The sequence below is a fragment of the Nesoenas mayeri genome (assembly GCF_963082525.1).
Source record: "Nesoenas mayeri genome assembly, chromosome: 6".
Classification (NCBI taxonomy): Eukaryota; Metazoa; Chordata; class Aves; order Columbiformes; family Columbidae; genus Nesoenas; species Nesoenas mayeri.
The window spans coordinates 28,610,099-28,745,149 of record NC_137545.1 but is presented as its reverse complement, the minus strand read 5'-3'; the positions used below and the strand labels follow the sequence as shown (position 1 = coordinate 28,745,149).

The 135,051-nt window shown below is 48.5% G+C and overlaps 2 protein-coding genes across 2 annotated transcripts; one reads left to right on the top strand and one right to left on the bottom strand.

Moving 5' to 3' along the window:
• Positions 1 to 26,616: 26,616 nt before the first annotated feature.
• Positions 26,617 to 87,547, top strand: IGFBP2 (insulin like growth factor binding protein 2; the record flags this gene model as incomplete). The annotated part of the gene is made up of 5 exons (XM_080346503.1): positions 26,617 to 27,019; positions 81,676 to 81,899; positions 83,397 to 83,537; positions 85,707 to 85,918; positions 86,815 to 87,547. The coding sequence occupies 4 exons, from the start codon at positions 26,617 to 26,619 to the stop codon at positions 85,872 to 85,874; spliced, it is 936 nt and encodes a 311-aa protein (XP_080202629.1). The 3' UTR covers positions 85,875 to 85,918; positions 86,815 to 87,547.
• A 6,186-nt stretch (positions 87,548 to 93,733) lies between these two features.
• IGFBP5 (insulin like growth factor binding protein 5) lies at positions 93,734 to 114,836 on the bottom strand. Its single transcript, XM_080347104.1, has 4 exons — positions 114,092 to 114,836; positions 95,455 to 95,681; positions 95,159 to 95,278; positions 93,734 to 94,748 (listed from the first exon to the last, which is right to left on the bottom strand). Exons 1-4 carry the CDS (start codon positions 114,420 to 114,422, stop codon positions 94,617 to 94,619), a joined length of 810 nt encoding a protein of 269 aa, XP_080203230.1. The 5' UTR covers positions 114,423 to 114,836; the 3' UTR covers positions 93,734 to 94,616.
• Positions 114,837 to 135,051: the final 20,215 nt, after the last annotated feature.

The window sequence follows — 135,051 nt, the reverse complement described above, 5'->3', positions numbered from 1 at the left end:
GACAGATGGGGGCCGCGGGTTGAGCTTCAGGCCTGGGCTGCTTCTCTCCCTCTGCCCCAGGCAAAGGGCAGCGCTGCTCCTGCATCTGAAACTGCCGAAGCAAGGAAAGGGTGGAGAAGCCAGCGCAGCGTGGCCGAAACCCCAATGTCTCCCTAAAAGCAGCCTGCTCCTAGGACTCTGGCAGCCATCCATCTATATGTCAGGCTACAAACCTTTCTGAGCTTCACCAGAGCCAATCTTGCATAAGTATTTGCAGAGCCAAAGGGCTGGTTTTCCCTCGACCTTTGCCCACCTCTTGTTTCTTCTCTTGTCCTCCTTTCCTCCGCTCCTGACCCAGAGTGTGAGCGGCGCCGCTGTGGGAAAGTGCCTGCGCTGCCCGTGCGCAGCCAAGGGAAGAGCAGGCTCAGCCCTGCAGAGCTGCACGTCCGGGGTTCTGTTGGCAGCAATTCCTCCGCCTGACTTCTCAGGAGGGAAAACGGGTTGGAGCTGCCTTCACCAGCTCTGTTGTGGTGTGCACGGTCATGGCTGCTCCTTGCCCCTGTAGCAGCAGAGGGAGAGCTGGATGGGGTTTCTGATTTCTGTGCAACTACAGGAACATTATTGCTATGTTACGCCAGCTGAGGCTTTGGGCTGCGCTTTTGAAATGTGAATTTTGTAGAAGATTCCCTGGGCTTTGCTTTGCCTCCTAGGTACTCTTGTCTTTGGTTGACTGATGGACACACCTTGGGAGCAAGTGCTTGTGTTTGGGTTGGGGATGTTGGAACCGCCTGCGTTCAGTCCTATCTACTCTTCGTGGCAAGAGCTCAGCGGGGCATGTAGGTAAGCTGCTGCAGAGGAAACCGAGTTGTGGGACCACAGAGCCTGTATTCGTCATGCTGCAGCCTGGGATGAGCAGGGGCTGGAAAGCCAAGGGCAGACCTTGGCACAGAAGAGGCAATACTTGAGACAACTAGAAGGGTAGTCCAGGCCATGTGGTGACTCCTCACTTTTCCACTAAGGTGCTTCTTGCTCTTGAAACGTTGTGACTTTGGCCCACTCCTGTGAAACGGGCCTGTTAAGCCTGGAGAGCAGAGAACTGCCCCTCCTGGACCTTGTAGCTGTCCTGTTAATGACGATTCTCTTTTGTATTTCATTCACCAAAATGGAATATTTTCAGTCTTGATTCAGTGGGCTTTTCCAAAGGGATCTCTGTCTGCACCAGGGAACATTTATTTATAAGTCACGAGTTTGCTTTCAGGAATTTGCTCTGTGACCCCTTTCCATGTCTTTGATTAAATTTCATATTGTAAGAGGAACACTTAATTCTGCAGCCCTTGCCCACCCTGAGACAAATGTCCTGCAAGTCCCTGCTTTGCTCTCCCCTTCAGGCAGTTCTGGAATGGCTCCAGTTCTTTGAAAGTGTGGAGAGAGGACCCAATTCCTTCAAATAAATATTATTTCATGGGAGATGTTAAGTGGTGGATCAAGAGAGCAATTGCCATTTTCACCGAAGAAAGTTCTTCTAAGTCACCACCTACTACTGGGCCTCACCTTTAAAGGGAAAAGTTTTGATGCAAAGCAAGATTGTCTCCAATATCCCAGCTGTGAGGCCAAATTGATTGCTTGGAGATAGGATCTTGATCTCTATCAGTCATGCCTGTTTACATTCAAGCTGTTGAATGTGAAACTTTTTACTGTAATGGATTGGATTTGAGATTAAAAGGCTAATTTGTAAAGGGAACCTTAAAAAAACCCCTGAAAGTCAGAGCAGACCTAAGTCATGCAAGGAAAGAACAGGAGCAAATAAATAACCCAGGCATTAAACAAATGATTTTTAACTTTAGTCAAAGGATGTATTCTGTATACATGAAGAATAATAAATTAATAAATAAATAAATGCAAGCTCCTGTAGCAAGCAGACCTGTTTATTTGAAGGTAGGTCCACCTCTGACAAAAATGATGTGTATGCCATGATAGTCCATACGAACCTCAGATGAAGACTATGCTAGTACTTGTCAAAACAAAGAAGAAAATAGGCAAAGGAGAAGATAGAAGATGATAACCAGACAGGTATGGAAACCTAAAGAAGCTGGTTTGTGATTCAAGCCCATCAGCAACCTTGCTGTTGTCAAGAGCTTTGGTTTGGATTATTCTTACCGAATCAGTGCTTAGCAGCTTAAAAGACAGTGTGGACCTTAAGTGATGATAAGTCATTTCACATTGCTCACTTGGAGAATCCAAGGCATTAGACATGGTGGTAGAGCTGCCAGTTACGTTACTTCTTTTATTTCCAAAGGGTGGAGATCAGTGATCAGAGTGGTTGTATGTGGAGATCAGGCTACTTCATTTGGCCAATGTACTGTCCTCCCCTTTCCCACTATTTCCTTTCTTGGTGGGTTCTGACCCTACATGCAGCTTCCTGGAGGATGTTGTGGTCCTTCAGGCATGGAATATCGTCTTGATTTGCCCATCTGTGGAGAGCTGAGCACAGAAGACCCTGCCTGCTGCCTTTTACCTCTGTTGTTCATCTGTAGGATGGAGATCACTCAGGCCTTTGAGAATACATTTCAGGGGCATTCCTTGCCATTGCTGCAGGAAGATGGTACCTTTGTCAAAGGGAGAACATGCCATCACATGCAGAAAAAGGGTTTATATGGAAATGTGAGAGACTATGGCTTGTGGTCTTGCCCTCTAAATCAGCTGTTTTTAATGTTCATAAGCCAACAAAGATGAAAGACTCCTGGTCAACCCCTCTGCTCCCGTGGAAAAAAAAATACAAAGACTTGATAAATATTTTGCATTAATAAATTCCATTTGTCTTATAAAACAAAGTTTGCCAACTACCAAAGCAGGGAAAATATTTTACATAACTCTGTGTGCGACGTCTAAAAGGTTGCTATGAGCCTGGTTTGAACAACTCTTTCCACAATCCAGAATGTGAAGGAATGCTAAGCTTCACTCAGGCTAGAACCAAGCTTGCTGCATGTGTGTGTGTGCTTTTCTGCTGGCTAGTTGGTTTTATTGCAGTGGAAGTGGCAGGCTGGCTGCCTTCTGGGGAATGGAGTCCTGCAGGTGAGAGGTATGCCACAGAAAAACAGATGAAGGCATGAACATGTCCCAAAAGCTGTTTATGAACCCAAAACAATGTCCCTTGCTGTGCTGTGGGAACATTGCTATAAAAGGCAGGAAAAGTACAGCTGTCTACTATTACTGTTTTGTTATTAATTTGTAAGGGCGATGGTGATTAACCAGTGGAGCAGATTCCCCAGGGATGTTTCTTGGTCTGGATTATGGAGACTTTCTGGTTTCACAGGGCTGGGACCGAGCACTGGCTGTTCTTGCTAACCCTGACAAGGTCTGTGTGGTGGTTTGCTTCATCTTGCTCTGGTTTTGTGTCAGACTGCAGAGTGGCAGCAATCAGCCTTGGTGTCTAGAGAGGCTGTAGAAGGTTTTTCTTCCCATGTTCAAGCCTGTGCCCTTGATCTTGGTTAGCACTTCCCAGCACACAGAAATATGAATTGTTATGAGTGGTAGGCAGAGGGACACACAAACCTGAGACAAGTAGGGTGCAGCTGAGGTCTGCCTTCAATTTACAGTTCAAACAACACTCAGGATTTGGCACTCAGAGAACTCCAAGTCAAGCATGCTTTTTTGGCTTTGTAGGATGCATGTCTTCACAGCTGACCAGCCTCCCTTCACCCTTCTTGTCAGGCCTCTGCCAGTGTTCTAGGTTATCAGCTTGGCTTGCAGGAGCTGGGGTTGTTTTTCTGCTCAGTTTAATTCTGTCTCCTTGTCACCCCTGCCTATCCCCTTGAAGATAAGATGGTCTCAGCTTTTTACATGCTTACACTTGTCCTTGAGCCTCCTTTTGCCCTCAGCCACCAGTCTCTTGGAGGAGAGGAGGCAATCAAAGGTTCCCAAGTCTCTGTCAGTACCAAGGCCAGGCAATGCTGTGAGTTCAAACACATAGAAAATTGGGGATGCAGCAACTCCAGGTGCACAAGCACGGTCCGGAGCCTGGCTCCTACAAGCATGGAAGCCCCCCAGCCCCGCTGCCTGGGATGTGAGCGCCAGGAAGATACGCCATGGCTAGAGCCACATGGGAAGCGTCTGTTGCCTCTTGGGAAAGTATTTGAAACAGCCGACCAAGGGCTTATCCTGAACTGGGGTGAAAATTTATTTGTGAATCCCAAACAATGTTTCTCGCAGAGCTGTGGGAACATTGCTACAAGAGACACCAAAGGCCCAGCTGTCTACGATTATTGTTTTGTCGTTAATTTTTAACAATGAGGGTAATTACCCATTGGAAGAGATGCCCCCCGGGATGTTTGTTGGTCTTGAGTATTTAAACTACGAGGTCCTCTGAGCAGAGACGTGTCTCGGGCAAAGTGTACATACAGCACCGAAAACTGCAGCGCCTTCAGCCACGACTTGTGCAAACCTACTTTGGGCTGCGCGGCAGCAGCCCGGGAGGACGCGTGTGGCCAGACGCGCCGTCTCAGCAGAGGGGTGTCAGCTCCCGCTGGGCTGGCACTAAGTCTTGGGAAAACCTGGAGAGCTGGGTAGCCCTCAGCGCCTGAAGTCTTTCTCAGTTTCATCACATTGGCATTTTACAGCAGAATGTCTTCAGTCAGACTATTTCTAGCCAGCCCCTAGCTAAGAACAATTAGTATTTGTTTTAACAGCGATTGAGGCTCTTAGGAAAGAGTTTCAACAGCTAAACGATCAGCCCTTGGTCACCAAGGGTGGGGATGCTTTTGTTTTTTTCTTTCCTTTCTCTCCCTTAATACGCTGTACAAGTACCTTCTCTTTTAGGAATCAATTCTGGAAAAAATGGGAACTTGCCACTAAATTATATCTTGGGGGAGAAAAACAATGCCAAGCCAGTCTATTGATTTTGTAATGTAGGCCACAGCCCCCCTTGCCCTGCGTGCAGTCATGCACAGACTCCTTGGCATCTAATTAATAATTTGCAATTAGGCAGCGGCTACTTTCTTGCATCATTTCAATGTGGTTGCCAAGTGGAGAACTGAAAAGCAAGAGAAAGCCAAAGAAACGATGACAACAACAACAACAACAAAGGTTTAAAGTTCTAGGAAATTTCACTATGTGAGGTCAAAATTCCTTGTGTATTCAGGGGCTGGACTGTTGGCTGGCAGGCGCCTCTAGTTAACATGGCAAGGCCCTTTCCTTTCAAAGCCCTGCTCTCCTAAAGCACCTCCTGTTTGACTGGAGTTTCTCAGCCACAAAACGTGCACGTGTTTGGGGAGGGGGAGGACATATGGAAAATGTGGTATTAGAGCAGGTTGAGGAGAAGTTGAATGAGGGTTTTTCTTGTGGTTGGTGTGGTGACAAATGTGCTGGGGGATGGGGACAGGCAAGGAAGAATGGTGAAGCAGAGCTCCCAGGACAAGGCTGGGAAGAGGAGTGGGCAAGGCAGCTAGGGGACTTTCAGAGCAAAGGATATCCAAGAGTGGGCTTGCAGCTAAGGGAGAGTTGGTCTTAACTTTTCTGGATCTTGAGGAACACATCTCACCATGACTCTCTCCTCCCAGTCTGCTGGTCAGCAGTTGGGCTGTGTTTGGCCTGTTCATGGGACAAAAGGGCTTTCCTCTGGGTGGAGCTTTTTTTTAGCATGGTCCTGTCAGAAAACAATAACAGTAACATCTTGTGAGTTAGGTTTTCCACTCTTTTATGCTGCCAGCACTGGGGAAGACCTGGGGCATGCGACGTCGTTGGCACAGCAAGAAGTACCACAGCTATCAACAGCTGAACCGAGCACTTGGGGTTTCTATGCTGCTTCATGATCAAGGTTGTTGGAGACATGAGGAGGTGTTCAGAGCATCTGATAAACTGTTTCTGCTTTGCCTGCCTTTCTTCTCTGTCTTCTCCTCTCCACGGAGGAAGCCTGTGGAGGCATATGGTTCTAGCTCTTCCCATTTAGAGTCACAGTACTCTACATGAGGTTGGCGGCTCCAGGATCTGTGTGGCTGGAGACTAACAATTGTCTGTGGGAGGCCGGTATAAAAGATCAGCCATCTCAAAAACACAATCTATGAGAAGAGGCTGAAGGATCTGAAGAAGGAAAGGCTTTTTGAAAACATTTTTTTAAATACAAAAAAGATTTTGCTGTAAGGTGAAAGGGCCTCATTGGTTCTCTGTGTCCATGGCAGACCTGGCAAGCAGTGATGGTTGAAACTGCAGCAACAAAGATACAGTTTAGATGCTGGTGGCCAATATCTGGCTAAGTAGATCTGAGATCCCTTCCAGCTTCAAAATTCAACAATTCTATGATAGGAACAACTTCTCTTCAATAAGGAAGGCCATGTAGTGATGAGAAGAGGTGGTAGTAATGTCATTTCTGGAAGTTTCAAGTTTTTCAAGTTGGAGATCAGGGAAATGCTTGTCAGAAGTGACTTGAACAGCTGCTGCTTTTTGAAGGAGTGAAAGCAGACTGTACCCCTGAGGTTCCTTCTGGCCTTGGCTTTAAAAAACAGTAGCTCCCACCTTTCAGGTACTGACATCTGAGGGCATCAGGCTATATATGCATCCTCCGTTTCTGCTTGGAGGAACCTGAGGCTTACAGATACCTGGCATGAGAAAAGATGGGGAGCCTGAGAGGCTGAACGATTTCATCAAGAAAAGTGCTGTTCTCTCATGCTTACCCTCCTGGATTGGGGGTTTTCTAGATGGGGAGGATGTTCCTGCTCCAGCAGCAGTATTGGTCTACATGATCTTTCGAGGTCCCTTCCAACCCCTAACGTTCTGTGATTCTGTGTGATTCATGGCCTGTTTCTAAAAGACCCAATAACACTGGGTTGAATCACTGAGCAAACACAGGCAGAGCTGCAAACAATACCCAGAAGACTTAGCCTGCTTCCTTGGCTCCTATTTCACGATGTTATTGCTAAATCTAAACCTGGGGAGATATGTTTAACAGCACGCACATATTATCAGCCAGATCTCTTCCTCTTTGCCCTGGGCCTTTGTACATGAAGCAGTGATGGGGGGCTTGTAACTTCTTGCAGTTTCTTGCTTCTGTGAGATTCCCGTGGGCTGAGCGTGGTGGAATGGCTGAGGTCCTGTGGATGAGAAACGCCTCACACCCTGCTGGCATCGAAAAAGGATTACTGTACCCCTACTTAATGCGTTTGTTTAATGCCCATTCTATAAGGCTGTTTCTCAGCCTGTTTTCCTTGCGGGATATGTCTCTGGGTGTGCAATTAGCCAAGAAACATTAGCGTAATGACTTGTGCGTGTCTGAGTTAGGCCATCTTGGATTCCTGCCTTTTCCCTCACCTTTCTCCTGTCTGGAGACTTGTAATTCTCTGCAGTGCAAACTGCTCTGTCATGCTCATCCCTGGGGCTGGATGCAGACAGTGTCTCTTGCTGGTCCCCAGCCAGAGAAATCCTGCTATCACACATAATTAGCTCCTTGACTCATCATGACTTTCATTGCCCTCACCCCCACCTTTTTTCTTGGTTGTTGTTTTGTTTTACAAGTTTGATTTGCCCTTTAGAAGCTATTGTTTCAAGCCCTGTATTCCAAGTGGCTCTGGAGGACTGCAGTGTATTCATGCAGGAATTACTGGGGCGGGCTCTGTGGTCTGTTTTGTGCAAGAGTTCAGACTGAGTGATTGTTTTGGTCTCTTCTGGCTGGTTTCTGAGCTGATGGGTTTGGCAAAAGGAGAGAAATATCTGGCCAGCATGCCGCATTGTTCAGGAGCCTGGTGCTGAAGCAGAGAGTCCACCGAAGTGTAGGTCATCAGTTCATTTTGATGAACTGATCATCTTGGTCATCTCAAGTGGTCCATAGCAGCCATCTGAGCAGTGGCACAGGTAAGATGAAAGGGACAATGATCATTCACTCTCCTGAACAGCCCTAGTTCTAGAAATTTTCAAGACTGCAAGAGCAGATCTTACAGGGAAGTATCAGTGGAGATGAAGAAGCCAACCTAGCCACTGGTGAGTTGTGCCAGTGGGTGAGGCTTTCTACCAAGTTTATTTCTAGGCTGAATTCAGCCAGTTTTGCCACTATACCATGGATTGTGTTATGGTGCAATCTGTCAGCCTGAAGAGACCCCGTCTGTCTGTTCTCTTCTCCACGTGCATAATTACTGCCTCAACCAAGTCACCCTGGCATTGTGTCATTGACAGGCTGAATGGTTCATGTCATACTTTCAGATTTGAAGTTACATCTCTGAACCTGTCTTCCCCTCCATCTTTTGTTCTCAGTCACTTTCTTTTCCAGCTCCAAAACTCAGCCCAACAAATGTGTCTGCAGAGGGCACTGGTAAAAGACAGCCTACTCTTGCTCCATTCCTGGCCGGACTGAAGCTTGTGTTGGCTTGGCTGGCTGGCTTCTCCTTCATCCTGGCACAAAAGGATGAAGTTTCCAGAGCCAGCAGCATGGAACTGCTTGCAGTGACCAGACCTGCACAACAACATTTCTGAGAAGAAAGGCAAACTGATCTGGCCATCTTATGGTCTTACTGATAGGTAAAAGCATGGTCAGACAGTTCTTTTGAAACAGACATTGTCTACCTAATGCAGCCTCTGGTCATTTCCTTAAACATGGGGGCAGGAGGATTGCTGTGCATTTTGGATAGCAGTAAGTCACATAATCTGCATCTCTGGCCTTGTGAAAGGTTTCATTGGGCCTGCAGTCGTGTTAATATCCTTTCCAGTTCCTCCCTCCTCACTCTCCTACCCATAGGTGAGGTCCTTGAAGTCATCACCTGCAGCTCATGCTCAGGAGCGACCTGTGCTTGCTCCCTTGATAGGAGCTGAGGAAAAAGAGGTGTTTGAATGGACCATGGTAGAATAATTTCTCCAAGGATTTCTCTTTGGGTAGGTTGTGTGTGCTGTAGACCCAGCTGTTTTGGAGAAGGTGGTCTGAGATCCTATCTGGAGTAACAGAAAAATGACAAGTTTGTATCTTTCATTGCTTTTCTTCACCAATTCGTACTTCTGTAGTAGATTTGGCAAGGAATCAGCTTCAGACTTGGCACAAGGAGGAACAATCCAAATTAATTTACCCTATCCCTCCTTTAAAAACTGCAAGATCTATCAATTTATTGTCATCTTGGAAGGCGCCGTGACATTTCTTCTGTTGCTGAATACGATTTTCCTATTAAAAACTGTCACTCATTACCATTTTTGATGTAGATAGATATAAACTAAATGCATTCCTTTCATTGATGCAATTAATGAGTAGAAGGGGTGGGTAAGTTGTTTTGCTGTTGAATACTGCAAATCAAGGTCTTCAAGAACGACAACAAATCCCTATCTCTAATGAAAAGAGCAAAGATGTGTCAATCTTGTTTAGTTACCTGGTTATAGGGTGCAGGTTTCTTACTGACAGTTTCAGAAAGAGTGTGACTGGGTAAGAATGTAGGAATGCCAGATCCAGTAGCTCCTATTGAACCTATGTGAACTATCTCATCAGACATGCTTCTAATTTTCTTACATGAATTGTTTTTCTCTGATGAAAACAGTCCTTTTTGTGAAACTAAGCATTTCAACAGGGCACATCTCTCTCTCTCTCTGAGAATTTTTTTCTTAGATTTTTCATGGGAAAGTGACCAAATAACCCCAACTTTGAGGTTGTTTTCTTTTAAAACAAATTTATAAGCCTTTGCTGAAAGCCTTGGCGTTTTTGTTTCTTCATCCTGAACCTGAGAAACATGTTAAAAAGAGGTCAAGGATAATGACACTTTTTAGCAGGGAAAAGCAACAACATTTTAACAACCTTTCTTTCTGACCAGCTTGGCTGATCATTCATTAAACCACTATTAAAAGCCTTAGAGAGGAATAAAACCTCCATGCTTAGGTGGCATCAAAGCCATCTGCCTGGAAGGTCTCTCTCAAACAGACTGGTGATGGTGCCAAAACCTTGCCAGACCAAGCTGGCCAGCTCAACCTGTTTAGTTGCCAACTTCTGTGATCCAGGCTTTGGGGTTTTGGCCCCAGTGCGATTGATTTGCACAGAGGTAAGAAACCCCAGGTTTCACCTGAGCTCCAGTTTTTCTGCACCTCTATGGGAAAGGGAATGAGGACAGCTGTCCTGGGACATGAGCGGGGAAGCCAACGGGACTGCATGGAGCTGAGCATCCATGCCACAGAAGGCATTGAAGGCCATGGCTCTGCTTGCAGGCTCTTCCTGATGCCTGAACCAAACTATAACAAAAATTCCAGAAAAATCCCACAAAAAGGACTTTTAGGTCTTTCCTCTTTTAGATCTTGAAGACCAAGTTCCATTTGGAACAGTGACCATCTTTAAATAATTATAGTTGCGTCAAAATCCGGGTTTATCTCTTCATTTATCAAACAAAACAGCCTGATCTCTCTGCATTTCAAGTGTTGCAGTAAAGCTTCTCTAGTGTTGGACACAGCTGGCTGAGCCAGCATTGTGCCTGGCCCCACTGCTGCCATGATACTTTGGGTTATCAGTGAAGAAGTGAGAACATTAGATGCACACAAATGCGCCGGTGCACAGGTAATTCCCACTCCCATGAACACCATGGGCCAGGTCACTCTGCTGCTGCCGGGTTTTCTTTGTTGGACTCAAAGGGAAGGAAAGGGTGAAAGAGGTGCCCAGGCTGTAGTGAGCCAGGGGTGGAGGCCAGCTGTCCCATGCACAGGCCTCCAGGGCTTTAACCTCCAGACCACAGTGCTCAGCTCCTTCTGAAAAAGGACAAAGCTGTTCAGCAAAACTGTGGAACTGCAAGGCTTGCGGGCTGAAATGAGTCCAAAAGACATATTAAGAGGCATGAGAGGCCTCTGATGAAATAGCTAAGGTATTAATGCAGCCAGAGGCTGGTAATGAGTACAAGAAATGCCCACGTTTACCCAAGAGGTCCCCAAAGGTCTCTTGTCCAGAACATTGTGATCCTTAAAGGAATCTTAAGAAAGTTAAACCACAGGGTTAGGGCTCCCAGAACAAAATCTGGGCTGGTGTGGTCTCAGCTCCTCTGACCTCTTGGGTGATGAGACCCTATTTAGGAATTTTGTGCTTTTTAAAGAGCATGATTATTTTCTTCTGGGGCTTGTCACCCAGAGCCCTGATGAGGGTGCCCCTTTATCCCTATGGATGGCATGAGTCCCCCACTATGCCCCATGGCTGTGATGCAGGTAAAGAAGCTTAAATCTCGTTTTTCAGATGAGGCTCTGTCACTTAGTGGCAGGGGAAATCTTGAATGCTCAGGTACTACCTGGCGATGTACAAAACGCCCTTTCAGTACTTCACTGTCTCCATCTCTCAGCTGCTCGAGGAAACCTATGAGGTGCAGAGCATGGGCCAGTGCAGGCTAAACTGCTATCATCACAATTTGACCTTTCCTCCTTCTCCTTGTTGGCTTATCCCCTTCTTTAATGCACAGAGAGCCTGTAGGTGGTCCATCAGTGCTGAGTAGAGCTGAGCTGCAAGAAGAAGATGGGAGCTGGAGGCTGATGAGAGCAGACAGTTGTTGGGTGGCTAAGCATCCCTGGTGCTGGATATGATGCAAATACTGTGGTGACAAGGAAACCAAGGCAGGTTTGATGGATCTTCCTCTAACATTAATTCTAAACCAGTGCCCATCTGACCTGGGTTTTCGAGGGCCTGAACCTGCCTTTTAGGAGTCATTCACTGCAGTCAGACACCTTTTTGATCCACACAAGGGAGACCATCCCACTATTGGTGTAGGCAGGTCCTGCTGGTCTCCAAAACTGTAGTACCCACACTGCTCCACCCATGTCCAGGTGTCCTTTAGCCTCTTTATACCTGAGAAATTGTTCTTCTTTTGTATGTACTCTTTAGCCCATTCAGGATGCCCCAATGAGGAAGAGCTGGTGAGAGGTCTTGTAGTACAGTCCTGGGCCTCTTGGCATGAAAACATTGCCATGATGTCGTTATTTTGTACACCTGATGTGACAGTCCTTACGGCCATTCTTTGCTTTGACCATTTACAAGCCCTGATTTTAGTCCAAAAAAAGCTTTCTTGAAGTAAAATAATAATTTTCCAGTCTTCCTGTAGAAGCCAAAAGTATTTTAAGTTGGACTGGACTGGCCTAAGCACAGGGTGGGGAGGGAGCCAATAGGTTGGGGACATTTTAATAATGAAAAGAAGAATGTGAAAGGAAGGATTAAACCTGGTGTTTTATGTGTATTTATTGAGTCAATTTATAAGGTGCCTTTTGCAAAATATCTTGAGTGTGCATGAAAAACCACAAAGCAAAATATTTGAAAAATTTGGACGTGAAGCCAGCCTGTCCCAGCATACAGCCAGGCAGCAGAGGAGAACCTGGCACCAGGAGCAGCTCTGATCGCCAGACACCAGCAGGAGGAGATCTGTGTCTGTAGGGCAAGGTGAGCTGTCAAGGGAAGGATCTGTTCCCTGTGGACCAGCCAGCTGCTGGTGGGCCTTTGTGGGCAGCCTGGAGGACAGGGTGGCTCAGCCCATCAGATGTCCTCCAAGAGAGCAGTCCTGGGATGAATGGCCTTGTTGGAGATGGTGTGATCCTGGCTGATCTGGAAGGCCTGGATGTGATCCATTGCAAGTCCAGCCAGTGAACACATGGTCCCCAGGAGTGGTGCTGCCTGGATGGGGAGCACTTTGTGGAGTGCAACCACTGCTCCCTCTGCACTGCTTGACCCCTGGCATTGCTGCCCTGGGCTGGTTTCAAGGAGAGGCCAATTAGCAGTCCCTTACAGTAATTTCACCTGCCCACAGCAAGAGCACAGATGTTTGTGGCGTGGTCTCTGTTATGGGATTTTCTTGCTCACAGCTGAAGGTCAGCACTAGTGTTGACTCTGGCACATTGCCATGCTGATGGTGTCTTCCCATGAGATGTCCAGAGCTTCACCCTCCAATTGTAGGGCTCTGCTCAGCCCTGCCAAGGGACTGCCAAGTGACACTCTGGGGTGGCTGCCTCTCCAAAAACCTTTGGGAAGTGCACGGGACTCTTATGTGGTGAGGAGCACCCTACAGTGAGTGGTAAGTGAATGCTTTGTAGTCACAGGTAGCTGGGTAACCTCTTGAATGGTGGACTGCTTTTGGACAGGCACAAGAAAAATATTCTGTTGAGTGTTTAGCCAAATGAAAGAACAGGTAAAAAGTCCTCAGAACAAAATTGCAGCAACTCTGTTATGCACCTTCCCCAGTCTTTTTTAAGCATTGCAAGGAACTGAAAATGGGTAGAGCAGAAAAATGACGATGTTGATTGCTTTGATCCATACAAGATATATTTTTTAGCATCTGTAGTGTAGTTAAATTCCCGATGCAGTATTTTTCTTGAAAACAATTTACCATAATAAAAATGAAGGAACACCATGCCCTGGGGACAATGGTTAATCCACCACACACAAGGACATTTTATCGGGGGGGAAGCATATCTAAAATATGAGGTTTCATTGCAGGAAATACTGCTCACCAAAATGCCGAACTAAACATATTTGAAGAGATTACTTTAGCATACAAATCTGACTTGTGCAGTGTCTACTGGGCTCAGGATCAGGGAGACGGGTGAGATTAGCAAAACATTGCGAGTTGAGTGGGTTTCATGACTTCCTTCCCTACAGTCAACCACTTGCCTCTCTTCCAACAGGGAGGAGAGTAAAATACTTTAAAAAACCCAAGAAAACCAGCATCTGTTGGCACTCGCCCATTGGTTGATTGGGACAATTACTACAAACACTAAGGCTTCAGGCAATCTGTGTTGGGAAAGAAGTCTTGGAGAACTGTCCCTTGAGAGTTGTCCAGAGTCTTTCAGGTTAGCTTTCCAGTGGGAAGAAAACCATGATAAAGAGTCAGAGGTGCTCTAAATGTGATCCATTATACTGACATATGATCTTCTTGTCTATCTGTCTGTCCCAGCCTTGGAAGAGAGTTGATAACAAGAATTATGAAAGCCAAACCTTCTGTTGGGATCTGAGTGAGAAAAATGGGCTGATGCACCCACACCTTGGTGTGAGAAAGACACTATAACCTGCCTTTCTGTCACATGGTTTTTAGGCATTATTTGCAGACTCTCCTTGCCTTAAGTACTTAACCAGCTAAGAGCAGAGCTGATTTACAACCTAATCTTTTTCAGAAATATGTCTGTGCCCAAAGGAGAAGGATGCTTGTATGGGAGATGTTAGAATAGGAGCTGATACTTGGCATTGCTGCCAAGCACTGCCGGAGGGGCCAGTTTGCATGCAGGAGGATTTGACCCTGAACTTTCTCCTGCAGTTCAAGCCAACATCCTCTACCCCCTAGGCCTGAAAAATGTCCCTCCCCCCTGTTTTAAAAATACATTTGTTATGTCTAATGTTTCTGGCTGGAGCAATGGTACAGACTTTTACCCGCAGAGCTATGCAGGTCAGGGGTTGGGGGTGATGTGATTTCTGAGTGGCCTTAGCTGGGCTCACTGAAGTCCCCAGCGCAGTTACACCAGCAGAACCATTCTCTTCTGGGGACAGTTTATTGCTGTCCCAGGGGATGGTGGCTTTATTGTCCCAGTGTGAAATACAGCCCTGCTAGACTTTCTGAGCTCACATTAGGCTGTGTCATCCACAAGCTAGCTGTGGTATCCATGCTCCCAGTTCAGGCATGAGTTCGAAAGCAGATACCTCCTCGTGTTCAAAGGACCTGTCAATGGACTCATGCTGTGGCCGTCTGTCCAGGACCAGAACAATGTCTCTGATCCACCCAGAGAATGTGAACCAAGTCTTGGACCTCTTTTGCAGGGCTTCAGGCCTTACACTTGGCAAGCAGAAATGTGGCTAGCAGATGAGTCACATTTTAGGGACAAGCTCGGGTAGAGTAGCCATGTCACCTGAGATGCCATGAGTTAGATACAGAAAAGGGCATAGTCAGAAGTGGTGATGGAGAGGGTTTGTTGATCTGTGCTCTCACAGCCAGGTACAGAAGTTGCAGCCAAACTGCCTGGTCCCCACCCAAAGCACCTCAGCACGCAGGCCCAGCTGACTTCTCCTTGGGATCACGCACACAACCTCCTCCAGCCCAGCGTCTGTGTTCTGCAGCGGGGGCAGAGGCCGCTGCCAGGTGCCTGGGGTGAGTCACGGAGCACAACCCCCGAGTCAGTCTAGACACAGGGGAAGTCCAGCTGCTTACAAACTCCCCATCCCACCGACTTCCCAGCCAAGCAGCACTATTCTGGCTGGTTTGGATAATTTGGAAGGACTCCAGTGAAGGACTTGGCAGGCTGATCTCTTGCAGCTCTTGCCAGTTCAGGCCAATGTGGTAAACTGGTTTACCGAGCACTTCATACTGTGCACTGCGCTTTTGCCCTTCTTTGAGTAATGACTGTTAGCAAAATGGAAACATGCATGTGGTGACATCCTTCGTCCTTATGGGAGAGGTTATTGCCATGCTGGAATGGGAGCATCTACTTTGTTTTGTGAGAGAAAAGTGGGTGTAGGGCGCAACCATGGTGATTTTGCAAGCAGCAGTGTTAGGCATGGAAAGCTGCATGGTTGGCTCCTATCTCTGCCACACCAGGGTGGGTTTTCCAGTGAATTCCAAGCAGTGGGGGATCTGCAAGGTGTCCTGAGAAAGACTCTGCCTTTCTGGGAGGACGCAGGCAAAAGAGCAGACAGCATGGTGCCCTGTGGGTCATGCTGAGCTTGCTATCAAACCTCTCCAGCGCTTACCACTACTGTTGATCTTGTTGATGTATAGAGCTTGTCTAGAGCTGACATTTTCCCACAGACCATGATTTAAACCTCATGCGAGCTCATGTGCGGGCTGCTTGTGGTGTGTGTATATGCAAGAATCCCGGCTGGCTCCCATGCAGCTCCATGCCCTGACCTGTCCCATGAAATTAAGAGATGAAGAAACTAGGAGATCTTTTGTGTTTATGCTGTGCTGGGTAGAGCTAGTCCACAAAAGCCATTGGGGTGGGGATTATTTCCACAGTGGCTAAGCAGCTGGAGGAGTCTGAAAGCTGAACATCATCCCATAGTGCCAGCCATGCCCGTCTCCTCTCTGTGGGGCAGGGCAGTTGTGCTTCAACAGCAGGATGGCAGCACCTTCCTGATATCTACCTCTTGCTCTTTCAGGCGTGTTAACAGCACTACAAAGCAGTGCTAATCTCCTTCAGGAAGACAGACACTCAAATCTTGAGAACAAGTGACAAGGGGAAGATGGTTTTTTTTGTTTGTTCATTTGTTTTTTTATAACTCACCCTCCATCACTTTCTATACCTATTGCAGTTTCTGTCTCGTTCAGCTTTCCCTTGCCCCCTCCCCTGCAGTTCCCGGTGCATCCAGCCCTGCAGAAATGCAGCACTGGCCTGTCAAAGAGCTGCTTTGAACCCTGGTGCTCTGAATGTTGGGCTGCGCTCGCCGAGATCCTGGCACCCAGCAGAGGGCAAGCGAGCCGAGAGAGAGCCACCCTGTCCCTGCGGTCCCTCCTGCGCTGCGCACGCCAGAGCAGCACATCCAGCAAATGGCTCAGGAGCGATCCTCTGGGCTTGTTTTGGGCTCTCAACAGACAAGATCACATTGTCCAGCCCCTTTTTCCCCTCTTCACCTGGGTGCATCTTGCCATTTCCCCAGGCCAGTAACACCTCATTCTTCGCTACATTGGTGCCCTGATTGGTATCTTGTATTCAAAAGTTTTAGTTATTTTCCAGCCTTACTAACGTGGCCAGATACAAGAAGTTTGTTGTTGTTGTGTTTTTTTTTTTTTTTTTTTTTTGGTCTGCTTTTTGTTTCTTGTGTCTGTTTTCCTGCTGTTTTGGAAGACATCTTCCTCTTCTTCTTGGTCTACTTTGGAGCACAAGCACTTAAGTCTTGAAAGCTGATTCCCTGGAAGAGCTACTATTTCTTCAGCCTGCCTGCTGCAAGCAAGGAGCATTTCTGCCCAAGGTGTGCACAAATGTTGCTCACATGGTGCTTGCTGCTTCTTTACAGCTAGAGTGCATTCATACATCCACAGTGTCACCTTTACTGTTCCACTGGCAGGTATATAGTCCTACATGCTGCAGGACAGGAGAATTTTCCTAATTGAGTTCCCTTCTTTCTGGAGATGTGCACTGTTCACCCTTAGACCTGGCTGAGGCTTAAGATTTAAGATTTAGTCAGCTAATTAAAAAAAAGGCAAGTTTGAAGTGAAGCAGATATTTCTGTCTTTTTTTGAGGGGATTCTCTCTACTTTGTTCTCAGGAGAAATTAGTGTGTGTGCATCATCAAAGTGATTTAAATTGTAGTTCAACTCTCAAAAGACACTGCATAAAAACAGCGCTAGTTGTGCACTTGCTTCCTTTCAAGGGTCAGAATTGGACTGTACTTGCTGCAGGCTGGGAAAGTAAAAAATGCTGAAGGAAATAATGTACTCATTTGCCTTTGAATGCCCATAGTGCACAGGCTCCTGGTTCTCTTAGGCTTCTCTGAAAAATCCCAGCAATGAAGGTAAGTAGGCTTTACTCCATCTTACAGCTGTTCTGACAGATAAAAAAGTGAGTAACTGGTTTATTGCTCAAGATAAGGGCTGTGTTTGCTCTCAACTGCTCCTCGTACCCCCCTGCAGCCACACCAGCAGTGCCTGCAGAACAGTGACCCATGGGAGAGGTGGGTGCTGGAGGAGAAGGATGGATCCAGCACAGAGCATGCAAGTGGATTAGCAGGTTCAGCCTGGGTGCATATCCCCAAAGCCAGGGTGTTGCATAGGGTTTGGGGAGGTAGATTTGCATCCTTTGTTTTAGAGGTGGTAGGTGAGGGGGCAGAACCTGCATTTGCAGAAGGCTCGCTGGAAAACATCTTTTTGGTAGGATGGGTTTCATCTGTAGTCTGCAAGAAACAATAAACAGGAATCCCCATAATGACATTTTTATAGAGCTTCTTTGCAGAGAGGGGCTGCACTTAAAATCCAAATTTAGTTTATTTGAGTGCGAGTGTCCTCAGCTTTAACATCCACTTACTTTCAAAGTCATGTGGTAGAGCTTGGCTCATGCAGGTCTGATGTCCAGGCATACCCATGATCTGAATCCCTCCTGTTATCTTTCTAAAAGCTCTCTGCCCTTTCATTAAGCCACGTTGCTGCTCATGCTTTGAGACCTTAGCTGTAGGGTTTTTTGTCAAAGGTTAATTAGCAAGCTGTGCTCTGCAGCAGAGATGACTTCATTTTAAGGTTTAAGTAGTTTTGTACAACAGGCCAGTAAAATATCCTTGGAAACAGACACAGAGCTATAAAGCTAAAATCATGCTTTACTGTCGATACACCAGAATCTTTAATAAAAGGTCTGGTTAATAATTGGCATGTGATGATGGAAATTGATGAGGAGAGGCTGTGGGCTGAGTTTGTTCAACCTGGAGAAGACATGGCAAGAGCTAATTGCTCTATTTGGCTCTCCAAATATAGGATTCAGAGAGGATGGAGCAAGTCTTTCCTCAGAGGGGCACCACAAAAGGACAAGAAGCAAAAGGCACAAGTTGCTGCGAGGGAAGTTCTGTCTTGACCAAAAAAAAAAAAGGTTCACAGGGAGAGTGGTTTAGTCTGTGGGATCTTCATCCCTAAAGGTATTCAAAACTGGATGGGGACAAGCCCTGAGCAACTTTTTCCAGCTCTGAATGGGACCTCTGGAGGTCTCTAGCCCAACCCTCTGCTTTGCAGTGTTGGTTTGCTTGTGGTGTGGGGCCCCGGGAGGGACTGGTTTGTGAGGCCACCAGGGGACATTTTCTTGGGGTGGAAGGAATATACAGCCTTGGAGAGTGGTGGCCTATCCTTGTTACTTTCATCATGCGTTTTCTTTGGCAGGGTGTTTGTGTCAGCAAGGAAGGGGAGAGCTTGTTACTCCAGCTCCTTCTGTGTTCCAGGCATCAGTGAGGGGCAAGCCAGAAACGAGCAGTGACACTCAGGCAGAAAGTTCCAGACGTTGTCTTGCTGGTGAGCTGCATGTCATGTCACTGCTTGTGTTCACAGGCTGGTACATAAGGACATGCTGAAGAAATGCAGAGACTCACTGCTGTGGGAGTGCAAGGAGAAATCCACAGCAACCTCTTGTGCAAGGAGAAACCTGCTCGCCAGGCTGCCTGGCTGTCTCAGCAGTGGTGCAGAGGGGCTCACCACATTACCCTGGAGACAGATCATCCGGATCACCTCCTCCCACACCTTCCTTGACACAGGTAGCATGCTTTAAAGCATGTGATTAAATATTCTGAGTCGAGGCCCTGTGTTTTTCTACTGTACCGTTATTGATCAAATGGCTGTGATTGTCAACAGAGATGTTCATCTGTAGCCACTTTTTTACAGGGTTGGTTCCTCAGTCTTTCTCCTCTGCTGTTGCGGAGGAGGGCAAGGGGCTGTGTCTGGAGGCAGAAAGACAGAGCTGGTGTTGCCACAGGATGCCCTGTGAGGTGGAACAGAGCTTGTCTGAGACCAGGGGAGATGTGGGTGAGGACCTGTTTCTGCAAGATCCTCTGTCCCCTCAGCTCTTGGGTTTATCTCTCTCTCCTTGGCCACATCTCCAGAAATGAGTCAGACCCAAGAGAGGTGCAGACACAGGACTGGAGGAATGGGACTGGGGAAATTCTTGTTATAGGAGTTGGTAGGGGTCAAAGGCAGCACAGCAGTGCGTGCTCCCTAGTCCTGGAGTAGCTCCTGTTCCTCAACAGCCAGGAGAGTGCAGAGGCCTGGGGTTTCCTTTGTGTTAGGGGTAAATATGGGTGCACCTTCAAATACTTCTCTTGCCCTAAGAGAGCTCTGTGCTCTGAGTTAAGATCTGAATGGTCTCTCTTGTCCCCTGCCAACACAAGACTGTTCCCTGTATTTTTTCCAGTACTTGTTTTATTTGTCCCATGAGACAAATAAAGTTACTTCCTCTAGGAGGCTTTGACACAGGCAGCTAGAGACCGGCAGCTGGAGTCTGTTCTTCATATGTAGTCACACCACACTTTCCTTCATCCTGTTCCATCCAAGCACTTTCCATGGACTCATGTAAGCACTCCCTGCTCCTCCTGGGGCTGCAGCCCCTTTCCACTCCATTCCTGCATGCAATGTTGTTACTCAAAGCAGTATCACAGTGTGGTGCCTCAGAAAGTGCTGTTTTCTCTCCTGAGTAGGTTCTCCAAAGCTGTTATTACTTTTCCAACAGCAAATACAAAGCAAGTGGAAATGTTGGCTGATGCTGCTAATAAAATTCTTAAGCATCTACGTGTGCTTTGAAATGCTTTCATCCTACTGCCCTGCTCAAGGGGTACCAGATACCGAGAGAAAGCCTGTCAATGTAAATGTCAAAGGTTTAGATTCTCATATTTGTCAGGGACATCCTACCCGATTCCTATTCTCAGTGTGTCACTGGGCTGGGAGGCTGTTTCAGCCCTCTCCAAGGAGCTGGACACTCTAGCATCTGGGCTTGCTGAAACAAAGGGATTTGATTTTCAGTTTAACTTTTATCTGGGAATCTAAATCCCCATGGAAACGAGGGAGTATATCAGGAGACTCAGTAGGTGTAAGCAATGTGGTGGCTTTCACGCCCAGGCTCGAGAGTTTGCGGGAGCTCTCCTACCATTGAAGGGAAATTATGGGTGAGTGTCCCAGAGAGGGAAGGTCTTGGCCAGAGAGGCAGGTCCTCGAGTAAGAAGCTAGGGCTGTTGGCCACCAAACCAAGAGAGTATTAATCCCTGCGCTTGACAGGTTAGGGCTGGGACTTTGTGAGGTCTGAGAAGGTGCTGAATTTTTAGGGTCTTTGCAAAGAGGTCACCTTCTGCTCATATCCTGAAGACTGCGACTGGGAAACTGTAATACAGAAGCTGTGGATAGTACCAGGTCCTTTAGTCACCCAAGGCCCACTTCAAACAGAGATTTGTTTAAAGTATAAATATCTCTGCAAAGATCTGCTGCTACCTTGGATTGAGATAAAGTTTTTCCTTCCCTTTCCTCAGCTACATCTCCTTTGTCCTTGCTGGGTCCTCTTCCAACAGCAATTAACCCCAGTACCTGCTGAAGTCAAGGACGTTCTCCACACAAATCCTCTCGGCTCTTGTTTTATCATTCCTATAAGCTAAGTCACTGTGGCTGGCCGGCCTAGGTCAATATTTAACACTTTTTGCACCACCTCCTCCAGGTCAGCTGCTTGATTTCAAACTCCTTTGTACACTTGAGACTAATGAAGGCATTTTTGAGGGCTGCTTAGGGATCAGCAAGGAGTTTGGCTACTGTAGTGTCCAAATCCACAAATCTCTGCTATGTATGGCAACTGCAGACCAGACAAATTGGTGGAACCCTGCATCCTTCCCCTGCACCCTGACCAAAGAGCATCAGTGCCTGGGAGGTGGGCAGGCATGTGAAAACCACCACTGCTTCATGCCTTCCAGCTAAATGGGTGGTTTTAGCACTGCTAATCTCTAATCAGTGCTGCAGAAACCTAAACAAAGTAGCTTGGACTCCACTCCAAAGCATTTGCAATTACTGGATCAGGCTCATAGATAATGCATTTAGGGCTGCTCTAAAAACATCTCAGATAGGGTAAATGTAAAGAAAGTGGCCTATAATTGACCCTTCTGTTGACATCTGAACTCTGGCCAGGATGATGCACCTGGGGAAAACAATCTGAGGATGGAGAGAGAGGCCTGAGGTGTCAGGCAGGTTCAGACCTACCTCTGAGCGTGACCTGTGGGGCAGCAGAAATGAGGGAGGGGATCAGAGCCAGAGGACCTCGGGAGGGTTCCTGTGCCACTCGCACTGGAGCTGACCAAGCTCCAGAGAGCAAGTGCTGAGGGAAGCATGAAATGTTCGTGTGGGGGAAGAAGAACAGGAGGCTGAGGTGTAACCGCAGGGCAAATAAAACAGTCACCATGAGGAGTGAAGGCTGGAGGGCAGGGACAGGCAGCGGCCGTGCTGGGGAGAGCCTGCAACAACCCAGAGCTACAGCTCTGCCCCTGCCTCCTGCAGGAACACAGCGAGCGCTCGGAGTCTGAGAACCTGAGCTTTATTTCAGAGAACTGTTCCCACTTCCACGTTCAACCCTTTCTGCCGACCGAGTCTGGTGGATGGGCAAAATCTGATCTTGCACCACTTAAACTTTGCTCTCTCATGCCTGCCCTGGCAGCAGGTAAGGTTTGCCCTAAGCCGCTGGGCACCTAACCCTGAGGAGGAAAAAGAGGTGATACTAGCATAGTGTCAATAGAAACAACTTATTTCTGGGCCATTCTTTTATTTCCTTGAAAGCTTGCTACTTTTGGTGTGATTGCCTTGGGAAGCAGCTGGTACTGTGGGCAGGCTGGATCAAGAGGGTCTCACAGTGCCTCCCTGAGCAGTGCCCTGCTCAGCTCAGTCCCACCACCTCAATTCAGTGGGCAAAGCTGCTGAATTGGGGTGTCTGAAGGCAGGTGAAGTTTCACTCTCGCTTCTGTGGCCAGGGGATAAGGCAGCGTGGGGCTGGAGTATTGGGGACCTACTGTCCTAGGGGGTGTGTAGTGAGGGGACAGGGAACCATTTCCCAAATGCCAGTACAGGGAAGAGGAGCTGGGTTTGTGTGTGAGGTGGGATTTCCCCCCAAGCTCCAGCAGTGTGCTTGACCTGCTGCTGAGGGGAAAAACTTGCTGTCTGCAGGACAGGGCATGACCCGAGACCACGAATGCACACATCTTGTGAAGAGACTTGGCATCTCCATAATTTGGTTTTATGTCTATTTTGATAGAGGACAGGGATCAGGGCAGAGCTCCTTCTGCTCCCCCTACCGACTCACCCTGACCTTGGGCACGTTCCCCTGCTACCTCTGGGGGGATGGATGGGGATGAGGGACAGCACACTCCTTGCTGTCCCACCCTGATGCACTTTGCTGTGAGTTGGTGGCGATTCCCAGGTCTCAGAAACTTTGCAAACTTTTACTATGGCCAAAGTTTGCCAAATCTGCAGTGAGAAAGCAGGATGCTGCCCACCAAATACTCACATCAGGCCCAGCATGCATCCTTGTAGCCTTCCTCCTTGCAGCCTTCCCTTCCTCATCACCTGCCCCTCACCATGCCAGCTCTGGGACACAGGAGGCTTTGTCCAGCACTCATCATAAAGCATTTTGTGTCAGTCTATTGAAAAGGAGGCCTTTAAAAATAAGATTATTTGTTTATTCTTCTACCCCCACCCCCCCCTTTTTTTTTTCCTTCCTCCACCTCCCTATTACCCACTGAGCTAAAAATGAGGGAAAGAAAAACGCAGGAGGACACATTGTTTTCTCCCCCTCACACTCGGAGCTGTAAAATACTTCTTAATCATTGGGAGCAAGAGGATCTCTGTGCTGGGCCTCCACTTTTTGTTTGCGAGTTTATTTTTCCTAATTCATCCTTGACAAAGGACAGAGCCATAAAAGAATCAAGCAGCACGTCTGTGGGAAAAAACTGCCCTGAAAAGGGTCAGAGCAATACTGTAGCATTTCCAAACAATTCCAAGAGCTAAAGCCTCTGTGAGATGCAGCTTCAGCTTTAACTTGCCTTTCTAGGAACAAGCCTACATCTGTTTGGCAATGCCATATTTTGTAGGGTAAAATAAACCCTTGAGAACAAACAGACCAGCTTATCCAGAGGGGTAAATGCTTGGGAACAGAGCTCACTTGTTAATCCTAAAACTGTCAGCAAAGACCCACTGGAGAAATTATGGCTGGCCACGGGCACTCAAGCTGTTTTCCCTTTGACTCCCCACCTCCTCCCATCCCCACAACAGCTGTAAAATCTTCTTTATTGTTCTGCTGGAGTTGGAGAGTGGCACAGAGAGGTCTCTCAGCCGAAGGCTGCAGCAGCCAGGGCAGGGGGAACATCTGATCCTTTGTATCTGCACCGGCGTTATTGCTTCGGTGGCGGACAAAGAAAATGACGGCGATAAAAGAAGAACAGCCCGAGCACCTACTAAAGAGGCATATGCACAGGAAATCCTGGCTCGTTCCCACATCTGAGCTGCGTACGGTTTCTTTCCCTCCAGGATCATTATGTTTAATGTCCTCTTGCAATTCAGGCAGCTGAGCCGACAGAGCCCCTTCCCTCCCCCTCTTCTCTCCCTTCTCTCATCAGGTTTCGAGCCCTCCCTGTGGAAAAATGGTTTGTGCACAAGCAGCCTACACAACGGTGCTCATAAGGAATTTGCCCCTGCCAGGAGTTATTAATGGCACCTCAGTAAATGCCCTCAGCAAAATGGGCCACTGCAAGCATCAAGTGCGTGTTGAAAAATAGAGTTTAAATTGTCCCTTGGGGAATGACCTATTGGCCACCTAAAAAATGCAGGATTGGTTCGCTGTATAATTAAGTTCAGGCCATCTCTTGTGCTTACACACGCAAAAGACCAGATGTCAGCTTGGTACGAGTCAAAGTGCTGGGCTGCTTTTAAAGCACCAGCAGAAGACAGACTATGGGGGCATAACATTTGCCACTGGAAGAAAACCTACTTTGAATACTTGGAATATTTAACTGACTGCAACAGATAATTAGCCAAACCCTCTTATGCTTCCAAATATAGATTCATTAGTCATATGAAAATATCTCATTGGAACCAAATGTGAGTCATTAGTGAAGTCAATGGCAGATCATAAAAAAGGTACGAAGAGCCTCCTTCCCTCCATCCCCGAGAAGCCATGAGTGTGCGGTGAAAATAATTTGCTCCATTTTCTATTGAACATCTGCTGGCAAATCTGTTTTAAAGGGAGGCTTTTGAGGGGTTGCTTGTGTGCAGAGCTGTGCATCCCGTTTTTACCCACTCTGTGATTTATGTGAGTAACAAATGCAAAGTCTGTAATGGGCTTTTTTCTACTTCTTTTTTTTTTTTTTGGTCTTCTTGAGAGGACTTTCTTAAGTCACTCAGGCTGAAATTCTGTAATACAAAAGAAGATTTTTTAACATGAAGTGGAATAAACATACCTTAGTAATTTGCTTCTCATTTCAGGGAAACATTTTGTTGGCTTCGAGTTTTGGTGTCCCCTACACTCAGAGCAATGAGTGCTGCAAGCAGCAGCGAGTGCTGCTGCCAAAGGGACCCCAAAACTAGCTAGATTCCTCCAGGAGTGAAACAAGGATGGGTCAAATCACCGCGCAGCTTGAGCGAGGTGCAAACAAACAGTGGTAAATGGTAAAGCAAATGGGCAGCTCTTTCACTATGAAGTATCTGCAGCATGAGAGGCAGCCAGAGAAAGGGACCATGCTTGATTAAATCTCTCTAAAATCCAAGTTATTGCCTGGGAAGACATGGGAACCAAGATGGGACCAGGTGCTTGGTGGGATTTCACAGATCATGCTGAACACTGCAGACCGTCATCCTACCCTGGGCTCATCGATCCCACAAACAAACATATTGTTGTATAACTCCAGGGCCATGAGTAATCCTGAGCTTAAAGTTGTGCTGCACGAGATATCAACAGCAGCATTTTGCATTTTTCTTTATTTGAAAAAACCAAACAAACGAACAATCTCAAACCAAAACAACAAAAAAAACTACAGCAGCAAATGTTATAGTGCCCCAAAGCTGATATTCCTGTGGGTGAGGGAACTCAGACTGCCTCAGTGCTTGACTTTAACCATACAATCCCACAACGATACTAACCAAGTTTTCCAGCTTCATTAGCTCGGTTACATTCCCTTGGCTTTGTTGTTATTATTTTTTATTAGTGAAAAAAAAAATCACCTCTATGTAATACCCCTTGTACTTAAATTCCTCTATGTAGCCTGTGACAGTCAGACAGCAGGGAGAGGAGTGTGATTTCAGCTGAAAACCCCAAAGCCCAGAGACCTCTGTCCCTGCACCCCAGGTTGTACCCTGGCTTTCGGGCACCCTTGCAGGGCAGTGCCACAGGAAAGGCGCTGAGCCTGCTGCACATGGCTTTGGTTTGGGGGTATAAATGCCCTGTGGGGAGCCAGGTGGGAGATGTGGGCAGTCCTACGGGCATGAAGCCCTGTGTCTCCAAGGGGGCTCACCTGACCTCAGGGTCCTGTTCCCATGGAGGCAGCGTGGTCCCAGGCCCAGTGTTTGGTGGAGGGCTGGATGGTGGGACTGCCCCTGAGCTCAGGTTTTGCCCCCTCATCCCCATGGTGGGACCTGACCTGAAATGTGGCTCCTGGTGCCTGGCCTGGAGTCTCTGGGGCAGCAGGGTAAGGGTGGGTGGGGGTTTCTTGCCTCTCTATGGGGGTGTGGAGATCACCCAGTGTGGAGATCACTTCCAGCACTGGGTATCCCTGTGGGGCAGCATTTCCATCCTTCCCTGTATTAGGTGTCTCTGTGGGGCAGGCCCCAGTTCCCCCTGTGGGGCAGACCTCGCTTCCCTCTGGGTTTGGCCCCACTTCTCCCAGCGGGGCAGACTCCGATAACCCGTGTGGTAGAACCTGACTCCCACTGCGGCAGGCTCTCACTCCATGTTGGTCAAACCCCCCATCTCCCCTCTGGGCCATCCCAACCTCCTCTGGGGCAGCTTCTGACCCCCTCGGGGGCTGAACCCCTCTTCCCTTTGGGGCAGCCCCACCTCCCCACTCCGGGGCAGCCCCGACCACAACGTGGGGGGGGCGGGCGTGGAGGCGGCTCTAGGACCCGGCGGCGCCGCGGCGCGCCCGGCCCCGCTCCGCGCTGTGCCGTGCCGTGCCGTGCTGTGCCGCTCGGCTCCGCTCCTCTCCGCACCGCGCCGCGCCGCCGGGGGGCCGAGCGGCGTGTCCACCTGCCGGCCCCGCCGCCCGTCAGTCCCGCCATGGCGCTCGGCGGGGTCGGTCGCGGCGGCGCGGCGCGGGCCGCCTGGCCGCGGCTGCTGGTGGCGGCGGCGGCGGCGGCGCTGGCGCTGGCGGGGCCGGCGCTGCCCGAGGTGCTGTTCCGCTGCCCTCCGTGCACGGCGGAGCGCCTGGCCGCCTGCCCCCCGGCCGCCCGCCCGCCCTGCCCCGAGCTGGTGCGAGAGCCGGGCTGCGGCTGCTGCCCGGTGTGCGCCCGCCTGGAGGCCGAGGCGTGCGGCGTCTACACGCCGCGCTGCGCCGCCGGCTTGCGCTGCTACCCCGACCCCGGCGCCGAGCTGCCCCTCCAAGCCCTGGTGCAGGGGCAGGGCACCTGCGCCCGCCGCCGCGACACGGCCGAGTACGGCGCCAGCGCCGAGCGCCCGGCAGGTGAGCAGCGCCCGGCACCGCGCACCGCGCGCAGCCGGCACCGGGGACCGCAGGTCAGGCACGGCGCACGAAGAGCCGTGCACCGGGGACGGGGCACCGAGAGCCCAGCGCTGCATGCTAGAGACCGGGTGCCGCGCACCGGGACCGGGCGTCTGCCACCAGGTGCAGGGCACTGTGCGCCGGGCTTCGGATGCTGGGGACAGTGCATTGTGCACTGCGCACCGGGCACTACGGACCTGAGCGCCGGACACGGGATACCGAGCACCGGGCGGGCTTGGAGGGCAGTGGCGGGGCAGCGGGGCACCGGCACGTCCAGGGGACAAAGGGATCCTAAAGAGTGTCCTAAACGGGATTCTCCCAGGGCAGAGGGACCCCTCTGGAGGGCAGGGAAGGGGGATCCATGCGGGAGAGAGTGCAGCGTGGGACAAAGAGGGCAGAAAGGAGTGGCGGGGGGAGGATTGCATCCCTGGGAGTGTGGGGAAAAAAGGAGATTTTGAGGGTGCTGCTGTCCCCGGGGGTAAAGCGTGAGTTTTGCTTGGCATGGGGCAGGAACCCCAAGGGTGGGGTCCAGTGTGTGTGGGGGGATATGGAGATTGCCTTATGGGGTCAGAGTGGAGGTTGGGGTCCTCTAGAGAAGAAAACCCATGGGGGCAGATAAGTGTGAAGTTTTGGGAGATACAACTGAGGAGGAGCCCTTCGAGGAGCAGAAGGAGGTGGAAGTGCAGGTTTGGGTTTAGTGGGGGAGTAAAAGCACCCTGGAGGGTGACGGCTGCCCCAACGATACGGGAGAGGCCTTGTGGGAGGACTATGTATGTACTGCCTGGGAAGGGGGCTAGCTGGTGGGCTGCGGGTGCCTGCTGTGTGGGGAGCCCCTTCCCTACGGCCGCTTTCCCAGCAGAGCCCATCTTGGAGCTGGGGTAGCAGCTGCCGTGGGGGTCCTGGCCCCCTCTGGCTCCCCCCGGCTCAGGCACTGGATGCCAGGGAAAAAGGAGCGTCCCCCGAGGACACAGCCCCGAGTACGGGGGGCGCCAACAGGCTCCTGACCTGTTGCTGCGATTGCTGTGGGAGGCTCCTGGGGATGCCGATACAGCAGAGCTTGGTTTTAATAATGCCTCCTGTCCCTTGTGATCAGCTGCAAGCTCTTTCCTTTCCGTGGGATGTTGAAAATTTCCGAATCGAGTCTGGGAGTAGAAACCAGCATTTTCTCCTTTGAAATCACCCCTACTTGACTCATGCCTCCTTGCTGGTTTTGCCCCTCTGTCTGTGACTGGGTCTCTGACCCTGTTTGCCTAACTAGTTCAGCAGCACGACTTAGAATTCCCTCCCTTCCCTCTTGCTGAGGCTTTATTTAAAAGCACTGCTGACCTGGGCTGTACCTCTCAGCTTTGCTCCCCTGGAGGACAGGCGTGCAGCCGGGTACCTGCCCACACTGCTTTGGGTACCGGCACATGCTCCTCCAGGTACTGGAAGACACCGCTCCAGGTACAAGCAGATGCTGCTGCAGGTACCGGTGGACATTGCTCTGCTCGTGGCGAGACATGTGGAGTGGGGGGCGAAGAAACACTGGCAGCAGGGAAAACTTTTGCACCTTGCAGGCTGCTGCCTTCCTGTAGCCAGGCTGTGACTCCTGCAGTCCCTGCTCCTATGCCCCCGCCTGTCCCCCCTCTTTTGCCCAGCTGTGAAAGGCTGTAGAGAGCCGGGAGTCTGGAGAACACGTTGATGTGAAATCTTGCTTGACTACAGAATATGAGTGTCAAGGGAGTGAGTTTTACACTCTCCAGAAGAAGCCAAGGGCATTTAGATTTAAGGAATCTGGTGCTGACTTCCTGGCTTATGCTTTTACAAGAAGTTGGGGGGGGGCAGGGGGGAGAGTATTGCAGTGATGGGTTGAGAAGTGATTTTCTGAGTTAATGCTGAAATTTTTTTCTTTTATGGACTTTATTTCAGAATTTTTATGTTACTTTACTGGGTTATTTTGCTTGATTTTATTATCCTTATTCCTTTACAATGCATGTGATTTACTTGACCCTATCTCTGCTATCTCTGTTTAACACAAACACAGGCAAATAGCACAGTTTAAGGACACTTAATTGTACGTGGTACTCTGTGATGTCCACAGGGGTGAATAATAAAATAACTGGCACATCCTTAACCAACGTTATGTGAAACATGCAGCTGGAATATTCACAGTCAAGCATATCTTGGCAGAGGAGCTTGGACATCCAGAAAAGGGTTTGCTCTCTTCAGATTACAAAACTTTTAACAGGTTGTTGTAGCCATTAGGAAAAACAAACAAACAAAGGAAACAAAACAAAAAACCCAAAACAAACAAAAAAACCAAAACAAACCTACAACCAAAACCAAGATGTGAATTTGCCAGCTTCGCTTGATACTCCTCTGCTCAGACTCACATCCTTGCTTCCCTTTGCAGCGTGCCTGCAAAACATATACGAGGGTTTGCTTTTCTTTTAAAGCAGTGACAAGGAAAGCAGTCTGGCACTCGAAGAGCAGGGATTGGAATTCCCTTTCAAATGCTGATGTCAAGCTAGTTTCATGAGTACCCTGAGAGCAGGTTTTTGCCTGCAAAAGGCAGGTGTTGAGGCTTTTTATTTTTTTAAGTGCTTAAAGGTATTTGCCCTTTTTCCCCTTTACAGTTTGAAAAGGCTCCTTTGGCTGATTCAGGGCTGGAATGCAGAGCTCATGCTATTCCTAAATTAAGAGGCTGGCAAGTTTTTTTGTCCCTGATGAGAGGCAGAAGGATTGCCCAAATGAAACAAGGAATAAAACTCTGCAAATTCTCCTGCTGTGGCTCCAGCATTGTTTAGTCTTCTACTTAGGTCTGCAAAGCCAATCCTGAAATGGTTGTAGGCGGAAAGTAACATAAACCACCACGTAGCTAGGAAGCAAGGGATGTTGCTCATTGCACAAGAGGCTTTGAGTATTTTGAAGATGTTGGGAATGTTGGAACAAAATAGCAGCAGTCTGTGGAAATCAGGCTGAGAACCCCCAGGGAGGTGAGTGCACGAACTCCCACCGATGATGGGAGCGAGACGAAGGCTCAGCACCTCCAGGGATCAGGGCCTCTGAAATAGTTTCAGTGCCACCGGACCACACTCTTTTACAGTTTATTTCAGGTCATTGCTTAACAAACTTTACGTACTGCTGACTGGAACCGCCTGAACTGGGGACAGAAGGTTGTTATTGTGCGTTGAAGCTCGCACAGAGTTCATGCCAGCCTGGAGTGTGTTTATTCTCTCAGCACCTCAGCGACATCGGCACGCTGTTTTGCAGATGGACTAAATGATGTGCCTGAGGTCCACTGGGACACACAGAGCAGCAAGGACTGTCTGTACATCATGTTAGCAGTTTGTGTCCTGGCAGACAATGTCCCACTCCCCAGTAGCCATCTTCTCATCAGGCAGGTTTGGGGTGGCCCAGGACCAAATGAGTCCTGGAGATCCAATGTGCATTGAGAGGTGTTTCAGGTACCATTGGGGTCTCATAACCTCTCCAAGTCTCAGCTGGAGGGTGGAGATGCTGCCTTCTACTTTGACCATCATGAACTGCCATCAGGGGCTTGTGTGGTCTTGTCCAGCTCTCAGTGCACCATCCCTCTCCCTTCCTTCTGCTGGGTTTAGCTGTCACCTTGTGTCAGAGTAGGCTGGTTCAGGAGCTAATCCTTCAGAAAGCTAGCCCCAGGAAACAAGGCAATGGTTTTCTCAGATCAAGGTGCAGCAGGGCGACAGTGCTGCTGCAAGGTGGGAACTTGTGCTAGGAGGTGGAGCAGGGCAGATCTGAGTGATGCCAGCAACTGTCCTAAACTCTCTTGGCCTGAGGTATGAGAATAGCTGAAGAACTGCTAATGGAGAGAAGGTCCTAGGAATAAAACTTGTTCCACTCTGAAAAAATGCTCTTGAGCCATTGTTCAAAGCTGACCCGTTACAGGATTTTTTTTTCCCCTTTTGCCAGTGCAGTTCAGTCAGGTTTTTGTAGTATTGTTTTATTTTGTAGTGGGGTATTTGTACTAATTCAGTGGGATGTGCCTCTGAACCCACTGCTAAATATTGAGTTCTGCTTTGGAAACTCGCTTTTTTCTTAAAACAAATGTGTTTTTTTAGTCTGTGCCAGTGCAAGATAATCTTTCCAAATGGAAAGATAGCTGTACAAAGAATGTAGCCCCAGGCAAACTTGAACTTGCAGGGCTGGGGCTGCCTCATTCACCTAGTCAGGGACTCCACTTTGAACTCCCACCATATGAAAACAGCGTCAAAATAGTTAACTGTTAAAAACGCAGCTTATTTTAGCATCCGACTAAAATCCTTATTTGGGTAGCCCCAAATGCCACACATCCTTCCTTATGGGTCAAATGTCAAAACCTCCATTTCCCCTTGGCAGGCAGCAGCTAAAAGACAAGTTTAATGTATTGCTCCAAACACAGACGACTGAGTTTGGAGGTAGCATAATGTAAGTGGAATTTTAACAGCAACTTGAAAATCATGCCAGTAATGCTATTGAGTGCATTTTTCACATCCACTGAATTGCCAGGAAGACTTCTGCTTTTCTCCTGCTTTTATAAAGAAATGAAGCATCCATCATGATCTGCCATGTGCATGTGTGGATCTGTCCTTCTGCCCGCACAACTTCTGACCCTGTCAGTCAAGGTGGCCAGATCTAGCACAGCAGTGGAGGTCCTGAAGGCACCATGTTGCTAAAAAGTGGGCGAGGGGTAGAGGAAAGCCAGGCTGAGTGTCCCTTTGTCCTCTGTTAGATGCCTTTTGGGGCAGAAGCCCACGAGCAAGAGGGAGGTTAGTTAAGAGTGCTGCAACCAGGTGTTCAGCCTAGGTTATGCAAGCTTGAACATTACTAGGCACCAGAGATGCTGACTGCAAGAACCAAATCCACAAGGGCGTGCTAATATGTCCACATTTACTACAGCAGCTCTGCCCAGGCTAAACTGAATATCTGCAGAGCTCCTTGCATCGGAAGAAATTATTATAAGTGTAATGCAATTAATAACAGCTCTAAGGATGATACGTGAATGAAAAAAGCCCGCAGAGCTCATCTGTCCTTGCTGCCTCTGGGGCTTTGCCAGTAGGTGCACCAGGTGTTCAGGCTCCTTCATGGCAGCTGTGTCTGGTCAAGAGCTAACCAGGTCAGGCCATGAGCTGGCTGTCATTGTTAAGCATTAAGACAATAAATAACACCTTGTGGAGCAGCTTCTTGAAAATAATGCTATGCCCTGCCCCAGTCTCACTTGAGTTTGCTGTGATGGTCGTATGAAAATGGTGGTTTAGAGGGAGGGGGAAGCCTGGGAAGATTTTGAGGCTCTGGCCCAAAGGAGAAGTGTGTTTTCATGCTATCCCTTGGCAAATGACCTGTTTCCTTCTTGCCCTTTGCAGTTGTTTCCTTTCCCCTGGGTTTCAGGATCATACTCGCTGAGCATGGTGTTTGTCAAGGGAACAGCAAGAAGCCCCGTCTGTGAGAAAGTCCATGTCGTTTGTTTTATCCACATCCAGGAATTGAGCTGAGGTAAACAATTCAGGAGGCAAAACAGTGAAAACTGGAATGCAAGAGGTGTGTTTGTGTATGGCTCTGTGCTAGACCTGGCTGCAGTAATTTATCTGCCCGATGAGCAGCTGTCACTGTTACCCACAAACACAGCTGGGTTTGTGAAGACAGGGTTTCATCTTGCCGGTCAGCAGCACTCCTGTACCTGCTTTTCCTGGTTATGTGTTCAGCACTGGTGACCTTGGAGAATCAGCAGTTTCCTTGGTGGATTTTTTGCATTTCTGTTCGGATTGGGCAATTCCAGCTTTCCGAGCGGGGTCATGGCTGCCTTCCCTGCTGAGGCTCTGATTCCTTCAGGGAGGGTCTTCTGGTTTAAGCAGACAAAGAGGAAGGTCAAGGTAAAAGGTAAAGATGATTTCAAAGCCCTTTTGTTACAGGAGGAGGGCTGAGTTTGGTGGTGTACTGAGTTTCCAGGTATAAGAATTCCTGGTTTCTTTCCTTGACTCGGCACAATATGTAACGCCAATCCAGTGGCTGCTTAGCAAACCCCTTCCGTATCAGAGGGATGCAAACCCATGGTCATTGTGTGCACATCCAGTATTGCTTCCACCCAGCATCACCCCTGGCTCTTCCTTAGGGAGGTGCTGCCTAAATCAGTGCATGTGTGACCACTTTTGAGGGTGTCCCTTACCAGCACATATCTAACGTGTTTGGCTTGGCTTTCCGTGACCTTGCTGTTTGCATCTTCCAGAAGAAGGAGGTTTCTCCTCTGTGGAAAAGCAAGGCTTTACCAGATGACATTAGCCTTGTGGAGAAAGCTGTTTTAGTGTCCATGTCTGCCTGCGGGAGTTGTGTTGTAGGTATCCCTTTGCTGTGTGCCATGCAACAACATGCTGCTTCATGGGTGCCAAGTGTGCTATGGGATTTGGCGGCTCACCATGGTGCATGATCCTGTTGCGGACTCAGGAGAGAGGGAAAAATCCTTGCTAGGGGTCGTAACATTTTGTGCCACTTCAGCAGATTGCAAATGTTGTCCTATTATTATTTCCACAAAGGCAAGCTACCTTCAGCAGATGTGGTCTACCTTGACTTCAGTAAAGCATTTGACACAGTCTCCCACAGCATCCTTGCTGCTAAACTGAGGAAGTGTGGTTTGGATGATCGGGTAGTGAGGTGGACTGCAAACTGGCTGAAGGAAAGAAGCCAGGGGGTTGTGGTCAATGGGACAGAGTCTAGTTGGAGGCCTGTATCTAGTGGAATGCCTCAGGGGTCCAGTACTGGGACCAGTACTATTCAATATATTCATCAACAACTTGGATGAGGGACTAGAGTGCACTGTCAGCAAGTTTGCTGATGACACCAAGCAGGGAGGAGTGGCTGACACGCCAGAAAGCTGTACTGCCATCCAGTGAGACCTGGACAGGCTGCAGAGTTGGGCGGAGAAAAATTTAGTGAAATATAACAAGTGCAAGTGTAGAGTCTTACATCTGGGCAAGAACAACACCAGGTTCCAGTATAAGATGAGGAATGACCTATTAGAAAGTAGTGTAGGGGAAAGGGACCTGGGGGTCCTGGTGGACAGCAGAATGACCATGAGCCAGCACTGTGCCCTTGTGGCCAAGAAGGCCAAGAGCATTTCCCATATGAGGAAAGGCTGAGGGAGCTGGGTCTCTTTAGTTTGGAGAAGAGGAGACTGAGGGGTGACCTCATTAATGTTTATAAATATGTAAAGGGTGAGTGTCACGAGGATGGAGCCAGGCTCTTCTCAGTGACAACCAATGATAGGACAAGGGTCAATGGGTACAAACTGGAATACAGGAGGTTCTACTTAAATATGAGAAGAAACTTCTCAGTGAGGGTGACAGACACTGGAACAGGCTGCCCAGGGGGATTGTGGAGTCTCCTTCTCTGGAGACATTCAAAACCCACCTGGACACATTCCTGTGTAGCCTCATCTGGGTGTTCCTGCTCCAGCAGGGGGATTGAACTAGATGATCTTTTGAAGTCCCTCCCAGTCCCTAACATTCTGTGATTCTGTGACCGAATTGTCAACTGAAAAATCTTTACCCACCTTCAGCAGTCACTGCCAGCAAGCTGGGAGGTGTTTCTCATTCATGAACTGGCCACGTGTGACCTCATCAAACATACGAATTGACATCTAATTACAAGTGAACGTGATGTGGTGGTTATCCCGTGCAAAGGCTTAAGAGAAAGGGTTAGTGCACAGTTACCAAAGCTTTGCTGCAGCTGAGCATTTGACAGCTCGTTGTAACTGCATTATTGATTGTCTTCTGTTCAGTGTTTTGTCCCTCATGTAATTTAGCTAGATACCAGGAGAAAATAAAGTCTCCTGCTGCATCAGCTTATGGTAGAAATAAATTGTTTTAGAAAGGAAAGGGTCAGTAATCACATGCCTTTCTTATGGACTGGAATACTGGGAAACATCAGGTCACTTTTATAAGCCTTAAACTATCCTTTGACATTGCAGCTTTTATTCTGAAGAAAGCTGCACTGTGCCTCTTGGCTGGTAAGGGAACAAGTTCACTGCCTGGTGCTCTCTGTAGTCAAAGATCCCATTAATTCTGCCGGCTGTGAGGAATGATTTCTTGGTATTTCATTCTGGACTGTAATTGAGAGTGACACAAAGCACTGGTGGGAATTGGACCGTGTTTAAATCTCTGCTTTTCTTTACAGTTTCTGCAGATAAACCAGCTTAGGTGGGATGAGGGGTTTTCTAATGCTCTGCCCTTGAAATTAATAATGCCTCCAACACCTTACTGGCTGGAGGTGACTCTGGAGAGGAGTTTTTGTGCCTCCTTGCAGCTTGTCCTTGTAGCCAGGTGATGCAGGATACCTACAACAGTGATACGCTGTTGCAGTCACTTGCATGGAGTTGTCTATGGGAGAGTCCTGTAGTCCAATAACGTAGAGAAAAATCATGAAGCCTTGCCCAGTATTTCGGCTTGAGAGCACAGCAAGATTTCACTGAAGGATCTTGCCTTTCAGACTTCAGGCAGGGCAGCATATTCACAGATCTTCTGGCTAGTTGTGGAAGACCAAGTCCATGCTAATGGACTTCTCTTGACTTGGTGAGGAGGTTGTTTGATAACCCTCGCACATTTTTCTCTTGCTGTTTTCAAACTGGAAAAGGGCGGGCACCTGATGCCACATCCCAAGAGTTCTTGCTGTTCAGTCTGTGGGAAGTGGTGGATGCAGTGAGTTTTTGAAGGCATTTCTGTGGTTTTGAATGTCCTCCAAGATCTTTTTGGTACCTCCAAAGATCATGTGTGTGTCCCTCAGTGTGACCTGTTGCCTATAGGGTAGGGAGTGCCCTGTAGTTCAGAAGTCCCAAATTTTCCTCTTGAGGGGAGCACAACAGGTCCTGCCTGACCCCAGTGAAGGCAGAAGATAAGAATCAGCGAAACTGTCCAGAATCTGGCCATTTTTCATCTGGAAAGTTGCTTGGGGGTCATTTTTTGTTTGAATCCAGGAGGTTTTGTCTGTGGTGCTTGGTGTGCTGTTCAGCTGTGAGCTGAACTGTTGGGGAGACACAGGGTTTGCGACTGGCGCGATGGCAGCCCTCCCACGCAGCTCATGTGGAAATGCTCGTTTCCTGTGGCTTTCAGCAGGCGAGTGGTTCATCTCCATCTGGTGCTGTTTCATCTGGCACTTCAAAACCAAGCAGAAAGGGGAGGGGAACTGAGTGTGGGGCTCCATCCTCCTGTGCTGTTGGAGTCCAGAGCTGGTGCAGAGGCTCTGCCCTTTAGCCCGGGCAGGGATGTGGAGCTGCCAAGACTGTAGATAATCCAAGGTGACTGGCTTGGAGGCTCCCTAGGATGCCTGGATTGTGTCCTCTGGGTCCTGGCTGCTGGGAGAGTTTGGTATGGAGATTGTAGGGTCAGGGTGGATGGCCACCATGGTGTTTCTGTTGGTAGTGAGGCTAACTCAAGAACCCCAGGGCTTTCCATAGTTGTTTTTTGTTTTTCCTGGTCATGCTTGCTCACCCTACAGTGCCTCTGCTGAAGACAAACTCCAGTACACTGGTCAATTATGTGTTGCTTCTTAGGGACTCTTGTCAGGGGTGTTGCAAATCTCCATGGTAGTTACTTTGCTCTTCTAGGCTTACAGCTGAACTAGCATGAGGAAAATACTGAGTGACAACACTATAATTAATCTTACCACTGCTTTCTGAAGGCTGGAATACCTGCTCCAGGCTCCATCCGCGTCTCTGGCAAGACACCTCCTAGTCCAGCTGGTCAAGGACAACATTGTCATGGCAGAACCTTCTCCCTGTCTCCGCTATCTGGCTCCAAGAGCATTTTTTTCTCTACCATAATGCCCACCACTAACCAAGGACCATGAGTTTGATATATCCCTCATATGTAGACAGCATTCTTGCTTCTGAACATCATATGAACCAAATTCATGTAATGGCAGGGAAGTCACTGCAGCACCATTTTGATCTGACTGTGGTGTGAATGGACAGGTAAATCATCTGCCATGATGGAAACTGGGTTGAGGAGGCCTAAAGTATTGGGTATCCCTGGAAGGGGAGCTTTTCCTTTGGCCATGGTGAGCAGTGCTTTTCCATGGCTTGTGCAGAGGTGGTTTTGGGAGGATTTTGTGTAGACTATTAAAAATCCAGGTTGTTATAGGCAGTCCATTACACAGGACATTTGGGGCAAATCTGGGTTTCTAGTGGTGTTCAGGGAATATGACCATTCCTGGGACTGGATGCTGAGACAGTGCCAGAGGTACTATTTACAGGCTAACCCTCTAACCTATCACTGAATTTAAAGAGGAATCCAGAATTGGGGGAGAAAAACTAGACTATGGCAAAATAGTACCTTCTTACACAATAGGTCATCTCCCTGTGGGTATTCTGACTCATTTTGTTGTTGTTGATTTTAGTGACTAAAGTAAGTTTATTCCATACTTCTTTTCCCTGCCAGGCCCCACAGATCCTGTAACCCCCAGCTTGAAGGAGTGAGACAGATTCCATTAATTCTTTTGCATTATTGAGGGATTTTGGTTGATGAGATTTTTGCCTGGAATTTGTCTGTGGAGGAGCCCAGCTTCCCACTGCCTGCAGAGGGGACCTGGAAAGCTCAGCGTCCTAGCTGAGTGGTGGGAATACAACTTCTGACATCTCCAGGACAAATTTGGTACCCTACTCCCTTCAGAGCACCTGTCACTGAGAGCATGGCCAAGGCTGGGCAGGTGTAAACGGTTGGTCTGCAGAGCTTTGAATAATGCTGACTGCCTGTTTTGGGCTGATTTTGGAGATCTAGACCTCTGTGCACATGACTGGGGCATGCTTGGTCTGGGGGAACTGGGAGGAATTTGGCATGGAGCCCTCTGAGGCAACTGTCTTGTTTAGTAAAACTTGGGCTGTGGGTGTTGGTGTGAGGAAATAACAACATCCACTTTGGTTTCTGCAGTCTCTGTCCCGGGGGCTGGCTGGATGTTGCAGGAGGCCGCAGGAATCCTGCTCGTGACCACAGCCAGATTAATGTCCATTTTGGCAGCTTTTCAAGAGTGAGGAATTTGGCCACTTTCACAACAATGGCTAGAAATTCCACATGAATTAATTAGTTTTATTATGGGACGTGTCCTTCCTGTTCCTCCAGGGCTCCCTGGAACACTGAACTCATTACATGAAGAAATGAAAATAGTCCTAAAAATAAGAACTGGTATCCCAAGCCTTTGTGAGGAAGCTCGCGGAGTATACCGACATCCTCCACCAAATGTGCTTCCCAAGCTGTGGCTTTTGGCCAGATGAGATCTAAACTCAAGTTTAGATCAGTTGCAGCCATTAAAACCCCCCAGCCTGTTCCTCAAGGGTGTCTTCTCTCAGCCTCTTGGCCCCTGTTCAGCTTAAGCCATTCATCTGGGCTTCTTAATTACTCCCACAGTTTCAGTTTGATGCTGTGTTCAGATCTGACTCTTGGATGTTGCACAGTGGAGGCTGCATACCTTCAGCCTTCTGTGTCCATGGGATGGGTTTCCATAGGTCTTGTCCTGCCTTACAAGGACACCATTTGCTTCTGTGGTAGTAAAGTGCTTGGAAATACTCTTGGGAAAGGGTGCTCTGCATTTGAATTTTGGTCAAGGGCATGCCATAAAAATGTCAGCGTGGGACTTTGGAAAGGTCAACTTGAGAGTAATCAGAATAAGGTTAAATTGAGTAAATATTTTGGGAGCCCAGAGCTGATAACTTTCCCTTGCTTACATTTGTGGGGAGTCAGCCTGTAGAAACTGACTGCCTCTCACGTGGCTTTTTAAACAAAGGTTGTCCATGGACTCAGCGTACTTCTGTTTTAATCCCATTTTAGAAGAGCTGATGTCTTGAGCTTCATGTGCTGCTAAGAGGCAACTGTGCGAAAGACACGCTGTTTGCCAGTTGTTCCAGTGTTTGCTTTAAGATTACTGTAGATACTTATGTTTGGAAAGGGGGTTCTCCGTTTGAGTCTAAGTCATACTTTCTGCTCAGCCTCACCTTTGTGGAGCAAAGCTTGACTTGTTTGCTTTTTTCCCCCTCTTGTTTTGGGTGAAGTGAGTTCAACATGAGAAAACTGCCCAGGGAGGTGGGAAAGTTCCTGCAGGTCCCACTGAACAGAATGTGGTTCAGCTGGTGCTCAGCCCTCAGAAATGTGACCCCCACCCTACAGGAGATTAAGGCCAGCTAAACTGACAAAGGGCCGCAACATATGCCTGATAGAAGAGTATAAAATGATATTGCAGACATAGATTTCTTCTGAAGTCAGATAGTTGGAAAGCTTCTGTCTTTCTAGTAATGTTTGTTATTGATTTCAGTCATTGCTTTCTTCCAATTTTCTGTTTATTCTGTCCTTTTATCAGGCTGGTTTCAAGGATTTGTTACCTTAACCCCTGGCCATTAGGCTGGTCCCGCACATACTGAAACCACCCTTTGCAGATTCAGACCACGCTGAAAATGCTTGGGCAGTGCAGATATAACCAGGCAGGAGACTAGCCTGGCCAAAGTCCATCAAGCACATAATCCTGCCTTAGATGGTAACCAGTGGTACACAAATTGGGAATTTATGAAAGGAGTATGCAGTGAGCCTGCAAGGTAGGAACAGTGCTGTGGAAACCCATCATGCTGCTGATGCTGCTCAGGTCATGATGTCAGGGATTTCCAATGCATAGCCCAGTCTGCCAGCTGCTGACAGAGGTACCTTCTTCATTGTGTGAGCTGCCCTCCTGACTTGTAGCAGTGGGGCTTCAAGTACCAGGGGTGGCAAGCACACCATTGTCTGCATACATCTCTGCAGTGTCTTGAGGCTTCGGGATAGGAAAATCTCCATGTACGAGGCTGATTGGGGTTGCTGTTAACAAATACAGTTTGCCACCTGTTCCCATCTACTGCCTCACGCGTCTGGGAGCAGCAGCCGTGGCGAGAAGGAAGGTCCCATCACTTGGGCTGTGCTCAGTGCAAGCACAACCCTGCCCCCAGGTCTGTTTGTTTCCTGAGTTACATGCTAAGAGAGTTCAGCCTCTGGGTGGTGGTTGTCAGCAGTGTCCTGTTCCTCGGGACTGAAGTGCCCGAGCACAGCTGAAATGGCCCAGCTGACCTAAAAACCTGCTTATGATTGAAATGCAGCGGCGCCCTATAAATATTTAACCGAGTCTGTGTTTGTGGGGTTTTCTTCTTTTTTCTCCTCTCCACCCCCCATTTCTTTTCTTTTATTGTGCCTACCTATGTAGAGAGGGTAGTCAACTGAATGTATATCCCCTCCATAGCATCCTGTGATGAAGCTGCATTTTTGGCACTTAAATTATGCGTCTTACTTGTCCCCTGTCATCAGTACCCACGTTCAAGGTTGACACTGAGCTCAGTGTCACACGTGTGAACACTCCTGTGAGTGTCTTTACAACTCACTGTGGGTGGCCCAGTGCCATGAAAATTACATCCTGAGAAACTCTGCCGAGTCTGCGGTACGGTTTTCAGTTCTTCTCTTGAAGTGGTGGACTCCCATCAGATTTAGGAAACTTTTTTAATGGGGAGAGTTCCCAAAATTTTGTCTGTGAAAGAGCTGTGAACGGGTGGGACTTCAGGCTGTGTGGCAGAAAGTGTCTGCAAAGCAAGCCTGCTATTAGTGCGGTAACACGATGAAGAAGATACCTCTGTGAGTGGCTGGCAGACCAGGCTGTGCTTTGGAAACCCCTGAAATTGCGGGCTGAGTGGTGCCAGCAGCGTGTCCTGAGCAGGGCTCACTGCCTGATGACAATACCTGGGACTTGTTGTGAAAGATGTGCAGTCTGCCCTGCCCTGGAATAACCCTGAGCCTGGTTGCTGTCTTCTCTCTTCAACCATGAAAGCATGCATCGTGCCTGGAGGACATGCAGTCACAGCCTGGCAGGGACTGGGACATGGCAGACCAGGTACTGTCACCTTGATGGAGCTGGGGGGTTTGGCTAGGGCTGCTAGCTTCATTGCAGGAGCAATGCTATGGGGTAGGGTCACTCACCATTGCAGCTCCATGAGGAGCAAATGCGATTTCCTCATTGTGACCATGGTGAACAGCTGCGTTTTGGAGCCGGAGGTATGGCGTTGGTTCCTCTCTGAACCCGGCCTCGTGCAGCATGGGGCTAGTGCAGTGCCATTGTGTCCTGGCTTGCGTGGCATGGGGAGAACTGGGCTTTGGTGGTGTCAGCTGGTTAGTCAGACCTCGAGCAGTCTTAGGCCAGTCTTACAGGCTTGCTCTTTTTCCAGCTAGAAACATGTATCTGTTTTAAGGCAGCCAGGGCACAGAGGAGGCAAGACTGAACCTCCCTGAAAGCTTCGTAGCTCCCCAAGGAGCTGGCTCAGGGACAGGTCTTAGACACCAAAATTTGGGCAAACATATGTTGCAGTGCTGCCCGGAGACTTCTGTCCAGGGTCTTTCCTGTAGAGAGACATACCCGGGAAGCAGAAATAGCAAGCAACTAAACGTCATGGTTACATCCCTGCCATCTGAAAAGAACTCCCTATTTTCTTTTGGCTGCGAAAATTAACTTCTCTTTCTTCCTCCCGGAGCAGGCGAGCTGGCTCCAGGCAGCCGTGCCCTCGTGGCGGATGCGCAGGACAGTCCAGGTCAGGCTGAAAGGAAAACTCTCCTACTGGGGGCTTTTCACTGTTGTGTTCCTTTCTAAATAAAATGTGCAGGACTTTTTGTGAAGGCCAAGATACAGGTCTGTAGCTGGAATAGGGTAAGACTGGCCTCATTTGGGAGCTTGTCTGGGTTTTGAGCTGTTCACTTCTCTCCTGTATCCCCTGAGCTGCGTGGGATGGAGGCTGGTATCCGGCTTTTTGTTATTCTTGTAATTAATCTCATCCCTCCCCAAATGTACATCTCCTGCCCTCAGGGACAGACTGGCCATGGGCACCTGTGTTTGGCTTCTATTTGGTACCATGGAAAGCCCCGCCTGGAAGTCGAGGAAACTGAGGCAGGTACCACTGGGTGTATTGTTCTTGGGGATACTTATCCTTTGGTTCTGTAAGACCCAGTGATGGGATTGTAATCTCAGGAGAACATGTTTCTTAACTGGACAGTTTGCTACTTGCTCCAGTGATGAACACTACAGAAACCATGATGGTGTCATGTGTCACCTAGTTTGAAGATGCCAGGCTAAGGAAAACACTGAAAAGGGCCCAATGCAAAATCCCCTGGAATTTTTTGGAGTTTATGTTAATATTCTTTCCAACAGCAGAAGCCTGGACTTTTGTGGGATGAGAGCCCTCCCCATGCCTGCTCTCAGATTTATTTGCGTATTTTCAGCAAGGTTCCAGCAGGCTTATTTGGACCTGTCTGGCTTGATGAAGACCTGCTGAAACCCGCCATTGCAGCAGAGAGGGCAACCGTCAGGGGTATCCTGCAGGGGTGGGAGGGTCAGGTGTAGGGCTCTGCGTGAGCACGTCTGGGAGCTGTGGAGGTGACACGCTCTGGGCTTGGGGTATGATGAAGTCCACATGTTGGTTCCTGCTTGGGACTGATCATTTTGGTTTGGTTGCCAAACCGTTAAAAAAAAAAAAAGCAAAATCTATAAGGTTCTATTCAGGTCACTCTGAAATATTGGCATTTTCTTCTTGGGAGCACAAAGCAACCTCAAAACAAGCTTGCAAAGGGAGAGCAGCAAAAAGAGTTTACCATTTGATGTGTTTGGGGAAGAGCCTGGAAGAGCACAGTGATCCTGTTTGGCTTAGTGAACTTTCTGAGCAGCAGCTGCAGGAGCCCCAGGATCTCTGGCTCAGCAGGTGTGGAAGAGTTTAGTCCTAAATGGCTGGGCTCTTGCTGGGTTGTGTTTTCATTGCCCATTTCTGAAATTGTGCCATTAACATACCTCCTTGGTGGAACTACTCGTATGCAGGCTCACCTCCACCCAGCTGTCGCCAGTACTGACTACAGTCTTCTATTTCTTTTGCTCCTAAAAGGGCCAAAAAGAAACCTTGGGTTTGACCATAAGCAGATCATTTTAACTTGGTTGCTGTTATTGGTGTGATCAAACCCAAACAAAACCCAAACCTGAAACATTTTCTGTATGTCCAGTTTTATTTCCTTTTATCCAGGTCATCAGCCAAACCAAAAGGCCCCAAACAGACCCCAGGTGTTCGCTCTGTCCTGTTTTTCGTGCAAACCCACAGTTGTTTTATAAAAACGTGTGCAAGAATTTGAACTACTTTGGGGTTTTCCTATGCACTCTGCTTCTCACAGGCATTTGGAGAGAGCTTCTCTTTTATATTGCAGCTGTTCTGAGATGTTATAGTCCTGGCGCTCTCCCTCCAGGATGGGGTAAGGAAGAGGCCATCAAGACATTACGGAGAGTGTAGTGTGACTGTGAACCCATGAGGCCCTTGGAGGTGCTGGAGCAAAGCCCTACAATGATGTTTTCCTGAGGGACTCATTGACCCTCTGGATGGGGTAAATGTCTGCATCTGTAGCCACCCCTTTTCGCCCCTCCCGCAAACTGAACGGGGCTTTCCTGGAAGCTCATCCCAAAGCTGGGGCTGGTGGCTTGCTGTCATGTGAAGCAGTGCAAATCCAGGGTCTGGACCGTGCTTGGACGGGTGCGCATCCAGTTTCAGAGGGTAGGGGAACAACTCCGCAAGGGAAGTTTTCCCAGGTTTCAGCAAGTCAAGTGACCATCAGGGCATGCGGGCTGAGAAGGCAGCGGACCTTCATCTCTTAGCTCCTCTTTTCCGGTTACCTGAGGCACTGTCTCCTCAACATGCAAATTCCTCTCTGCTTTGCATTACCCATAATTCAAACCGGTGCAAATTGCTTTCCTTCACCACTGATATCTGTTTTCTGACTTAGCGTTTCTGCTGTTGTTGAGTTTTGGCCTTCACCCTTTGGGGGCTGGCACCCACTGAACCCAGCTGAGAATGTGGCCCTTTGTGCTGGAGCTGTTTGCAGGAGCCGGGGAGCTTTGCCTTCCCCGCTGCGAGCCGTTTTGGCTGGCGAATGTGTGTCCTTTTCTGGTGGGGAGGGATTTAGGGGTGAGGGGGAGGTGAGAGCGCTTCTTGTGCTGGAAGAAAAATGATGAATGACTCTCTTGTGCTTCTGAACAAAACCAGGAAATCGGGGGGGGGAAAAAAAGCAAAAAAGGAGGAAATGAGAAACAGTAAAGAGGCCTCCCCCACCTTCATATGAGCAATCACTCCACAGCATCTGGAGCCCAGTAAAAGGGCCGTTCCCAGGAGACCTCGCACTCACCGGCCACACAGATCTCGGTTATTGCAAAGGAGCCTGGGGCTTGCACCCCCACCTCGCCTGTGCTGGCACCCCAAACAGCATAACCAGGGCAGACCAAAGCTCGGTTTCTGTGGCCATCAGTACCAGAGGTGCATATGTCCAACTTGGCTGGGCGGCCATGGTCTGGATCTGGCCTGAGGACATGGTTGCTTTGCTGTTGAACCACCCGGAGCACTCGATACGGTATTTTGGTGGCAGGCTGCCTTGCAGCGTCACGTTACAGCCGTGCAGACGATGCGATACTCTATCTGGTGTGAAATCTGCTGGAGCAGAGTCACCCCTCCTGCCCTCTTCCCCTGAACTGTTTTGGATGCATTAGATATAGCAGGGATGAGTGCAGAGCAGGTCACTGGGCATTGTGGTTTGTGTCTGATTTTAAGCATCCTCAGAATGGACTTTGTGTCTCGAGAAACCCTGACATAAGTTATTTAGTTAAAATGATGCAGGAATACACAACTCTGGTGGCGCTGGAGGTGGTGGCACTTCAGTATGAGCCGTGGCTTATGAGGTCTCCATGCAGAGCGTGGTCCAGCAAAGCTCTGCTGAGGCTTGCTCTCGCATAGCCACATCCACCTCTATCCCTGCAAGGTGTTCAAGGCAGGTGGCTCAGTCTGAAGAAGCTCCTTCACTATTAAAAACTGTATCTGGCAGAGAGTTTTAACAAGCCAAGCACTTCCTTGGTGTAACCTGACTGGTGTTACTGGTTTACTCATTGTGGAAGGGGCTCATCAGCTATGGGAAAACTGTTCCTGAATGTTGCTTTAAAACCATTATATAGGTTTTGAAAGTAGAGACACTGTGAGGGGAGCAACTCTCACTCACTTTCAGCTGGAGTTGACTGTAGTTTAAGCAGCTCAGAATCCTCATCATACTGGCCCAAACACCAGCTGATAATTTGGTTCTAGCTTTTATCCCTCTTTTGTCTCCATCAAGTCCCACCTGAGTTTAAATGTTAGGTGGGGACAAGCAGGGAGCCTGGCTGTTTCTCCTTCTCAGGCTGAGGCTGCAGAGGAGCTCTTCTTTGCCTGTATGTAGATCTGTTAGGTGTGGTTTGCCACACCTGTCGTCCTTTGTGGTGAGGATGATGACATGGCATTTGGGTCCTGTTTGGGGATTTTCAGTGTTCAGGGCTCTGTAGGAGAATTGTTAGTAACAGTATTAATGCAGGTACTGTGGACCCTCTATCCTGCTTTTATTTCTTGTATTCAGAGAGTATATTTTCAACCAGACTTTAGTTCAGTGCTTCTGTGACCCTATTCTCATTCTTGTGAATCCAGAGGGTATGATGCATCTCTGAAGGATACATTTGCTGTCCTGTGTGAGCATAAGGAGAGAAAGTTTCCTCTCATGAAAAGATCGGTCTAAATCAGCACCTTGGATATTTGCAGTTGCTTTGAAGTTCCCACCAATCACCTTGTGAGCAGAAGGGGATCCTCATCCTGTTTCACAAATGCAGTGTCCTCAATATGTAACTCTGCTTGGTATGTTCCCAAAGGACCTTCCTTTTGAGGGGCTGGGGACAGGGATGGCTGGACTTGTGGAAGGGGTTGCGAGTGCTCACGTGGAGGAAAAACAGAAACACCCTAGTTGCAGAGGACGTACAGACACCATGCTATTGTGGGAGAAGACAAGGAATAAAATGAGGTTGTGTCCTTGCAAAGTGGTATCTTCAGTTTTTCCCTAATTAGTTAATGGAGGCAATGCTAGGGATTTGGGCTGTTCAGCTGAGCTCAAGAGGAAAAGCAGCATTGCTCTTGAGTTGAGAGCAGCTCCCAGGGTTGTTCAGTCTCTAGAGGGAAGTGCCAAGAGGGACAGTATTGCAAGAAGTCTCAGGTCTTCTTTCCACAACCCACAGGCTAGTGCCAGCAGTGCCCATAGGAGCCTGGTGAGGAGTGTCTGGTCCTTGAAGGAGGGCACCTTACGATTTCCCTCATGCCTCCTTTTGGGTTTATACCAGTGATGCTTTTAAAGCAGGGTCCTTGGGTGGTCACGGAGGGGGATGTGCTGAGCCAGCAGTTGCTGCTGTTGGATCAGACCCTGGGCAGGTATGTGAAGTTTAGGGGAAGCTCTGGAGCATCACAGCCTCCTCTGCTGGCCACCCCTGTGTGAGTGGGACCTTTCACTCTTATTTGTGCTGGCACAAATGGGCAGTATTTGAGCCTGGTGAGTTTACTTTCTCTGGAAGTGACTTGATTGGAAACCCTGGATGACTGCTGCATTTTGGTCCCAAGCCCTTCAAATTAGCTGGGTCCGCTCAAAGGGAGAGAAATCTCTGCGCTTGTCTTCCTTGGGAAGAGCTCCTGAGGGAAGTCTGACTCCTCTGTGGTTTATGTAACATCATGCTGAGGTGTCTATGTGTCCTGACGTCTTACTCATTTGCCAGGGATGATTTTTTGGGGTTATTTTTAACAGATGCATTGTGCAACTAATGGGCTTTTTATTGGTGGCAAACAAGCTGAGCCAGGCAGGAATGCTGCTGAGGTTAGGTGGGCAGACTTATCTCTCAGTGCTGTAGAAATAACTTGTTCAGTTTTTGCCTTTAAAAAAAAACAGAGAGAGAGAAGACCTGTGTTTCTCCTGTAGCCTGATGTTACTGCTCCCCTGTGGAAGCAGCAGCAGAGTGGCTGAGGTGCACGCACTGCATCTCATGGCCTGATTTTTGTGTCTAAAGTTACTCTCTTGCTGGGAGGTAATGGCTTTGCCCAGCGTAGCTGGGTTGTGCAGGGCCCATCCTGCCCTGGTACGAACAGCTGCTCCCTGCAAAGCTGTGGGACGCTCGGGGCTAAATGCAGGGAGCTGGTGAGTCTTGATGAAGGCTGTGGAAACTGGTGTTTCTTATCATACTTCTTGCTTGATAAGCTCAAAACTGGCTGTGGACACATAGCATTACAAAATGTTTTCACAACCCTTCTGGGACATGAGCAAGGTCGTATCAGAAACCTGTACAATTAAGGGAAATGTGGGTACCGCTGCGGAGTGTGTGGCAGCTGCCTTGAGTATGCCTAGGGGTGCTCAGTGTCTGAGCCCCGACCCATCACCGTGGGGCTGAGGTTGCGGCAGCTCCCAGTTTGGTGCAAGCCCCAGTGCCCCAGGCTCAGCCCCTGTCCCTGCAGAGTGTGTGCCACCACCGTCCAGCCTACACTCAAGTGAAAAGTATCAAACTTCAGCAGCCAAGAAAAGAGTGCTGACCTATTTTGGACACTTATTTATATTCAAGTTGCTTCTCTCTGTCTCTGTGAAAAAGTTTTTGTGACTCCAGTACTTTTAAAAAGGTTTTCCCCCTCCCATAGCTTTTGTTTTTAAGAGGATATAATCTTAGACTAACATCTGCATTTTCCAGTATTCAGAATAAATGTCGTATTATTTCTTTTAGTTTTCTTGCTGAAACAACACTTTTACAGAGCAAAGCCTGCTCGGTAATACAGAGAAGCCTTTGGTTGTATTGTCTCAATTTTTACAGGTCCTCTTTTTATTTAAGGTCTTTGCTACAATCCAAAGCATTCAGACCAAAAGAGGAAAAAAAGTTGAAAATATGTCACTGCTGTCTCTGACATGAGCCACAAAGAAAAGTCATCTCATGTGGAGTCACAAAAATTATGGAAAGCTGTTGGTTTTAGTTTCTGGGTTTTTTGTCACTAACTGACTGACTGTTGCTTTGCTGAAGTCTTGATCTTCTCCTGGGAGGTCTTATCGGTGAAAATGGTGGGCTGATGGTCGTGGTGTTTTTGTTTGTTTTTGTTTTCTTTTTTTTTAAAGCTTTTGTTGTTGTTTGTTTGCTTTGTTTTTTTTTTTGGGGGGGGGAGGTGTTTGTCAGCTAGCTACTGTCTAAAGTTTATATGCTGCAGTTCAGAGTTAAGTTCTGATGTCTTTTAGATGGAAACTGTAGTGTCTATGACAAAATTGTATCATTGGAATAATAATGAAATTTGAACTGGTCTCTCAGTGCTGCTGTGTGCATTGACATTAGCTGGATACTTGTTACCCTGCATATTTTAGGACTTTCATTTATTACTGTGAACAGTAGGAATGTAATTTAGGCACTTCACCACCAGGAAAAAGAAAGGCAAATGCTGAGGGTATGGTATCCATGTGAATGGGTGACGGTTGTTATAGTCCATTGTATTCCGTGATTTTTCTTACTTTAAGGTATGAGCTTGATGCAGTGACATGGCAGTTGTAAACACATCTGTCCTGAGCACAAGGAATTTCCCTGGAGCTGACTTTAACTGCCCCTGGCTGGCAACTTTAGCAGAGCTGGGGATGGAGAGCACTTTGGGGAACACATACCCTATGCATCATATATCAGGTCTGAAGCCTCAGTTTTCCTATACTGGAAGAACATGAGGAGAGTATTTTTCTTTTTCCTTGAGTCCCTTAGAATTCAATCCCTTGTACTTTTGCTTAGTTGTCTTCACGGCGCTGTTGGTGTTGTGTACACGTGTGTTGGCTCCACGCTTTACACACCAGAATTTCATCTGGGAAAACTTTTGATAAAGTTACTGGAGAACACTTTTAGTTTCTGGGTTGTCGGTTTCTTGGAGAGGTTTGGATCCAAATCTGAGCATTGGGTGTTCTTCTTTCCCTGTATGCCTGTCACCATATTTGCCTCTAAGTAGGAAGGCTGATTAAATTACAGTGCATCTCTGTTAATGTGCATGTATGGCAGTTCCCTTAAGTTTCATATGAGGGTTTTTTTTTTTGTTGTTTTTTTTTTTTTTCCCCTGTGGTGAGTAATCATGCTCATACATCTAGAAGGTTGAGGAAAGAGCAGTGCACAGCAATTGCTAGATATGCATTTCAAAATTCCCCATGGAAGACTGTCTAATTAGATTTAATGAGCTGGCTCTTGAGCATGCACATGCGTGTGTGCTTTTCACCACCTCTCTCTAGCTAACAGGATCAGAAGTGCTCATGTGTGAGTACGTGGGAGAGATGTTTTTGCACTTGCAGAGTGCAGGATTGAAGCAGACTTTTACCTGCGTTTCTCATGTCTATGCTGTAATAAGAGACTTCCATCGTGGAGGTGGAGCATTTGGTAATGCAGGTGGTATATTGGAAGTGAGGTTTGCTGTGGTTTCAGCTGCTTAGGTGAGGAGGGATGGGAGCAGAGAATCTTTTGATAGCTGATATTCCACCCTCCATAATACACTCCCAAGACCTGTTGGTGTGGGGGACAGCACAGATACAGTAGGTCATAGGACCTGTGCCACTGAGCTACTAGAGATCTTAAGGTTTCCCACCCCTCCATTGCTGGTGACAGCCCTGAGTTGTGTAATGTGGCGTTTTGCAGGGCTCACAGCTATGGGTCAGTGCTCTGTTTCCAGGAAGGACCAGTCTGGGTAGAGAGCTGTGCTGAGAGGGTGGCCATTTTAATGAGGGATTTCTCTTTGTGTTTTTGCTTTTTTTTATTAATTAACCTTTGTTTTCTGTCAAGAAAGCTGTCCCCAGGCACAACTTAGTGAGGCAAACATGCTTGGACAAAGGGAGCATTAAGCTTGCACAGAGGGAGGGGAGAGGGTTACACCTCTAATTACTTTGTGTGCATGTAATTTTTTTTTCTTTTCTTTCCCCTCTGGTGACTGATGGGTCTTGAAAGGACTTGCCGAGGTTGCTGTGTGACTCACCAGGGCAGAGCGTGTTCTGGGCTGAAGCTGCGGGCTGTCTGGGCCCCGATGATGAGGGCAGGCAATGCCCTTGTGCTGGTGTTGCTCACGCCTGAGTCAGCGCTTGTGCAGCACGGCTGCTCCCAAGCTGGGGGCCAGGCTGTGGGTTTTGCTGCTCATGCCGTGGCTGAGCTGAATGGGAGGATGGAGAGGTTTGGTTCTGCCATGTGAGCACTGTCTTGAGTGGGGTGGTCTGGAAGCACCTGGAATGGCATCTTCTGGTAGCAATGTACCTTTGTGGGTGCTCAGAGCCATCCTGAGCAGATGATATGAAGCATGGAGCTGCAAAACTGTATCTGCCAACCAAGGGGCAAGAGACGGAGACAGTCCTGAACCTCTGCATCTCTAACCCTAAATAGGGACACAAGAAGAGAAAAAGGGATTGGTGCTCTCCCACTCTTCTAATTAACAGCAGACTCCAAACCACCCAACCTATCTTGTCCCTTTCTCTGTCTTCATGCCTGGCCCTGGAGCTCATGATAGACACGCAGGCGCTCCTGAACAAAATGAGACCTGAGTTTGGCTGGGAGGGAGTTAGGGCTCATGATGTTCATGTGGGAAGCAAGAAGAGGGAGGAAGGGAAACTAGGGTGGAGGTGGAAAATCGTGAATAAGCTGGCGTTCAGGGAAGAGGAAGAGAAACTGAGGATGCCCAGGAGAGGGGAGAAGGAACTTGTGGAGTGGGCTGCAATCCTGGCCCTGAAGCCAGTGGGTTAGGAGGGGTTGGCAGGGAGTTGGGGATCTGGTTTTAGGCAAGCAGTGTAAAATATGGTGTGGAGTTCAAGCAGGGAAGCTCCAAAGCCAGTGGGCTTGGGTCCTAAAGATGCCACTGGAGGGAATGCATTTTAGCCTGTTTTCTGTGAAGGTTTTCCCTTTCCCACTAATTTTTGGATCCATTGACCAACTCCTTGGTGCAGAGGACTGACCAATGATTTCCTTCCTAAAAGTCTGGTGAAAATCACAGGCCAGGTAGAGGAGGAAGGGCCCTGCTAATACCTGCTTGGAGAAGAAGGCAGTAATGTGGGTTCAACTATATTAGACATCAGGGCATCTGCGTGGGTGCTAGTGGCCAAGATGCACTCATGGGTCGCACTGCTCCTGAGGTGGCTCGCTCTCCCTTTGGTGCAGAAAGTGCATTGTTTAACCAGAATCATAAAACCATTTAGGTTGGAAAAGGTCATTAAGATCACTGAGTTCAACCATAAACCTAAGACTGCAAAGTCTACCATGTCCCTAAATGCCACACCTACATGTCTTTTAAATACCTCTAGGGATGGTGACTCAACCACTTCCCTGGGCAGCCTTATCTGATGCTTGACAACCCTTGCAGTGAAGAAATTTTTCCTAATATCCAATCTAAACCTCCCTGGTGCAATTTGAGGCTGTTTTCTCTTGTCTGATCACTTTTTTGGAGAAGAGACCAACCCCCACCTCGCTACAACCTCCTTTCAGGTAGCTATAGAGAGGGATAAGATCTCCTCTCAGTTCAGGAGTGGCTTCCACCCCCTTCTTCTACCTTCCAATTTCCTGTTCTCACCAGGTGAAATACTTCAGGCACACTCTCCTGGTCTTTTGGGGACTGCTGCCTTTGAGGAAGGGTCATTTTGGCTGCTGTTGAGAGGATACTGTCAGCCCCATGAGTTTGGAGTGGCTGTTGGTCCTGCAGGGTATGAACACCCTCCTGTGCATCTCAGTTGGCCCTGGTAGGAGACAGGATGCAGGGCGAAAATGGGCCTTTGGTCTGTGTCCGTTTGGCTACTTTTAGGGTTGTCTTGGAATACAGTGAGAACAGTATGTCTTGGAGGCAATGTGGCCAGAAGAGATTCTTGCAGAGTTAGGTTTTGCATATGGAAAAAGCCTAGCCCTGCCATGGCAGCTGGGAAATGCACGGGATGGGGCTCTTCCTCAAGCTAGGTGGTTCCAGGTTTGTGTCCTATAGCTTGGGAGATTGGGCTTTCCCACTTCTGGGCATGCCACTCAAAAACTCGAGTTTTTAACTATTGGGACTTTTTTTTTTTCCCCAGTTTTTCCAGCCTTCCCTTCTTCATTTCACCAATTCCTCTTTCCTGCTTGGAGGTGATCCCATACTTTAATAAAGCTCAGTGTTTCCGAGAAAATACTTGTCAGTGGATTTCCCCCCCGCCCCCTCCTATGAATATCTCTTACATTGGGTTCATTAATGAAAAATTGTCTCTAGCAAAAGGGAATGAGCATGTTTGCCATTTCAAGCAAATTTCTAGTCTAGCTGGGGTGGGGAGATCTGTCTCCAGTGTTGCCTCTTTGGTTCCCTCGGGTCTTCTCTGCTGATGCAAGATCAGTTGCATCTTACAGCTTGCAACAGGGTTATAAACTCTTTGAAAATAAAAAAAAAAAACAACCAAAAAAACCCCTAACCCACACCCACCCAACTGTCTGGGGTTCTTTTGTTAAGTGGAGCTGAGGGACTGCAGCAAACTACCTCTTTTGCAGGAATCCCTTTTGGCTTGAAAGGAATTATTCATGTAGTTATGCAATCCATGTTGAATTTTAAATTTGTCAGAGTTTTCCCCTGCCCCCTCCCTTCTGTCCACCAGCCCAACTTGGCTCCTGCGGAGTCTCTTCATCGACTGACAGGCTTTAGAAAGAGTCCTAATGTGTAAGTGCAGTCCTGGTCCTGCAGCCCTCCGTGCTCCAAGATCTTTGCTTGCAGCAAGTGGCTGTGGTGCAGAATGTGAGTCTAGAATCTCTCTCAGTTTAAGGTTACCCCTGCCAGGAGGGAAAACCATCATTTTTCATCACAAATTCTTTTCTGAGAGGCTGCGGTTGCCTGGTGTCTTGGCTTGCCTCCTTGCATCCATGTGGGAAAACTGCTAGTGTTTCCGAGCAGTTTTATTCCTTGCAGGAAGAAATTTCAGAAGCAGAGGACTGTGTGATCCTCCGCAGCCATGACATGAACGTGGTCCCAGCACAAAGGTATTGGGAAAAGCTCATGAGCCGTTACTTCAGTAATATTGGCTCAGATGGGTGGTGGCTGAGCTCAGAGTTTTATTTTGCTTGAACAATTTCAGCTGTGGGATGGAGGTGTTCACTGCTTATCCTGATGTAGGAGAGCTCTGCATTTGCAATAGGTACCTGAGCTGTTGCTGGCACCTGTTAAATCTCAGATAGGAGCCTACCTGTGCTATGCATCAGTTTAAAGTCATAGTTTGGCACAGATTATTGCTTCATGAGTTTTGTGTAAAAAAAATAATCCTTCCCTTCCAGGGAACCCATGAGGGGTTCAATTATGTGTAGGCATGAGCAGTTCTGTTTCATGTATTTATTAATAATCTGGATAAGGGAATTGAGTGCACCCTTGATCTTGCCACAGGACACAATGGTTGCAGAGTATCTGCAATGTGAATATGGGGAGGGGGTTGTCTTGAGAAAATGGTGAGTGTGGCTCCTGACTGCCTTCACTCTCCCATGTGTTTCCCCTGGAAGAGAGGGGTCTGAGCTGTGGGGTGGCCTCGTGCTGAAGGAGCCGTGCGGTGGGTGATGCCTGGGCAACACCAACACTCACATTGGCTCTGAGTCATGTCTGTGGGATGTGGGCTGGAGCTGAACTGCTGTGAGATGGAGTGACGTGGAGTATTTTTTTCATTTTACTCCTTCCATTCAGTACTTTGCAAAGATCAGTGGAAGGGGCTAGGGATAATAAAGCTAGCTGTTGCTATTCACAAAAGTATTTTATTTCAAGTCCCTAGAAGCTCCAGCAGAAAATGTATTAGTAATAAAAGTTAACTTGCTGTTCTCATTCCCAGGGTGTTCATGCCTTAGAGATTCACCAAAATGGTGGAATAGGAAGATCTAAGGAAGGGTGTACATATCCTGGGGCTATGGTCAGGAATCTGCAGAACTCTTTAAAACAAATGTGGAACAAAGCCAATAAACCCTTCCCTGAAGACCACTTTTGCTGCTCTCCCTTGGTACAGCACAGGCCTTGAACCTGACACCCCCATCTTTCCCTGTGCTTATTTCTGTTACTAATTTCTCTTACTGAAACAAGTGTTAAAATCCCAGCTGGTAAGCAGCAGGCCTGGGCTGTGTTTCAACCCTCCTGCCCAGGGGCTGTCGACGTGCCTGTGCTTGCATCCTTTGTGCTGTGTCTGCCATCCTGACACAGCTTTTGCTTTTCTCTCTCATTTTTGAAGGGTGCTGGCTGGGGATGTGATGTGTGGTGCAGTTTTTCAGGGGTATGTCAGCCTCGACAATGTTCCTTGAAAACTCTCCCAACCTGAGGAGAGCAGAAAACTTGTGAGAGTACTTGAATTGCTGACTAGTTTGATGGCCTCTTGGGTGGTGTGGCACAGGGGCAAATACTGCTCCTTGCTGACATGAGTTGAGAGGTCTCTCACTTGCAGAAGGTCCTCCTGAATTCCTCAGCTGCAGTGTGGTCAGCCCAGCCAGCTAGCAGGCTCCCCCTGACCTGCTGTATTTTGTTTGGACCATAAAGTTGCTTTAAATGAATTCAAACTTAATTCCTCATGCTCAATCCAGCTTTGTCCCTGGGTTTCCTCCACATGGGATGTGCTGAAGTCACAGACATGTGGGAACACCTCCAGGCCTGGATGGTCTTTGGGGCATCCAGTCTTTGGCCTTTCCCTGGTGTGCTGCCCGCTGGCATTGTGCACGCAGGGACCACATCTGTTTGCTGCAGCAGCTGGGGACAGGCGGTGGGCAAGCCTTGCCGCAGGCATTGTGAGGCGAGCAACTGGCTTTCTGCTTCCCTTGCGGGCTGCTCTACAACACGTCTGTCCCCGCTCGTTCCTGCCACCGCCTGAGCCGCAGGGATGGGGAGGGCGGGCGGGATCCCCGGTGCTGCTCCAGGGCCTGACGCTGAAGTTCTCAGCATCTTCACTTAGCACAGGCGAGTGCATGCATGTGTTTGTGAGGCTGGGTTCACTGTGCCAGTCCTTTGCCTCTCCCCGACACCTTAAAATTCCCAAATCTTATTTTGATCCCTGCCATGTACATGCATGCTTCATGCAGAGTGCTCTAAGCTTTCATTACAGTCAGAGTGCAGATCCTTCCCCCTTAACATCTCTGCAGTGTGCCATGACATATTAACTCTGTTGGGAGGGTATCTGGGTGACAAAGTGCAAACATCATCCTTGTTTAGCTCTTGCACTCAGTAAAGACTTGCCTTTCTTGTTTTAAAGCAATGTACTGGCTGTCCCATTTTGAACCTGGGTTTCTTCCAAATGAGCCTTGTGCGTGGGCACGTGTGGATTATCTTTGTCTCTATGGCTACCCTGAAAACTTTTGAACCAGAAAATTCACTGGAGGGATTGTGCTCTCAGATACTTGTTTTCTATAGCTTTTATGAAAATCATTGCTGGGTGGTGGGATTGTGTCTTGTTCATGTCTCCTGATGGGCTGTAGCAGAAACTCAGCCAGTATTAGATATTGGAGAACAACCAACCTACTCTCAAGCACAACCTCCGGAAAAAGCTACATTAAAAAAAAACTTTAAAAGTCAAGCTTTGTTAGTTCTATCACTCCGGTGTATTAATATTAATTAGGTCATTTTACTAATTACCTGTTCATCTTTATGTAAGGAGCAATTGATAGCTTACTGATGGGTCCCAGCTGGAAAATGTAGACCATGAGAAACAGACCTTGAGAGTCACGTGTGGGCAAGAGAGGGCTGATTATCACCTCCAAAAGCTCTTGTTTTCTAGGGTTTTAAATAATTTTGGCAATCCCTAAGGTCAAACATAGAATGGAGAAGTATGCTCTCTGATGAGGGTAAAATGTGCTTTTTAAGAGAGAATTAGTGCATGTAAGCTATTCACGGATGTGTGCTTGCTAAGAGCTGTTGTCAACATTTTGAGAAGATAACAAGTAACAGCAGTTACAAATATCATCATCATTATTATGTTTTGGCTTATTTCAGGCACCTTCCCAGTTGGGGATTTGAAGATGTTTCTAATTAGTCAGCATTTCTGGCACTGGGAGATGGATTGCTGATTCTCCTGTTGCAGTGATGTCTATCTTCTGGGCCTCTCTGGAGCTTATTCCAGGGTGAGCATCGCCTTCTGCTCTCCTCAGGAAGGTCACATGCTCTGTGATGAGCACGAGGAGCTAAAGCAGAGGACTGGAAGGGGAACCTCATGAACCACCTTGCACTATCACATTTCCTGTGGGTGTTAGGTCTCTTAGAAGGGAGACATTCATTGAAGACTCATTTGCTTGTCTTGCACCATCAGTTGGATGTGCCAAAACCTTTTTCTTTCTCTGCCTTGTCCAGCCATCGTGTCACAGAGCTACTGGCTGTCACCAGGACTAGTTCTGCCTTTGCCTTGACTCTAGGTGCTTCCATGGTAGGCTGGACTTTGGGGATGGATAAAGCTCAGGAAGGAAAGATTTGATGGTAAGCAAACATATAGCCTCTTGTCAGTCTTTCTAGACTGACTGTGAGAGTCAGGTCCTATGGGTGACTTCTCAGCCTGTTTTTAGACATACGTGGTGTCATTCCCCATGTTGCAATTGTTTCATTGCATGCCTGCTCTAATAATCTTTGAAGCTGTTTAAGCTATTTGTTATTAGTTCTGTGAAAATTGGCAGAGATTAGACCATTTTAATACTTTGAATTTGACGTCAGAGGACTGCGTGGAAAGCATTCATCCATGCTTGTCCCTTGGACAGCTGGTCTCCTTGGTTCTGCTCCCTGGAGCACCCACCAATTTATAGTCATCTTGGGCAGAGGAGGTGCTGAAACTGGCCTTATCCTTTCCCAACTCTGGAGTATTCTGGTAGAATTCTGGCCATTTTAAGGCAATTGTTGTTTTCTGGCTTGTCAGAGCTTTTCTTTCCTATTCTCTGTGTCTTCCTGAGAACTGCTTCTGCTGATGGCAGATTGATGTCTATCAGACCTTCCTGGTTCCTTCCTCAGTTCCCTGAGCCAAATTCCCTTTCTCCAAGTGTTTTTTGGTCATGCAGCACAGCACAACACTCAAGTTCAGAGTAAGCTGCTACAGAAACTGCTGTAGTCCTCAGATGTTCATCCAGGTGGGAATCCTCATTATGGAATGGGTTTGAACTAGTGCTTCTTTGGCATCAGAGCAGGAGGGACAGGGTCACAACTAATGTTGCTCTCAGAAGAGAGGCAGTGAAGGCTTGGTCCAAAGTGTGGAAACATGAAGGGGAAACAAAAAGAATAGGGAGGAGTGTCCCTCCCTTAAAAAGCTGTTGTTGATCAAAGCAGGGAGTGAAATAACATTAGATATAATTGTTGTGGCATGAGTGGTGGAGACAAGACAACAGAAACCATGGAGTTAGCTGCCTCTGGACATCTGTACATGAATGAACACCTGTCTCAGGAAGAAATTCATTTGCCCTGGGAAGAAATTAATCTGTATGGGAACTGGTTAGGGCAGGCTTATTTCAGCATAAGGTTGCATCATGCAGCCTTTTTTCCTTCCCCTTAGGCCATCTGGGGATTTCCTGGAGGATGTTGTTCATGCTGCTTTCTCTGTGTGCTTGAGATATCTCTAGTAGGTGCTTGTGAGCAGCTGTGTTGGAGGAGCAGAGAGCTGGCCAGCTCATTAAGGGAAAATAGGTTCAGAGCTACTGAAGTGATTTGGGGGTATTAATCAGTGGAAGATAAGGGTTGTGTTTTTTTCTTTTCTTTTCATTGCAGCAGCCTATTGAAGGCTCAATGTCATCTGGTGGGATAGGAAAATGGCTGCTGGATTCATGGAAGTGATGAAATAAGGTTCCCCACTGCCACTGGCAAGGGTCCTTTGCCCTGCTGTGTTGCTTCAGCCAGGTGCTGTCATTCTCTTGTTATTTCATTTAGTGGAAGAGACTATGACCAGCTGAGGAGCCAAGGGAACATGAGAGACCAGACTGCCATCTTATATTGCCGTGTTGTTCCTTTTACTTTGCCTTGTCCTTCTTCAAAACCCATGGCCATTGAGATCATGCAATGAAGAGCAGGCAAGAGCATTCTTTATGGTGAGAGGAGCAGCCAGTCTGGACTTGCACAAGTCAGGTTGCCTGGCGCTGGAGGTATGCTGTCCATTGTGTGTGGGGAAAATAAAAACCCAAAGGCAGGAGTCCAGAGCCTGGGACTGTATTCCCAGTTCTTCCACTGATGCCCACATGATATTGAGCAGATGACTCTCAGTTGCTGCAGCTTCCATGTTTGCTGTATGTAAGCATTGCAGTGATGCAGTGGTGATTTTTGGAGAACTTAAAAACCTTGATGCATTCAATTAGAGTAAAGGATCTGGCCTGGAGGACTTCCCCCTAATGTGGCTGGTTACTACAGCCTTTAAGTCAGCCAGGCACCAGGAGGTTCAGCAGGAGCAGGTGGATTTGAGGAAGCTCAGCTTCATGACCTGAACCTGAAGATCCATATTAATTAATCCAGTTACGAAGCAATGAGATTAGGGGTGCTCAGCTCTTCCCTTAAAGCCTGACTGTTTCTCTTTGAATAAGTCTTTAGGAGACAAGATTATCTCTAAATGGGTTTGTTCAGCAAATTTTGTGCTGGGACTTTGTCCTGAAGGGACCTCTGGTCAACACGTTCATCTTAAGTGATAACAATAGCATTTGATGAAGTGGCTCAGGTGTAGAATTAGATTTATCACTTCTAGGAGGCAGTTTGACCTTAGCCTCCAAGGTCTTATGGTTCTTTCAAACCTTGGTCCATCTAAAGATGTTTGCTGACTGGAAGCAACTTGCTCCCCCTTAATAAATAGCTCGTTACTGCCTGACTTCTCTCAAGGGCAAGTTGGAAAATACTGTTGCCTCTTACGTGCCTAGGTTCACGTGCATTTTGGCATGTACACCTCTTTGATATGAAAAACAACTGCCTTGAGAAAATGCAAATTACTTCTGCAAAATTGCTGATTCCTGTTTTATGGGAGGAAAAAAAAACCACACAAGACACACCCAAATATTTCCTGAAAGTCCCGAGTTTGAAGAGTGTCCAACCTCAGCCACACTAGGTAATCACAGTGCCTGGTGCCAAGCAAGAATAGGAGTTTTTCAACAGGTAACAAGGTGGTATGTTTAGGTGGATTGTGCTTGGTTCTGTGGGGAAACAGCTGTGTTTTCCCCACCCTGCTGGGTGGTTTGGGGTGGGAGCCAGGTCAGGGTAAGCATCCAGAGACAGCTGTTTTTCCTGGGTTTCTATATGGGGTCAGCTTTGCTTCATCTGCATAGCCTGAGATAAAAAGCAAGTCAGGTGCACAGCTCAGGGTTAATGGCTGGGGTTGTCTTAGTTGCATGAGGGTTTTTTTTGTGAAGAGGCAATCTTTAGAGTGGGGCAGCTGAGGTAAATTACCATGGTCCTTTTCCTCTCAAATTTCAGTAAACAGCTCAAGCCTTTACAGGGCTGAAGACAAAAAAAAAACTTGACTTCTTTTCTCCACCTTTTCACTTTAACCTGTATGTGCAGATATAATAGTGTGCCAAAATGAAGTGGAATTATTTATGTGGCACTAAAACCACAGTCAGTGTCAGAGCAAGGGACCTGCACATAAATATCTATTCAATGTGGCTATATGGCTGTCCTTGCCATAGTTACAAGGACTTCCTTCTATCTGTTGGCTTGATGCTAACAGTCATGCTGTCAAGGATGGGATTTTTATGATCCCTTTTTTATAGATGTGTGCTGCTGGATAGAGTGATAAAATTACTTTCTCAAGGTCTCTTAAGGAGGAGGAAGCAGGGTTGGAGGGCTCAAATCCACTTCTCTTGAATCTCTGTTCATGAACTTGGCCCTGAGACTGTTCATGGGACCTTCCTGGAGTCAGATTGACTTCCCTGAAGTCGGCTATGTTGCACCAGAGTAAACTGACTTAAACAGATTATGACAAGGACCACATTAGCTACTTTCAGTGGCTTAATATTGTGAAACACAGTACACAAAAATTGGAGAGGGAGGAGGAACAAAGACAGTCCTGAAAGCAAAGCTCTTTGGCCTCACAGTCAGTAACAGAATGGACACTGGGACTTTCTTAGTCTACCAGAAACCACTTTTGTTTCAGTCTAATTCATCCTCTTTCATTTGCATTTCCCTTTTTTTTTGGATAACATTGATTTTGATGAAGAAACGTGCCAGAGCCTCCAACTTCCATGACAAGTCCATTCACAGGCCCTCACATTGAGACAACACTCCTGACTCCGTGTCAGACCAAAGATGAGGACACCAGTAGCAAAGACTTATATGATTTTCAGTGAAAGGTTTCTGTGGTGGTGTTTTTGTGTGGTGATGTGTTGCTTTCTTTAATAGTATCCTCAGAAAGTAGGAGGATCTGGGTGGCTGTGGTCAGAAGTCAAGGGCCGCAGAGTTGATGACAGCATGAGCACTAACATGTAGACTATATGGACTGGTAGTGGTATTGTTCTAGCTGTCATAGTCTAAAGACATAGGCAAGGCAAGATTCGTATTAGGCTGGTGGCCAGGCTTTTGGGTACACAAGTTTAAGTCTGGAACAGAGACAGCAATCTTCAAAGCTACATTCAGTTTGAGAGCAAATACTCAGAGCTTAATGAGGTAGGCTGATCAGGCAGGTTGTTGGAGAGAGCGGTAACTCATACCTGCTTATGAGAGGGGTGTGAGCAAAACAAAAAGAAAAAAATTACCTTCTATGTGAAAGAGAATTTACGATCAGTTGAACATAGGATTAGCTGGAAAAGGCAGGACGGAACTTACAGCAGGCAATAAAGCCGATTTCCCTGTCAAAACCAGGATTTCTAATATCTAGCAGAGTTTTAAATGCTTGTTTTCAAGTTTGCCTTTTGAAGGTGTTTTATGGGTCTCTTGAGAAGAGGCTGCCCAAATAGAGATGTACCTTTCCATAGCATCAGTAGCTGAGTTGTGGGACTACTTTCCAGAGGATGCTGTGGACAGTCAAGATTTCTGAGTGCTTATGGAGAGACTGGGGAAATTAATGGGGGTTAAAATCCCCTCAACAATCTTCTGTTGTGGGGGATGAGCCTGTGTGGACCTGTGGCCTGAGCTGGTACAATTGTTCCTGTGATGGGCTGGTTGTTTTGAGAGACATCCTGGTGATAAGACCACTTGAAGGTATTTGCAAAATACCTTAGGACACTGCAGTTCTTTTAAGTACCTTGGGAAATAGCCATGGAAGAATAGATAGAGCTGTGGACTGTGAAATGAGGGGTGGCAGAGGTTGTGTGGATGGATGTCTCTGTAATGTTATTAGAAAGATAAATGTTACCAAAATAATATTGCTGTGGGAACTTAGGAATGTATCTTAATATCTAGGAATACACATTGGCAAAGACATTGTATTAACAAGGTAAAACATAGATATTCCTGGATGTGATAGCCTAGATTTTTCCATTAAATAGTAACAGCACCAGCAAATGGAGGTGCTATTTTAGGTTTTGTTTTGGTAACTAGTGTTGATGTTATAGGAGGGCCTGATTGTACAAAGGAATCTTGGACTTAGTGCTCATAAAATGGATTCCTTTTAAATTAAATGGAAGCCTAAACAAAAGTAGGTCTGGAACTAGGATACTTGTCTTTGAAAGGGCAGACTTTGAAAAATGAAAAAATCTGGTGGATGAAGTCATCTGGGCAGAGAAGCATGAGAACCTGGATGCAGAGGGTGTAGAGCCTCTCTCTAATTCAGAGGTGCAGAAGCTATCTGGACCATGGGTCCCAAGCCAAGGAGGAAAACACGACAGGAAAGGGCTCCAGGCTGAAGCTGGTAAATAGCCTCCTTAAAAAGGATAGTTGGGATTAAACAGACAGTCTGTAAGGAATTGAAAAAAGACTAATCGGCAGAAAAGCAATGTCTTAGAGGTCAGGAGGGGTAGGGATAAAATGAGAATTGCCAAAAGTCAAGCTGCGTTAGGCCTGGCAAAGGAAACTAAAACAAATAGCAACAGGTTTCTCAGCTATATAAATAAAAAGAGACTTGAAGCTGCTGTGCAGTGAGGACCAACTGGAGATTAAAGATGATCTAGGTATGGCTCCAGTATTAACTGAACTTTGCTTCAATGTTCAGTACAGTTGGAGGGGATGAGGACATGGAAACCTTGAAAACTGAGGGGAAAAACCAAAGTAAAAGAATTGTTTGAAATTGGTCTGAAAGCAGAGGTTAGGAGCACTGGCCCCACTTTCTGAAGGGACCAGGACCAAAAAAAAAAGAAATTTTTTTTTAAAAAAAATCACTCTGTCATGTATAAAGATTTTTAGGTCATGATGGTAAACAGCAGACAGGGACCTAGTATTTCAGATCACCAAAGGGAGGGGAGTGATTCAAACAAATACACACCCATTAATCAACCTCAGCTATGGATGACACTGGCAGATCTGGAGGGCAGAGTAATAAAGACTTGAAGGTAAACGCCAAGTGGATGAAACAAAGGTGATTCATGCCAGGCTGAGCTCATACTTTTTTTTGTCTGATACATTGCACTTTTCTGAAAAATCAGTTATCTAGTCTGCGTGATCTCCCATGGAACAGTAGATACAAATGCACGTGAGAAAATACTCCTTAAAACAGGGACCAGGAGAGTCAGTTTGAGAAGTGGCGAGGGAGCAATGGGATTTGTGTGGGGATGGTAGGATGTGGCTGCAGAGGACCCCAGGGATAAGAAGTGACGTTTGAAATGATGGCCCTGGTGGGGTGGAAACCTTAGGTTTGAATACTTGTGATTGCACTGATTTAGGTTCATTGTCATGGACAGAGAAAGGCTTTAGGATAAGTGATGTGGAGGGGTGACAGGGTCAGGAATGGGATAAAACTGAATAGCACAGAGTGCTGGGATGGACAGTGAAAAAACAGGCTGGAGACTCTGATGAACAGGACTTTTGCTAGCAAAATCTGTCAGTGGATGACTAAGACCTGTATAGTTTCATCGATCCCAGGGTGAGGGTGGATAGCCACTCAAGTCCTGCTTTGCAAAAACCACCCAGGCTCACCCAGTATCCAGAGAGAAACATCCCACATGGGGAGGGAAGCGTTAACCCCTTTGAAAGCAGCTGGTGAGCCCTTGACTGCAGTCATGAGCTTGAAAAAATATCTGTGGGCAAGCACAGGTGCAGGGACCAGCTCCAGGGGAGCTGGAGCCATGGGGAGGGCTTGGCAGGGGAGGACTTGGCTGCTCCCTTGAGATACAGGAGGGAAACAAAGACGGGGAGGGGAAAGAGTGCTGTGAGCTAAAGAGTGTTGGCATGAGAACAGCATACCATAACTCAGCCCTAATAATATCCCATACAGAAAACACAGCATCGTCTGCTGGCTGGAGCACTGTCCTTCTAGGACATCTTCTCCAGATGAAAACCTTGAGGGCTGGGCAGATGCTTTGCTGTTCCCAAGGAGAGTGGTGCGATGTGGCTCACGGCAAGTGCCACATCCAGCGGCTGAGGAGGCCCTTGCACTGATACTAGGGAAGATTTTTTTTTTCCTTAAACAAGATTTATTTTCATTTTTAAACACTTTTTAGTTCTGTTCATGGGACCAGCAGGTTTTGTCAGTGCGCAGGGAAATATAGGGCCAACTTTGCCATATTAATGTTCCTTCAGCTGGCAAGAAAGATGTTTTCTCGTGGGAGAGTGGTTGTTAAGGATCAATATTTATCCACCAAATTAAAAATAAAATGGTGCTCTCAGAATTTGGGATCTGGTTCAAAGTGCAGCTGGATCTAGGCTAAAGCAGTGTTCCTCTCTCACAAGAAGTTACTGACTTTTCAAAGTGAATGGAGATGTAGAGATTTTTTTTCTGTCTTTGTTAATACTGTTTTTTATAGGTGTAGGACCCCAGTCTGCCTCTCTGTTTTCCTTTTTAAAATAGATTTTAACGGTAGCAAGCCAAACAGCATGACATACTCGGACCTAAAGCAAGTTTCCATGTATTCATTTATTTACTGAGACTTTATCGCTCGGCATTTCAGGGTAACAGAAGTGTCCTGTGTGTTTGTTTTCTATAGGCTCTAGAGTTTGCCCTGCAGTCAAGCCAAATGACTCCAGCTTTGGGGGGAACTAAAATGAGGAAATCTGTACTTTGTGACATTAGACTTTCATTGAAAGGGCATACAGGGAATGGAGAAATAGCAAGTGCTCAGAAAGTGAATATTTGAAACAGTGAAATGGAGGAAAACTGTAAAACAAAGCCCTTGTAACTAGATAGTAAGTAACTAGATAAAAAAGCTAGTAACTAGATAATGGGATAAAGTTAGGAAGCCCTTGAAGGAGAATCAGTTGCTCGGGAGGGGGTATCAGGTACTTTGTTGGAGGCCAACAGCCCTCACAGAAACAGGGAAAAGGATAGCTGGCATCTCTGATACTTCAATTGCAAAGGAAACAGAAGCTGACAGGAGAGAAATTGAGAAGTGTCCCATGCCTTTATGGCCTCCAGAAGGCTCTTCCACAGCTTACAGTGCTCCTTTGTGGCTTTCTATAGAGTTATTTATTCCTGTGACTCAGTGAGGGTTGGATTTTAGGCATCTGCTTCTCCCCACCACCAAGCTCCCCCAGTGTGGTTGTGCTGTCTTTGGGGCAAAGGAGCAAGATGCACTTTAGACTATTTATGGCTCATTCTACAGTTTCATTCTGGGAACATCCCAGGGAGACTGATGGCTGTTTCGGTGCCAAATATTCATCATCCTTCTGCCATTTTCCAGTTAATTTGTCTGGATGACTTCTCCAATGACTTCTCAAACTTTCCACCACCTGATGCTCTATTAAGAGTTTGTTCCTTTGTCTGTCTCTGGGGCTGTTTCCCTGCATTGATGCTGTCTTGTTTCCCATCTGATTTAAGGATTAATGCTAATCTCAGCAGTCATGGCAGCTGGTCAAGGCCACTTTTGTAAGGAATCATCATCTGGAGACCTTCATCCCATGTTCACCAGCTCCACAGTAGCAGGTCTGATCTGAGCGCTGCCCTTTTCTTTGGTGGAAGTACTCAGTTTCGGGATCAGCCCATGCAATGTCAGGTCTTCTACATGCATCTGTTTCATGCTTTTGGGTTCATTTTTTGCAGCTTTAAGGCCAGAATGGGGATTGTCCCATCCTTGAGCCTGACTCTTGGTCCAGTTCACACCACAGATTTTTGCTGTGTGAATTGCTGTTTGACTAAAATATCACAAAAGACATTCAATTTTGACTTTAAAAATAATTCACAACAGCAGATGCCATAGCTACTCTTTTGTAAACTCTGCCAGTGGCTAATTAGTGGGGTCATCCATGTCTGTCTCATCTAGTAAAGTCTTCATCTCAGTAACAGTTGACTATTTGCAAGTGTTATTAATTACTTTCTGATTTTCATATACTTAACTACATGTGAAGTCAAATTTTCCCTGGTTGTTCTTTTTTCTTTTTAATATACTATCTGACCAATTTATCCTGCATTCTTCTGTGGTACTCCATTAGAGTTGTATTTTAGGAATGAATAAAAAGCTTGTGGGGAATTTTCTCTGCAGGTTTTATTCACTTTTGCTTTTCATTATTGATTAGCAGTTTCCATTCTCCTCTTCTCTTACTCTCCCTTAATAATAAATATTTTTGCTGCCCCATCAATTTACCTAGTATCCTGCAGACATCAAAATAAGCAAGGTCCTGCCTCACCGATCTACGGTCTTTCCATGCTCGTCCCATGGTGCTGGGGGGTGGCACTGGGAGCAGAGATGATACAACTTTGCTGTAGATGACCCAAATACTGGAGGTGCTGAGTGCATTTTGCTTCTTTGGAGTCCTGGGAATGGAAGGCCTTCCAACTTCTCCTTCAAAGAGAGGGTAGGACATCCCCACTGACAATATTTCATGCAGAGAGAGTGAAAGTACTCTGGTAATTTGCTTGGCTTGTCTAGAAGAGGTGAATTATTCAGCCTGGTCTGTTTATGAAAACAGCAATTGCAGTTAAAAACCCACTGATCTTTCATCTCTGTGTGTTGGGCTGTTTCGTGATGGGACACACTGACACACTTTGCAGGGCTTGCTCAGCCCCACTGCATGGGGCTTCTCCTCTGCTGGGGCAGAGGACCCAGCCTGCTGCCAGTAACGACGGACCAGCCAACTCTGCTGTCTCCGCTGCTGTCACAAATCCAGTCTGTGAATGCTCTCTCTCTGCAAAATTTGCATTCCCACTCCTGTGAGGTGTTAAATGCCACCAGGAACTCTTCACTGCTCACTACAAACCCTTCCCTCCAGGGTCACCTGCTTGCTGCACCTCTGGGCACACTTCCTAAGTGATGTAGGAGGGAGATGTAGTAAAATGTGTCTATAACTCAGCTGTTGCAGCTTTAGGGTTTTCTCTGGTCTGGAAGAACTTGGTGATGAACAGATCTGTGGCTGTGTAAGGACAACCAGTAGAAATGAGATCAGACCAAGGATTTTCTTACCCTGGTATTCAAAAGGAAGAGTCAAATGCAAACACGATGGTTGCAAGCGCATGTGGCTGTCCATCTTGAGGCCTGTTCAGTGAAAATTAGGTTTATCTGTTTGCCAAGAGCAACACACTTTCTTCCCTTTGACCCTCAGCAAATTTTCCAGCTTTAGTCTGGCGGACATATCACTGTTTATTTACCAAGGCAAAGCATGGTGAGGCCAAGGGAGCAGTGTGAGAGGCTGGGCTTTATGAAAGGTGGGGATGGGGCAAGGCAGAAAACAACTACGAAAAAGCAAGTGTTTTGGTGCAGCATTTTAGAGTGGGACGTGTAAGGTTCAGTGGTAAATAGCTGGTTAATCAATGCCAGATCATCTGTTGGATGTCCTCTAATTACTTCAGCCTGTGCCAGACACTGATATCCTTGAAAACTGAAAAATCCCATTAGAAGGTGTTTTCATTGGGGTCCAGCCAACATGCTTCACAGGCTTTTGAGAAAGAGCAGCCCATGATGAGAGCAAGTGCTGATGGGCTGAGGCCATCTGAGCAGTGACAGGGTGGCACTGAAAGGGTCTGTCTCCATGTTGGGGTGCCATGCACAGCTTGTCAGGAGCTTGCAGTGAATCCCTCACTCTGGGGTGTTGTCTCAGCTCTTCAGTTAGACAGGCAGCAGTAAGAGCGGCTGCTGCTGCTGTTTTCCATGTGCTTTGGCTTTGCTCCTGTGCCTTTGGCTTGTGCCAAGGCCTTATGTGTTTGTGAAAAGGCTGGGCATTTTTCTTCGTCTTTAAATAAGAGGTATCCTGGCTTCCAGCCGCTTGGGAGGGCTGTGGTTGATTTCGGTAGTGTGTGTGGCACACAGCAGGTGCATGTTGCTTTCTGAAGGTCACCCCTTAATTAAGGGGTCTTCAAAACATCTTTCAACAGAGCATGAAGACCTGCACTTTGGTGTTTAGGTCTTTCTGCCGACTTGTTCCTGTGGGCTGAGATGGAAAGCTATGAAACTCTGAATAGGGGGAGGAATGAGAAGATCACTATTTTTCAGTTTCATTTGGCATCCCATTAGAAGAAGTAGCACATAGGGAGGAGCAGGACACAGAATTAAACCATGAAAGTCACTGCTGTAGGAATCTGGAAATGTCCTTGATATAAATGTCTTCTAAAAGGAAGTACAGAAATTCATAGAGGGATGGCTGGCTATGAAATGGGAAGATCCATGTGCAGCCTCCAGCTTGGAAAGTCATTGCCATTGGTTTCCAGGATCAGAGGGAAAATCAGTCCTTACACTCCTCCTAACATCTGCTGCTGATCACAGCTGTAGCTGCTGGTGGATCACAGAGATTTGGCTCGATGCTGGAAGAGCACAGTGGTACCTTGGCAGGGAGATGTGAAGAAGAGTCATGTGCTGGGGCCTCAAGCAGGCTATGTGCAGCTGGATGGGTCTGCTCTGCTCCTCCCTCAGCCTCTGTGTACATCAGCCTCTCTGTCATGGTCAGCTTGTGTTCTGGACTCATGACTGGTTTGGTTTCTGCACAAGGAACCACCCCAGCGTGCTCCCTCTCTCACTGGTGAGCATCTCTGCAGATGCCCTCCACTCTCCCGTCTCTGTGGCTCCTGGTTGAAGTGGGTTAACATGGGTTGCACATAAGTCATACTCAGCTCATGGGGCACATGGACTCTGAGCGGAGGACACACAGTCTGGTGTCAGGTTTTGCTTTTTATGTACTGCAGTATCTAAATTCTCTGCCTTCCTCAGCTTCAGAAGATGGGGTGTCCTTGTGAGGATTATTTGGGATGGTCTTCCTGTGGGCAGAGCCCAGATGGATTCAATTGGAAAGCCTGAAGAGAGATTTTTTGGTAGGAATAATGTCTCTCCTTTGTACATATGAGCCTTTCTGCAGGAAGGGAAGAGAACAGGGAGAAGTTTAAAAACTGTGAGTTGCTTAGTGCCTTCCTCCCAAGGAATCCACAGGAGCTTGTCCTTTTAAAGACGGGACTGTTTTCCTCTCCAGTGAAACGAGTGCCTGGGTAACTCTCAGACTTACAGCAACACCTACTAATGGTTTGGGCTAGAAACTACAGAGCCTAATTACGTTTTTGACTGTCTTTCACTTCACTATTCAGATGTTTCTTCTTGTGGACTTGAAGTCTTGTTGGACTGGGGCAGGAAGAACCAGGGGAGCTCATTTGGCTGCTGCTAGTATGCCTTGCTTTTTGCTTGCTTCAGGGGTGGCTTTTGTGTTTAGACATCTGAGAAAAGATACTAGGCAGCGGGGATAAAAGATGGTTGGCCTCAGCACTGCAGCATGAAATCAAACTGGAACACAGCATTAGGAAAGCTGACAGTGCTTTGAATATCTTACTCTCATAGGAAGGAGGACAGGCAGGACATCGATGCCTGCTTCCATTGGAAGAATTGAAAGCCCGAGCTTACAAGATGTGATTCTGGCTGAACAGGACTCTCTTGTGGGTGGGGGGCAGGAGAACAAGTAGCTGATGGCCAGGGCAGCACATTTGGGGGGATAATAGTGGGTGGGGGCTAGGAACATACCTGACAAGGCATGAAAATAAGTGGTGTCACTGAGTAGATTGCCTCTCAGTGTCCAAAATGGATTGTGGGGATTGCTGCATCACTTTTCATCTAGCCGCATACTCTGAAGCTGCAGTAGTCCCGGTTTCAGCAGGTTGTCCTGCTTTTAGCAGGTTTAAAGCCCCTGGGCTGTGTGTGGGGGCTGTGTATCCTATGTTAGCATAGTGCATCTGCTGTGCATGTGGTGAAAGCCACGCTGCCCACTGAGCAGTCCCAGCCTCAGTCTGCAGTGGGAGAAATACTGTCTGGGGCACTGCTTTTAAAGCCAGGCTTTGGAGATGCTGCTGGTACCTGCCTGTTAACAGATCATAGCCTGAAAGCTGAGGAAAGATGCTGGGCATCCCTGGGAGGATGCTGCAGGCCAGCAATGGTGTCCTGACTCCTTCCCACAGGAGGGACCGGTCCTGTTGTTCTCCCAGTGGCTGGGAAGCACTTAGGGTGGCTTAGTGGGAAAACAGCCAGCTTTGCAGCCAGTACTCCTCTTAATTCCCAGCTACTGCGTGCCCAGCTTCTCCTTTTCACAGAGAAACACAAGCATCTCCCAGAGTAGGAGCTGGCAAAGGGACTTGCGGGTAACCTTTTCTCTGTCTAGGGGCATGAAGGACCTTTGCGCTTCCTGGAAGGCATTTCAAGCTCCCCATGCATTGGATCCAGGCTTCCTGAGCAGGGCTTTTCTGTTGTTCAGGCCACCTGGAAGGATGTGCCAGAGGAGGCTTGCAGCGTGATTGTTTCTGAGCGGTAGCTGGCACTAGTGCAGCCTGTGCTGTGTGGATGGAGGGGGATGTGGGGGCTGTGTTTTGATCCTGCTTTTCCTGTTTGTTGTAACTTGGCAGAGGCGAAGTTTCGGAGACTGCAGGGGCAGCAAGATACTTTTTCTTTTCTTTTTTTCTCCCCAGCATGTACTGCAACACCTTCTGCCAGTAACTCTGATTTTAAATATATATATATATATTTTTTTCTATTATTATTTTTTTTCCTTAGGTGACAGAGGAAGAGTGGGTTGAGGCTCGCTCTGCAGCTTTGGAGCACATAAACCAGAATACTTAGGATGGGGTTCATTGTCTAGAGGGAACACTTTCCTAAAAGCAGCCCCCAGTGTGTGAGAAACTGTCAGAGGGGCTTTTGTTCCTGCTTCAGGTGGGCTTTCAGTGGAAAAAAATTTAAAAAGAAAGAAGGAGGAAAAAAAAAAATTGGACAAAACCTTCTCCCCAAGGCCTGTTCAGCAAATGGAGGGAGATAAAACAGCACTAAAGTCAAGTGCTCAATTAAGCCAGATGTATGTGCTTTAAAGCATTAACAGATGTTACAACAGTGGCTCTAATGAGGTGGAGTTTTACTGACCAAATGTGATGGAGGTGGGTGCATGTGCCCTTTGCTTCCTGACGGGAATGGTGCAGCAGTGCTTTTGTTCTGGGGGCTGGTGAAAGCCCTTGGAGGGTACGTGGGTGTTTGGGGCTGATGTTTCCCACTGTCCTCTTGGCTCCTGCCCCCTCGCCTCTGGGATGGCTGCGGTTATGGTGCTTCTCAGTTGCTGTGGTCTGTCTGAGCGCAATGAGGGTGGGTTAATTATAGCACTCCAGGGCAATTTATCTAATGGCGGCCTCCCATATTAGTGCTCCCAGGAGGCTGCGGTGGCTCCCTTGATGTGCTTCTTCCCCAAACCCTATGCCTGGGGAGTTGTGTGCCCTCAAATGACCGCCACATTTTGTTTTGCAAATTTGGGGGTTAAAAAATGCAGCAGAAAGCTGTGAGAGGCTTTCATCTCTGAGAAGATGGATAAAGGCCAGGTAAAACCTGTTGTTCATATGTTGTACAGCACCTGCAATGTACAGGGTGAGTGATACCTGCTGCATAGCAGCCATCTGAGTTTTGGCTGGGAAGGCTTACCTGGGCCATGCTTAAACCTTGTGCAGGGTATTTGGAGAGGGATTTAAATGTGTGCTGCAATCTAGCTGAAGCTGTCCACTGTTCTGGGATAAACTCCATGCAAATGCTCATCCTTCTTGAAGCCAGGGGATTCCCTCGCATTTTCTTGCAGAAGCTCAGTTTTTTTAACTGTTTTACTTTGTTAACACAGGCATGGATGGTTTACTCTAATTTGAGGACCACCCCATCACCATATACCAGCAGTTCCCCACTTTAAAGGGCTCTTTGCCACTAGCCTGGGTATCTTCCAAGCCTTTATGTGGTAGCCAGGTCCTCCCGCCAAGAAAGGGATGCCGTGTAGATCAGGTGCATGGCAAACACACCACGGCATGGGTGCTGAACAAGCTGTACATGAAATGGTTTCTGGAGCTGTTTGCGTGAGTGGAGAGCTGACCGTTGCATATCTGAGCTTTCCTTCCAGTGATTTAGCTGGCTTATCACATCTATCTCCATCACCATGTTTTGTGGTGATCTGTTATTTAAGCTTTGCAATGCCTCCCTACATGGGAGTGCAGCTGACTGATCTTCCCCTTTCTTTTCTTCCTTCCTCTACCACGGTTTTATGACTCTCTCTTCCTGTCTTCTGCTCAGCGGGAGTCTGCATCCTCCTGAGGTTGTAGCTTGGGCAACTTCATGGGTGGCCCAAAATACGGAGTCCTTTGGAAACAAAGTGAGAGCCAGCCCTTTTCTCTATAAAGACGAGACCAAAGCAAGGACACAGCAGGGTGAAGCAGCAGGCTGCCTTGTACTGCTTCCCTACCACCTGCGTGGGAGGAAACTTCCCTTTCCAAAGGCCAAATGACATTGGTCTGGCCAATGCAGTGAGCTCTGGAGGTTGAAAGTCACTGAAGGACCATAAAGGTAACATGCATTACTTACATGTGCATGGCTCTTGTATGCCATAAACAATTATTATGGATCAGCTGATCTGCAGCAAATTGCTGCCTTCTAGTAGCCAGCCTATGAACCTGAGCTCTTCATGGCATTACTGCACGTATGCATGTGTCAATCAGCAGTGGGACAAATCTGCAAGTCTTAATTTTGGCAAAACTCCTGTTTATTTCAATAGCAGTGTTGTATCAATAAAAACTCCATGCCTAGAGAGTGACAGTTGCCTTATTTCAGTAAATGCAGATAGTAAGATAAATAGTAAACATGCATGATAACTATACATGCGAGGCCAGGTTCAGTCCCTTCTCACAGTGTACTCTGACATGTGGGTTCAGATTCAACTCTGCCTTGACCTGGGAGAAAGATAAAATGAGGGTTAAAGAAATCCAGCAAGACGACTGCAAAACTGAGTGAAATACTGCCCCAAGAGCAGGTGAACAAAGTGTTTTGACATAACCTGAAACAACTGCAGTGTTGTTTAGCTGGAACATCAAATGAGAAGAGAACCACTATCTGTGAGTGGCTTAAATGTGGGATATGGCAACTCGGTAATAGCTCCCATGAGGAGGGAAGGACAGTGTCTGAGTGCTGGAGGCAGGTGGGAGATGCTGGTGGGCAGTAGACTCACAACTAAATTACAGCAGATGTTGCCTCCTTCCACCCACAATTCAGTGCTCTGGTTTTATTTGGAGGCACTTGTGCTTTGTACTTGGGGAATGCAGGTTCCTGGGGAAAGATCAGATGCAGGGTTGGCTTTGAGGGCTGATGCTCAGCCAGGGGACTGCGTGGGGACAGTGGTTACAGCAGACCCTGAGGTGACACTGGTGGTAATTGCTGTTGGGCTCTGGCAAGGTTTCTGAGGAGAAGGTAGGAAGGAATTACCATAATAATAGTGTATTTTGAAAAAGGCATACTTTGAGGAAATGCACAGTGAGATTTTGGTGCGTGGTGAGGGAAGCCCTGAACTGCCATCTGGAAAATCAACTGTGGAAAAGTGAGATGTTATTTGAAAACTAGTAATACAAATGACTGAAGTTCATTCCATTTGCATGCGATAGTTATGATAACCAGAGAAGCCAAAGTGGCTGAGAAGGGAGTGGAGCAATACTAGAGATAGGTGAGAAACGGCTCTTGCATGCAGGATGAGGCCCTGCTCTGACCTTTTGGGGTTTTAAGCCTTTTTTTGCTTTACCTGTATTTACCTTTATTTTTCTTCCGGATTTTGAAGCTTTTCCACCTTTCTGCAGGGCAAGTGGTCAGACTTCTGGCCTCTCTGCACACACAGTTCCCCGGTGTGCAGAAACCCTCTGCTGTAGGCTCTTCTGGTCATGCCCTGTCCAGAGCCACTGCCCCATCAACCATTGATCTCAGTGGGTGTTATGATCCAGCACCAAACAGCACAGTTGGACTTCCAGAGCCACAGAACATCTTTCTAGTGAGCTAAACCATCATTAAGGAGGCAGAACAGGCAGAGGGTGTCGCCAGAAACAACACCTAGACTATCTCCTATAGCTTCTCATGAATTTACCTCAGCCACCTCTCCTTGTAACACGATGTTTTGTATTTGGCTAAAACATCCTACTGAAGAGATGTGTTACGTAGGTTTGAAGACCCTGATGGGCAGATTAAAACACTTCTTCCACTAGCACATCTTTTCTTGGTGCAGGTTCAAATTGATTTTTGACAGTTTGTCTCCAGGTAACTTAGTGTTTGCTTGTCACTGCCTGCACCTAGAAAAGTAATAATCTTAAAACAGGAGAAGAGTCTGAACAGGTCCTATATGTTTGAGGGAGGCAAAAATGTTTAGTGTGAATTTGGAGGAGAGTTTCTTGTTTGTGATTGCATGTCCATCAGATCACCGGTCCTTTATCAGCCCTTTCTGGCAGGCTGCAGGGTGTTACACCTGGGAATCAGTCCTGTTAAGATTCACAGCTCCTGAAACTCTGCTAGTGTCTGGCTCTCCCACAGGAGAGGTGCAGCATCCCAGTGCCAGAGATCATCTAGATGATAATTAACATGCAGGCACCCTCACAGAGGCTGTGGTAAGGAGAGCTCTTCTGTGCTTGCATAGTCTGGACTGCGGGATGCAAAAGCCCTGTTGGGCTTGGACTGGGGGTCAGGCTGTGTTTCCTAAAACAAACTGGGGAAATAAAGGTAATTCAAACATAGCAGTAAAACCTGAAGGAAATGAATGAAGTGGTTTTGTGGTCTAGTTTCATTCTGGAGATTCATGGGAACTGAGAATTTAGGAGCTGAGCCTGTACTACAAGTCGGTGCAGTCTTTTTGGGGTGGCTGGGGCACTGAAGACCATATGGATGCCTGTAAGTGACTAGGGAAGGAAAGCAGAGGCTTGGCCTGGTGAGGTTAATGGCTCATTTCGTTCAGGCAGAAGCCCCTAATGACTAAGTAGCAGCTACTCTGGGGATTTTACAGATTGGGTCAAGGTCAAATCGGAAAGCTGCAGTGCAATTAGTTTAAGCTTGAAAGTGTTTTCAAGTTAATTCATTTGGTTCTGCTGGGAAGGCTGCAGCTTTGTGGAGGGCTAATCGGAGAAGTGTGTTGAAAGGGCTGAGATACGGTTCACTAACAAGGGGGAATGCTTTTATAGTGGCAGGGAGCTCAGAGACCTCACTCAGCAAAAACCTTCGAAAGATGTGAAGGTCTTTCCCCTGAGAAAACTGCCTTCACATGTGTTGCAGCTAAGCACATGCTCAAAACCTCTGTCATCAGCCACAAGATGAGACCCTCTCGCTCCTCAGCATTTAGGTGAGTCTGGAGGGTCTCTGGTGGAGGTGAGTGTTGGGATGCTCAGCAGCCCCATGCTTGGGGGAAGAAATGGGTGAAAGAGAAGCAGGATTGCAAGTGGAAGTTGGGTAGATTGGAAGACTTAAAGTGTTCCCTTGAATTTTTGAGGGACCTGAACAGTGTTTTTCCTTATTGTTCTTGGCCTGCTGTGAATGGCTGGCATGGGAGGGAACAGGATGTTGCAAACACCACTTGAAGGCTCAGTGTTGGAGCAAACCTCCCCAGTGGTGGTATGTGCTCTGCTGGGTCCACACAGAGCAGGCTGGTGATATGCTACATGGCCCATCAGTTGAATCATTTGGAAAGAAAGCTAACAAAACAAACCCTGCTATTTTATCTCTCTTCAGCCTGCTGCACATTTCCATGAAATGGTGGAAACTTACTATTTTTGAGAATTGTGTCCCTGTTTGAGATGTAGTTGGCATTTGCTGATGTGTTTGTAGATGTATTGGGAGGTGGAGGGGGAGGAGCACTAATAGGGAGGCAGGCAATAATGCAAACACATGCACATGCAGAAACACATAGAGGCAGGCTGTGTTATTGCACAAGTCCTGTATCCTTGGGAAACCAGTCTACAAATATGATTAAAAAAAAAAAAAAGAAAAGGCAAAACTCTTTGAAGTAAAGCCTGGGGGAGGGGACATCTTGGTCCTTCTTTCATCTGACATCAGCTCCCTTTCAGTATCACTTCTGTGCTTGTTCCAGGCTGCCAGAGGAGTCAGTGTGCCATGGGGCACAGGTGCACTATAGGGGACTGTGCAGTGGGTAGAGGATTTTTCTCTGGCTCTGGACCTGGGTGGATAAAGGAGGGAAAGTTGCCTCCTCCAGCCATAAGGAATGGGCAGACAAAAGAGTGAAGCAGGCTGCTGAAAGCTGCACTGCACTGAGTCAGTGTCCCTGGCGCTTTGGAGGAGCACAAAGCATTTCCTGTGGGACACCCAAGCCAAAGGAAGGCACTGGGTGCCCCTTGGATCACCCCTTCGTGCCAGCTGCTCAGGGCAGGGAGAGGAGCTTGCTAAGCAACCCCTGGCCAGAACATGCTGTTCTCTGCCTAGTCCTGCCCTCCGTGCTGGTAGAGATGGGCTGAAAAGATCTTATAGCAAAAATAAAGGGTGTTTGCAGAGCCTCAGGGCTCTCAGCCCCAGAGGATTTCGGAGTTCTTTGTGGACATCTTATCACAGAGGTGGAACAAGCTCTTGGAGACTGATGCAGGAATTTTTTTGGCTGTGGTGTGCGATTGCCTCACTGTTACTGAGCAAGCTGGCATGATGAAATAACCCTGGGGAGTGCAGGCAGGCAGAGGATCCCAGGAACCCGCCCTGAGGAGCAACTTGGCAGATGGGGAGATGCTCCACGCTGATCTCCTTCTCTGTGTCTCATGTGAGCCTGTGATCCTGAGAGATTTGGGAGACCAGCCTTCCTGCCGGCCCTCCCAAAAGCTAGGTGGCATGGTTACCCCTGGGCTACCCAGAAGTGCTGGTTTTGTCTTCTCTGCCACCAAATTAAGTGCTTAAGAATTCATATGTCACCTGGGCGGAGCTGGATGAGGCTGAGCAGAATAGCCTGCTGGATGGGGAGAGGGGACTGGGAGGAGGTATGAGGGGGTCCCTGTAGTTGAATCCAGAAAGGGATCATGTGTGACTCCTCCCCAGTTAGTCCTGTCAATGGGATTAAACCCAGTCTAGATGCAACCTTTGGCTCCTGAACTGCTGATTGCCAGGAGGAGAGCTAGAGAGGGACTGCTCTGTGATTGTGTCCTTCCTTATGCTCCTCCCCTGAACATCCATGGGTGGCCTTTGTGGGAGATGTCCTGCAGCAGAGAGGCTGCTTCTCTGCTCTTCATCCCATTTATATCCCTTCTCCCATTGCCTCCTCTCCTACACAGCCCGTTGCTAGTGCTCCCTCTATAGCATTTCACAGAATACTGAAACTTGAGCAGCTTCTGGAGAAACTCCTCTGCTTTTGGAGAGCTGCATCCAGCCGGGCTTGATTATGCCTGTGGCAGACCACGTCCTGATGTCTCTGTGTTTCCCCTCCACTGATGTATGTGTTGTGGCTCAGTACTTTGCAGTTTGGCAGCGGTAATCAGGAAACCCTTGGTCTTTTTTTTGAGGTAGGGTGGGGTGGAGGGCCTGGGGAGGACTTTGTTCCTGGCAGCCCATGCAGCAAGGGAATTGCAACGCCAGTATAATCTCTGCTGGCAAACGTTTTCTGAGGTGTCCAAGTTCCAGGTCAACAACACCCACATCACAGCTGTTGCACAGGAACCTTTGCCCAGGGCTCTCCTAGAAATACTTTGCAGACTGATGAGGCAGAGATCACTGGGGCTGTGGTTGGGGTTTGTCTGCTCCTTCCCCACCTTCCTGCAAGTAATTCCCTGGCCATGGCTATTGTGCATGTTAAAGGTCAGGTTTAAAGGCCCTGTCTGCTCTCAGGCTGTGAAGAACAAGTGCTTGGGCTCCTGGCAGCCTGGGCCAGGCAGCTGTGCTCCTTAGTGTAGAAAGTGGCAAGCAAAACCCAGATCAGGCACTTAAATTATCCTGAAATGGTAGAACTAGTGGCTACAAGAGGCTAAAAGTGTTGCAGGGAAAAAAATAAAGCTAGGTGGGACAGAGAACACTTCTCAGGGTGAAAAATCACTCTCTGGATGCTGCATTCCTGCAGGTCTGAATGCTGTCGCTGCTGTGCACAGTGCGGTGCCAGGGCAGGAGCACAGGCTCCTGGGTTCGCTCATTGATTCCCTGCCTGACTTTGGGCAATGCTCTCAAATTTTTCCATGCTCTTGTTTCTTACTGTATGCAACCCAGGATGAACACCTCTTTCTCCAGGGTAATTAATGAACTGCAAAGGCCTTTGATGTCTTCAGAGGGAAAGTGCTCGCCCATGGAGCCTGTGATTGCTGCAGGGGGGAGGTGTGAGCTAGGACCTGCATCCAGTGGGGCTCCAGGCACGTTTGAAGGCCATTTCTGTGGGTCTGGGACCTTAATCAACACTTTAACACTATGTAAACACCCAGGGCAGATAAACAAGCACATGTGAAACCATGCGGGCAAGCTGTCATGGAAGGAAAGCAAGTGCAGAGAGCAAGAGAGCAAGTGCTGGAGAGGGTGGCTGCAGTCCTTGGCATGGTGCATGTTCCGTGTGATACATCCTGGCCCTCTCATGCTAAGTGAGTGCTACTGGCTCGATCCTGTCCCACAGCCCAGATATGCTTTGGGGCTCTTCAAAGGGATAAAGATGTATTTTTAACTTCAGTCAGCTGCCTTTTTTTTTTGTTTGTTTGTGTATGTGTGGTGCTTTTTTTCTTCTTGTAGCTCTGGAAGTGGCAGGTTGTTTTTAAGCCCCTCTGTTTCTCAGCCATGTTGATGGAGGTGCCTGGAGGTCTTAAACCAGATTCCCAAAAATGTCAGCACTGGAAATTGGTAGCCACTTTGGAACATGTTGGTGAGACTGTGCAGCTCCCTACAGATGTTAGCTGATGGACATTTGAACATGCTTTCACCTCAGCCAAGTCCTCGCCCCATTGAAGCCAATGGGAATTTTCCTTGAAAAAGGCCATAAAGAAATCATTTTCTTGGCATAGAGAGAGGTGTTTCATGATCTTCTCATCAGTGTTCAGGAGAACTTCAGCTATCTGCTTTGATTCTTGCTACACTTGTCCCACCCTGCACAAAATGCCCTACCTTTTGATCCAAAATAGCACAGGAGAAGTTTTCCACATGCCATAGGAAAATGGAGGAACTATAAAACTTAATTATTTTGGAGTTTGGCATCACTCTGTTCACAGATATATTTAGCCTGAATTGAAATTGGTCAGCAAAAGGGCGTTTTCCAGGATGACAAATGGATTAGGGTTGTATATCTGAGGCAATTGCATACCTGCCCATCCCATGCCGGTGGGGTTGGTGGGTGACTTAGTTGGTTGGTGGATAGTCATAAGCAAGCACGCACAACTTGCTTTTTTTGGGCAGTTTTTAAAAGCATTATCTGGCTGAAAAAGGCATTGTTTGGCTCTTGGCATGCTCTGTGTTCTCCCAGCCCCAAGGCTTGATGTCTCCACTTTTGTTGTTGCTACCCAGCCCACTTGCTCTTTGAAATGTGGTTCGTCACACCTGATGCTTGGCCTCCTGCTGTGCGTGCAGCTCATCCACGAAGGTAACACCAGTGCTTTGCACGTGGTGCCAACCTCTTCTGTCCCATCTCCCTTCACCAGTGTTTGAGCTCTCCCTGCAAGCCCCAGGGGAGGAGAGCTCCTCCCAAGAGCAGCACTGGATTTGGGACAGGGAAAAGCTGTGATGGGGCTTCAGAATCAGCCTCAGGTGGGTCAGTCCAGCTTGGCAGCAGGGCAAAGGTATGGCTCACTGTGCTGGCTTGGCCTTGGAGAGCTTGCAGCTGATAGCAGCTTAGACCTTCCTGTGATAGTGTCTGGGGAGCCAAGAACAATCTCTCCTGTCCCTGGGTGTGTTCAAGCACATGGGCTTGCACACTCTGCTCCCATCTGTGGTTTTCTTTGGGCTGACATTTGTTAGCATTGGAAAGTGAGAAAAATGAGCAAAAATATTATCAGAAGCAGGTTTTGTGAATGAATCAGCAGACAAGAGGCTTACCAGCTCGCCTTCATTTACTAGCGCAGTGCTTATTTGGGCAGATGTCTATATATTTTAGTTGGAGGCAGGAAGGAGTGAGAATCATTGGGAGAAGGCATCGCTTCCAGTTTGCTGCTTTTCTGTCAGTTTGTACCATCAATTTTTCTGAATGAAGCAGTGGACTGCAACATGTCTGAGATGCTTCCCTGCTGCACTCCAGTTCTTTTGCTGTTGTTGACAGCTTGGTGGACACCAAGGAGAGGAGCACAAAAGATGCTGGAAAGCTAAAACCCTCCTAAGCAGCTTGTTGGGTATCAGAACCTGGCCAGCCTTGCCTGTCTCTTGCATAGTGCTTTTTCATTTGATCCTGTCTGAAGAGCAGCCTCGTGGCCTTCTCTCTTCTCACTATGTGTTTCTAATTAACGGGGAGACTGGTGTATAAACAGAAGATTCCTGCTCAAAACATTCCTTGTCCGGCTGCTAGGATGACAGCCAGATGGCAAACGCCAGGCAACAGCCCAGACCTTGAGCTTGCCCATCTGGCTATCAAACCTGGTCCCAGTTCTCATCTGGAACCAGTACTGAGGAAAGCCATGGACTTTGCCAATTTGGTTTTGCCCATGTTTGCTTTTCACTTGCTACCTAAGCAGCTAAAAACCTGCAGACCAAACACATTTAGTATTTCTGGGAAGTGGGATGATCCCAGTATTGGGAGATCTGAGGCCAAAATGGTGAGGAAGTTCAAAAGGACACTGGACAAATCCATTGGGGATTGAGGGATGAGTCTGTCAGTGGCTTTTAAATCCTGTGGGTCAAACTCAGTCTCCAGCAATGAAAGTGCTTTTACTGCTGGTCTGCAGCACAGATTAGGAATGGTTCTTCTGATAATGTTTCCCCAAGCAGCTGCAGATGGTCTCTTGGGGATGGCATGCTCGGCTGGGGTGGCTCTTTGATCCAGCCCACTTGGGCCATTTGCTTGCCATCAGTCTGCAGGCTGCTGCACATTTGCTGAGTAAGTTCAGACAAAACTTTTCTTGCAGTTCCCCCTGTGTGAGCCTGGGGTTGTAACACCTGAAAAGAGCTTGGAAAGCTGTGGCAGAGGTAAAACACTTACTATTATGATTTTTTCATTCTCTGTCATGACAGTAGAGCTATGCCCTGACAACACATCGTGATGCAGCTTCTGGAAAAAAAAAAAAAAAAGCTAGAATCTGTAAATGCTCTGTGTGCTTGGTCTTCCACGAAGCAAGAGAGATCCAGAAATTCAACATTGTTACACAAGCTAAAGCCTTGTTTGCCCTCTGTCATGTACGGTTTGATGTGATTTCTTCTATATAAGTGCCTGAGTTCTATAGTGCTGGAAATACGAAATCAGAAGTGCTGGAGAGAATGCTGGTGTTGGGAGGCTGAGTGCTAAAGTTCCTCCTTTGCATATGCTAAAAGATACTTCATGTTTGTCACCACAGTAGGACCAGAATGGCCTGGTCTGTCACTGGTGTAGGACCTGTGGAGCTGCTGAAGAGCTCTCATATACAGAGATATATACAGAGATGTACTTAGCCTGGGTTATTGTGTTGAGAGGTGATGGGCATGCATGGGTTGACTCATAATTTGGGCTCAAAGGACCTTTAGAGGTCTTGGTCTGAGCCTCTGCTTAAAGTAGGGCCAGCTTCAGTATTAGATCCAGCTACAGTGTTAGACATGCTTGCTCAGCCAGCTCAAACCAGGCACCAAGGAGGGGTCAGCTGTCACCTCCTGGGCTTCTGGAGAAAGCAAGAGGAATTGATCTGTCTTTGCCACCATGAAGTCCAAAGGGACTGGTGTCTGCAGCACTGTGGCCATTGTGTGGAAAAAGTCCAGTGTTTATCCCCATATTTCTGCTAACTGATTTTGAAATTGCTAAATTCGCCAGGGGTTGTGCAGCTTGTAGCAGTGGCAGAGTTGTGTCCAGGACATGTGAGGCTGTCCCATGGTCAGCAGAAATGGCAAAATGCAGGAGTAGGTGGAAGCTAAATGAGTAATGCACTGTGTGACAAATGATGTGAAAGATCATGCGGCAAGGATGATCACTGAAATGACAGGATCTCTGAGGGAAATTAGGTGGCTATAAAACAAAGGAGAGGTATTTTTGAAAGCAGGCCTGAGAATTTATTTTAGCACATTAATATTGAGTAAGTATTCCTGGAGATACTCTGGGGGATGATAGATGGACTTAAGGTATTGTTACTAATCACTGTGGTTTTGAGTTTTGAAGTTGAAGTACAGTTGGCATCTCCAACCCAACTGGACTTCTGATGGGAAAATTACATTCTTCGGGAAGTAATTTAGAAGGTCAAAGAAAAACCAGAAAGAACTTCTCCAGCAGCTATTTCCCCTGCTCTCTAAACTGTCTTTTTAGTGTGGTAATAACTCCAGAATGAAAGGATCTATTCTCACCTTTCAGATGAAAGGGCTAATGCAATTTAAAATTTTTTTTTTTCATGCAATGATTTTATGGCTTGGTAACCAGCCACACTTGAAAGCAATCCAGGATGGGATGAACACGTGAGAGAGTGCTTGGCTGAGCTTGACCCTTTCCTTGTCTGCCCTGTCGCCTGCAGATAATGGTGATGACCGGTCTGAGAGCATCCTTGCTGAGAACCACGTGGATGGCACCCCAGGGATCCTGAGTGGAGCTGGTGGGAGGAAGCCCATCAAGACGGGCATGAAGGAGCTGGCGGTGATGAGGGAGAAGGTGAATGAGCAGCAGCGGCAGATGGGCAAAGTCAGCAAGGCCCATCACAACCACGAGGACTCGAAGAAGTCGCGGCTGTCGACGGGCAGGGTGAGAAGGCAGGGACTGTGGGGGGCTAATGGCAGCTGCAGGCTCGCTGGGGAAGCACTGAGTGCAAAAGCCTTAGTGATATTTGCAACAAACTGTCTTAAAAAGAGAAAAAAAAAAAAAAGAAAAAGGGGGGAAGGGGTGGAGGAAAAAAAAGAGGAAAAGCAAACGTTTATTTTGGCCTGAAGCTGTGACTGAACACACCATCTGATGAACTTTGATGTGCTGGCAAGGAGGCATTATTTTCATTGCAGCTTCACCTCCTGACAGCAGAGCTGGGGCAGGGGGGTCCTGCTGGCTCAACACCCACCTCTGCAGGGATGTGAGCTGCCCTTTGCCCAAGGACTGGCTTTCTCACACCCTTTGTCCCTAAGCAAGTGCCAGGGATGGCTCAGTGGGATTTGTGGGGTGGGAAAGTGCCTGTTGCAAGGCAGTCCCAGTGCATATTAGGGGGGGTCTCAGAGCCCCTGAGGATGGGCTGTGGGGCTGTCATGTAGCAGGGAGAGTCCCCGGAGTCCTCCCTGTCCCTTTCTTCCCTGTCTTGCTGCCCTCCAGTCCTTGGCTGTGGTTTCCCTCTAGTGGGCAGCTTGGTCAAGGCAACTAGATGGGATAGTGATGAAAGGCCACCACAAAAGGTCGGTAATACACATCTCTATAAACATATGGGGTGTTTATATCTGGGGAGTGCAGGGACAGAAAAGAGCTTTAAAAGAGAACCTTCACCCCTTCCAAGGAACAGGCACAGCAGAGGTTCAAAACAGTGCAGGCATCATCAACTTAGGGAACTCCAACACTGCTGCTGATCCTTTGTGGAAAAAAAACAACCAAACAACCACAGCAACTCCAAAAGCAGAGAAACAGAGAGGTATGGACTCACTCTGGCTTACATCAGGTGTAATTCAGCCAGGCTGTCTTGGCTGGGAGCCCTGGCTTGGAGCTGCTGTGGAGCAAGTGGGTACCTCCAGAGGCTGGCTATGCTGGGTGCTCTCGTTCCTGGGGCTTCCCTTCCACTTCCATGGGGTCTCACATGCTTTGAGTTGCAGTTCTGAGCCAAAACAGCATCACAGGTGTGGAGTCTGGGCTACGCTCATGGAAACCCTCCTGGTCTCTCTGAATTAGTTGTGCTTCACATCACTTGTCATGACCAGTGGGACTCAAGGGAGCATCTCTGAGGCTTCTCTTCCGCTGTGCCTTCAGGGCCTGTGACCTGGTGTCATGTTGGCTCCTGGCCATGTGAGACACATGGGAGAGATGTGTGTCTCTCCCTGTGTGGATCTCCACACAATGGCATGTGTGGACATGCAGCACTCTGATTTTGGGTTCCTGCAGGTGAAGTCTGTAGCAGGACCCAGTAGCAACAGGCAAACCTGTGTTAGGAGGAGGTACACATGGGTGTTCATCCCTCCTGGTGTGTCTGTTGTCTAAAGTGTTGACTTTGAAGGAGCTGTTGCCCTGACTATTTTTTTTGGTTTTGTTTTCTACTTTCTGGGGTCTTTTCAGACCCCTTGTCAGCAGGAGCTGGATCAGGTCCTGGAACGTATCTCCACTATGCGGCTGCCGGATGAGCGAGGTCCACTGGAGCACCTCTACTCCCTCCACATCCCCAACTGTGACAAGCATGGCTTGTACAATCTCAAACAGGTAAGCAGGGAGACCCAGAGCTCCAAGGCTGGCTGCATGCCCAGCAGGAGCCCTTGGTTTAACATGGGGTCACACGCAGCCCAGGGCTGGGCTGATGTCACTTTAGTAACAGGTAGGTGCATCTGCAGCCACAGGCTAGCAAGTGGAGACGAGACCCACATCTGTGCTTGCCTGTGTGGAGTCCAGAAATGGAGTATTTGTTTAGTTCAGAGCCTCTTCTTCCCTGCAAGTGGAGCTTGTCTGTCCATGTCTACTCTCGTGTGCTTTGAGCCAAGTCTTGTTCTGGCTGGGCCCTGCTACAGGGGAAAAGCAGAGAGGGGCTGAATGCTGGCCAGTCCTGCAGATGAAGCAGAAAGCACTTCTTCTGGGGTCAGGAAGGTTTCTAGCACACTTTGCTGTTTTTTCTCCACGAATTGAGGCTAGTTCCATAGCTCCAGGAAGGATTCCTTCCAAGCGAGGTGGGGGTTGGGGTGCAGCATCCATCTGAAAGTATTTACAGGGCCCAAAAGGACTCAAATGACTTTATGTGTGTCTGAATTTTGACTTCTTGGCTTCATTCATGCAAAACCAGCAGGTGTCAGCAGCTGAGGCATGGGAAAAAGAAGTCAGGAAAAACCTCTTTGGGCAGCAAAACACCAGCTTGTCCAGAGTTGACTGGCAGCCACATGTGAATAGTACCTGGATATGAGCAATGCTATGTGTAACTGAGAATTTGAAGGGGACCTCAGAAAACCTGCTGTTTTTGTGGTTAAGCCTTTTTCTCAGGGCTACTTCTACCCCTTGATCAGGAGCATTTAAAAAAAGGCATTGAAAAAAGTAGGATGGTCTGAGATAATCTCTCTCCCTCCCTTCCCTCTTCCCTGTTCTGCCTGGACCCTCATCGTGTGCCTCCCCCTGAGGAGCCCCACGGGCTGGCTGGATCCACCAGCAGGAGCACGCTTGGAAGGGGTGCATGGAGCAGAGCAGGCAAATTCCCCATAAGGAGATGAGCCATGTCTGGGGAACGAGCCTGGGCAATGCAGTGATGCATCGTGTGCTATGAGAGAAAATACGGTCTCTGCTGCTCCTTGTGCCTGAGGAACAAGTGTGCCTGCACTGAAGGGTGCAGATGGGTTACACAGTGGTCACTGCTGCAGAAAATAGAGGGGACAGAAGTCAGTTTCTCTTCTCCCCACAACCCTGCCCTGGATAAGAGCAAACAAGGCAAATGTGAAGTGATACCCATTTCTCTCCCCGCCCGGGTTCCTGGGGCTGAGCATCAGCTCCTTTTCATTTGCTGGAAAGCAGATGCCAACAAAAGCATTCCCAGTTGCTCCCACCTGCTGTGGGCCAGCACTTGGGTGGAGGGTGCCTGGATGCACTCTCCTGCTGGGGAAGCTTTTTATTCCTCTCTTTTTATGATTTTTATTCCCATGAGCAAGGCTGCATTTTGACCTCAGTCCAGCTGCAGAAAGTGGCTTGAATTCAGCTTTACAGAGTGTATGCAGAGCCTGACCTCCTGGAGTAACCTCTGTGTCTTCCACTATGCCCTATTCAGAGATGTATCTGCTGAGGATGGGGGGATGAGCATCAGATTTTTGAACCTGCATCTGCAGCCCTACCAGGGCAAGAGGTGAATGATAAGCTTCTCTCTAACCAGACCAGGCTGCAGGGTGCACAGTCTAAGTCCAGGTGCACATGGGTCCCTGCTTCTGTTCTGGGACAGAGTGAAACCCTGTTTGGAAATATGTTTGTGTCTGGCTATGGGGGCTTTGCTCTCATGTTTCAGTTTGTTTAGCCCAGTTTCCAGGTGAGAAGAAGCTTGCACAGCTCCTCTGTCAGTCTGTCCCACCCCTCTTCCCTCAGGGATTTTTGCCTCCATGGATGACTCTACAGCTGACAGAGTGTGATGTACCTCAGGGGCAGTTGTCCTCATGGCTGATTAAAATTGGCTTCTTGGCCCCTGGGGGAAGGGGTCCAGCCCTCAGCCTGGACTACTGGATCAGCACAGATCCTGAGGTGTCTGAGCGCAGCATGCGTGAATCTTGCCTAAATTCAAGCTAGTGCCAAATTGCTGGAGCAACCCCAACCCTGCCTGTGTTTGGGCTTTAGGCTGGTGGGGCTGGGAAGGGAGTTGTTCTGTCCCCCTGTTTCCTCAGCTGATGCCTGCCCTGTCCCTCTCTGATGTAGTGTAAGATGTCGGTGAACGGGCAGCGGGGCGAGTGCTGGTGTGTGGACCCCATCCACGGGAAGGTGATCCAGGGCGCACCCACCATCCGCGGGGACCCCGAGTGCCACCTCTTCTACACAGCCCACGAGCAGGAGGACCGGGGAGCACATGCCCTACGGAGCCAGTAGACGGACGTGATCCTGCTTGCTGGAGGCAGTTCACCATGGCCCCGGTGCTGGATTTTACAGAGGTTTCAGCGTGTCTCTTTAGGCTCTGCAAGAGACTGGGGTTGTGTCCTGTGTGCTGACCTCCTTCTACTGCTGCCTGGCTCCTGGGGAGGGGAGGGACAATGGGAAGGGAAGGGCGGTGGGGGGGTTGCAAGGAGAAGGGACTGCTTTCCTATAGCCTTTCACCCAACATAAGCCAGAGAACCGGTCTTTTTTTGCTCCTCGCCCTGTGGCCCTGCCCTCCCTGCTGCTTTGTGGCATCTTCCCGCACCCTCCAGCACAGAGCATTGTGTGCTTCCCAATACCTCCCAGGGGACAAAACCCCTTGCCGTGGGTGGGAGGGGGCCAAAAAGCAAAGGAAAACAAAACACCCTTTCCCCCCTTCTTTCCCTCCTTTCCCCAAGACCAAAGACTGTAAATACTGTGTCTCCTGCCTCTTCTGTCCTGCCGGTCCCCTGTGCCCCAGCCCAGCCATCAGTCCTGGTGTGGGATGCAGTCTGGGAGGGGGGAAGAAAGGGAAGGAGGAAAGCCCCCGGCTAGAACATGCGTCCCCCAATGAGTCATCATCAAGGGAAAAAGTTAAGGATGAGGCAGCCCAAGCCTTTAAATACCCCTGGGTGCTGCCATTCCCAGTGCTGGGGCACAGCCAGGCCTACAGGGACCCAGCTCCAGTTGCTGGTCCAGGAGGATGTGGCCTCTGGGTGATGGTGAAGCTAAAAGCTTGGTTTTCCAAGGGGTTTGAAGGACTATTGCCCAGAATTCCTTAGAATCAGCTTATGCAGAGGGAGCTAAAGTGAACTTGTTGGGGCTGCTTGGAAGGATGCCTGTGTAGATTTAGGACAAGCCAGGGAGTGTCTGTCTCTCTTTCTTTCTTTCTCTCTCATGCATTCTTTTTTTGTAGATAGGAAAAAAAAAACCATCTAAAACCTGCACTCCCAAGCAGCTGCCGTTGTCCCTCCATTTTCGCTTGGGACTGGAGTGAGCATCTGCTATTCAGCACACACTTTTTCTTCTTCCTTTTTTTTTTTTTGGTAAGTAATTTACAGTGTATACCTTGCTTTGTAAAGGGCCTGACACACACATGCCCCCCCTGCTCACACATGTCTGTGTAGATTAAATCCAAGGAATTCCAGGTGCTCTGAGAGGTTTTGTGCTGGACATGCTGCTCAGAGGAGAGATGTTTCTTTGCTGTTATTTCACCTGTTGATTTCTTTCTGTACAGAACACAATGACCATGAGAATAAGTAACTTCTCTGTTGCCTAAGCAAGGAGATTTTTTTTTTTAAATTTTCTTCCTTTATTTGTTTGCTTGCTTTCATTTTTTTAAATATGGATACCATTTTCAGATCAATTGTGAAAATCTTATCCTTGCAGAAAAAGTCTCAGGCTTTCCTTAAATGAAATCGAGGTGGGGGGAGAGGGAGAATAAAGCATCTCCTGATTTCTGGTAAAAGCTTCTGAGTAGCAAACAGCCTCCAGGTCCCTCTGGGGAGCATTGTTGAACAGGGTGGTGGAAGGAGGAAGGACTTCAAACTGGATGAGGAAAAGCAAAATCTCAGTAGGCTCTGGCAGAAGGGGAGAGCTGGAGTGTGTTGCTTTTTCCTCCCTTCTTGGCCCCACATTTCAGATCCCAAGTGCAAAGGGCACAGGTGGTCTCTGCAAATTAAGCCCCTCATGATTTTTCAGGGGTTTGGATGTGGCAGTGGAGGAGACAGGGCAAGGAGCCCCTTTGGAAAGTTTGGAGTGGGGGTGTGTGCACGTGGATGTGGATGTGTATGAGAGGGAGTGAGAGCATGTGAGAAATGAAACACACCTGCATGCAAAGCCAAGTAACTGTAAAAATGCTACCTGTTTTCTGTTAACATCTGAGGGTGTTCTGCTTTTTCATGTAAACCTTTGCACATGCTGGCTCACATCTGCAGTTTGTACTTTTTGTTTTGTTTAGGAATCAGAAAGTTTTGTGTTTTTCTTTTTCTCTTTTGGAAAAGCTGAGCTGCATAAAGTTGGAATAAATTAAATGGGATGCCAGAAAACTGTCATCTTCCCCCTCCCCACTCCTCTCTATTCACAGGACATGTTTCCTGATGCATCACATGTAAAATTTGGCCTGTTCAGCTTTTGTCCTGGGAGTGTTTAAACAGCAGGTACTAGTCCCAGTTGGATGTGTGGGGAGGAACTGGTGTCACTGGTCTGTTGGTTTGCTGCATTCCTGCTCCACACGTGGTACTTTGTGAATCTGCAAAATGCAACAGTGCCCTCCAGTCCTTTTGAGTTGACATCTGGCTGGCACATGTATGGAGACCATCTCCCTCCCTGACAGCAGCTATATTGGGTGGAGAAGGGTGGCTGTGTCCTGCTTTGCTGGGTGGAGAGAAGGGCAATGTGAATGCCCTGTCTGGTATGGTGCTTGTGGAGCTCCCTGAGCTGACGAGAGGCTGCATGAGAACAGTGCTTTCCTGCTGCTTGTGCAGGGGAGCAGCTTTGCAAGGAAAGGTCCCTCCTCCCCAGTGCAGGGACCTCAAGAACCTTGGCAGATGCTTGAGCAAAAGAGAAGGGAGGTGTGCGCTTTCCAGCTTCCCAGCCTTGGAATTTCAGGAGCTTCTTGAGTTGACAGGTGCATCTAACCATGCTGTTTATTAGCTGGCATGAATCATAAGGGCTCCTTTAAGTATCTTGCTGTAGTTTTGCCTCAGGAGATGCTGTGTGGGAGGGTTATGGCAGTAGCAATGTGGGGCACAAAGATGCTCCAAATCAGGTGCTGTCCAGGGAGGGCTGGGGGTGGCAGAGGGGCCTGAGCACACAGCCCAGCCGTGCCTGGGACCACGCTCCGCTTCAAGGGCTGCAGGTGGCCTTTGCACCTGAGTCAAGACCCTGAGGGGTGCAGGAGCTCAGCCCAGCAAAGAGGGCTTGCAGCCAGCCAGGCTCCTTGCAGAGGGGCAGGGACACAGCTGTAAGGCAAGGGGAGCAAAGAGCTTCTGCTTGGGTTTCCCCAGGGCTGCAAAACAGCCTTGAAGGCTCTTTGTGTATGTGTGTGTGTGATGGGTTTCGCTGCTTGGATCCTGGCACTGGGGTTTCTTCTGGGCTACCTTTGGTAATTACTCTGGGTAATCAGGTCAGGCATTGGGACGTGGCCCAGCAGCACACGAGGTACTAGTCGAAACACCAGCAGCTTAGATAGTTTTGTGTCTGTACATCAATGCTGTCAAACTACATTTGTAGTATAGCATAAAAACTATACAGAAGTATAACATAAATAATATTTAATATAAATAATTAGTATAAGGCTATATAGTTGTATCTATGTATAGCTGTATCGTGTGGGTAGGAGTATGATTTACTAGTGCACTATCTGGGAGCGGGGGGCGGGGAAGAGCACTAACTTTCTGGGTGGAAAAGCCCATTTTCAGTGCCTGTGTGGCGACAGGAGCAGCGGCAGTGCCTCCTGCAGCGCCCCCTGCTGGCGGCTGTGGCGCCGTGCGGCTCCTGCTCCGTGGGGTGCGCGGGGGGAGCGGGCTCAGCCTTGCGGGGTAGCATGGGGGGCAGCGGGGTGCAGACCCTTCTACGTCGCTGGCTTGGGGCAGCAGGTTTGGCCCCAGCTGTGCTTTGGAGTGACAAAGCCACCGGGGACCGGGTGGCTGTGCTAGACCCGAGTGGTGTAAGTAGGATGGGGGCTGCATGTTACCACATCTCTGGCAAATCACGGTCCCCAATAGGGGCCAAAGGGGACGATTTTGTCTCCCACCGTGCTCTGGGCACATGGGGTGATGGTGGCAGCCAGGCAGATGGGGGGTAATGGGCACAGGAGGAGGGAGATGTGGGGTTGAGTGAGGGGATGAAGAGTGATAGCTGCGTGGGCAGAGGGAGGGGTCAGATCCAGCACTGGGGAGGACACAGGGCAGTGGGATGGGCTACCACGAGGGGTCTGAGGACCACAATCGGGCTGGGCTGCCACAGGGATGCTCCTGCCCACGGGGGCTCTGGGGCAAATCTTCCCAGATTGAGCCCAGAGACTTATGAGGGTCAAACATCATGTCAGATCCCAAACTGTGGCTGTGATAGCAGCTGTGTGCTCAGCATCACCAGCAGTCAGGCCCTCTCCCCCCATAACCCAGCTGAATGCAAGTGCTGTGCCCCACTGCCACATCCATGCAAATAAATGGATGTAAAAAAAATAAAAATAGGGCAGGTCTGCTTTAAGGATGCTCTAAACTCAAACTTGCAATTTTACCACTGACTTAACACATTGCTCTGGTATCAACAGCTCTCCTAAACCATTGCCACCATGCTACCCTGCTCCCTGTACCTCCATGAGCACTCCTATGGAGCTGGCTGAGCCCCCTGGGACACAGGACAGCTAGCTGAGGGATGCTCGAGGCCAGATCAGTGCACTGGTGGGCCCCGGCATGCAGATGCTCTACGAGGGTCAGGCACAAGCTAACTGAATGCATAACTTTATTAAATAAATGCTTTGTCATGAGAAAAGACAAAGATCAAAGAGTAACATAAATTATAAGTTGAATAAATAGTATACAGCAATCTTCACTTTTTTAATAAAATGTGAGATTTTTTTTTTAAGTACAAAATGCTAAACAGAGCATTAAGCTCTTCTTCCATTGTCAGTTTTTCACAAACTGCTTTTTTTTTCCCACCAGTAAGATTATGAGTATTTCTTGTTTACTGGAAAAAAAAACAACAACAACAAAACCAAAACAAAATGAAACAACAGAGCTACCGTATGTATGTAAAGCTATAAACAGCTACCGTAAAATGTGTAGTGAATATTGCTTAAAGATAAAAACCAGGCAGGAAACTCGGAATCTGGTGTGTTTTAACAACTGCGTTACAATGGTGGGTAACGTGCGTGGTGACATCTGTCCCAGTGGCAGTGGGGGGGCTGTTGGGGCTGGGGAGGGGGGCACAGTAGGCAGGGCTCCTAGCCAGGGCCAGGACAGCACTCTGGAAGCGAGGTGAACTGTCGGTCCTTAAATATACAATGCTCCGTTCGGGAAAAAAAAAAAAAATCATCATTATCAACAACAACAACAACAACAAAACCCTAAAAAATAAGTTTTCGTGGGCAAGGGGGGGGAAAAGAGAAGGGAGAAGAGGGAGCACAGAAATAGTGCAAAATGCTCTTGTACTAGTGGTTTTCGAAGTCCACTGCAGTACAGACAAGGGGTAGCCCAGCCACTGAGCGCTGATCCCTGGGGAGATGTGGTGGAAGGGCTGTCCTGACCCCTGCGCCATTCTTGTCCTCTCCTTCCCAGCCAGCATCCTGGGAATAGGTGTGGGCTTGGTGCAAACACGTCAGAGACCCCCAAACCTCACACCTCCCTCTGATGCACGAATCACCAGCATCTCCCCACGTGCCTCAGCCCTCTCTGCCCTGCCCATCTCCCAAATCTGCCTCTTTTGGTTTTTCTCACCCCAAATACAAAGGGGTGTTGCTGGGTGCTGAGAATGGAAGCACCTCGTCAATGCCACCCCAGGGGGTGGCCAACCCCTCCTGAAGCTGCTCTTGTCCCCAGCCCAAACCCGGTCCTAAATATTAATGCAGCCTGCGAACAGCCTCATCTGCCGGGGATCCTCAAAGAAGCTGGTGGCTGAGGGGTTGCTCGGTGCCCCATCCCAGGATCCGAGGTGGCTCAGGAGGGCAAGGGTGGTGCAGCCCCCTTCTTGCATCCTCCTCCCCCCCCGCTTGGTGGGGACAGGACAGGTGGTGCCATCCCAGTGCTAGATGTGCAGAAAGGAAGGAGGCTGCACAGGATGTATTTTGGTGCTCTGCACCCCTCAGGGCCATGGCTGAGACACGCTTTGTAGGGGGAGATTGGGGAGGCACCTTGTGTCCCCCTCCTGGTGTCACTGTGGTGGCCACATCATGAGACCATCACTGGGCCCCCAGCTGGGCTGCGTCCCCCCGTGAGCTGACCCTCACCCTGCAAAAGCATTGGGCCTGAAAAGACAAGGTCTGCAGGGAGCTGCCGTCCCTCTGCCCACTCCCATCTAACCCCGGCGGCATATCTTCTTTCTCTGCAGCCAAAGGCTTTCAAGTTTTGGGAAAAAAATCAAACAACAACAAACAAACAAGAAAGCAAGAAAGAGTGAGAGTGAGGGAAGGGTCCTGGGAAAGGTGGTACTGGCCTATAACAGTCAGGAAGATTTTTGCATGGGGATCAGCAAGCAGAGGAGATGGGGGAGTGGTGACAATGGTGACCTGTGGCCCTCGGGGTTGGCACAGGCTCCTCCTTTTCCTCCACCTGCCTTCTTTACCCCATTCTTCTCCCCAGCTTCACCGCACCATTAACCTCCCATGCTGGTCCAACCAACCCTGCTCCATTCAGCCCTGCAGAACCCAGAGGGGTCCTTCCCTTGGCCCCAGCACCTGCAGTGCTCCCCTCCAGCAACACAGGGGTCACTCCACTCCTGCAGATCTGCATTTGGTGGTGACAGAGGTCTCACCCAAACACGCCCCACTGGGTCTCGGTGGAAGTCCATCAGAAAAACTCACCCCCACCTTAACTCTGGCGGAAATAACTGTGGGGTATCCAGTCCTGCCCTCAACTGGGGCAAATGTCCTGCTGGGCGGGGCCCATGGGGTGCTCAGAGGATCGATGCCATGCTGTGAGCGGCTAAGAGGGTGCCCAATCCACGATGGAGAGGAGCCTCTGCTGGAGCCCCTTGATGTCGAATTCCCCTTGTCCCATCCCTGCTGGCAGGGAGCCGGTGGTGCTGCAGACCCCTCTTTCCTCCCTGCCGCGCTCCAGCATCCTCAAAGGGGCTTTGGGGTTGCAGAAACCTCTCCCCTGAGATCAGCCATGTCCTGTGGGTGGTGCTGGCTGCTATCTCCAGCCGCGGTGCTGGGATGTGGTCCCCAGTGGGCACATGTTCACCCACTGGGACCACAGCGACCAGACCGCACAGCTCGCTTCCCTTCCTTTGCTGCAGCATCTCCTCTGAGCACTAACATCCTGGAGATCCTTGTCATGGCGAAATGAGAGGTAACAGTCCCAAAATTGAATGTAAAAATTAAAAACAATGAAAAAGTCAGGAAGGCAGCTGAGGGCTGTCCCAGCACACCTGAGTCAGTGGGTCTCCGTGGCATGGTGGCTGCTGTCACTCAACGAGGAGCTGGATCCCAGGCTGAAGGCGAGGACCCATCACAAGGTCTTACTGCAGGGTGGTGGGAATCAGCTGTGGCAACATACGCAGTATCCTCAGTGTGAAAGGATGGAGATTGGCATTTTCCTACCCACACGGAAGGCTATAAACCAGCCTTAGCAAAAATCCAAGACAAAAATCAAGTGTAGTTTGTTTTTTTCCCCTGGAGCAAACTACGTTTTTGGCTGTGAAAAAAAATAAAATAAAAATCTCCATCGTTTTCTTCCTTATGGTGGCATAGCGTGGTGAAGAGTTTTGGCCCCAATCCCCCTACCCTCACGTAGGTATGCTTCAGTCTGGACAGTGATGGAGTATCTCTGGGGTCAGTTTGGACGGAGCCCTTCGTGTTGGTGGGGCCCTGATCCTGCAGACACCGATGCTCCTCTGTAACTCTGCTCCTGTGCTTAGTCTGGGAGGTTATTATTTTTTGGGAGCTGGCAGCATCTCTCCCCCTGCTTATATTTAAGCCCTTCAGACTGCAGTTTTTGAAGTGAAGTTTTGCAAGGAGGAAAAGTGACATCCATGCACACATGCGCTCGCATGCACACACAAATGCTTCCACAACTGGATGGACAACAGTCAAAGTTCCGCTTGTCCAAGAAAATATTTCTGACCTCCATTTAAGAGGAACTGGATGGAGAAGGCTATCTTTCCTTGTTGGAAGATTTCTTTTTGAAGTCCACAAATATTTTGGGGGGAAGCATTCATGCTGTTGCAGGAGCTGTGTTTCCCTCCCCAGCTCATCTCCAGACATGAAGCCAGCAGCTCCATGCCTCCTCCCGACATGTTGAAATCTGCCTGGATCCAGGGCGGTCGTTTGAGACTGAAGTCAAATCACATTGACTCGAGTAAGTCCCAGCAATGTGGGATGTAGACTCTGGAGGACTGGAGTGAGGAAGGGAAGGCTGGTAGTCGCCAAGGTTTTCTCTTGAGACTCTTTAGAAAATGACTAGCTAACCCGAAAAAATAAAAAAGAAGAAAAAATTAACCCGCCTGAAATCCATACTGGAAAATCACCAACTCTGAGAGCTTTGGGGTGATCTCTTCTCATGGCAGGGGGGCACAGGTTGTGCTGGGGAGATGCAGGATGGCTTGGGACGGTGGGGCGGCCGCGGCTGCCTTGTCTCTGGCTCTGTCCTTTCCTTGCTGAGTCCTTGTTGTCAAGAGGCTGCTGTAGATTCCGAGTCCTCAGTTTCTTCAGGGTTCATTTCTCTCTTCTGTCTCTTTTCTCTTTCTTTTCTCTTTTCTTTTCTTTTCTTTTCTTTTCTTTTCTTTTCTTTTCTTTTCTTTTCTTTTCTTTTCCTTTTCCTTTCTTTTTTCTTTTTGCTTTTCCTTTCCTTACTTCTTTCTTTCCTTTTCTCTTTTTTCTATTTCCTTCTGTTATCTTTTTTCTTTTCCTTCTTTTCTCTTTTTTCTTTTCCTTTCTTTTTTTTCTTCTTGCATGAGATGAAAGGAATCGGAGTCCTGGGGCGTGGGGAGGTGCAGAGGGGAGGGTGGGAAGGAGCCTGGGTAGGTGGTGATGGGGCGGAGGGAGGGGATGCGACTTCACTCCACATTGCTGCTGTCGAACGCGTGGCACTGCAGGTCTCCACTCAGGTAGTCAGTCCCCGGCAGCTTCATGCCGTATTTGTCCACGCACCAACACAACCCACGCTTCCGGCCTCGGGAGGGTTTGCACTGGGGAGACACCCAAAGGCAGAGATCAGGAGATGGCCACCAGCCACCACGGGGCTCTCTTGCGCTGGGGAACAGGATCAGACCTGCACTTTTCATCTTTCACCCCTGCGATGCAATCCCCTGGGTAGGACCTAGCTCCTGCTCTCTGTTTTCTGCACGTCTACATCCCCACATTCCTACTGCTACCCCAGCCCGGGGCTCTTGGACCTTTCCTTACCAGCTCCTTCAGGATGCTCGCCTCAAACCAGATGGCACTTGAGCCATCAGCAAGGGCCACCCACCACCTGGAGATGCTCACAGCAAACTCCCCACCAGCCCACCAGATGAAAAAAACCTCCAGCCTTTCCAAGTAGGGCAGCAGCAGGGAAAATCCTCCCTGAGTGAAGAGCACCCCTCTGCAGGGCTCTTACCTGCTTCCTCTTGTAGAAGCCCTTTCGGTCGCAGTTGGGGAGGTGGACAGCACGGGGAACCATCCGCTGGCTGCTCTTGAGCTCCTGCAGGGATGCCTCCATGTGCCTGCGGCAGGGGCCCTGCAAGCAAGGAGAAGATGGAGCGTGAGAAGGGGAGCACCCTGCAGCAAGGCTCCACCTGTGAGTGTCCCCAGCTTCCCTGTCCGCTCCCACCAGCATCCGCTCCCCATCCTGCAAAGCCCTCCGGCAGCCCCCTGCCCACGGGAGCCCCGCCGAGGGCAGGAGAAGGCACTCACCAGCTCAAACTCTTGCCGGAGCTCAGGGATGACAACGCGGGGGTGCGCTGTGTTCTCGGCCATGCCCACGAACTTGGCCAGGGTCAGCTTCTTCCGGCGGTCCTTCTTCAGCGCCTCAGCCTTGAGCTCAGAGAGGCGCCCATGCTTGGGCCGGTAGGCCTTGGGCGGGTAGGTCTCCTCTGTCATCTCTGATGTGGTTGGCTCCTCATGCTCTCGAGACTCCCGTTCTGGAAGAGGTATGAAATTGTCAGGTCTCCATGAGCTGATCAGGGCTTGCTTTTGCACAGAAAGCCTCCTGCCCCACCCCAGAGAACATCTTTTCACCAGCCAGGATGGGAACAAATGACTCAAGAAATCCCTTTCCCAGCTTCTGCCTACAGTCCTGGCTTTATCTCACTGTGTGGGACTTGGCACGGCTTTTGTGTGACCCCTGAGCTCAGGACAGGAAGGTGTCTGGGGGCAAGGAGGAGTTGGGATGGGCCCCTACATAAAAAGTCACCATCGTTTGCCGTGTGGCAGTGGAGAAGGACTGGTGGGAGGGTTATCCCATGCCCAGAAAGGACCAGATGACACAGAAAGTGTGGCAGAGAAGACCCTCTTTAGCCATGATGAGAGAATCAAGTGACACATTCATACCCTACCCCACCTTGCAGATGCATAAGCAAAAGCCAGGAATACTGAAAGATGAATCAACTCCAAAGTCAAGGTCAATCCCACAGCAAAGCCGCCATGCGGCTGGGCAGACACTCTGGCAGCGATACCAAAGATGCAGCTGACAAGTGCTGGGATCTCCAGGGTCATCAGCCCGCAGCCCCATGCCCACTGGACCCAACCAGCCCCTGTTCACTGGTACACACTGAACAAAGCCCGAGGTAATGCTGCTGAGTGGTGCAGCCTGACCGTAGCTGCCACCGAAGGTACAGACAGCAAGGGAGGAGCGCATTTTGGCTCTGCCCAACGCAGTCACCTTCCTATAGATCCCCCACATCGCCACAGTGTGACCTGCACCAGCAAGGTGCAGTCAGGAGCCCTGTGCAGTTATATATAGGCGTGAGCTGGTAACAGTCTAAACTTAGATGACTTGTGACATTGAGTACAGCCACCAGAGTGAAAAAGGGTTGTTTCTGGACTGAATTTGAATAGAGTTTAAAGCTCCTGAGGCTCCTGGTCTCCCAGTCCCCGGTTCCCGGCAGCTCCGTGCTGATGCCAGATTTGTGCTTGGGCTGGTGAGCAGGTACAAGGGAATGCACCATGGCGGAAGGAAAAACATCAGAGTGGCTGAAATCCCTCCTTGAACGTTGTGTCCTGCAACTTTGATGCCAGTGAACCCAGCTCATCCCCTGTGCAACCCTACAATGAAAATAGTGGGGCACCAATTCTACCCTTATTTGGAAGACCGTTATGGGGAGAAAAGAAAAAGCGTCAGGATGAAAATAAAAATGGATAAACTCTCCCCCAACAAGGCAAACAGGAATCTCCCTGCAGGCTGGCAGCTCCCTGGAGCTCAGATGCAGCGCCAGTGGGGAGGAGGATGGCTCTGCCCCACCAGGCTGCTCAGGGGTGCCTGGGGGATGCGTGGCAAGGGGGGATGGATGAACACACACACTGCTCAATGGCAGGTGGCAACACCAGCCTGTCACACACACACCCAGAGGGGTGGCCTTGGAGGTGGCCAAGAGTACAGGCTGGTTGCTGGGGCCCTAAGCCTGCCACAGCTGCCAGTCTCCCCTCCCTCCTTGCCAAGGCAGATCTGTCCTCTCCTGACAGAACTGGAAAGTTTTCCATGGCCACTTATGTATTAAAGCAGCCCCTTCTATTTTCTCTCTTTCCACAAGAACAGAGCTGGGTCAGCATCCCAGACTCAGCACCCTCCTAACTGCCCACAGCAGGAGTCACACGTATCCCCACGGAAGGATCCTGTTGCCATTTTACCCCACAATGCTTATATGTTTGGGTTTTTTTTCTTGTGGTAGGACTCAAAGGTCTCCACAGGTTGGGGGTCCTCTATTATAAGAGGATAATGGATAAAGGATAGGGAAGAAATGGACTAAATTGCAAGTGATGTTGTCCACCTAGGAAATGACACCATACAAGATGCAGTAGAAAAGCATCTTTTGCCACAAAGATGTTGTGGCAATCCGAGGTCCAAAAGCAGACTGGAGACACCCACAGTGACCAAGGCCTTTCACAGCAATGAAACATCTGTGATCTGTCCCAGGAATCCCCTCTGGCACTGACTGCCAGGGCTAGACAAGGCAGAGCCAGGGCACCTCCCTGGGCTGCGCTATGGTAATTAAGGGAAGGGGAGGATTCCCAACAGTGCAGGCAACCCTACAATAACGTAAGATGGGCACAGCTTATTACCTCTGCAATAACAAAATTGAGAGGCACAGCTACATCACAAACCTAAAATAACAAAACAAATGGGACAAGACAGTGAGAATTCAGTCAGAAAAGCAGCACTAGGTGTCCAGTCCCCTGGACTCATGGTGCAATGGGTGTTTGCAGCAGCTCAGTCTGCTCACATGTCAGCAGCTTCAGCCTCTGCAAACACTTTATTTCTCTGCTTCCAGCCAGCTGCCATCCAGCCTGAGCCGGCTGGGAGCTGGTGACACATGTGGAGCCCTTTAGGCCAGGGGAGATGGGAGCCACAGGAACCCAGTGCCCTGCAGAGGGAGCCTGAGGGCTGGCGTGCAAGGAAAGCTGCACAGCTTCCAGCACAAGTCCAGCTCTTCTTGCAAGGCTGAAAAAGCTCCTGGAGCTGACTCCCTTACCCTCCCTCGCACACATGGGTCCCTGTTCAAGTAGCGATACGACAAGGGATGGCTGTGGGCTTCTCAGTCTGCCACTCAGCAGCAGTGTCTAGTTTGGGTCTTTATTTCCCAGTGATAAGCCCATGGATGTCTTGGAGGGATCTCTTTCCTCCACCCTCTGATGACTGTTAGCCCAATTTCCACCAGTAACAAGGCTGAAGCAGTCCTTGCTCATACACCCAACTATCTGTTCCCTAACTTGATACTAACAAGGCAATTTTGACAAACTGAAGAGCAGAGGTCTCTGACACATCAACTCTGGAGAAGCTCTCGGCAGCTGGTGAGGGACTTTCCTGGTGTCAAAGGAAAAGGTGTCCTGGGAAAGCCAGAGTCAGGTCAGGCAGCACCCATGCAGAAGCCCCCCTCTCCACCTCCTGGCTGTCTCATCCACATCAAACTGCAGCCACGACCAAACACCCATGTCAGCATCTCCAGAGCCCCTGTACCTGCCTGCCCAGCCTCACACATAGGTTTGTTCATTAACCTCCATCTGCTGCCCTGGACTGGCCTGTGACAGGCAGCATTGGCACAGCTGTGCATCTGCTCCCGAAGAGACACCAGCAGGAGCAATGCCCAGTTTCCCCAAATGAGCCCTAATTGTGCCTGTCTGAGACTCAGGAAGGAGGCTGAATTTCTTCCTCCCTCTCTGGCAGGATCTGGACCACTACACAGCCCCTTCCTGCCCACTCCCCTCTGCCTTGCCAGCCTGGCAGTTGGGTTTCAGGCTGGCGGCTGTTTGCAGAGGCAGAGCACCTGACATCTCCGAAATTCAGCTATGAGCACAAGGCACAGGAAGGACCCACTCACTGTGTTCCCAGCTGGGAGACAGTGGAAAGCAGGAGGGGGCTGGTTCTCACATGTCCATACCTTCTCCTGCTCCTCAGGAGGACAGCCTCTCTCAGTAGAGGTCCCAGGCTCGCTGGCCACACAGAAGAATGATGTTGCTGGGCAAGTTGAGAATCCCTGGCTAGCCTGGAGGTGAGACCTGGGCTGTAACCAACTCGACAGGATTTTGAACCCTACAGCCAAGGCAGGAGACTGAACTCAACTCAGAGTTACCCTATGGCTTTGTGTCTGGTCCTGGTACCACAGTGGCCATGGAGGATCCAGGGAAAATGGGGAAAGCATCTGAAGATGCTTCTGACACAGGTGAGGCTGGAAGGACTGCGCTGTTATGTCCTAATTCATGCATGACCCTGGGAGACAGCAAATACCCAAAGCAGAGTGTGGGTTGTCCTCAGGGCTGAGGGCTAAGTGCCCTCTCCCCACTCCAGGCTGGCCAGAGTGAGCTCCAGAGCAAAAGCCATTTCCAACCCTTCCAACCTGCCCCTACAAAAGGACCATGGGAGTAACAAAATACCAGGCACAGTTTCTGGGAAGCTGCAAATTGCTCCTGTCTGTCTGCCTGCTGTCCTTGACATCACCCAGAGCAGCCCATGCACCTTCCTGCACCTAGGCCAAACCCTGGGTGTTCTGTGCTCCAGACATTTTGGACGTGTGAGGTCCCCACTGGGTGGGGGTGCGTGTTCACGGGTGGGTGTGGGGCATGTGGGAACACCACCTTCCTGCCTGCTGACATTACAGCACGGAGTAAGAAGCTTTTGCCAAATGGCTAGGAGGTTTGAATTTTCATAACACATTTTCATCGGTTTCTGGCAGGAAAGTAGGAAAAGTATCTAGTGACCGCTGCTGCTAATGATCCGTGCTCCTTACATCCACAACCCACCACTAGAGGACTGGCTGTCCTGTTCACTCACCTCCACCCAAGCCACACACACCTAAGAAGGACAAGCACAACCACAGCACAAACTTGCTAAACAGCCCTCTTGATTATTATGATTATTATTATTTACAGCATGAGCACTAACATAATACGCTACTTCAGACGGGGATCTCAGATAAACCTATAGCATAGAAAAGACAACAAATGTCAATGGTGGAAGCCTTGAGAAGTTGCCCAGTTGTTCCTCTGCCCCTAAACTGGGCCACCTCTGTTAAGAGGTGCTCATTGCAAAATGGAAATTAAGGCTTGCATTACCCAGAGCTGAAAAATTGCCAGTTATAGAGCAGCATATGTCTCCCACTGAACAGCTCAGTGCAACAGTGCACAATGTCTCTGCTCCCTACTGGAGGAGGATTTAACCCCAGGAGGAAATGCCACCTCCTAGTATGCCCATGAAGGGAATATCCTCAGCTGCAGGACTTCACTCCATCCTGCTTTTCCAGTGGGATACTTGTGATTTTGGGCCCTGGTGGCAGCTGTGTTTGGAGAACCCAAGTTTCTCCTTACAACACTGCTTACAACAATGTGGTGTTTCTCAAACCTTGCTGGGTGATCTCTGACACACTGGCTTTCTTTCTGGGAGGAGAGACAACATCTTGGGATAAGACACCTTGGCAGCTGATTATGGCAACAGAGAAGGGAAAAAAGCGTACAGGAGAGGCTGGGGGAGAGAGAGTGATTTTTCTGAAGTTTCCATTGATTGGAAACCTGGCGCACGGTTTCCAGATTCTGACACTCCCTCTGAGCTTCACCCCTAACAACAGCTTCCTGGCATGAACAGCCTGCAGACTCCTATCTGTGGTAGCTACACTATCTGCCCAGCCCCATGCTGGCTTCTTACGCCTTCCTGCTGGACTTTACACACACACGCAGGCAGAGGCAATGATTGCTGAAATCAATGTTTGTCTTCTTCCCTGTACCTGCCAGAGGGAGGGGATCCTCCCATTTCTCCTTCCTCCCCCATCCTTTCTGGTACTGGTTCTTGCTGGGCAACACAAAGCAGCTTCCCTGGGCTCCCTGTAGCTGGGAAAGGAGCAATATTGGTGCTGTCTCTGAAAACAGCTTTTGCACTTGCAAATCACATTAGAGATGTACCTATTTTTCTTCAGATTGGGTCTTACACAAGGAGTCTGTGCTCAGGTCACTGGTTGGTAAATACCCCCATTCTGTGTTTCCCCCAGCTGCCCTCTCCACTTGCCTGTATACACTCCAGAGGGGACACGCCTGACCTATGCAAAAACCTCCTGGGATGGACAAGCAACTTCCTCTCCAGCCTGGACTTGCACCTGTGACCATGGCAGGAAAATAATAATCCTTCCCTTCTGGTCAGCACACAGGGCCAGCCACTGTGTTTGCATTCCTGAAATGCGGGCAGGGAAGGAATAACGCAGTCAGGGAAGGAATGATGCAGGCAGGGAAGGGATGCAGAACAAGGAGGGTCATCTCATCTCGCGCCCTTTGGCAGCTGGAGAGCACAACTGAGCAAAAACATTCCTGAGCTCCCCAGAGGCCACCAGGATCAGCCCAGACAGAAGGGAGCTTTCAGCGCCCTAACGCAGAACAGCTCATTTGTGTTCCCATTGCAAGCACAATCTCCCAACACAGCGGTGAATGACCCCAGTCCCTTGTCACAGCCCCACAGGAGTGGGCAGCGGAGCTGGCTCAGGCATGATGCCCGGGGCTGGGGTCACTGCTCCGGACCACCGCCCCGGTGAAGTCAGGCAGTGATCTCAGGCGGCCGCCCAGCCTGAGGCCATCTGGCACCCACCAGAGGAGAAGCAGCCAGGTCTGGGGATGCAGGCTCTGGCCAGTCCCTGCGCTAGCCCAGGGCGTTGGCCGCTGTGCAGCCAGCTGCAATGTGCCTTGGACTTTCTACGAACTTTTGTGCTTTAGTGGGGACTGGGCAGCAGGCCGGCGCGGCTGTTCTGGTGGGGCTGGCGAGGGAACACGCTGGTGATGCTCACTGGCAGTGAAAGACTGGGAGGAGACACCACACACCGAGAAGGACAGAAAAACAGCAACCCTGCTTGGACGGGACAGCCTCTGCTGACTGCCACCCCACCAAGTCTCAGCAATGCACAACAGGCGTTTACAACAGATCTGTGTCAAATAACGCCCATCTGCTAACACAGAGGTGTTCAGGCCTTGCTGGGTGGCTTAACTCCATGTTTAAGTCACTGCAGAGATGCTGCACCCTCCAAATTGTGATCAGCCACATCCTTTGGCTTGAAAGCTGATTTTAGGGTGGAACGACATATCTCTGGAGGCTCCAGTGTCTCCTCCTGTGACTCCAATGGTCTCACTTAGGCCTCCAAAGGTCTGAAGTTAAAAAAAAAGATAAATCCCACCACCTCTTCAGTACTGGTCGCCTTGCAGCTCGTGAGACATCTCTCACAGGTGGCAGTGCCAAACTGTTTTACAAACACAGGAGCACTGGTAAGAAAACCCAGACCCTATTTCCTTTACTGGGTATTAGGTACCTCAACAGCTGCCAAAGGCAGCAAAGGCAGCAAATCACCTCTGTGATTTGCAGAGTGTGAAAGGAAGCCTTTAGCAGTCAAAGCATTGTGAAGCACCCACAAAAACACCAACTCTACCATGCCCAGTCCCCTACCAAAAACATATGATCAGAGTCCAAATAGTCTACAGACAAAAAGCAACACAAGCTTTTGGAAGGGAGCTCTGGGGTATGCCAGTACCTTAAATCCCTGCGACAGCATGGTGAAAGTTGTCGGGACCTCACTCTCTTGTCCCACAGAGACACCTTTTAAGAGAAGGATATGGATCAGCGGGATCAAGATCAGAGATGGAGAAGCAGCCAGAGGGCTGCAAAGACTCAAACCTAGGTTAAGACTTATTTCCATTTTATTTAACCAAGGCCCAGGAGGATGCTTGGGAACAGCTCAGGAACACCTGAGGAGCTTCAGAGAGTGGGCATGGATGGCAGAGGGATGTACTATATGTGGCCTCACTTTTTAAAGTTACTGCTCAGGCTTTGCTGAACTAGCCTGGAAGATCAGCTCTTTCTCAGGAGATTAATGTCTCCTCAGCAGAAACCTGCAGATGCAGATTCTGCTGCATCAGCCAGGGCTCGCCTGCAGAGCGTGAATATCAGGTGCTCAGGCTGCCCCCAGGTTCATGTACGATTCATGGGAAAGGGAGATCATCATCCTGATGACCTCGGTGTCCTCATACAGATCTGGATGGGGGAGAAATGCAGCTCAGCATGTGGGAAAGGAGCTCTCAAGGGAACTAGGTCATGTTTTGGTCTGCTCTGAAAGCGTAGGACCTATCTGTAGGAACGGATCTCTGGGTCAGCACCACTTCTCCGCAGTGCCAGCAAGTGCCACGGAGGTGGGAGAGGTGCGGCTATGGGAACCTGAACCGTAAGGAAGGATCTGCATTGCTGTGTGCCAGATGATACTTTCCTGAGCTGCCCTTCCTTGCTGCAGCCACAAAATAAAACTCGCAGGGAGCAACGCTCTAGAGCAAGGAGAAAAGCAGGTTTAGAGATGGGGAGCTCCATGACATAAGCTCCTTCCCTACACATTGCCAGCTGTTATTTCAGCAAGCTCCCAGCATCTGTCCTGAGCTACAAGAGCCAAGCTGGGGCATGAGCTGGAAGGTTACGCTGGGTCTGGCATGGGAGGTACGAGCAAGGACTGGGGCTCACTGTTGTGTTTGACCTGTCTCTTTCCTTCCAGAGAGCTCCTACATCTAGCTATGATCAGGCTTGGGAGGTAGCAATGTATATACAGGACACATCAAGTTCAGGTGAATGTCTGGGCATGTGGTGGACAGGCAGGGTGGCCAGAGTCTTGGGGGGTTCCCAGCAGCAACCACTGAAGTGCAAGAGGGAATGCAAAATATCTTACCAGTAAGAGCTGGGAAACTTTCCAGAGTGTCTCCCTCTGGTAAGATGATGAACAAACATCCATCCATTTCAATTAAATGATGCTGATGTGCACCATCTTGCAAAATTGCCAGCACTGTTTCTAGATAGCTGCTTATATCAGCCCAACAGCTCCTGAACAAAGTTATCTTCTAGGGAACTGAACTGGCAAGTGAAGGGGAAGGAAGTATTGCAGGATTAGATTTACATCAAGAAGCTCCTGTTGCTGATGCACTGATGATAGGAAGATAAAACATATTTCCTTCACATCATCTGGAGACTGCAGATGTTCCCCATTCCATATGCTGAAACTGCAGAAGAAGCCGAGAGCTGAACAGAAGAATTACCCAGAGAAATTTAAATAAATCTCTTTCAGTATCATAGTGACCAAGGCATACTTTTCTTTCTTGGAAAGTATGAAATCATTCAGTCTTTCTTAGTCTTGCATCTTTTCCAACAAATCCACCTTAGTGGCAGATACCATCGGTTGTAATAAAGGGGTCAAAAACCCCACCAGGCTGCCAAGGAACCAAGAGCAGAAAAGAGCAAAGAAGGAAGGCGCAGGGAAAAAGACGGCATGACAGTCTCTGCCTAACTGACAGGAAAGGTGAGGAAAATCTGAACTAGCTCCTGACAAGCATCCTTGAACTGTTTACCAGCAGCTTCTCTGTGGCAAAAAGAGAGGAAAACCCTTCCTAGAAAACAAACATGTTTTCACATCTTCTGCATGAAAACAAAAGGGTGTGAATCAGTCATCTGGCTACCAGGTGGGAAGAGATCACCTGAAAAAAATCTTGTGTCTTCAGGAATGAAAGAAGTGTGAGGAGCTGCCAAAGAACCATAGTATCATGAATCAACTATCATTATTGTATGAGAAAGAAGGGGACAATGAAGACTTTTTCAGATGCAGGTAGCTCAACAGAAGCGGTGGAGGAAATATCACATGGTCAGAAGTGATGGAGGAAGAGCAGGTACCTTTGCCATCTTGGACTATGTGGAGCCTGTCTCCAAAGCTCAGCTGAAGGCGAGTTCCAATACACACGAGATGTCAGGAAACCTGTATTTGAACGCAGGAGGCTGCCAGGACACTGATACTATTTGATCACTGAAATCCAAATGTGACAAACTGTACTAAAACCAGGTGCTAAGAAAGCCTTAGAAACAGAATGGTAACCAGTAAGAGAGTTGCTGGAGGCCATGAAAAGCTGAGATATCACTGGATATTGAAGCATTCTACCCTGAGAACAATGTACAATAAAGGGGAAAACCCTGTATTAAAGGAGCTGATCCTGAGAAGAAGATGACCTACCAAAGATGTAGCCTTCTGGAACTGACTCTGGGAGAGGCTGGTGGTCTCTATCACAAGATCCATCCCCACTTACATTATTGAGCCAGCCTCAACAGCAGCCTGCAACTGGGAGAGCCAAGAAAGCCAAACCCTTTGCTTGCCCCAAAGAGAGGTGAACGCACATCAGGTGGAGCCTGGAGATGCACCTGTGTTAGGTGCTGGATGAGAACTTGTCCAACATCACAAGTATTTCAGGAGTGCAGCTGTGATTGCAACCTGCAGCCTAGCCTGGATTAATTTCTAGGCCTTGAGCCTGACTTTCACAGCTCTGCCTTAAACCAGATGGAAGTGATCTGTGAGATCATCCATTGCTCATCTCTGTGTCAGCATCAGATGACACATTGTTACATGTACCGACCAACCTGACTTTTACGAGCTCTGAGTGATAAGGTTTCCACCTCTGCCCTCAGGACTCCTTTCCACTTTCTCAATGACTCCTTCTCTCAGAAAGCTTCTACCTGGTATAGCCCTGGCGATTCTTTAATCTCTTAGTCCACCTAAGTACTATGACAAAAAAGTACCAGAAGTTTGATATTCACAATTCTGATAAGCAGAAACTTGCCCAAGCTTGACCCTAACCAATTACTCTTGCCTTCAATAGCCATTTCACTCCCTGTACTGCACCTCTGTATACACCGAACAATTCCCCTTGGTACAACATGATGCAAAGATGCTTTTCAATTAAAAAAAAAATGTGTATATGTATCATAGGTCCATTGATTGAGCAAAAACAAGAAAGACAACTGATCACCTTCTGCCACGGGTCCAGAACCTTTCTGGAATAATAAATTACCTGTAGCACTTCACTGTTTTTCCTGCAACCTCTAGCCACTTCTGTTCTTATAAAATCAAATAACTGAACATGGAAATGGTTACGAAATTATATGGTAAAATCTCACCCATTTCTGCTACTTCTTCAGGAAAGGAAGAGTGCCAAATGAAAGTAAAGTGATGGCCACAGCCACATGTATGTCTTAATAGACAAACATATGGTGTGGCAACACCATAATTGACTGCTAGTCAGGTGTAAGACATGGAGTCCCTTCCTAATAAAACTTTTTTCTTTTCCAGTGTCTCCTTTAAATTAAAAAGTGAAAGCCAGGTTCCACAGTTGTTAAGTGGTTTATTTAATTACTAGGTTTTCACCATTAGTCAAATGAATAACATCTGATTTCTTAAGCATGAATAATAAATGGATCTGTTGATTTAATTGTCTTCAGAGGATGAATCCCATCTGAATTTGGAAAAAGAAAATATTTCTACTAGCTTTCTGCAAAAAAAAAAAAAAAAAAGTCCATTGGCAAACTTTGCCCCCGAAGTTACCTTTAAGATACATTCCCTCTCTTGTTTAGCTAGGGGATCATTTCCTTAAGTATCTGTCAAGATTACTTTCTTGCCCTTAAATAGCAACCAGACCAGTTATCTCCATCAACATAACAATTACCTCCATCAGTGACACAGCTGTGTCCTTCCAACAAGCAAACAAACTCAACTGCAATAACAGCCCTCCAGGCAGGCAGCTGCTAAGAGCTTTCTAGTCCTACTGAAGCCAACAGCATCTTGAGCTTTGGCCTCACAGTCCTTCAAGGATGGAGGTGGCTGGCTCCCATGGAGGAGGTTAGGTAGGTGCCTATGATGCTCTGGGCCTAGAGGAAAGGTGATCAGCATCTTGCAGGATCAAGCCCTGCAAGGGTAATAGGGAATGATGTGCCAATTTGCTGTTGGGGTTACTGACCTCTCCATTTCCACATTCTATGTGAAAGAGACAGTACCATGGGGGTAGAGGCACGTGGAAAAATGATGGGAATATCAGATGGGTCTGTAGAATGAAGGTAATAATGAGAGAAAGGCTTTATGCAAACACACATAAAAAGGGCCCACTGACTCCATGGGCATAAATTTAAGATGCCTTCTCGAGGTTTAGCCTGCTGACCAGAGTCCCTCTGCAGCCAGGGGAGGCTTGGATCTTCCTGCAAGCATAGCTTAAAGCAGGTGTGGTCTCCCAGACAGAAGCTGATGGTTGAAAGGCATAGACTGATGGGTAGTTAGCACACTTACCCTGGAAACTCTATAAACAGACAGGAGATCCACCAAAACATGGTGAGAAATGGCTTCCCTGAGAGCAAATTTGCTCACATCAAACCACTGAGACGTCCGAATTTCTGCAAACACATTACACTGGCTCACGCTGGGATTAACTGTGAGCAGTGGATTGACATAAACACTAAGGGGCCCCCTCAGATCAGTAGCACCAAAGAGCCACCTCAAAAACAACATCTTGCTGAGAGTTGCCTTGGCTATACAGCTCAAGGAATAGCAAGCGTCTCGTGGGTGGGCAGTGATGAGCAGGTGGGGGATTTCACTCCTTCATCACCAGATGTGACACGACCCTTCCTGGATGGGTGGAGGCATCAAGCATGACCTGTGCCAGGAGATCCCAACAGGCAGCCCTGGAGCCACGCCACTCTGTGACCTATGGGCCATGCAGCCCATGGTCTCCCCAGGGGAGACAAGTGAGGAGGCTCTTTCTAAACAGACCTGGAGAGCCTGGGTCTTAGAGTATCCCAGCATATGTCTTCTCCTTGCCAGCAGAGCCTCCTCTTGCTTTTGGCTACACCTGTCCTGAGGATAAACAGATAGTATCTTTTTACCTGTAAAAAATCTCCTTACAAATGACTAGGTGGTTATTATGCTGGCTGCCAGTGAGTTCACCCAGGCGAAACTCTTTTGATCATCTTTGACCTTTGCATGCACCATGTCTTCAGGTCCTGCTGCTTCTTCCTCAACACTGGAGGTTATTCCAGCTGTCCGCAGCTTGCCACATGTCAGCAAATTTTCCATCTTTTCCTAGTTCAGTTCTTCCTTCCCGCTTTCCCAAAGGCCAGTTGTTGCAGCGTGGGTGAAGTGTGAAGGGTTCCAGCGCACTTGGTTCCCCTGATGCTGTCTCCTTCACTAGTGCCACCAGGCAGCACTGCCCCCTCACAGGTCCTCCAGCCCTCAATGGGGCAGGAAGTAGAACAGCTGCAAGCCACAACCTATCCACACCTTCACTGGGATACCTGTCAGGGTGTTTAACTAATGTAGACTTAGTCTATCCAGAAAACACAACCCACTTCCAAACACAGGGGGTGAGTTTGGATCCACACAGCTGGCTGGGAGGAGTGTCCTGTCTCTATCTCCTTCCTTGCCTCCCCTTGTTTGATATGCTCACCTGCTGCATCTCATGTCTCAGCCCTTGGTAGGAGGATAAGGTAAGCCTGTCAGGAAACCAATATCTGATCTTGATGGCAAAATACCCGTGTGCCAGTCACAATCAGAACTATGCACCTAAGAGAGGTTTCTGTGTGCTGCCTGGAAACCATTCTGCCCCCAGAGACAAAAATGTTCTGTGTATCTGCACACATTAAATGCTTGTGCAGGCGTGTGTGGGTGTGTGAACATGAGTACATGTGTGTGTATGTTCACATGCATATCTTTCCTATGCATATTAATCCTGCTGCTCTGCAGCCCACATCGAGGGGCAGGTGTCTCCCACCCAAATTCCCCATTTACACCCAACCTTGAATTTGCACTACTAAGTGCTCGATTAAAAAATAGGGAGGATTTGCTATGCCATGGGTCCTTTAATTTCCCCTGTGACTTAACACAGGTGAAATGAGTTGCAACTGTTTTTAGCAGCCCGCCCCACAGAGCAGAGGAGGATAAGCCCTGGAGGGGCTGAGGTTCCTGCCCTCCTTCCTAGATTGCTCCTGGGCTTTCCAGTTTGGGTGAAGAGACCTGGGAACCTCCACTGCTCCTACAGCTGCTCCTACATCTGCAATGTCTTTCAATTCAGCATGGGCAGAACTTCCAGCGGACGTTAGGAGGAAGCAGAGCACCACACTCTGTGCGAGGCAGCGCCTGCTCACTGCTTCTCTCCCTCTCCGTTCTCCCCGGCTGCCCTGACACACGTGTGCAAAGCTACACGACCAACAGAAACCAGGGGCTGTCCTGAAGCTGGCACAAAACGTACCCTAGCTCTCCTGCAGCTCTCTTCTGAGTCGGACGGGATACTCACACCACAGTCATGCAAATGCTTTCAGTCGCACACGACTGTGCTCATGCCACTGATGTGCCCAAGCTGCGACGGTCACCTGGGCACAGGATGCTGGTGCTTAAATATTGATGGGAGGAGACACACAGCCTTCCTGCAACATCCCTCAGGTTTACAGAGGCTCCCATTTCAGGCCAGACCCTGCTCCCTGCTGCAGCAGCGCAGGCTCTGGAGGGGCTCCCTTCCTCCACCTGGAGCAGGTCCAGGCTGGCTGCAGCGCAGGAGCTCGGGACCAGCTCTATCACTCATGCACGCACGCACGCACAGAGCCACGTCTTCTTGCCGGTTAACTCTGCTGGCACCTAACAGGAATTTCATTTGGATCAACTACTTAATATTCTCCCTCCTTCCTTAGAAACTAGGCTGCCGAAAAATATTTCCAGCCAAGGCCCCTCCTTTCCTGTTTGAACCGCCCCATCCTTCCCTCCCCCATACACATGCACCGCAGAAACCTGGCTCTTTTGCTGGCACCTGATGGATTTCACTTTTTTTTTTAAAGTATATTGTGATTGTTGTTGAAACTTCAGATCAAAAGAAAAATGGAGATTTTCCTGTTTGAGATCTGAGGCTTTGCAGGCCTGTTGCTACTAGCTTTTGCCTCGACAGCTCAGGAGCCGCTTCACACAAAGGACCTGCCGCTCAGCACCAGCTGGGTCCCTCCCTGAGCGACACCTGTTTGCAAGCTGGTGCATCCCAAGCACGCTGCTCCCACGACTTCTGCCCTAACCCTCACCTTGGACCTTGGCATGGGGCTGCCCACCTGCCCTGCTGTATCCCCATTGCTTGCCGCTGAATCCCCCCATCCCTGAACAGGGAGCTGAAGAGTGCAAGAAGGAGAAACATGGTGCAGGGGGAATGTGTCAGGAAGGGATAAATAACTGCACCGAACACAAGCCGCAGGAAACGTGGGCTCGGCAGCACTCCTCCTCCACCTACTTCCAGCTGACGCAGCAAAGACAATTTTCTTAGGGCTAATTCTGCAAACCCCCCCACCTTTCCCCTCCTGGTTATCGTTGGCTCACAGCTTCGTGAGGAAACTTGCCAAGTCTTGCTCACTTTCTAGAAAGAGAGGAGGAATGAGAGGAGAAGGAAATATCTGACCACCTTTGTTTTTCCACGAGCCTTTTTAGGGCAGCAGGCTCCAATCTGTGCCCTGCGCTCCCCGGTGCTTGGCCTGACCTTGCTGGCTCAGCAGGAGGAAGTCTGGCGGGAGCATGGGGGAGAAAAATGGAAAGACATGGTGTATTTCAAAGGAAACCTAAACAAAACAGAGAAAACCCAGAATCCTGCAGCCTGTGCCATAAATGAAGCTCATTCATGTTTTTTTTTACCAGGAACAGTCAATTACAGCCATGATGTTTGGCTTTCGGTAAAGGACAGTCTGACTGTTGTGCCAGGAAGGACTACAGGGACTGCCCCATCAGTACCTACACATCCGCCTACTTAAAACAAGCCTTACCAAAGCTCTTTAATCCCACACTTGCTTTCATTTCTGACCTCTCAGCAAACCAGGAGCATATCCTGCCCAGCAGCTCCAGCTTTTGTCAGTAGCACTGTGCCCAGCTTGCAGATGAGGAAATTGAGGCATGGTACCCAGGAGCATCTTGTCTCCAGGCAGAACATCTGGTCTACGGGAGAGCCAAGCCCAGCCTCCCAGGCCTGGGCTCTCGCAATACTGCTTGTTCAATCTCCACCTCGACTGTAAGGAGGAAAGCATCTGCAATTTTAAACTCCGCCAGCACAAGAGCAGAAATAGATAGAAATACAGTTTGATCTAGTCCTTGCTGCTGTCACATAGTTTATTTTGCAGAGTGCTGATTCTTTCTTAGCAGTTCGCAGCTCAGGGCCAATTTTGGTCATTGACAGATTGGAGGCCCAGGCCAGCTTCCCCAGCGCACGGTCCCTGCGCTGCTGGCCAAACTGGCAGAGGCCAGAAAGTTCAAGTCAAACTTAATTTCTTTCCTTGCCCTGTTGCTTAGAAACACGCCTATGAAAATATACTTTGTTCTCACACGCTACCAGTCGAATGCCAAGAGAGTTTTTTCCTTCTCCCATCCTCAGGAATTCCTGATTTATTTTTTATTTCTTTTTTTTTTTTTTTTTTGCAATTGCAAAAATCTCAGGAGGACCCCAGCTCCCCCAGCTCCCCACAGCTTCCTGCAGCAGCCTTTCCGATCCAGGCTCGGCTCCCGGCTGCAAACAAAAGCCATCAAAAAGAGTCCCCTGCGGCACTCAGGGAGTCCAAACTGGAAGTGCAGGTGATGCCAGGGGGTTGGTTTTACAACAAACCTGCAGCCTCTTTTCTATCCCTCACCTTGTTCATTCAACAGGTGCTCGCCATCTCAAGAAAAAGAAAAGCAGTGATGTTACACAGGGATCTGTCAAAGTTGTCATACAAAGCACCTGCTAAAGGACTGGTTTCCTTGAGAAGAGCAGGGCAGGTGGAATGAAAGGAGATTTATGCTGGGAGTCAAGCACTGAAGGTTTTTCGGGTGCCTTCAGTCTGCACGGGGGACCCTCGGCCCCACTCTCCAAGCCGCCACCGGCTTTCAGCTGCACAGCTTTACCTTCCCGACCACACCGCCTGCCCCTGGCCATGCACACACACGTACAAAGTAAATAAACACTGGGATGACGCGCTCCGGGACAGCTTGCATAGCTCTGCTGCCAGCGGGTTATTGCCCGGCTTCCTGGGCTCCAGGAACGTGGCTCCTGGCTTCACCCTCTGCAGGCCCCCTACCAGCCCTCACCCCTTTCAGCTCCCTGTTGCAAAACCAAGCTCAGCTTTGCTGTTTCTGGCTGATTTTAAGGGAGCTTGGACATTTGTTGCCATTTGAGGGAGAGGGGAAGTTACACACACAGGATTTGGTTTTGCTCCGAAGGATGGAGCATAGCAACACAACCACTACCTGCAAGAAGCAAAGGGGAAAAATAATAAAAGCATCTAGATTTATTAGGTGTTAGAAAGGAGAAACGGATTCCCATTGAGCGGGTACAAGCAGAAGCTTGCTAATGAGCAAAAATTACTTTTTCATGGACCGAAAAAAAGTGAGGGGCTTGTTTCTGGGTTTTATTTGCCAAGTGGTTCCCCAGTCTCCTGGACATGCAGACATCCTCCCTACCTCCCCTGCATGCCATGGCAGAAATACAGATGTATTTTGGAAGAATATAAGGAAAGTGTCCTTGCACATGCTACAGGATCCAGAAATGGGAGTTTAATGTGTGCCAAAGTGAAGGAGAGCTCTCTTTCGTGCTTTTGTCACGTGCAAGGTGCAAACAGTTCAGAAGCTTGACTTTGCACTGGTGCTACCACGCCAGCCTTCATGTTTGCTTTTAACCTATTCTTTGTGATTATTAGCCACGCCATTATTATTTTCTGTATTTACAGATTCCCTGTCCTTAATGCACCTGCTCTCTTCACCTCCCAGGGCTAAACCCCATTGCCCAACAAGGACGTCCAGCAGTGGGCAACCAGGAGAAGACTCCAATGATCACGAGGAGAAAGTGCAAGGCTGAGCAATAAACCCAGGGGTGACTGAGGACTTTGGGGATGGGGCAGACAGTTGCGAGGAGATGCCCTATCGTCTCCTGTGCCTCAAGCTGCAGAGACGAGCTCAGGCCCCAGAGCAAGGTGGAGGACACAGTGAGAGAAAGGGGTCAGGAAGGGTGTGAAGACAGGGATGCAGGAAAGATGTAAGGGATGCAACTGGGGAAGGACTGGGGTGCAGCTGTGACCGAGAGGGTGCATTTGGGAGGTGGGGGAAGAAAAAGTTTTACATTGGGGATGGGACAACCCAGAGGTGATGATGGAAGGGGGGATAGGGTAGGCTGTGAGATGATGCAACAGGAGGTTTGGATAGGGCATTGATGGAAAGAAGGATGGGAAAAGCAGCAGAGGGCATGGAAGAACAGCTCAGGGGGTGGAAGAATACCCGGAAAGATGGAAAAGCAACTGTGGGGGCTGGAAGAGCAGCCAGAAGGATAGAAAAGTAGCTAGAAAGGTGGAAAAACAATAGGGGGATGGCAAAGCAGGCAGGGGAAGTGGTGGTGGTGGAGAAGCAGAGGGAAAAGATGAAGAAGCAGAGGGATAAGATGGAAAAGCAACTGAGGGCTTGGAAAAACTGCTGGTGGAGGGGGTGGGGAAGGGAAGGAAGGGGGAAATAGCTGGAAAGATGGAAAAGCAGCCCAGGTGCATGTATGTGTGTGTATGAGAGAAAAATCAGGCAGAAACATGGAAAAGCAGCCAGAAAGATGGAAAAGCAGCTAGTGGTGGTGGTGGTTGGAAATGAAAGAGCAGCTGGAAAGGCAGAAAAGCACACGGCGGGGGAGGGGGGATGGAAGAGCAGCTGGGGAGGGTGGTTATGGAAAAGCAGGCAGGAAGATGGAAAAGTAGCCGGGAAGGCGGAAAAGCGAGAGAGGGCATTGAAGAGCACCTGGGAAGATGGAAAAGCAGCCGGAAGGATGAGAAAGCTGCCGGGAGGCAGTGAAGTGCAGCCAGTGGGAGGGAGCAGAAAAGCAAGCGGAAAGACAGGGAGCCGGAAAGGCGGAAAAGCAAGCGGAGGGGGTGGAAGAGCACCCGGAAAGAAGGAAAAAGCAGCCAGGAGACCGTGGTGGGGTGGAAAAAGCAGGCGGAAGAATGTGAAAGGAGCCGGCAAGGCGGCAAAAGCACCCGGGGAAGATGAAGATGGGAGAAGCGGGGGTCACTCACCGGCCTTGGCTTGCTCGCGGTAGCTCTTCTCGCTGAGGCAGACGGCGGTGCCGTGGAGCAGGGCGTGCAGCGGCTTCTCCTCGCCCTGGCGCGGGAGGCAGCGGAGCCCGCGGGCGCAGCGCTCGGTGTAGACGCCGCAGGGCTGCCCGGCAGGCAGGGCGCAGGTGAGGCAGCAGCCGCAGCCCGGCTCCTTCACCAGCTCGCAGCCCAGCGGCGGCGGCGGGCAGAGCGACAGCGCCTTGCTGTCGCAGGGCTCGCACTGCACGAAGGAGCCCAGGCACCGCGACAGCCCCAGGCAGGCGCCCAGCAGCACCAGGAGCCGCAGCAGCATCGCGGCGGGGATGCTGCGGGACGGGGCGCGGGGGGCTGCCGCCGGCGAGGGGGCGGGCGGCGCTCGCTCTCGCTTGCCCCTTCGGGGGAAAAAAAAATTAAAAAGTTTCAAAAAGGCAAAGGGTCGGAAAGCGCAGCCCCTCTTGCAGGTGCCCCACTCTGGGGTTTATTCTCTGGGTGCGAAACCCCCGCTTTTCGTTTGGCGTTGGGAGAGGGGGGCGTCTATAGGTTTGCTTTTGTCTTTTTTTTTTCTTTTCCTTTTTCTCCTTCTTTCAGCTTTTTCTCGCCTCGACGGGGAATTCGCACCGCGATCCGCGGCAGCGCAAAAAGAGAGGGGGAGGGAGGGAAGAGGGAAAGGGAGAAAAGCCTGCAGGGGTTGCACAGCCTACAGGTTGCAGGGGGAGGCGTGGGGGAGCCAGGGGGGTTTGGGGAGGTGGGACGGCGATTTCACACACACACGCACGCACACACACTCTTCCCAAAGGGCTGGGAGGAGGCAGATCAGGAAGGGATCAAAGTTCCTTGAAAACCAGTGTCCTGCTATTAATGCATTAAAGTAGTCAAAAGGGGAAAAAAAAAAAAAAAAGATAGGAGAGGGAAGAGGGGATGCAAAGCTCCCCTTGCCTCTCTCTTCTTCTGCAGGAGGAGGAAAAAGTCTCTCCCGACGCAGCGAGCTGCTGGGAAGCTTAGTATGAAGCAAAGTTGTGTTTCGATCGGCTGTGTTCAACCCTCCTGTTTTCCTTTTCCAAGATTTTCAAAGGCAAAAAATGCGGGGGGGGGGGGGGGAGGAAAAAGGCAAAAAAAAAAGGCAAAAAGAAAAAAAAGAAAAGTTTTCTGCAAAGTTGGAGTGTTTTGTTGCGGAGTCTGCAGAGGAGCGGTAAAAATCAGGGGGAAAGGGAAAAAAAAAAATCCACTTTGTAGATCTCCCAACACTTTTCCCCTGGAGAAGTTTCTAAAGAGACTGAATACTGCAGAACAGGCTGTCTTTTAAATAGACTGCCTCTGGCTGCCTGCCAGCCCCTAGCTGCAATTTGAGATCCCAATGACACCTCAGCTTGACTAGGTGCCAGCAGCGAGGGCCCTATCAGTGCACACTGGAGCGGGTGGGGGTGGGGTGCGCAGCTTCTGACTTCTGGGCTTCAAACCGCGGGCAGTGATCAAGGATAACATTATGAGGAGAGACAAGGGGAGGAGGAGGGGGAATGGGAAGCCGAAGATGGGGAGGGGTGCGATGCGGGGGGGGGAAGTTCAGATCTTCACGGTTTAAGCCAAAAAAAAAAAAAGAGAAGAGTGGTTGCAATTGGGTTGCATAGGAGCCGGGGCTGCAGGGAGTCTGGAAAGAGGTCAGGCTGCTGAGTTTGGGGAGGAAGGGGGAGATGGAGTTAGCAGGGCCTGATCTTGCAAGCTGTGGCCTGTCCTGGGGGGGCAGGGACCCCCATCTGCTGCTTGTGCAGGTGGTGTGCTGGGGACCCTCAGAGAGGGGGGAGCCGGTGCACACACCTACCCACCAGCTCCAAAGGTGAGCGCAGCAGTGAGATGGCTGGATCCGCGCCAGGGAGACACTGTCACCTGCCCTGGTCCAGGAAGGAGCCTTTGTGTGTGCAGGGTGCCCAGCTCGCCCCTCCTGCCTCTCTGCCCCTGGGCAAGGGGTATAAATGCAGTAAGACTTCTCCCAGTGCCAGGGCGCACCCCTGGCACCCCCAAACAGCAAGGGTTAACGTAGCTGGACAGTGAGCAGGAGGGAGGGCTGGGCTGCTTGTAAGAACTGTGTTAGATTCCTCCTTGGAAAAGTTCGCTGTTGCTTAGGGCATGCCAGAAAACAAGGGGAATTTTGCCATGTGAAGTCCAATTTGCACGTTTTAGCTCATTCTTCTTCTGCCTCTTGCCCTGCACAAAGTGAGGAGAGGCAAGAAAAAAAAAAGAAGCACTTTGCAGTGCTTCTCCTGGACAGCTTGGGGTTTGTTGTCTTTTGTTCCACCACTGCATTCCTAAGGGTTACAGTTCTCCGGCCCTGGTCCTTTGCACTTGCCTCCTTCAGTGCTCATTCATTGATTGCTAGGAACAGGGAAGCTGGAAGCTTGGGGAAGGGAATCTCCAAAATTGCAGCATGCAGCCCCATGGCCTGCCCAGGCAGCTGTGCACCGGGGTGTTACACCTGGAGCAGAAGGGTGAGCTGAACCCAGCTAGGAGGAATGACTGAGTGAAAGGGTGGGAGTTCACTCTGGAGGGCAATCACAGGGTTGGGTACCAGGGGAATGGGAAACGAGAAGGGATCAGGTGAAGTTTACATGCGATTCAAGTCAACCCCCCTTCCACATATACACACACTCCTCCAAAACCTCATATTCCCCAGATTTCTTTTTAGATCACTCATCTATGCAGCTGCATTGCATGGATTTTGCCACTAGAATGCACCCTTATCTATGGTAAGAGGACGGATGGTTGCTTATGAGCATTAACTCCTTCTTCTCCAAAATTTCCACCTTAAGGCTTTTTTGCATCTCTCAGGTGTTCCTTGTTTTACTGCTTTCCTACCCCATGTGGACTCTGTAGTAGAAATCAATACCCTCCTGTCCTTCCCCTATGCCCTTCAAAAAGGAAAGCCACATTTCTAAGCCTTTTAAAAAATTAGTTTCTTTCCACCAAGAGGTTTTCCAGAGGTTTTATTTAATACTACCTGAATCTGTGCTTAGATAACAGTTAACTGCCAAAAAACAGGCACCCTTAAGGTAACAAAAGCCACCCCCTAGGATTTTATCTGGAAGTGTTTTTAAATAGTTTCTCCAGTTGACAGGACTTTTACAGCATATTAATTGCATCCTGCCGCTGATTTTTATGAGAATCTGCCACTGGTCTGAATGGGTGCTTTGCAGAAAATAGCACTGGGCAGAGAGCAAGCACTGTTCACCCGAGGATCTGGAAGCACTTTGTAAGAGGGCTTAGGGCAGGAGAGAATTTACTTTCCTTCTTCTCCCCTCCACCCCTTAAGAAACAGTGTGCCCCGTATATTAATATTAAGACAGCGAGAGTATCTAGAGGGGTGGAGGAGAGGTTTCACTCCCACTCCAACCTGTGAGATGCAAAATGGTGAGGCATGTAGAGAACTGCCTCCATCCAGCCCAGCTGCAAGCCCTGGCATAGGAGGCTTGGGCACGGCTGGATTGCCACGGGGCAGAGATCCTTCAAGGGATCCCTGGGGAAGCTGCTCTAATTTAGGCCTGTCCGGGAACTTTCTTCTGGGCTTTCGGAGCAGCCCAAAATCCAGGTGGTGTGCAGTTGTCTAGTGGCCACCCTTATGTGCTGTGCTGGGACCTTCATCCACAAAACCGTGCCTGGAAACTGAGTCATATCCTCAACCAGGAGATGACGAGGTTTTAACTGTGAGATGTACCCCGATGGTGGGTTTTCTTCCACATCATGAAAGTAGCCTCAGCCACGGGGATCTTGGGGCTATCACCTGCGTTGAACCACGGAGCCCAGCAGTCAGGATGGAGTTGCAGATGAATGCCTAGTCCATGCCCCTCACAAGGGCTATCTTTTTGGCATCTTTTGCTGACATTCCAAAAAACCCCCACAACGCAGGGAAAGCAACAGGTCAGTGTTTAGCATGTGGCTGGTCGTGAGCTGTAGGAGAGCCTGCAGCTAACAAAGATCACATTTCTCCTGGCTTGTGCTCTTCCAAGGGAGATCACAATCATGTTTTATGTTTATAAGATATGCTTTCGTATTTTGAGGGAGTGAGCAGGGACTGTTCAGAGGAAACCAAGGTTTCTATTAACGTCTTCTAATGTACTTCGTTGCTATAGGCTCCATGTGTTACATATGGCTCTGCTGCTGCAAAAAAAAGGAAAAAATAATTATTCGGAAAGCAGTTACTGTTCTTTACATCTCAGATATGTCACACTTCATTACAATACTCTCTGTAATGTACAAAAGCACTGACTTTCCTGGGTATGATAAAGAGGATGGAACACATGCTTTAATCAGTTTGGGCTAATCTCTGTGTTTTGGAGTCACTTAGAACATCAAACAAGTTCAGGCAATCTAGAAAGATTAAGAGCTGAATCACAGATATGACACTGAGATTTTTTTTCTTCTCCCTCAAAAACCACTTTCCAGTTTGTGTAGATCTGAAACTCATTAGCAAAAATAATGCTTATACAGGGGAATGTATTTTTTTTAAATGTGCAAGTATTATAAAACACCAACAGGTTGTGAAATCGGGTGCCTGAGGCATCATTATGAAAAAAAGCCAATATTTCATCCTTGGAGGGAAAAATGACAAGTGACAAAAGTGGAACTGATGGGGCAAAGCTGAGGCAGCAGTGTAGAGATGGAAGATTGGCAACAGCAGGCTGGTGCAGTTATTGACACAATATGTCACTTTGCATGGAAACTGTGTTTACTGTCAGAAGTAAAATGTGATTTCTTCCCAAGATATTTGTCCTTCCCTTGGACAGTGCCTTCTTACTTGGCATGATAACCCCAATAAGTGTTCACAGCTTCGTGCTGGGAGCCCCTTTCCAGCAGGTGGGAGCAGCCCGTCCTGCAGCGGTGGGTGTAGTAGAGCTAGCGAGGGCTAGGTGGCATACTGGATACATTGGAGAGTCACCTCCAAGGACTTCCACATCCAGAAGGGCTAGGCTGAATGAAATTCTCTCTTTGCAAGCAGCTTTCTGTGTCATTAAAAAAACAAAGCAACCGATGCTCCCAGTGAAGACAGCATCGATGTTTTGCTTTCTAACATGCCTCATGGGGGTATCAATTTTAAACCGCATGTAGAAATGGAGTCTCCCCTCACCAGATCAGTGCCTGGGTGTTCTGTGGGGCTGTGTTGGCTCTGTTTCACATTATCAAGGCTTGGCTGCCAATATTTCCAGTGATGACTGGGGTGCCTCCATCTCCCCATGGCCCACCTGAATCAGCTTGCAAGGTGGGGGTATTTGGTGAGGGACATCACGTCCTGAACATCAGAAGGTCCTTGGAGTCTTTCACAAGGACTGAAGCACGAAGGCTGACTGGATGTTTTAATGATAGAGGCAGAAATGGCTCAGGGGACAAATTCCTCTTGCTTGAGCACAGACAAAATTAGTTTTTCTGCTAATGGGGAAAAGACAGATGTTTCATCATGAGCAGACAATGGAGATTCCCCTTTGCACCTTCCCGGCCAGACCAGGGAGCAGAGGCCATTGCATTGCTGGATGGCTCTGGAAGGACCTGAGAGTGGTCTTGAGTGCCAGACGAGCATCTTGGTGTCCCTCCCAGCACACATGCGTGGCCCAGCATCTAGCGGGTACTGTGACACTCCCACTCCCACCACCATGCATGCCATGGTCTTGGGCCTGCTTTGAGGCCCTGCTTCCCCAAGTCGTCAGGCAAGGGCATTTGAGCTCTGGGGAGGAGGATGGCCCTCTGCAGGGACGCTGGATGACCAGGCATGAGTTGCGAAAAGAGCTTCAGTTTCCCCTGTCTGTACAACAAGAGTGATGAGGCTCCTGTATCTCGGGAGCAGTTGGAGACCTTGCTGAGGTGCTTTGCAAACTGGAAATATCCCCGTGAATCGCTCGCTTTCCACCTCCACCTTCCTCCGCTCCATGCTGCCCGCATTCTTTTTTTGTTATTAATTGTTTTGGATTCAGACAATGCCTCTCCTTTGGCCTCAGGCAGACGCACTGGCTGAATCACTAAAACACTTTAACACACATCTGCTGAGGCAGCAAAACCAGTATCTCTCTCTTTCTTTTTTTTTTCTTTCTTTCTCTGCCTCTCCAGTATCACAGTCAAAAGGTGACCGAAACACAAAGTAGATCTGGAATTGGCTGAAAAGGGAAAGTGCTCCCAGCTGATGCACAGAAAACACCTGCATCTAATAAAAACAAATGAGAAACATCATCAATAACCAGAAGAAAAAAATGGTGTAAATAAAAGGAAGAGTATAAATTCAGATGGTCTCTGGGAAACTTGAACAGATGCCCCAGCCTGATGTCTTTTGGAGGTATTGTCTAATTGTTTACCTTGTAGTGCAATAAAATACAGGGGGTTGCTGTGCCTCTCTGGCATAGACTAAGGAGCTTTAGAAACCTTGCTGTGCAGATGGATGCCATGGTGATGGGTGACTCAGAAATACAATAGATTGTTGCTGTGGTGGGAGAGGGGCATCTCCTAGAATAAGTGGTTATCCTCAGAAGGATGCTCCTCTCTGCCCTTGTAAGGTTTTTTATGTTCTTCTGTGAACATTAGGATAATGATTTAGGGTAGAAAATATACTCAGAGTTGACAGAGAATCCAGACATCCCTTCTAGGGTGTGCCAGGTGTGATGTGCCCTTTGCCCCTGTGATCACGTACCTGCTGCCTGGTCCTGTGAACTGGCAGTAAACAGTGTTTTACCTGGAGGAGATGACTTCTGACTCTGACCATCATCTCCCTCCAAGCCTACTGTGCACGTTCATTCCTGAACCTTTGCATAGCGCCTGAGGAGTTGGCGTGAAAATAACCTCTTGGGCCCTACTCATTTTATTTTTTCTTTTTTCATCTTTCAACCACTCTGGATTCCCTCCTGCTCTGTGTATGAGCCAAGATGGATTTGGGCTTTTGATCTCTTTTTGCATTGCCACGTGTCTGGAAGTGCTCTTGTTTGAATCAGTATCACCACCAGGAACACATCAAAACCCCTGTCCAAAGGGCAGGGAAGTGTTGTTTTCATGGAGAGCACCATGGGTGGCTGTCTGGCTGTGCCACTGTCAGGAGCGGGTTTGCATGGTTTGAAGGCTTTCTAGAGATGAGGAGGCATGACCTTTACAGCCTAACTCTGAAGAGCACTCAGAAACCAGGCTGTCTCTTCTGCTGAGGTGCTGCAGAAGTTCCCAGGGACACTCAAACTTCTCTGGGATTTGGGGTTGGGAAGAACTGGCTGTTCTCATTTGTAGCCCTTTTGACTAGGGAAAACTCTCCTTTCTCCTCCCTTTCACTATCACACCTTGGTTTCTTGCAGAGCTTTCAGCTGGTTGAATGCATGTGTACAGCCTCCTTCATTAAATACCCACAAATGAACAGAGCAGTTTTGTCATTAAAAGCAATTAAGATCTCACCAATCTAATTCAAGCTGGAGTTTAGACCCTCAGCTTCCAGGTTGTGACAGGAAAATATTCTATCTCCATCCTGTCCCAGACACATGGATGGAGCCTCATCCCTAGAGGTCTGCAGAGCACTGTGGTGTCAGGAATCTGTGTAGCATTTTGGAGTCTTGCTGAGACATGGGGAACAACAGGTTTTGTGACGAGGACGTAGGCTCATGCAAGACTGGATGGAGACTGACCCAAACCAGAGAGGCCCTCAAACACTGCTTGGATACATCCTCTGCTTAGCCGCCAGTAACTGGCCTGGATGTGGGCTCATGATTATATCCCTGAAGTAATTCTCTGGACTTCCCCTTATCCGCAACTCTGTAATTATTCATAGTTATTTTCTAATGGCTGTCCTGCCACTTGTTTTCTTTCTGGCTTTCTTCTTCTTCTGAGCAATGAAAACACATCAATGGCCTTTCTCCAAGAACAGTTATTAAAGCGATCACCCCTGCTTATCCCCCTCCCCTCGTTTAAAGCCTATCAAGCTCCATTGGATTTGTGGCCAGACTTTGCATCAAATTACTATTTTGAGGTTGCCAAAAAAAGCACAACCAGAAAGTCTGGAGGGGAGGGGAGAAGAAGAAGAGAGAGAGAGAAAGTTATAATCTTCCTGGATCACTATTAATTACATTTACAATAATTACACTTTTCTGGATGGATACACTCCTGACAAGCAGGAGGATCAGCTCTTGCGGCAGAACCTGTGTGCTCATTTAGGCCTTTGCTATTCTTCTAGAGCAAGTTATAGAATCATAGAATGTCCTGAGTTGGAAGGGACCCACAAGGATCATCGAGTCCAATTCCTGTCACTGCACAGGACAACCCCAAGATTCACACCATGTGGGTGTTGTGCAGTTGCTTCCTGAATACTGCCAGACTTGGTGCCATGACTGTCTCCCTGGGGAGCCTGTCCCAGTGCTCCACCACCCTCTGGGTGAAGAACCTTTTCCTAATGTCCAACTTAAACCTTCCCTGAACACACAGATACTGCTGGGGCACCTCCAACCCCAATAGGGTGGAGAGGACAATGTGCATATGCAGGGAGGATGGATTTCTTCAACCCCTTGATGGAGAGCTTGCTCGCACAAAGGGATCCTGTCTCAGCTTGCCGATTCTCCACCTCCTCTGAGGCTGAATTTCAGTGTTAATCTGTTCGCCTGACAGTCCAGAGCACGACAGAGGCTGGGTGCAGGATGAAGGACTGGGGTGACTGTCTAAAGCTGTTTCTCAAGCCAAAGAAGAATTAAGGGATGCCCTCTCCTAGCTGTGGGCTGGGCTGTGCCTCGTTCAGATCTCCCAGGGACATGCCCTTGTGTGGATGGGTCTAACAGATAAGCACAGTGATTCAGAGCAGCCCCTGCAAGTCAGACTGTTCCTGATTTATCCAGAGGTGTATAGCCATTAGGGAAGACACCAGAGATGTCAAAAGACATTTGGGACTCCTTCAATCAGCCCCTTCTTCTGGTGCCTCTTTCTAAGGCCACTGTCCTCCCCAGTCTCCTGCAGTGCTGAGATCCCTGACAACTCTCTCTTGCACCGTGGCCCAAGTTACTATCTCCTCCTGTTGCCTGTGCTTGACATTTCCTGCTTGAAATGCCCTCTCCTATCCTAAGCCAGAGGTGTGGGGACGCAGATACTCATCAGAAGCAAAACCTCAAAGGCATTAAAGTAACACATTTTGGCATTTAATCAGTTATCAGCATTTTCAAAGCTGTCTCACTTCAGAGCCATCAGAAGTTTTGGATCCCACATATTCTCACCTGTAATGTGATGTATTTTATGACTTATACCAAGTGTTCTCCCTAAAACAGCATATCACACAGACCACTCCGTGAAAAGCAGAAACACCCACTTACCGGTGGGGAAACATTTTTATACAACATCCACTTCATCTCTGACCTGTGAATCCTGATCCTCAAGGGCAACCTAAAATAATACTGACTCTTGAACTAAAATTCATAGCTCTCTTGGCTGTGACAAATCACAGCCTCAACAAGAGATGTTTGTTTTATGGCATATTACAGCTTCCCTTACAATTTACCCGTCCCCCAGGATCCTAAAGGCAATAATTATCTCTCTGTCTGTCCATCCAGGACCAACAGCCTTCCTGCCTCCCCTTTTCCAACATCCTACTCTTCTCTCCGCTTGCTGGCTCCCGTAACATAGACAGGCACAGTCATCCGAGCAGAGAGTCACGGTGGTGTTTGTAAGCCAGGGACAGATTTCCCTGGCACCCCTGACAAATGCTGTGCAGAAGTGGCTCCCCTTGTTGTGCTGCTTGTGTGGTAATAGCAAAAGTATAGAGAGCAAAAGCTGTAGGGCCCTGCTACCAGTCTGCTACCCTCACCTCGTTCATTGGGGAGGCATTTTCTCCCTCCAAATGAGACATCCTTTCCCTCATGCTTTGTTTCCCCTGGGAAGCGTCCTCACTCCCGTTTCTGCCCTGCCGGCTCTGCTGGCAGAGTGGAAAATCGTTCACAGATGACCCAGCAAGAGTCCTTGCCACCCTCTGATGAACAGCTCTGGGGCATACAGGTCTATAGGGCTGAGACCAGCCCATAAAACCTATCATCATTTAATTCAATATTGAAAGTAAGAATAGAAAGGTGGTATGAAAGCATATGCATTAAAAAGGTAGTTGAAATAAGACCAGATGCAATTCAGGAGGCAGTGAGGAAAAACAGTCTGTGCCCAGGACAGAAATAGTGGGGCATTAAACATACAGCTGTCTCTTGGGTCTCAGAGCACACCTCAAAGGCCTGACCTTGGTCCAAACCTTCATTTCTTTTTTTTTTTTTTTTTTGAGGGGAGGAATCTCCACAGCCTCATATGAACCCAGTTTCACAACGTGGGGCAGGCACGTAGCTTTCTCTGGACTCTTCCTATTTTCCTTTTGCAGCCATACCATGGCAGGCTGAGAGAGGGAAAGCAGACCCACTTGTGCCTTGCGTTGGCGCTGACTCCTCAGAAGAGCCATCAGGAGGTTGAGTGGAGCACACGGGTCTCTCAGCAGGAGCCAGCACCCTCATGGGTCTGTGCTGGGAAACCGTGACGATTCTCATGCTTTTGCAGCCTGGGGAAATGTAGTGACTCAACACACTCATGCCAGTGGGTGACGATGCATGTAACAGCATCAGGAATCAATTCAGCATTCCCCCCACACGTTAGGCTGACAGGAACTCGCTCAGACCAGAGGCATGCTCCAGCACACATGACGTCGTGTCTTTGAAGAACACTCCTTGCCATGGTCTCGGGAAGACTCCAGCCAGCTGTGTGCTGCTTGGCAAGAGGAGGGTAATGGGAACAGGGCAAGGAAACTGAGCCCTCCTACAAAGGGAAATTCCAGGAGAACTTCTCCATAGCTGTGGGTCTCACATTCCACTGGAATTCATGTACCTTTCGTCACCATCCCTCTGTCAGGAGCAAGTCTGGTATAAATGATGCCTTAAGACACTGGGCTTCCTTTAGGGCAGTTAATTTTCACATTTCAGATGGGAGCCTGGGACTGAACCAGTGTGTAAAATGGGCAACAGAGGGTTAAGGGCTCAACTAGACAAGGTAGACTTAAAGAACATAGTGCCATGAAAAACAGGCAACTTACAATGGAGTTAGAAAGAGGAGCAGGGATCTCCCTCTCCTGCAGCATAAGAAAGCTGGAGAGACCTTTCTTGGTGTTGAAATGTCACATGAAGCAGCACAGCATCCTGGCAATGATGCTAACTCTGCCGACATTCATACACCAGAGTGATGGATTCTTCCTCAGGACAAGAACTTCATCTGGGAACAAAAGCCTATGCACACATTTAGGCCAAAGGAAAAAAATTGTGCCTCCCACTTGCTTTCATTTTCATGGCCCATTTGCACTCTTTTTCTGGAGTTTTCAGCAGCCTCTTCAATCTTCCTGCAGAAATCCCCATGGACAGCCTGCTCCAATATAAACTTTACTGAAGCAGCTTTCCCAGGTGACTGGTTTCTGTAGCTATTCTCTCTGCTCTAGCTCTACCTGAAGCACTAGATTAGGTAGATTATTTTCTGATTGATTTTCTGATCCATTGCTTGATTTCCCATCTCTTCCTTTAAGACCTTCTTGTCTGCCTCTTAAAATCCCATCTTTTCAAAGAATGGGCATAGTTTTCAGACCTTGTATTGTATGTCTCTCTGTCCACTGCAACCTTCTTAAATCTGAACATATTTCAAGTGCAGTGGCGCAAGATGTTGAGGGGGTTGCAGTGGGACCTTTGTCTCCATCCTTCCACCATTTCATCGTCAACTTTACCCACACTCCTCCAGATCAATCTAGTAGCCTCCAAACTCTAACTACCTGTGCTTGCAGACTCCATCCTGCCTCTCTTTACACATCTAAAAACTGGTTGTCTGGTTGAAGGTAGTTGTTGAGCTCTTTCATGGTTAAAGATAGGTGTGGGGGATCTGAGATGTCCCCAGACTTGCGAGTTTTGGTTGATGTTGAGAAATCCTTGTCCTTTCCAAGGTAACTTGGTTGAGTAGAGACTGTTCCAGTGCTCGCAGGGTTGATGCCTTCAGTTCCTCCTCCAAAACAGCCTGGCTTTCATGCCCTGGACTCTGCTGCTTTTCCAGCAGGCTTGGGAGCCCTTTGGCTGATGGCCCCTCAGCTTCCAGGAGCAGGCAGGGTCGGATGGCTGCAGTCACCCTGGTACAGCTGCAGCCTGCACGGGATGCCTTAGGCTCAGTCATGCCTGCGTCCGTTCCAGCTGCTGGACGAGCCAGAAAGGCTGCTCTTTTAGCTGAAAAGGGTAGCTGGAAAGTGGCCTTAGACAAAGTTTGGACTCAGGACTTCTGTTCCTGGAGCTGCCTGGATATGGTTTTAAGTGAGCGTGATGTATGTGGCTGCTGAGATACCATCCCTAAAAAAACCCAAAAAAACAAAGGAAGGCTTCTGTTGAGGGAAAAGATTAGTTAAACAACTACATTTCCGGTACATCAGATGGCTGAAGACGCACAGGTTTCCCAGGCACCATAAAATGAAACACAGTAGGAAAGGGGAAAGCGATTAATGGGAAAAACGTCACAGTCTGCTCTCAGCCAGAGCAGTCGCACCAAGCGTGATGGGACTGCACCAGTGAAGGTATTTGGCCTTGAATCTGTTAAATGAGGACATTACCAGTGCACCAGATCACACAGCCCGCTTCTCTGAAATGAATTCTGCTAAAGTAGAAAGGATTTGTTAGGAGGCTGCAAGGTCAGGAAAGCAAGATTATTGGTTTAGCAGCCTTCTGCTGCGCGGGGGACCCCAGGCGATGGCAAGCACAGCTCTGCCCAGCGTTTCACATCTTTCGCTTTGTCATTTAAAAACTTGTAAAAAGAAGAACGAGACGTTCTCCTTTCTTTCGCTTCAATATTTGCACAGTTGGAGTCATTCTTACTCTGTGCTTTTTTTTTTTTCCTCCTCCTCAGAAAACAAGTGCTTCAATGCCCTTATTTTCTAAATAAACTGAACATGCCCACACAAGCGCACCCACGAATATTAGCAGCCCAGGGCGCATGACCACAACAACGAACCATTTTGTAGTGCAGTGTTCATGAATATCCTGTTCAGACCAGCCGAGCCCTCTGTTCATAAACAGCTCTGTAGTTTCTGTTAACCAGCAGCCCTCCAGTAACGATCCGTTCTGTTCAGCCCTATACCCTTCTGTGACCTCCCAATAAAAGACCCCACTATTGCTGCGCAACTTGGCCACAATTATTCAGTGTAGCTCAGGGCTTGCAAATTACTTCACCCTTGCCAGCCACTACTTCTGAGTGACCCTACAATAACAAACTGAGATCTACTGCTGGCAAAATAGTCAGCTATTTTTGTTGTGGTTTTTTTTTTGCAAATGTATCAAAACAGCTCTTTAAATAATAATAATTTTTTTTTAGCCATTTCAGAAATTAAAACTTATGGTCAGAACTTTGATTAACGTGAGCACAAAGAAACACTAATTTGGGGGAAAAGGCAGAGATCAGTTTTAATAGGCTAATTGTCCAAGCAGGAAAAAGGAACACCCAATGTCAGTCTGGAGCATCCAAGTCCTGCAGCATGGCACAGATCACAGCCACCCCTCCTTACTCCCCATGAGGTGGACAACTTCCATCTAATGCTTGGGCATGTGTCTTGCTTGTGTGATACCCCTCCTAAGGTCTAGGAGATCCTGTGGCAGATGTGATGAGGAGCATGCTGGCAGTTAAACAGTGCAGACAGTCACATGCTGGTGCTTGAGCCACTGTCCTGATTAACTTGCTTGTGCAAGTGCTGCCACAGCCTCTGGTTTGCGCTCCCCGCTTTCTCGGATGGATTTGCCGGTGGCTAATACTGTGGCTGAGTCACCTTTTCCTATAGCGGGTACTTAATTTCCAGTTCTCTCCTTTATCTGGTTGCCAGTTTTCATGAAAACTGTAGAAATGTTACATCTTGGAGGACCCCACAGTGCTGACAGATGTGGTTAAAATGGACCAGTGGGTTGAAAAGCTATTGCAAAGTCCTGGAGACACAGAAATGCCCATACCCCTAAGCATAAACATGACTGAGCACTGTTCAGTCTGTGGTGTCTGGTGTCACAGTATTGTGGTGGCATTTTCACTGTGTCCTTTGTAAGTCTCTGCCAAAGTCACAGTCTGGAATTTGTCCTATTTCACCTTGTTTTAGCACCTGGGGTTGAAATGAATTTTAAAACCAGAGGGAAGCACAAAGAGCTGGCACACAGTGGGGTCCTGGCTCTGATCTCTCCAGAGCCACTGACTCACTCTGTGATCTTCGGCAGGGCTGTTGACCTGCCTGTGCTTTGTGCTACACAGCTGGAAAATGGAGTAAAGAAAAAAAAAAAGCAATGGGAACTGCACTCAAAGGAGCAGATGCAAAGATTTTCTAGATAAACAAATCACCCAAGCCCTGCCACTCCAGCCCCTCCAGTCCTCCTCTCATCTTTGCACCTGATAGTTCAAGCAACAAGCGGTTTAAAGTGGAAAGTCTGGGGCTGTGTTTTCCTACGTGTTCTGGATCCTCCTTTAACTGTGAAAATGTTCAAAGTGAAAACTTGACCTGGCAACAGTTTCTGAATGACCTCGCTTTGGCTGTGAAATCCACTTCATCTTTGCAGGAGCAGATTTTTATAGTCTTCTCTGGTAGAGGAACAAAAAGATTTTTTATTATTATTATTATTTTTCTTCAAGAGGAAACTTTATACAGACTGTGTGTTATGCTTTCTCCCAGCGCTCAAGGTCAAATCAGCAGTTCTCACTGTTCCCCACTCACTTTATATCACCCAAAAAAATAAATCCCTTCCCCGTGCTCTGAGTGCAGATACTCCACAGCAGCAGAGAGGACGGACAGAAACCCAAGCAGACAGCATGGCATTTCTGCCTTTGCAACCATGCACAGTAAAGCCTCACATTCAGGCAATGTGATCTTGTAGCTTAAAGTTACAAATTGTAATTGTTTAATGGAGATGTGACAAATTCTACCTCCTAATTCAAAGAAGTAGGGATTCACGGGAACCTTGTGCTACCCAGGGCTCCCAGATCCGAGTTCCTTCTACTACAAGCCATGGTACTGAAGATAATCAGCTCCAGTGCATTAACTTCAAGCTGTAACTCGAAAGTGGCCAAAGACACCGCTGGTGAAGATTTGCTAATACCTACTCTCCAGGTCACTAGTGAGTGCAGGATCAGAAGCTGTGGCTGAACATCTGGGGCTCAGCTGGAGATAACTTGGACCTCCTCAAGCACCCTATGCCAGAAGCCCTCTGCTGAACACTGCAACAACTTGCTGCAGGACATTTTTGCCAGGGCACTGTATGTGCACCAACCATGTACTGATTGAGAAAGAGCATTTATGTTCTCTGAAAAGGCTTCACTGTGCGTGGCAGTGGTTGTTTGCATGTGCAGCCAATTCACCTTGCAACTTGGCAAGACCCACAAGTGCACGCAGCACAGGGCATTAGGATTTATGTGCCTGCATACTCTTATGAAGTTGAGCCTTAGGTGAAAAATAATTCTGAATGATGTGTTAAGAAAGCAACAGATAGGCAATAAGGGCTAGTCCTATCCTGAAGAAAGCTTCTCTTTGTCTCTTGGTCTGGCCCTTGGAAATAAACTGACACGGACTTTCCCTGTGGCCACAGGCATGTCTTAGCCTCAACTTCTTAGCCTCATACAGTGGGCATAATAAACATTTTCTTTTCACTGTCCAGCTTGTACCTGCATTTCCTAAGCTTGGCCTGGGGAATAGCATGTGCCACGGCCATTCCCAGTAAGGATTGTGGAGGTGGCTACCACAGCATGGAGGAGAGAAGGGAAGGGAATTTGTTTGCAAGCCAAGCTGAGCTGACTTGTGCCAGGCAGAGTCTGGAGTATGATCCATGATCTCTTAGTTACAAGGATATATATGGCCTGCATTTCCAGAACTGTAAATGAGACATCACATCATCAGGGTTGAGAGAGTAACACTGAGGAAAGGGAGACAGGCCAAGGACATAATACAGTATTATCTTATTATTCCTTTACACTCTTTTTTCAATCAGATGGTGTTCCCCATCCAGCATTTTACACATGATTATGAGCTCTTTAGGGGCAGAGACCATCTTTTAGCTGCATTTGTGCAGCCGCTGGAACAATGAGGTCATGTCCTTGATGAGGATTTCTGCATACTAGGGATGCTAATAAAGCCTAGATGCTCGCAGGAAGGGCAAAGGAGGGCTCCCCTGCTGAGATACTACTTGACAACAGAGTTGAAGGTCTGTTTGCTTGTATCACTCATTCCAAGTTGGTGAAGGTTTGGTCACAGCCATCTGAGGATGCCTGCATGATATTTTGCAACCAGCCAGTTCATTGCTCTGCCAAAGGTGTTCCCACATTTGGAAACACTCACCAATAGCTTCACCTGCATAAGAATTGCCCCTGCCACCAGAAGGTTTTGTGCCTACATCTAACTGAAATGTGAGGTCTGGGGAAAGTTGTCAGAAGTATCATTAAGGTGATTTTTATTAGGTGTTGGATGTCCTAGTTGAGGATTATTTTCCTTCTTAAAGGCTAATGTAGGAAAGAATCACACCATCAGCTCAACCCTCCCATGAACTGCTGGCAGACTGTGTCCACAAGGGGAATGGAGGCAGTGGGATGAGCCACACTAGATTGCGGAGTGTGGCCAGATGTGCTGAGGAGTTTGTGAAGCCTGTTGCTTGCTATGGGTTTGACACATATGAGGGGACTGCTGTAACTGATCTGCCTGCAGAGCTGGAGCTCCTCACTGTTGCTTTGAAATCTCCTCCTTCTCCCTGCTCCCTCACTGTGGGAGGCACTGTTCCATCACTGTGACACTGGTGACTTTTGGGGCATTCTCTGTGCTCTCCCCACACTTCCAAGCAAGTTTTTCTTCTGCAACATCTCCTTTGTCCACGCTTGTCTTTCTGTCCATTTGGATGACCTACTGTAGCTTTTCCTTCTGCCCACTGTTCTCCCGATCACTGTGCTCCAGGCTGCCTTAGCCAGAGGGGCTAAGGTGTGTTAGGGAGGGAGGAGAGCAGAGCAGGGAGACAGGAGTTGTAGTGGCCTGAAAACGCCATTCAAAGGCACCTATAAGGAGTCACTTCTCTGTGTGCAACACTCTGACCCATGCTTTACAGCTACGGCCAGGTACTTATGGAGAAGTGCGTATGGGGAGACATAAGCTGCTCTGAGTTGAAGCTTTCCAATGCATCTCGCCCAGCAGAGTGGAGCAGAGCATAAAGGTGCATGGATGCTATGTAGCTCTGAGAAGTGAGTGATAGAAGTGGGTCATTACACACTGGCCTGTGGCACATACTGGGCTTCTTCACCCCTATGCTCAGGGACTTGACAGAGGGGGTGAGCTGGTAGGAGAAACATAGCCATCCCTACTCTAAATCCACTTTCCTGCTTGTCCTGGGGACTGGAAACTTGTTGGGTGACATTTCTGCACATCCCATGTAACACTGCTGCCTGGTGCAGACAGGGCAAGATCCTTGAAAAGCTACCAATGTGTTTGACTGCACAGCAATGGACTGTCTGTCAGCCGTGGAAATCAGAGCATTCATGAAGATGTTGTCAACCAGCCCTTCAGTTCTGCCTGGTTACTTCTTACAAAACCCTCTGAAATCAAAGACAAAGAAATCAGGCAGCCCCTGCCCAGGACAAGCCCCAGTGACTAGATAAAAAGGAACAATCCCCAATTAGCAGACAGTGCAGAGCCATCTGTGCTTATACATAATCTGCTGGATGTGGACTACATAAGGAGAGGGAGCGTGGTGTCAGCTTCTTGTGAAATATGTGGCAATGGCAGGACAGCAGGATAAACATTTGACATGCTTATGGCAGGATGAGGGTCACCAGTCCCACGTGGGCAACATCATGTTAGGCAAAGCAGGAAGGGTTGTGGGGAAGGAGATGAACTGGAAATTTAGGAGATGTATTGGTATGGTCATGATTGTGGCTAGGATATTTGCTCAGCTGAGAATGAGAGAAGCTGTCACATTTGTTAGATCAGAGGTGGCAGGATGGGAGAGTGGGGAATGGGAAATCCGCTGAAACTATAGAAGGCAGTGACTCCCAGGGTTATATCCAGGAGGGAGCAGGTGGGGGTAATTTTCATCATGAGCAGTCCTGCAATTCAGTGCTGCTCTTCTCCTTCCCCCAGGGAAAGGAAAACCTGGTTGAAGGGAGCTTTGTCTTCTGTTTTGGACAGATTTCGATATTTCAGCTGCTTTATCGAAACTAGTGTACACTTTGCAGGATCTCCTCCTGTAGCAGCATTTCCACATCACTAATCACTTCTTGTTGCTGCACAGATCTGAATTGGTTTTGCTTTCCCTAGAGAGAGAAGGAAATGCATACTATTATATTAACTAAGAGGTGAGGTTTACACTGCATCCAGCTGTGCCTGGTAGACAACTGTACAATGTGTTATGTTTCTGTCTTGCATTATCTTTCAGGTTTTGACCCCAGTGGTGCAAAGCAGAGGTCTTCAGCAAACAGCATGCTTAGACAGAGGGACAGAAAGAGAGCAGCAGCCTTGGAAAATGATGCTTTCCTCCATCAAGTGCTGGGTGATTGCATGAGACAACCCCAGATTTAGGTATTTTTTGTTCCCCGTAGTGCCTGGAGTTTTAGCCCATTGCAGCCTTCTGCACTCACACTGGTTTTCATGCTGGCTCCCAAGTCTTTCTTCCAGCAATCAGATCTGCTGCATGAGGTTACATTCAGGCCTCAGTGATAATGCCACGCTCACATTTTCCAAGGGCTGGATTGAACTATAGATGTGCCTGAACCTGGAAACAAATGTCCTGGTATGCACAGGAACACTGTTGTGCCGATTTTTGGTTCACCCACCGTGTGCAGCCAAAGTGCTGGCAGGCAGTCCATGCTTGGTGCCTGTGGTGCTTTCTGGCACTATAGCAGAGTATGCAACGCTATGGGAGGCTGAGTTCTCGTGCTGAGAGCAGTTTGTGATTAAAGCCCATAAAGTGACCAAAAATTGTCATCTCTCTTTAGTATGAGATACACAACCAGACAGGAAAAGCTAGTAACTGCTGACTTTGCCATTTCACTAGGCTGTTTGCAGTCTTACAGCTGGCTGTCAGCTCTTACAGTCAAGTTATTCTCCAAGCTGAGACCCAGAACCTGCTGCTTTATCGTAATCCAAACTTGCAATGAGTAATTAATTTCGTCTTGCTGTAATTTATGTTAATGAAACAATACTTGCACCCATCAGAAGGTCTTGGTGCAAGTGGCAGGTGGACCTGGTGCTTGAGACTTGAAGTGCTCCTGGGTTTTGGTGGTGCCAAAAGAAGCACATGGTAACACAGAAAGAGGCGAGCTGACATCTCTCTAGCAAAGACTTGTAAGGAAATGGGCCATAGCTCCTACCAGAGATAATTTCAAACAGACTACTAGCTGTACTGGGGACAACTCGCACCAGACTATCAGTCCTATTTTGATATCCCATCTGATGACCATTTCTCTGTTGGGTTTCTGTGTTGTGCTTAGGCTTGGTGGTTCCCCCAACCATGCAGAGCTGAGTGGTTTAGCAGCATGTGCATGTGGTTTGTAGTTTTTTAAGTTATGAGATTTGTAAGCTATTATAAACAGAAATACCCAGCCAAATCTTGCTGCCTGACGGAGCTATCAGCATCTCTAGATGTGTAGGAGAGGCCATCCTTCCTGCATGTTTATTTGTAACATGAGAGAAAAAGAAGGAAGCATCGTAAAGCTTAGTATCATATAATTTATGGAAGAGTGACAGCTAATTTACATTTTAACTAACACATCCAACAGCAAAATGCAGTCACTTTCACACATGCTCCAGGATTCCTACTACATGATCTTAGACACATGGATTTAATGGACAATGAGTTTTGTTGAAGCCCATTACAAATAAGGAAGAAATGTGATGAGCCTCGTAGGAAGTTTTGAATGTTTGTGTGAGAATGTTTGCATTACAAAAGGCTGCTATGAAAGTTATCACAATTGGAGCTTGGGATTTCTCTGCTGAGAGGTTTGTCTGTCCCTCCTGTGAGGTGGCTAGCTGAACAGGTCCATAATGGATGCTGAGAGATGGACAGGAGGGCGCTGGCTGAGAAGAAGATTCCTAAAAAAGGACTGTCTTTGGGATAAAGGATCCGGCAGCTGGGACAAGGATTGTGTTAATTTTACTCCAGTGGACCCACTTACAAATCCTCCTCTTGCTGGTGATTTTAAATCCTGCTAGTCAGAAGTAAGGATTTTTAAGTTTGTCTTTCCATAATATCTGGAGAAGTTGTCATAGTACTTCCTGGTTTTTTTTTTTCTGTTTGTTTTTAGGACAAAAAAGCTATCCTAACACTAAGGCCTATTCCTGGCTTGTTATCAGCCAAGCATGACAGTGGAAATCTCTGTGTTTTGTTATCTATTTTACTCCCCCACTACAAGGAGCAGCCTGTGATTTGAGTGTGCTACTGCCAGACCAGGGGACTCAGTGCCTCTGGTTGCTGGTAGCCAGCATGACACCCAGCTGTGGCTCATGACAGCTCCTTGGGCTGAGGTTCAGGCTCCAGATCTGGAAAAAAGCCCTGCATCTCACTCCAAAGAGCATCACTTGATTTTCTTCATCACAAGCTAACTCAAAAAAATGCTCATAATTCCTCCCTCTGGACTCTTGTGAGTGCTGGGGTGTAGCAGGGACACAGTCTGCCTTCATTTCCTAGGTCCAAAAGCAGAGGCATGCTGAAGGAGGAAAGCAACATGGACAGATAAGAGGACTAGCATCTCAGCACTGCTGTGCATATAAGCACCACAGGTGAGCCAAAAAATGCTGCTACAGGTTTACCCTCAGGCAGAGAATTCAGGTCTGGGCTGCTCTTTCATGATTCCTTCCCTTTCCTTCTCTTTTGCCATATAATATGGAGCAAAATCAGGACTCGCACACCTTGTGCAGAGCTGCAGTGTCTCCTTTCAGCTGCCATTCCTGGGATGGGTTTGTGTTCAGGGTGTCTGTCCTG

What these genes read in the sequence shown, in the direction of transcription:
- IGFBP5 (XM_080347104.1), bottom strand. Translation starts at nt 114,422, where the DNA reads ATGCTGCTGCGGCTCCTGGTGCTGCTGGGCGCCTGCCTGGGGCTGTCG. An exon ending in CCGCGAGCAAGCCAAGGCCG is followed by an intron (nt 95,682 to 114,091) that starts GTGAGTGACCCC and finishes TACCTCTTCCAG; the next exon opens with AACGGGAGTCTCGAGAGCAT. An exon ending in GCTTCTACAAGAGGAAGCAG is followed by an intron (nt 94,749 to 95,158) that starts GTAAGAGCCCTG and finishes GTGTCTCCCCAG; the next exon opens with TGCAAACCCTCCCGAGGCCG.